Source organism: Podarcis vaucheri (assembly GCF_965113315.1).
Source record: "Podarcis vaucheri genome assembly, chromosome: 3".
In the NCBI taxonomy this organism is placed as follows: domain Eukaryota; kingdom Metazoa; phylum Chordata; class Lepidosauria; order Squamata; family Lacertidae; genus Podarcis; species Podarcis vaucheri.
The window spans coordinates 34,491,470-34,628,806 of NC_138761.1; the positions used below are offsets into that span (position 1 = coordinate 34,491,470).

General features: G+C 43.7%; 1 protein-coding gene and 2 long non-coding RNA genes across 5 annotated transcripts; 1 reads left to right on the plus strand and 2 right to left on the minus strand.

The window, feature by feature from the left end:
* Window positions 1-21,645: 21,645 nt before the first annotated feature.
* On the minus strand, window positions 21,646-102,094 carry LOC309527917. The gene is made up of 2 exons (XR_014217433.1): window positions 102,033-102,094; window positions 21,646-22,374 (listed from the first exon to the last, which is right to left on the minus strand). It is a non-coding gene; the product is annotated as an uncharacterized lncRNA (long non-coding RNA).
* CAPN13 (calpain 13) lies at window positions 22,696-112,246 on the plus strand. 3 transcript variants are annotated; one of them, XM_082214828.1, is made up of 23 exons: window positions 22,696-23,073; window positions 32,747-33,001; window positions 42,301-42,376; window positions 44,447-44,565; window positions 54,413-54,546; window positions 59,238-59,412; window positions 61,042-61,110; window positions 65,973-66,058; window positions 70,767-70,841; window positions 71,515-71,663; window positions 74,601-74,755; window positions 85,000-85,163; window positions 86,995-87,031; window positions 90,310-90,366; window positions 91,985-92,047; window positions 93,898-93,955; window positions 95,541-95,614; window positions 98,789-98,857; window positions 100,088-100,166; window positions 103,908-104,024; window positions 107,439-107,494; window positions 111,214-111,267; window positions 112,025-112,246. In XM_082214828.1, the coding sequence occupies exons 1-22, from the start codon at window positions 23,035-23,037 to the stop codon at window positions 111,238-111,240; spliced, it is 2,133 nt and encodes a 710-aa protein (XP_082070954.1). In that variant the 5' UTR covers window positions 22,696-23,034; the 3' UTR covers window positions 111,241-111,267; window positions 112,025-112,246. The 3 variants fall into 3 exon arrangements, 2 of the variants coding, with proteins under 2 accessions (XP_082070954.1, XP_082070955.1); XM_082214829.1 differs by lacking the exon at window positions 32,747-33,001; XR_014217396.1 differs by lacking the exons at window positions 98,789-98,857; window positions 100,088-100,166; window positions 103,908-104,024; ... (1 more) ...; window positions 111,214-111,267; window positions 112,025-112,246 and adding an exon at window positions 97,013-98,371 and having other exon boundaries at window positions 95,541-95,705.
* A 112-nt stretch (window positions 112,247-112,358) lies between these two features.
* Window positions 112,359-120,815, minus strand: LOC309527915. Its single transcript, XR_014217431.1, has 3 exons — window positions 120,770-120,815; window positions 116,964-117,081; window positions 112,359-113,263 (listed from the first exon to the last, which is right to left on the minus strand). It is a non-coding gene; the product is annotated as an uncharacterized lncRNA (long non-coding RNA).
* Between the last annotated feature and the right edge of the window lie 16,522 nt (window positions 120,816-137,337).

Sequence of the window (137,337 nt, forward strand, 5' to 3'; positions counted from 1 at the left end):
TCACTTTCTCAGAAGCCATCACTGTCATTACATAGACTTCCTGTTTAAGTAAACACGATCATTCATGTTGGAAACCCACCACTCAGCATTGGCAAGGCATTCCCTGTCCCTGGAAACAGACTCTGCCCTGCAGAATGAACACTGATGCTCCGAACAACAGGCTGGCACATTGGCCATTGCCATGCAGCCAGCCATTCATGGGTGGGCTTTTCATACAGCAGTTATTGGTCTAAGGCTTCAATTCTAAGGGAAGGGATTGCTCAGTGGTACAGCATCTGCCTTGCATGCAACAGGCCCCCAGGTTAAATCCATTGCATCTCCAGGTATGGCTGCACACATCCCTTCTCTGGAACCCAGAAGAGCTGCTGCTGGTCAATGTTGTCATTACAGAGCTAGATGGAGCAATGGTCTGATGCAGTATAAGGCAGCCCCCCCCCCACCCCAATGTCCTTATGGGGTCTTAAAAAAGTTAAGGTAAATGACCCCTGACAGTTAAGTCCAGTCTCAGATGACACTGGGGTTGCGGTGCTCATCTCGCTTTACAGGCCAAGGGAGCCGGCATTTGTCCGCAGACAGTTTTTCCAGGTCATGTGGCCAGCATGACTAAGCCGCTTCTGGTGAACCAGAGCAGTGCACGGAAACGCCGTTTACCTTCCTGCTGGAGTGGTACCTATTTATCTACTTGCACTTTTGGGCGTGTTTTCAAACTGCTAGGTTGGCAGGAGCTGGGACTGAGCAACAGGAGCTCACCCTATCATGGGGATTCGAACCACCGACCTTCTGATCAGCAAGCCCAAGAGCCTCAGTCGTTTAGACCACAGCGCAACCCGCGTCCTGTGTACTAGGATGTAAACCCCATGGAACTAAGCCAGGCTTCCTTTTATAAACTGTACCCCAGTCAAAGCTATCAAAATGGTGTACAATATGATAAAAGTACCATATAGTAATCATCAACTAGGGGAGAAATTAATTTGTGTCCGAATTAATTCTGTAACTCAAGGCTGAGTTACAGCCTTGAAGGACAATGCAAGGAGAGCCATCATTTGTGTGATCCTATTAGCAGTTCATCATCAGAAATGGACCTAATTTGGACTAATAAACTAGCCTGCTTATATTGCCCATAGTGCCCCCCCCCAGCTCCCAATATTCCGCCCAGCTGTTCCAAAATTGTGCCGCACTTTACAAGCCTGCAAGTGTCACATGCAATCTTGACAGCCATGCTTAGGGCTTTTTGACCTTGGCACCTGAAGGGTAACTGGGGTCAAGGAGATCAATTCTAAGCAATGCCATTGTCTCAAAAAGATATTCTCAGTAGTGGCACCCAAGCTATGGGACTCATTTCCTTCTGGAACACAGTTGGTGCTGCTTTGGGTGAGATTCTGATGCCACATAAAGACATATCTCTCTCGCCCAGATATTGCTGACCATTAGCACCTGAGCTAGTCTGATTATTGTTGCATTTGTTCTGGTTGTTAAGAGTGGACTGCTGTCTATTTTTCTTGTGTCATTATATGCACTGTGTTTTAACTTTCCATGTACCCTGCTATGGGATTGCTATTGCAATGAAGAGGAGGTGATAAATGTTTCAAATACTTAAATTATCAGGGGAATTAGAATATTTATTTAGCAGATGTTAGGTGGACTTTAGTTGGCACAACTGAAGAGTTAAAACTGATCATTCAAGGTACAGATTAAAAAATAAACATGCATAGAAACACATTGGAGGGGTGCTGTTTGCACAATGCTATAAAGGGAAATTATTTTAGTGATTTTTCTTAAAAGTAGCCTTAAGCTTCAAGTAAACATATATGACCACTTGATCACTTAGATCTGCAGGACTGGGACTTTACAAGTTCCACAGAATGTTTATGCATTCATATTTTATCTGATCACCTCCCAGCTTAAACTACAAGAAGGAGTTATCTTTCTGATATTTATTTGTCTATGAACTCTATAAGTGGTGGGGAAAGGATAGGTGCATAGCAAAAGTTTGTGCAAAGGAGATCACAGTCACTGGATCTAGCCAGGAGGAACGTTAACTGGTCATGCATTGACACCAAATAATGCCTGGAGAACTAAGGTAAAAGGGTAAAGGTACCCCTGCCCGAACGGGCCAGTCTTGACAGACTCTGGGGTTTGTGCGCCCATCTCACTCAAGAGGCCGGGGGCCAGCGCTGTCCGGAGACACTTCCGGGTCACGTGGCCAGCGTGACAAAGCTGCATCTGGCGAGCCAGCGCAGCACACGGAACGCCGTTTACCTTCCCGCTGGTAAGCAGTACCTATTTATCTACTTGCACCCGGGGGTGCTTTCGAACTGCTAGGTTGGCAGGCGCTGGGACCGAGCAGCGGGAGCGCACCCCGCCGCGGGGATTCGAACCGCCGACCTTTCGATCGGCAAGCCCTAGGTGCTGAGGCTTTAACCCACAGCGCCACCTGCGTCCCTGGAGAACTAGTTGCTGTTAAAAGCACAGCAACAGGGAACAGAAAAAAAGTTGGAAATACTACAATACAACAGTGAAAATTTTATATATATATATATATATATATATATATATATATATATATATATATATATGCTTTCGTAGATTTTCACGGGTACAGGAATGCAGGTTTTGGTGTCTTCGGGTGTCTTCCCGTGTAAGAGTCGGGGTGTCTGTGTGACGTTTCGACGAGGTCTCACTCGTCATCTTCAGGCTGGTGCCTTCGGCCTCTTGTTGCTGGAACAGAGCCGCTCCTATAAAAACAGATCCCACCACCTATCTGGAAAAAACCACCAAATCCAAAATAAAAGCCTCTCCTATCAGTGAAGAAATCCAGCTAAGAATCATCCCCAGAGAAAAATCATCCAGATGCCCCAAACTCTACGGTCTCCCCAAGATACACAAAGAAGGAACACCACTCAGACCAATAGTCAGCTCCATAGGCTCACCTCTACAAAATCTCGCTAAATTTCTCGCTAAGCAACTTCAGCCCTATGCAGAATCCATCGCTTCACACGTTACTAACTCCTTCCAGTTCATAGAAACAATAAAGAAGCAATACCTACATCCCGATGACCTACTTGTGAGCTTCGATGTTGTATCTCTCTTCACTCAAGTGCCCATTAATGAAGCCTTGACAGCCATTCAAAACAAATACAACCCCCCCAAATACATCCTGGACCTGACCAACCACTGCCTAACCAACACGTACTTCATCCACAATGGACAAAGATACAAACAGATAGAAGGAGCACCTATGGGATCACCCCTCTCACCGGTCATCGCAAATTTGTACATGGAACACTTTGAAACCAATGCTTTAGACAAGTCAGAACACAAACCCAAACTTTGGCTCAGATATGTTGACGACACCTTTGTAATTTGGCCACACGGGAAAGAAAAACTAGATAGCTTCCTCACACATCTCAACAGCCTACACCCCAAAATACAATTCACTATGGAAATAGAAGACAACAACCAACTCCCCTTTCTTGACGTCCTAATCTACAAAAAACCTGATGGCTCCCTAGGACACACTATCTACCGGAAAAAAACACACACCAACCGCTACTTACATGCACAATCACACCACCACCCTGCACAAATAAACTCCGTAGCCAAGACTCTCATCTCCAGAACCAAACGCCTGGCTGACAAAGACCACTTGACAACTGAGTTACAGAATCTCTCAAATGTGTTAATCGCCAATGGATACCAGAAAAACAGGGTTACGAAGCTAATCCAAAAAGAAACACCCCCCAAAAACCAAGACACAGAAGAAAACAATGGCATGGCCCTCCTTCCTTATATCAAGGGCACTACAGACAAAATCAGCAAAATCCTCCATAAACACAATATCAAAACAGCCTTCTGCACCAACCAAAAAATAGCCAATATCCTCAGAAACCCAAAAGACAAAATCCAGCTGGAAAACCAAGGGGTCTATGAAATACCCTGCAAAGTCTGCCCAGCCACGTACATTGGACAAACAAACAGACGAATAAATGCACGTATCGCAGAACACAAGAATGCCGTCAAAAAAGAAGAAAAAACTTCCTCTCTTTTCCAACACATGGAAGAAACAGGACACGAAATTAATTTTGCAGATTCCAAATTGCTCTTTAACATGGAACATCACCACAAGAGAATAATCATGGAAGCCATCGAGATAGAGAAACACCCTCACAACATGAACAAGCGTGACGACACGTCCCGCCTGCCAGACATCTGGAAATTAGCCCTCCCCACAAAAACCGACACCAGAACCAGAGGCACACAGAACGCCGTCACCAATCAACCACACCAGACCCAAACCCAGACCCTCTCCACAGACATATTACAGACTCCATCCAGTAGCCAAACTATAGTGGCACCTCCGGATGCTGCACCCCCCTGCAATCCCTACACAGATCTGGCTGGCACAAGGCACAAAACCACAGCTCGCCCCTATACACAAAGCCAAGCCAGAGCACAACTAAATGCAGCACAGCCATCTTCTCAGAAAAACTCTTCACAAGCTCAAGAGGTCAAGACACGAAAGCTTTAGCAACTAATCTACACTTAATGACCCACCCAGTGATATTCAGAATATCACTCATGAAATCACTCAAGATATCCCTCAAGTAATTAAGGAACAAAAGAAGAAAAGGCACACTAATCTAGGAACTTCCTCTCTGCCCAGAACGTTGGAGGCTATACACCACACCCCTCAACAGTATTTATAGGAACTCAAACACCAGATTCTGCTCTGTTCCAGTAACAAGAAGCCGAAAGCACCAGCCTGAAGATGACGAGTGAGACCTCGTCGAAACGTCGCACAGACACCCCGACTCTTACACGGGAAGACACCCGAAGACACCAAAACCTGCATTCCTGTACCCGTGAAAATCTACGAAAGCAAATATATATATATATATATATATATATATATATATATATATATATATATATATATATATAATCTGTTTTGCTAACTGTTTTTGAGCCTTTCCCGCATCCCATTTGGAACCCCTATTGCCATTTCTCTCTACTGCATCCATCAGGCATAAAACCACAGCATTTATCTAGCTGCGGGAGATCATTATCTGGTGGCAATCTTCTTTATACCATTGCCATTATCTCTTAAATAAGGGTCAATCATCCAGCTGCCTGGAGATGCTCTCTGTCTGCCTAGAAAGTAGCTTCGTTGATTTAAAGTTGAGGACTCTTCCTCTCATTTGCAAACATTTTTTTAATTGCGGTTTGCAGATTATGGCGCTACAAACATTTAGGCTGGAGGTTGCTTTCTGCTGGCAATTGTCCCGCTGAGAATTCTTCTTATTACAATTGCCGAATTCATTAGAAGCTTGCTTGCATAAACACACATTCAGTCAACATCACTGCCAATCAACCGTTTGTCCTGATGATGTCACTGCGGTTCGACAGACGGCATTTCAGAGCATTGTCGTGCACCGCGGGGAAGGACTTGCCCCTCTGCTTTGAAAGCGGCTCCTAAGAAAAGCAGCAATTACAGAACTTAAGTTGTCGCGTTAAGTCACCCAGTGATGAACATTTATGCCACACATTACCAGCTTTATAACCGCCATTGTTCTGTGACAGTGGTTACCCGCTGTACAGATAATTGCAGAACAAACTCCATATTCCGGTTGACACCCTTTCTAATTACATCTCACCTTCATTAGGCTATTAAAGTGATAGATGCTAGCAATTACATTGAACCCCGGTGAAAACACTCCATCTGTGACTTGCACTGACTGCAACATGAGTTATACGCCCAGGAGACCTGCAGAGCTCTGCCAACGCAGAGAAGAAAAGGAACAAACAACCCAGATGCTCTGCTGATGAAATGGTTGATGGCTCTAAATTTCATTGCTGGGGTCAAACACTGTTGCTTCTCTGGACTCGTCATCCCACTGGCGCAAGCAGAAGAGTCTTTTCTTTTTAATTAACCCTGAATGGGAAGTGGATCAGAAGTATACCTGAGAGGAACACCTGTCAAATGAGGTTTGAACATTGAGCTCATATGTATGTTTCCCTTTTTCTCAGACTCTGAAACAACAAGCCATTCAGCCGTGAAGGACTGGGCAATGACATTACTGAGGCTGTCTTGGGAGTGATTCACACAGTTACTACTCGCTTCTTCACACAAGCATCTAGGTTCCATCCCTGTAATGGAACCGCGTGTGAGATTCAGCCATACATGACTTTGGGGTGGAGGAAAAGATCGATTCTGTTTGCATTCAAAGGTGAATCAAATTTGTTATCACTTTCTGAAGCAACATGAGAACTGAAACACAACATCCTTCAAAATGCACACCTCTCCAAACTTTGCAGTACAGTTCTCCAGCCGAGTGATGTGTAAAGTGAGCATATAAATGCATATATTACTGGGGGGGAACTGCTGGGGATTATCTTAAAGGCTGTAGCCAACGACCTTCCTTTGTAAAGGAGATTAGCTTTCATAAACTTTAAGGAAACAGGTCAAAACTCCTTCTAGAAAGACGGCATTTCTTTCTCCATCTGCTCTAGTCTCTTGACGATGACATCACACAGCTATGTTTGTGAAAAGAGAAGCAGCCTGTACTTTTGAGGGAGGCATGATACAGGTGGAGGGCCAGAGAATAAACATGTCTGAAAGAACTGGAGGTGTTTGTTGAGGTGTGAAGCTGTGAGCCTCATCCTATGCTCAAGCTGTAGATTCATCAATAGATGCAAATGTTACAAAATGCCGCAATCCTCCAGTAACCTCATTTCAAAGTAAACCAACCCAGAGTAAATGCTGTGCCCTTGAAATGTCTCACTGCTCAGAGAACTGGGGTACATTTAACAATATCTGCTACCATCTTGCACCAAGCCAGGTTCAAGGTTCTTATAGTAATTTACAAAAGCCTGAACAACTCAGGGATTGCCTGAACTCTTGTATGCCAGCTCAATCACTGAGACCATCTGCAGGATCATCTCTGGTTGTTCCCTAAATTGGTGAGGCTCATTTGACAACAACAAGAAACCAAGCGTTTAGTGTCATCGGCCCAGTCCTGTGGAACACTCTGCCACTAGAGATTCAGCAGGTGCCTTCTGTGCTGAAAACTTTTCCATTTCATCAGGCCTTTGCAGGAAATTAAGAATACATCCTTCAATAGTGGCTAATTGATGCCTCTTTTTTAAAAAGATTTTTTTAATTAAATATTTTATTGGGTTAGAATAGCACATACATTAGACTACACTGATTGGTTATAACATTAAAAATGCGTTATAAAAATGTGACACCAGAGGGAGCTGTAGAGCATCAATCCATCTTCAATGGGAAATTGCATTTAGAGCTATACAGTATTACCTCGGTTTTCGAACGTAATCCATTCTGGAAGACCATTCGAGTTCTGAAACGTTTGAAAACCAAAGACTCAACAGTCGACAGCTAGGCCTCAGGATCTTGCACTCAGCGGAAGTCATGTGGCATGTTCGACTTCCGAGACATGTTCGAAAACTGAAGCATTTACTTCCAAGTTTACAGCGTAAACCAAAATGTTCATCAATGGAGACGTTCGAAAAATGAGATATCACTGTATTAGTTTTTTTAAGCATTTTTGCAGACTAGTGTAGATCCAGCCATCGTCTCTATTTTCAGATCGTAAAGTCCCTTTTGCAGATCACTTATATTCAATGTGAGACTTTAATGCTGTTAAACTTTTCATTGTTTTCATTGTACTGTTTTTATGTTTCATTGCTGTAAATTGTTCTGATATTCTTTATGGCCCAGCAGTATATAAATATTTTTATAAATAAACAAACAACACGATAGCCATATTAGCCTATGCTGAACTCTACATTGTTCTGTCTGACCCTCATTCAATTGGCACATATGGTTGTGTGAACGAGCCCCACACCAGGGATAAAGCCAGGTGGTTAAGACTGAGAGTTAGAAGAAGGGGCCGAGGGTCCAGCCTTGCATCTTTGACCAATGTGAGATCCCAAACTCAATATGTTAACAAAAAAATCCTTGCCACAGTTTGCTAGGTGGAGAAGTGCCTTATGCCTGACAAGATAGTTTCTTGTCAACCGCATTACTCAGGAATATGGTGCATGAGAATTCCTGTCCTGATATACTAATGAAGGAAGGGAGCAGATGCTGAGAGATGGCTGATAGCCCAGCTGAGAATAAGAAAGTCCCTATTCTTAGCTACAAAGGCATTATATCAGCTGCCTGCCTAATGCACAAACAACTGACAAATTGAGCTTAAAGACCATAACTCAGGGCAATCAGCAGGAGCACATTAGAAAAAGCACTTTTGCCAACAATTTCCCTTGAAAGAGAACATTAAGGCAACCAGGAAGGCCCTGGCTTCAGTCAAATTCTTTGCCCTATCTCGCTCCTTTCCCTCTGTTTTATATCACATGTTGAGATCAGTTGGTGGTTTGGCTTTTTGCCTCCAGCTAATAGAGGCAGAAAGATAAGAATCTGAGGAGTATTGTGAGCATGCGGAAACATTCAGCCAACTTCCGCATGACACATGTAGCAGATCCACTTGCTTCTTAGCTTTGCTGTAAAACCACAGGTTGACAAGGAAATGATGACTTCACCAGGAAGGACACTATGAGCCTCTCTAGACTGGTGGTTGGTCGGTCTGTTTTGTGGGAGTGGGCGTATTCTGCAACATGTCATTGATGCATGTCAGTGGTGGATTTATATTTGACCACTCTTACATCATCCTGCTTTATTAATTGTTCTGTCATGCTTCCCCAGTTTTACAACATTGTTGTCATCAGGAGGGGCACTGTTGTGCTACAACACAACAAAAACAGGACAGAAGACAACAACATGGAACAAAGCTATTTCAGCATAAAGCTATAGGGCAGCCTTTCTCAACCTGTGGGTCCCCAGATGTTGTTGGACTACAACTCCCATCATCCCTGAGCTCTGGCCTTGCTAACTAGGGGTGATGGGAGTTGTAGTCCAACAACATCTGGGGACCCACAGGTTGAGAAAGGCTGCTGTGGGGTATACACTGTTTGGAAACAAAGTGATATGAACATCTCTATTTTTTTGCAGGTACAAACAGTGTCAAAAGAGGCATCTCATATAAGCACCTTGACATCACCATGAGCACCTGTCATCCTGAACATACACACACACACTGGAGAGGCCTCCCCATTGTGTGGAGAAAAGGAGAGGAAAACTACACATTACACCTAAAAGTACCTTAACTAAGGTACACAACCCTAGCAACATCAAAAGAGGACAATTTTGAGCAGAGAAGCAACAGTGGTTGCTTAACCCTTTCCCTAATGACGCAGTGCTCTGAACCCACCAAAGCTGTCTCTCACACACAATGAGGCTCCAAATGTATGTTTACCTTCAGAAACCTACAGGAGGGAAGCAGCGTTTCTAGGTGGTGGGGAATGATTTGGGGCAAAAAAGTTGTGGTGGGAAGCACTCCTCCCCATATGCTTGGTACAAAATCATATTCCTCCCCAGTGCTATTTTTCTAGAAAAAGAAGTTCTGGTACTCACTATGAACACCTCCCTTGATCTCTTAGAATGGCAATGGTGCCCACTTGAGAGTGCCAGAACTGAGTTCAGGCGAGTTCCGGCTGAAGAAAAGCCCTGCCCTTCCCCAAGCTGTTTTTACTTATAGGGAGGGAAACTAGATAGGAACTTTACCACTTGCCAATGCACAGAATACATGGTTAGTTTCTAGGACAGCCTTTTCTCAATGACCTCTAAAACAAGGTCCGGTTGCATCATACCTGGATGTAGCAGGAGAGAAGTAATAGGATGGAACACCTTTTTGCTTCTCCTGTGGTAATAGTGCCAGGTGAATAATTTATAACAATAAGCTTTTCTGAGGGAATTCACCCTTCCTTCAGCATTTGGCATGTTGACCCTCTTCTCGTTCAAGCATGTCAGTCTTTATGTGCATTTGACTTGTTCTGCTATCTGCATTCATCAGGATGTTGTATGTGTGTTTTAAAATGACACTGTAACCTCGTTGAGGATCACATACCATGAAAAGCTCTCGGTGTTAGGCACGGCCAAGAACCAGAGGGAGTGCTAATAAGGAAAAGTCAGTAACAAAGCCAATATTTCAGGAGAAGATATGGCCATTCATGGCTGCTAGTCGTGATGTTCTAGCTATGCTGTCAGAGGCAATATGCTGGGATTTGCAAGGGAGGAGAGTGCTGTCGCACTCAGGTCTTGCTTGTGGGCTTCCCATGGCATTTGGTGGGCCATGATGAGAAGAGAAAAAGGAGAGTTTTGGATTCGATATCCTGCTTTATCACTACCCGAAGGAGTCTCAAATCGGCTAACATTCTCCTTTCCCTTCCTCCCCCACAACAAACACTCTGTGAGGTGAGTGGGGCTGAGAGACTTCAGAGAAGTGTGACCAGCCCAAGGTCACCCAGCAGCTGCATGTGGAGGAGCAGAGACACGAACCCGGTTCACCAGATTACAAGTCTACTGCTCTTAACCACTACACCACATTGGCTGGTGGACTAGATGGGTCTTTGGCTTGATCCAGCAGGCTTCTCTGTATGTTCTTATCCTGTAAAAACAGGCTAGCTTAGAATGGAACAAACATCAACCCCATTTATTGGGGTGGGGCAAAGACCCCTCAACCCCTAGCACAGAGGTTTTCAACCTTTCTGAATCTACAGTTCCTTTGACCAACCACATTTTTTTCTGTGGCATCGCTGTGGTGCTCAGGAGCCCCGTTACATCACCTTGCCTGCAGAGCTGGCAGCCTCTCACCCTTTTTTGAACACTCTCCCTTGTGGAGTGTTCCCTCAGTCTCCTCTCCCTTCTCCTTGGGAGTCCTCTGGGCAGTCGTTGCTGCTGCTCCTGGTTTCTGATCTCCGCCACCCCCACCCTCACCCCAAAGAGAGATGCCTCCTCACACTGTCCCACAGGGGCCTGGGACTTGTCTGTCCATTCCCAACATCAAAGGCTGGAGGACTGGCTGGCTGGGCTCCCTCGCTTGCTTGCTTACTCTGAGGCCATTTCAGCTCCTGGCAGCCAGCACCCCCTGGCCAGCCCAGAGGCACCATTCGCCTGGGGAGCTTGTAGCCAGGACTGCTGCAACAAACATGCAGGTCTTGGGGAGGCAGAGATGCATGAAGGCGTCAGAAGGGGGGTGGGGAGAGGAAAGAGTGACTGAGTCTAGTGTTTCCCATGGCACCCCTGACCACCACTGAAGGCACCCCAGGGTGCCACAGTACACTGGTTGAAAACCACTGCCCTAGGAGTTGGCTCCTATGTACAGAATTGATTATTAGGTCCAAAATACATAATTTGTGGGACTGAAACAATTGAATATGCTCTTTGGCTTCAATTTTAATGTCCCATTTCTAAGGAACCAAGTTCCAAATACCTAGATTAGTTTTGTCTGGAACAGGCTATTGGTCCAATAAACAAAATAGAAAGGAAAACCAATAGCTATTTAGGTGGCATTTCCAATGCATCTTCTTTCATGCTTAGGTCTGAACAACCTGCATATCTCAAACTGTGGAAGACCAGGAAAGGATGGCATGGAATAATCTACTTTGATAGTCTCCTGTTAAAGCATCCTGAATATGGTCAGTGTGGTGTAGTGGTTAAGAGCGGTAGTCACGTAATCTGGGTAACCGGGTTCGTGTCTCCGCTCCTCCACATGCAGCTGCTGGGTGACCTTGGGCCAGTCACACTTCTGTGAAGTCTCTCAGCCCCACTCACCTCACAGAGTGTTTGTTGTGGGGGAGGAAGGGAAAGGAGAATGTTAGCCGCTTTGAGACTCCTGAAGGGGAGTGAAAGGCGGGATATCAAATCCAAACTCTTCTTCTTCTTCTTCACTCCCAGAAACAGGTTATTTTTTGGATGGAGTATGGATACTCTTCTGTTTCTGCAATGGTAAAGAAAAATCCACTCCGTATAAAAGCCATTCAGGGCTGCCTGTCTCAGGTAAATTCATCGTTGTCTTCATAGCTCAGAGTTAATAAGAAGAGTCTTTGTGCTTTGCTAGCGGGCTGTAAGGAAAGCAGAAAGCTTTGCCGGAGAGGAGGAAGGTCATTCTTTGTTCCTGGAAAAATCTGATCCATCTCAGGCTGCTGTGTTTCTTCTTCAATACCTTTTCCCGTCACTCATTAAAACATGCATTGGGGGAAACACATTACAGCTTGACTCTCTGGTTAATGGCTCCAGGAGCTCAGGTTCAGTGCAATGTAACAAATGTAGTAAATTACATTCAGGAAGGGAAGCAAATAAGGTTTTAAGTGTCTTTTCGATTGCCACACGTTGAATGGGAAAGCGGAGGAATCGTCTCCTCGTATCACTGGAGGGGAAGTCACTGCAGTACAAAGGTGCAAATCCTATTTCTTCCTCTAAAAAATGACAAGCTTAATATTAAAATCAGGATGCCTGTTTCTCAAGGTACACTGCAAGACATGCTCTTTTATAAAGTATGACACAAAAAGAAAATGAGACTAGCCACTTTGGAGTGAGGGTAGGAGAAGGAAGAACACTTCCTGCCCTCACTCTGACATTTTCTGGGTTGGAAGTTGCATTTACATTAAAGGATAATTGCAGCCAGCAGCAATGGGAACAAAATCACCACTGTTGGGTAGTTCATCCATTTTTGTGCTCCCAAAAATTGCTGTCTCCAACTTCCTGGCCAATGATGAATGTCAGGGCAGCTACTTTGGTTCAGTACCAGTTCCTAACACCTCGATTCCACTTCAGAAGTAAGACCTGATAGAATCGAGCTACAAACCCAGAGAATAAATTCAGATGACAAGAACTTTGGAAGTATTCCTACTTATCAGGCAGAGGCCATTTCCTCTCCCCCCTGACCCACTTTTCTGCTCTAGACCACTCCCTTCTGAACCAGTTTTTCAATGGATTATATTAAACATTTATCATCCTTCCTCAAACTAATAAAAATGTTACACACTCTCTCAGGGGAACCACAAAACCATTTAGCTACAGAGGCTTCCTGTTTCCTTCATATTGTTTTCGTAAGAAGATCCCTTGTTAACACTATTTACCTGGATGATGGCACAGCATCATTTAGTCAGGCGCATTCTTCTTGGTCAATTATCAGCCCCTGCTTCCCCTTTCAAAATTTAGCTCCCTTAGGTGGTTTCATTTGTTGCTGCTGCTGCTGCTGTTGCTGCTGCTGCTCTCTTACCCTTTACGCTAAGGTCCCAGGACAGGTTACATCATATGGCAATTTAAAATACAGTTCAGAACAGTTAAATAAATTACAACAAAAAAATATAATCACAAAAAGCAGGGTGGATACTGAAAATATGCCTCTAGGGTATCAAAGACCAGGGTGAACTGAGTAGAGGACAAACCCACTGGCCCCACTATCCATGTCCTCATGTGTGACAGACACACCTGCTTCACCCATGACCTGCCCACATTGAGTAGGAATGGGTTTCTAAGTGTGTCTGGCTGAATGTGCTTTGGCATGTCCTCGTGATCAGAAACCCAGATAAGTTATGAAGCCTGGGAGGGGAGAGGTTGGGACCTGGCCATGTCCCACTACTCTTCTACACCCTTGTATCTACGGGACCGCCTCTTCTGGTATGCCCCACAGAGGACCTTAAGGTCCATAAATAGCAACACTCTAGAGGTCCCGGGCCCTAAGGAAGTCAGATTAGCCTCAACCAGGGCCAGGGCCTTTACAACACTGGCTCTGGCCTGGTGGAACACTTTGTCTCATGAGACCAGGGCCCTGCGGGATCTGATTTCTTTCCACAGGGCCTGTAAGACAGAGTTGTTCCGCCTAGCCTTTGGCTTGGAACCAGCCTGATCCCCTCCCCCTCTTTCCTTTTCCTTCTGTGATGGAACCCTTATTTTGGGACTTTTCTGGCCCACATAGGACCAGTCTGGACAGTTGGCCTTGGTGAAGATTTGACATTTTCTCCCCCCAAACAGTTTTTGATCTGGGCTTCCACTGAAATGAGGCTGCATTTTAAGTAGCATTTTAATCTTGTTTTTAAGTTGTATTTTAATCAGTTGTTTTTATACCTGATGTTAGCCGCCCTGAGCCTGGTCTTGGCTGGGGAGGGTGTTGTATAAAAATAAATAAATAAATAAATAAATAAATAAATAAATAAATAAATAAATACACACTTTTTTGAGCTCATGGATTCAGGCTGAAGCCCTGAATGGGGTGCTTGTTTGCTCCTATGGGGAGGGTGTGTTGTCATTTCCATTCTCCTAGATACAGAAAAGCAGGATAGTGACATGAGATCCTATTGACATAGGAATATAAGAAGCTGCCTTATATTAAGTGAAACCATTGGTCCATCCAACTCGGTATTGTCTGCACCCAGGCAGGTGTAGAACTAGATCCAGCCGACAAGCCAGATCATTATCTGTTCTACTCCTGTTGGCTGTGCCTACCTACCTGTCAACCACTTGACATCAGAATGACATCAGGCAACTCTGTTTTTGTATAGCACTGTGCATGGAATGCTGGAGTAACTGGACAAGAGTTTAAGAGTATCCTTCATATACTCATCCTTCATGAGCATAAATCACCCTATGGATGAGCTAATTGCAGGTGCAAGGTCTGACAAAACAGTTACTATGATAACAGCCCAGTGCCTTAACTATATATGTGATTAATGCATGCCAGCTCTATAGTGTGAGTTGGTATGAATCAGAGTCTGTTACTTGTCCAGTATTATGTCTTGAATTGCTTGAGTTTGTTTGGAGCAATGCAGGTATCTGTATATATCTTGTATGTATCTGTATCTGGGAAAGCCTACAAAATGTGTATACATACAGAAGTGTTTTACTGAGCCTTATCTTCTGCAACAGTAAACTAATAGCTGCTTCCATGTGGTGTCTAGTACTGGCAGAAACTTCCACTGTGCTTGTATCTCACCTGAGAGTCCCAACATGGAAGCCTTGGCAATCACTGGGGCTTTGATGCACAACACTATGCAAGGGCCAAGGATGAGCTGATTGCAAAGTGCTGTGCATATCTCCAATCTGCCATCAGACTCTTTGCACCCTGACAGAGTCCCTTCATCCCATCATCAAGGGAAAAGCTGCTGGTATTTCAGCATGCTGTCAAACATACTTGTTCCCCAGGTGTCATCTTTTGAATTAAATGCTCTTCCTAAAAGCATTCATGCATTAAGGACCTTATGGCAGCTTCCACTAAGCGAGTAGACAGTAAACAAATCTGGGAGAATAATAGAACACATTTCTTGCAGATTTTTGATGGGTTGCTTCTGCTTTCTGATGATGCCTGACTATTTGAGCTGAACCTTCACAGATGCTAATGGAATGCAAATTGTGTGTTTGCAAAAAAGCAGAGGTTTAGCCACATACTTGATTGCAAGGTAAGGAAATTGTGCTGGCAGGTCAGTTGTGTAAATTGCATCTTTGGATGTAGTTGCACTAGCAAGTGATCACTCGCAAGAACTAATGGCTAGATATACTCTCACTATTTTAGGAGCTGTGGGTGGGCAAGACTGGTTGAATTCCATGTTACAGCTAGAAGATCCAGACATTCCCTTTCTGAAAAAAAGTAGCGTGGATGGTTCAGGAGTAGGCTCTTTGCCTTTTGGAAAAATAGATTTTTGAGCAATTGAGTTGAAATGGATGATGTCCAGATAGCATCTAGTATGGAATGCAAATTTGCACTCTCTGTGCTATATATACAGTAAAACCTCCGGCTACCCTAACATCAGTCATCCCACACTGCAAGCTGTCTGAATTTATAGTGTGCATTCTGCACAGCCTACATATCAGTTTTAAGATCATTTAAACTATGCTTTTGATTATCTGAATCATTAGTGTGGAACCTCCCTTCACCCAGTCTATTTGGATAATAAGACTTTAAAGTGAAATGCAGAAAATGCAGTTGCTAATTCATCTAGCAAACATAGGGTTCATCTAGCAAACATAGGGTTGCCATATGTCTGGAATTTCCTGGACATAGCTGGAATAAGGCAGTTGGAAGCAGTGACAGGGCGGAAATCGCTGGGATGTCCAGGAAAATCCAGATGTATGGCAATTCATGTTGGAAATGTAGATTTTGCCTAATTTCCTTAAAAATAGTAAAAATAGCTCAAAAATTAATTATTTTTTGAGTCTTTGCAAAAAAAAAAAAGCTGAACAAGTTTAGGTAAAACTAGAAAAAAGCGCAACAAGATTTTCACCTTTTGAAATATGGCAACCCTAAGCAAACACAAACATGGATTTAGAAATTTTTATTCTAATGTTCACAATTAACTGTGTTATTCAGTATTGCGAGTAATTAATTTGAGGAAAGAGGGATTTTTTCTGTGGGGGCAGGGGGAGTTTGATAATGTTGCAATCTGTATTTAAGCCATCGAAAGGGTATTTGTAGAATAAATTATCTACTGCCAGCTATCACAACACAAACCTTGGTGTTAACAGAGCTGAGTTAAGTTACAGGCCTTTGTGTCAACAACTATAGTCTGAAAGTTTTTGTGAAAGTTGAAAGTATAAAAGACTGTTTTCTTGTCTTCTCACCCCAAAGTTTTGCTGGTGTAATATTAGTATACAGTGAGAGAAAAGTCAAACTCGGTGACATGAATGCATCCACCACCATTTAGTTGCCATTAATAGTTTGATGAGGTTGACAGTCAGCTGGGAAATGAAAACAGATGACATGACGAATCCTCAAAGGGCTCTGTTTCACACACCAGATTGTCACTGCAGTTTCAAAGGCATCCATTACTGGCTGCTCAAATGTGTTGTGCGCCTTCCTTATGCATAGTTAAACAGCTGTCACATTGCAACCTAGAGGTTGCGAAAGTTAATTGTGAGTGTAAATTATATTTTTAAAAAGTCAGTCTGCACTTGGAATAAACAAGGTAGCAGGAGTGTGCCTGCACCAACTCTCAACTCCTTTCATTTCTTTTCTATATGCTTCCAAATTCAGGGAGTTTGCAGGGACTCATCAACGGTTTTTCCTGCAGGGAGTTCGACCATACTATCAGCCTGATGAAGACCAACATTCTGGGTCAGGACATTGCCAGCACTTCACGCATCAGCATTGGTGATCCCACGCTTGAGGTGGTAGAGGATTTTGTCTACCTGAGTTCCACCATAACCAGCAACCTGTCTGTCAACGCAAAGTTGACAAGCATATTGGCAAGGCAGCTATGGGAGAATGTGATACCGATGTCCAGTACCAAGGTCTACCAGGTTTGGGTCTTGAAGACACTGCTTTATGGAAGTGAGTTGTGGGCAAATTACAATCACCAGAAGAAATGCCTCAATGCCTTCCACATGTACTATGTTTGGGCGATTTTGGGTATCGCATGGCAAGACAGAGTTCCAAACAAAGGTGTGGTCTGCCAAGTCCATATTTGTATGTTTGCACTGCTGTCTCAGTGATGTCTACATGAACTTGGCCAGGTCGACAGAATGGAAGATGGTAGAATCCCCAAAGATGTGCTCTACAGGGAGCTATCTTCAGGCATCAGGCCCATTGGTAGACCAACTCTGTGATACAAAGATGTCTTTCTCAAGCACACATTTGCAAATCAAGCCCCTGTCTAGAAGCACTCTTGCACGTCTTTTGGTCTCTGCCTTATGCTAGCTCAGTGGCTTCCTGCTCCCTTTGCTTGCTTGTTTAGTCGTTTAGTCGTGTCCGACTCTTCGTGACCCCATGGACCAGAGCACACCAGGCACCCCTGTCTTCCACTGCTTCCTGCAGTTTGGCCAGACTCCTGCTCCCTTTAGTTCCTCCCAGGCTTCTTCTGCCATTCCATTCCTCCCTCATCCCTGGAACCAACTCTCACCCTGTTTGGAAGGCACACAAGCCTCATACATTTTCTTGAAAGTCTCTCCTGAGCATCTATATCTTCACTCCTATTCAGCACTCAACATACAATGGCCATTAAACACATAATATGTAGTAGCCCACACCTGAGCCTCCCGTGTAAGGAAGGAAGGAAATCTGGGTTGCTGTAGTGGGCATATGAACTCGGAGATGCTGTTCAAAGATTCTGAAACCCCAAAAGCTGTTTTGGTTCCAGAGCCTCCAGTGGATATTTTCTTACTAAGATCAGCATGCAGTACACTTGGGAGAAGCCATCTTTCATTCCAAAAATTCCCTTTGCAATGATGCAACATCATGATGTAAAATTGTTCCCCTGGGGGATTTTGTTACATTATGGGCCCCCTGTCTGCTGTGAGTAGCTAAGCTGCCACTTCAAGCAGAGTTTACTTTAACATTTTAAATAAAAAATACCCAACCTTGATTGCCTTTTATTAAAGTAAGAACTAAGGGCAGGATTCAACCAACAAGTCCCATCAGCAGAAGCCCATGCAAGGATTTCTCCTTGAGCAATGGGGCTCCCCCCACCCCACCCTCCTCATGCCCCCTGAAATTGACTTATGTAGGTTAGGAGAGCCCCCAGAACAACATGCAGGGGAGGAGATGGGGACCGTTCTGACTTGCAAGCTGAAATGCTTGCCTGGAGGGAATGATTGACATAGTGAGTGCAACATTCAATCCCTCCCTGTGGAATACCCATGAAAGTTGTTTGAAGCCCTTCACTCTGGTCCAATAAATAAAAATTGGGGGTGGGGAGATGTTTTCGCACATGCACATACACTGCTAAATAAAGTCAGGTTAGTATCATCATGACCACCTGTTCTCTAGTTTGGTTGGGATCATATCATAGGCAGAAGATTTCTTATTGACTGAAGGCCCCTGAGGACCAGCTTGCTTCAGCTAAGCAACTATGGATTTGGTCAGTGTCTGGACAGGTGACCATCTGCAAGCCACATGCATACTGCCTTGGTTTCATGATGGAAGAAAGGCAGAGCATAATGAGAGTAAGAATGAATGAATGAATGAATGAATGAATGAATGAAGCAGAGAAGGTACTGTGTGTTGGATGGCAGTGCACAGATGCAAGCAAAGAGCATATTGCAACATTTGGGGAAGGGGTGGGCTTCAGGACATATTTTGGCCCTCCAAAAGTTCCCCCTTCACCCCCAAACTCAAACTGTGAGTGGCAGCCCTAGTACTTTTAAACCACCATGTAAACGGACACATCTGTATGGACCATCTATGGAGATGCTGACAATCACAAAATGGAGTCATGCTGTACTAAGTGAATCCCCTGCCAGGCTGCTGATGGGGCTTTCTAATCAACTTTGCAATGAATATTTCTTAAATCATGTTAATCCACCGTTTAAGCAGAGATATCGGTTCCAGACAATGAATCACAGCACCTGGAGGGGAATATACCTGCCATTTCCCCAGAGAGCCAGTGATTAACAGAGCGCACATGCTGTCAAGATGAGCTGGCAGCAGCTCTGGTGTTTATCACCTCAGAGCTCCTTGCTTGGAATGAAGGAGGCCTGGCTTTCACGCTCCTGGTGCAATCAGCTTTTATTTATGTTGCATTCGCGTGAAACAGCTCTTTGCAGGAGTGTGGGGGAGAAACACCTGGTTTAACCCTGGGGGCCCAAATCTGCTTTTCAGATATAGGCCCCACTAGAACCAAGCAAACGCTTAATAGACGCTACAGTGTTGAGGAAGAATCCAGCTCACCAAAGGTAATTCACATGTAATAAATTTGAACTTGGGGAAAGGTTGGCATATTTATTGCCAGTCGACACTCCTATGCCTTTAATGGAAAGGAGGAATTAAACAGAAGCAACTACCTTTAATGGAAAGGAGGAATTAAACATAGGCAGGGAGATGCACTGCGGAAACGCTGCCTCTCTCTTAAGGCACAGGTGTTCTGTCCCTTGGTGCACCTGGAAGCCTTAACAGGATGGTTTCTGGTAAACCGCATGCTGAGTCAATTTGGAAGACTAAGGAAGTTGCTTATATTAGTTCAAGCCAAGCACTTTCTACTCTGATTGGTTATTGTGAACCGCCTGGAAATCGTATGATGAAGGGCGGTAAATAATAATAATAATAATAATAATAATAATAATAATAATAATAATAATTGGTGGATATCACCAGCTATCCAATTCCTTCCTTCCTTCCTAATATAAGGTCATGACAGGAATTGAACCAGGGACCTTCTACGTGCAAGACATATGCATGCTGTTTATTTATTAACTTACATTTGTATTGTTATCTCACATTTCCTCCCAGGAGCTCAATGAGGCATGCCTCTTATCCTCACATCAATTTTTGAGGTAGGTTAGGCTGGAAGACTGTGACTGGCCCAAGGTGCCCCAGTGAGCACTGGTCTCCTAGGTCCTAGTCTTTTTATTTCTTTGTCAGAACTGTCAGGAGTTCATCTTACACTTGAGTAGGACCCTGGAGGAGACACATGCCCGACTGGCATGTTCCCTCCCTCCTGGTCGATCGTTCAGGAGCTTCAAAAGCTTTCTTCAGCCTGAACATCACAGCGACCAATGCCAACCGACACCGAGACACTTAGGGATCCACAGAGTTTGCGCAACTTGCGCGTGACAGACCTCAGCAACTCAGAATTTTGGCTAATCTACTTTATTTATATATAAACACAGTCACCTCCCCCAAATATTGAAGGGTAGTCCATTAAAGGATTCTGGGGGGCGTGGCCTCGTCCGAAGCCTATGGAGGTCAGGGCCTAAAGCGCCCCCCCCCCCGAGCAGTGACCCCGGGGGAGTACCTAGTTGATGTGCATCAGCAGGGCTCCCCCTGCTGGTGTTAACCCTTCCCAGTCTTCAAGCAAACAGGCTGAAGCCGGATAGTCGGATAGGACCAATGCCTAAGCCAATACCGCTCTTACCTGTAACCAATAAAGTTGTGGCCAATTATAGCCCATTAACCTTAATCAATGGTGTAATGTGTCTTTATTTCTACTGGGGGAGGCGGGAACTCGACACGCAACATGGCTCCCTCTCTCTCTAGCATCAGACAGCAAAGAGAAAAAAAAACAAAGGACAATAGTCCCACTTAATGGAACACAGTAACACAAACATCCTGTTTCCGTCACTTCCCACTCTGTGGAGTCAAAACATATACCGTCATGTGAAAGACAACAATCCTATGACTGCAATCATAGATCAGGAATTCTAACAAGAACATGAAAAGAGAGGACCCTAATAATTATCGCCCAGTCAGTCTGACATCAATACCAGGGAAGATTCTGGAGCAGATCATTAAGCAAACAGTCTGTGAGCACCTAGAAAGGAATGCTGTGATCACCAATAGTCAGCATGGATTTCTGAAAAATAAGTCATGCCAGACTAACCTGATCTCGTTTTTTGACAGAATTACGAACCTGGTAGATGAAGGGAACACAGTGGATGTAGCCTACCTTGATTTCAGCAAGGCATTCGACAAGGTGCCCCATGATATTCTTGTAAAGAAGCTGGTAAAATGCGGTCTTGACTATGCTACCACTCAGTGGATTTGTAACTGGCTGACTGACCGAACCCAAAGGGTGCTCATCAATGGTTCCTCTTCATCCTGAAGAAGAGTGACTAGTGGGGTGCCACAGGGTTCTGTCTTGGGTCTTATTCAACATCTTTATCAATGACTTGGATGATGGACTCAAGGGCATCCTGATCAAATTTGCAGATGACACCAAACTGGGAGGGGTGGCTAACACCCCAGAGGACAGGATCACACTTCAAAACGACCTTGACAGATTAGAGAACTGGGCCAAAACAAACAAGATGAACTTTAACAGGGAGAAATGTAAAGTATTGCACTTGGGCAAAAATAAAAATAAAAAATGAGAGGCACAAATACAAGATGGGTGACACCTGGCTTGAGAGCAGTACATGTGGAAAGGATCTAGGAGTCTTGGTTGACCACAAACTTGACATGAGCCAACAGTGTGACGCGGCAGCTAAAAAGCCAAAGCAATTCTGGGCTGCATCAATAGGAGTATAGCATCTAGATCAAGGGAAGTAATAGTGCCACTGTATTCTGCTCTGGTCAGACCTCACCTAGAGTACTGTGTCCAGTTCTGGGCACCACAATTCAAGAAGGACACTGACAAACTGGAACGTGTCCAGAGGAGGGCAACCAAAATGGTCAAAGGCCTGGAAACGATGCCTTATGAGGAACGGCTAAGGGAGCTGGGCATGTTTAGCCTGGAGAAGAGGAGGTTAAGGGGTGATATGATAGCCATGTTCAAATATATAAAAGGATGTCATATAGAGGAGGGAGAAAGGTTGTTTTCTGCTGCTCCAGAGAAGCGGACACGGAGCAATGGATCCAAACTACAAGAAAGAAGATTCCACCTAAACATTAGGAAGAACTTCCTGACAGTAAGAGCTGTTCGACAGTGGAATTTGCTGCCAAGGAGTGTGGTGGACTCTCCTTATTTGGAGGTCTTTAAGCAGAGGCTTGACAACCATATGTCAGGAGTGCTCTGATGGTGTTTCCTGCTTGGCAGGGGGTTGGACTCGATGGCCCTTGTGGTCTATTCCAACTCTATGATTCTATGATTCTATGTCTTTTTATGAAGTGTATTTGGCGGGATGGGGGTGTGTGTTTCTTGTGGGTTCTTTTGTCCAATGACATGATAAATCCATTGTTTAGTGTACAGATCCATAAATATTTCTTCATTTCCTGGTAGAGCTTTGAGAGAACCATGAAAACGAATATGAAACAAAGCCTGGTGTTTGCTAACAACATCTTAAACTCACAAAATATTGTGAGTGGTGAAACATTAACCACCACAGGATAGGAGGGGCAAGCTACCTGTGGAAATCAGGTAAGATAACACCTGAGAGAAGCAGGAAGTTGTATACTGTTGGTCCCAGGCTTGGCTCTGACTTCATGTTCACTCCGGCAGGTGTTTACTTAAGGGGGTGCAGCATGCCTGCTGAAATACAAATCAATATAACAAAGCTGAAGTCATCTCGTTGGATTTAGCTAGCAAATATTCATTTGACAGGGTTTTTATAGGGGGGGAAAACCAGTTTGCCCTTCTGCCTCTGAAGAGATAACAGCATAAAAAATCGGAAGCTCAGATACTGGAAGATCACCTTCACAGAAGCACTGGAAGTGTTTGGCTTTGAAAAAGGACAGGCCGTTGGGAACTGTGCTGCCTGGAGAGACTTTGAATACAGAAAAGGAGAAGAAGCAATGACTTGTTGGGATCTTGATGGGGCTAGCCTGCTGTAAAGAACCTTCCCATGTAATGGTAAGTTTTCAGAAGTAACTGGGCATTGCTGAAGAAATTGGAAGGGATAACGTACATTCCTCTGTGTGTGCATGTAGAGGAGGGAAAGCAATAGGGAATGTTGGACGGTCTGCTACTTCCATCTATCTAGCTTCTCTTTCTGTTTCAAACAGCATAAGAAGAGTAGAGGAGCCTGCTGGATCAAGCCAGAAGCCCATCTAGTCCAGCATCCTGTTCTCACAGTGGCCAATCACCAGTTTCCCCAGGACAGGTGTTAGGCTAACTGGCCTGTAATTTCCAGGGTGCCCATTGGATCCCTTAAAAAAAAAAATGGTGTTGCATTTGCTACTTTCCAGTCTTCAGGTATGGAAGCTGGTGTGAGAAAAGTTACCTACTTTCGAGTTTTTTGAAAGTTCTTGTGCGGATGTCATCTGGACTCTGCAATTTGTCGGTTTTTACTTTGTTTATTAGGCCTAGAAACTCATCTCTCTTCACTATCTGCTTCAGTTCCTCAGACCCACCACCTGCAGAGGTTGGTTCAGGCACTGAGATCTGCCCCGCATCTTCTATTGTGAAAATGGATCCAAAGAATTAATTCAGTTTCTCCGCAATCTCCTTATCCTTCTTTAGTATTCTTTTGATTTCATTGTCATCCAAGGATTCAACCATCCCCCTTGATGATCTCCTGCTACTAAAATACTTAAATAACTTTTTGTTGTTAGTTTTAATGTTTTGAACAATGTGCTTCTCAAAATCTTTTTTTCAGCATCACTTATTGTCTGCTTGCACTTCTTTTTCTGCCAAACTTTGTGGGGGTTTTTGTTTTGTTTGTTCTCTTCAGTTTTTTGAAGGAAGCCTTCTTGCCTCTAATAGCTTCTTTGGCTCTGCTCATAAACAACTCTGGCATTCCCTTGGTCTTCGTGGTCCCTTTTCTGATCTGTGTTATACACTCCTTTTGAGTTTCTAATGTGGTTTTAAACAATTTCTAAGAATTTCAACATCCTTCTTACCTCATTTTGAGGAAGTTTCCTCTTTTGAAAGCAAATGGGACAGTATTGAATTTTCTTGGCATGAACATTAGTCAATACTGCATACAAAAAAAATGTGTTTGGGGAAATTTGTACAACAATGCTGAAAGGTTTTCATGAAGATGCTTTGATTTTTTTAAAAAATTGAAAATTGCTACAGAAATGTGAACAACTGAATTTAAGATTTTTAAAAAATGAGAAATAGGGAGAACTGAATTTGACAGATTCCTCCTTCCCTAGTGGGCGCATGGAGATATCTGAGAAAGTCCTATGTTTGCCACCCACAAAATGGCTGCTATGGGGACATAATATAACACACAACGGCAATATAATATAACACATGGGGTGTGTAAAGCATCTAAAAAAGCAGGAAAAGAGACAGGACCAGTGCTTTTTTTCTGGGGGTAGAAACAGAAGAAGAAACTATATATATATATATGTATTAAGTTTCTTCTCTAGCAGAGTGAATTGTCAGTTCTCTTGCTACCCCCGATGGCAGCCTCATTTCCTGTCACGGTGTTTCCTGAGTCTCAGATGGAAGCGAGCGTTTAATGTGTGAAGTAGGACTTGGAATCTAGCACGGTGATTGATCAGTTTTGTTGTTACCACCTCCAATGGCGGCTTTATTTCCTTTCCCGGTGTAATGCATGTTCTTTGTACTTTTGTCCATTTACTGTATTTATTTTTCCTGGTTTGAACTATAAAATGGTGGGTTTTTTGAATCAAAATGAGACTACCTCTAAACTTTTTTTAAAAATATAGAAAAAAAGTACTGGACAAGACCTTAAAATGGTGGTTTGTACTTGCCCTATTAACCTTCTCATCAGTAAAAAAGAAGGCAAAAAACCACTGCAGAACGCATTCCCATAGAAGCTCTTTGCACCTCTTTGTTCAGTAAAGGAGGGCGGGTGGCCAGTCCTGACAACCAACAAAAAGTGGGCATTTTTTGTCAGGGTGGGGGTGGATTTCAACGTAGGAAAGGCTGAGGCAGAGCATACATTCTCCTCTGCACTGTGGATTTTTGAGGGGGTATTTACTGGGTCCTTTATAGTGTGCCATAGAAGATACTGGAAGTTACATGATGTCGGCAGATACTGTGTTGGATACCTCTATTATAAACAAAATAAAAAGCACTGGAGGCCCAAATGAAATAACGTTCTAAGACAATTATTGAATTTTTCAGTTAAATGCTGTGAGGAAAGGTAACTGTTTTGCATATGAAATGGAGCAAGCAACATCTAATGAATAAAAATCAGGAGAAAATCCCTTCTAAATTAATAGGATTAAAACCATGAACTGCTGAAGTGGGATGCATGGCAGCAACGCAGCCACATCTTTTGCTTGATCTTGATCTCCTGAGGCATTAATGAAGTAGGAGCAGTGGGTTATTTACAGCTTTCACCAAATAATAGATAATTAGGTGAAATAGCATAGCTTTAACAAACAAAATAGACATTAAAACTGCAAATTAGAACTAAGATTGTTTTTAAAACAGGGTGTGACAGAACCAGAGTACAAAAGTGTTGCATCAAGCTTTAATGAACATCTCTCCAGAATTATTTAGAACATATAACTTATATGAACTTCCTTACTAACTGTGCTAAACAAACACCTGAACAGTCCAATCATAACCATGCTTATTGGAGATGTTCAGTTAATTTGAATGGGCATTAATTCAAGTAATTATGCTTAGGAATTATAACTTAAATTGAAGCAGAACTGTTTTCTCCTCAAGTTTGTTTTTTAAGTCAATGGGCTGTGGCTGTAATCCTGTATCTTGGGGGCTGCCAACCCAGGGCCCACAAAGGCCTCCATTGGTGCCCCCAGTCAGAGTTTGAGTTTCTTTCTTCTCTTTTCTTTTAAAGTAAGTCTCTAGCTGCCCTAGAAAGAAAGTTATGAGGCAAAATGTGCAGGTATCCTTCTGAGCCATTTCTGTGAAATGAGTCAGCCTGGCTACTTCAGCCTGTCAGTGAAGTCAGATATGTGATTGAAAAGTGAGTTCTTTGGACACCAGGCAATAGGAATCCCCCAGGTACTAAATAGGGGCTGTTTTCTTCTCTTGTTTGGTGCACTTTTCCTGCTTGTGTCTTGTTTTCTAGTAGTCCTTGGCACCTCCATAGTTTGCCCTTTTTTACCCTATGAACCAGGGTGCATCTTTCCTTTGGTAGGGTTGTCTGAGATCAGGTACTCCCTAGAAGTTATTTTCTGCAAATATTACTACACACTAAGTGCAGGTGCATGACAAGGTGTTGCGGCAGGGGAGAGAATTCGGTTCCTTGTCAGTGGATCAATAGGAACTATTCAAGGGAGGAATCAGAGGTGTATTTTTAAAAAATAAATAAATCTAGAATTAAAATTTAAAAATTCCTGCCTGCTTTGGCCCTCCTTAAATCTGGAGTGTCTATAAGCCACTATAATAGTGGTATTGTAAGGTATTTCTTCTTCCCTCCTCTAGGCAGCTTTTATTTTCCACCTCAGTGAAATTATTTTGCAAAGCATTGTATTTTCTCTCTGTGTGTCTCTGCCTTCTCATCAACTTTTCACCCTTTCTGCCCTTTGAAACCAAAGCCTAGCCCACTGACAGGCTGGAGATAAACTTCTTGTATGCCACTTTCCCTGCAAGGAATGGATAAGGGCATTCATGGTTCTCCTCTTCCCCATACTTCCTTCATAACACTCCATTGTGGAAGGTTAGGCAGAGAGACCGTCACTGGTCCAAAGTCACCCAGGAATTTCAACCCTTGTTTGCTAGGTCATAGTCCACTTAATACCATTTCAGCTTATTCTACAACAGGCTGTTTGTGGGAATATTATACCCCCACCCTCTGTGCACAGGGGGGAAGCCTATGAGTTCCCTTGTTAACAGTTCTCTGTGGTACCTTTAAGACTAATCAGTTTAGGGTGCAAACTTACACATGCTTACCAGGATCATGAAGTAAGTCCCATGAAATTCATTGGGACCTACTTCTGAGTGAACTTGGTTAGGATGGTACAATTACTGTGGCATCAATCTGCTCCTGCCCATATAATGTTATGTCAAACTAAACACAATTCAGTGTGTTTGTTAGTTGTTTGCAGTTATTGCAAGGCACTTGTTTTTCAGTCACAATTTTAATATCAACCCCTAATGGAGCTGTCACCAAAGATTCTTTCACCGCTTTTAGCTCTGGTGATTGTTCCAGAACTTAAGTGTCTGCTCCATCGTTGTCCTTCAGCCATGTTTGATTTCTGCTCAGCAGAGTTTTTGCATCAAACTCTCCAGTTTATAATTGCAATTTCCAGATGTCTTCTGAAATTTATCTGCTGCTCTCCACAGGATTTCCCAGCCATACAGATCTGCTGACTTGCACTTTGGGTTGCAATAAACAAACAAACATTTTTACAACTGGGCATCTCTTTTCATTTATTTCGCCTATAATAGCTTTTTTTTTATAGATTGGCTACAGTTTTGTTCGAGTAATATAGACGAGGCCAGGGTGAGCAGCTAGGAACGGGAATGGGGGAGGGGAGGACCACTTCAATATACAATTTGAAGAACCATCAGGAGAATTTTGTCAAAGTGATGGAAAGGGGATTGAGCTATATAACTATAATTATAGAAACAAGTTCTCGGTCTTTGTTTGCTGTACATTTCCACTGCCACGTCGAAAACGAACTGAACAATCCATTGGATATATAGCAGATGGTTCCCTGGCACCCACAAAAACTGCTATAGCTTAATGAAAAGGCGGGGGGGGGGACGGGGACGGATGGCATATGGGTGGTGATGGGCTCAGTTGTGCGTGTCTGCGCATACGTATACACGTAAGGTGCACTGGTTCACACTCACGCTATTCAGTACAAAAGATGGATGTTAAAAGCAATCACCTACAAATAGGATTGTTGCCAAGTTTGCGACTTGGGCATTCTACCTTATTCCTCCATTGTGTTTCGAGTCACAGGGAAAGGAGTATATGACAGGACTAGGGGTGAGAAAACAGATGGGAATTGCCTCCTCTGCCAATTCAGCTGCAGATCTCAAAGTGGGATGCTCCAAGAGGCCATAGCTCTGTGGGAGAGCATCTGCTTTGTACGCAGACGGTCCCAGGTTCAATCCCTGGCATCTTTAGATAAGGGTGGGGGAGACCCCCGCCTGAAATCCTGGAAAGCCACTGCCAGTCAGTTTAGACAATATTGAGCTAGGTAGGCCAAGAGTCAACCTGGATAGCTCAGTTGGTTAGAGCGTGGTGCTGATAACAGCAAGGTTGCAAGTTTGATCTCCGCACTGGGCAGCTGCATATTCCTTCTGTTGCCAGAGGTGATCCTTACGGTCCCTTCCAACTGTACAATTCTAGGATCCTATGACTCAGTCTAAGACAGGTGCCTATGATCTTATCAAGCCTTCCTGCAGGTTGCAACCCATGAGTGACTGTGCTCATTGCATATTGAGGCAAAGGGTGTGTTTGTGTATTTACATATATATTCATTTTCTTTTTTTATATATTACCTTTTTTCATTTCCCCCCTCATCTCTTGAAATAATTTTTATTTGATTTTACAAATGTAGAATTATAACATTACCAAATACATACCCCTATTCAGAGATTTCTCCAAATCTCTAGACTTCCCACCTTCCTCGCCACAGATCCTATTATCCACCTTTTCACCTTTTATTTCATCATCCAAGTTTTACATCTCTCTATTTTGTTTATAGTAATTTTTACATTACAAGTGTTATTGCAATCCTGCTAATGTTTTCATCTGCTTACAGTGGTCTCCCAAGTAAATTGTAAATTTCCCCCATTCTTTATTAAAGTTTTGGTCTTCTTGGTTCCTGAGCTTTTCGGTCAGTTTTGCCATTTCGGCATAGTCCAACAGCTTAGTTTGCCATTCTTCTCTGGTAAGGACTTTGTCTTCTTTCTATCTCTGGATATCTTACCTTTTTTCCATTGTGGCACCCAAGGTTGTGTACATGTGGTCCCCAGGCTGTCTCCTATCTAATCACTGACCAGGCCTTCTTAGTTTTAGCAAGTTGGTGGCCTCCTGTGCCCTCAGACTATGCCTGGGCACTCAGGTTTTAACTTTCGTACGACGTTATAGAATTCCCTGTGTGGTAACAGACAGCAGAAGCACTGAGCGTGTTGAAATGTGCAAAGTCGCCCTATGTTACCGATATCTCTGGGAACCGGTTGCTTTTCCTCCCAGCTTAAGCCGCTGATCTGTACATAACACAATATAATCTCTCCTGTCTGTGTTCTCCAAATTTACTTTGGCATCTTAAAACGATTAGTTCATTATATATGGGTGACACACACCCATTTGAACAATATGTTGACCTGTGCAGTGTTCAAATATTCCTTATCTGGCAGCATAGATGGTGGGCTTTCTTAACCAACTCCTTTATTCAGGTAATACCATACAAGATTAATTTTGCATATGTTATAGCAATTGTTCTGATCTCAGACACAATTGTGTGTGTATGTGTGTGTGTGTGCGCGTGCGTGCGTTTGTGTGTGGACTCTGACAACCAGTTCCCTGGCACACACAAAGAGCTGGTTTTAATATGCTGTCATTTCTGTGGTGAAAACCCTTTTATCAATTCCAGTATTATGAGCTCTGTTGAAATTTTGAGGTAGGCCTTGTTGCTCATAGGATCTCTTCAGACAATCTACTTATTCTTCAACACAGGGCTTTTTTTCAGCTGGAGCTCAGGTGGGAGCTTGAGTGGTAAGGAAAGGCACAGCAAAGGCACTGTGTGCTAGTAGCAAAATCCCACTGAGGTAAATTTCATAGTTCATCTGGTTAGCCACTGCGAGAACAGGAAGCTGGACTAGATGTTGCCTTTGGTCTGATCCAGTGGGGCTCTTCTTACATTTGTTGCCTTCTCAGTTTCTGTTGACAGGTGTCTACCTTAAAACAAGACACTCAAGTATACATATAAAATATATAATTCAGAAAGGGGCAGTGCAATAGACAATGGGAAAGAACCTCTGCCTGTGACCCGAGGGAAGTGGTGGCAATTCTGGGCTAGGCAGACAAATCTAAGTCAGCTTCCTATGAACCTAAGTCATAGCTGTCAACATTTCCCTTTTTTTAAGGGAAATTCCCTTATTCCGAATAGGATTCCTCGCAAGAAAAGGGAAAAGTTGACAGCTATGACCTAAGTGCAAGTAGCACAAGAGAACGCATTGCTCTGATGTTCGAGCACACACTTTGTGGAGCATATCTCTCCCCCTAGCAGTGAATTTTAATCATGCATAACAACTGCTTTTACATTTGTCCGTGTACATACCCAGACACCATTCTGATGAAGCTGACGAAGCTGTTCTGTGGAAGGGAGGAGAGCTAAGTGCCTTATTTTCTTCACTCCACTTGCTAAATTATTCCCAATGTGTTAAACAATGTAATTAAACACACACGCTCACATGATAAAAACTCTTTGCTGTTCCCCGTCAGCGCAGAGGGTGAGAGGGAGAGGGAGAGGGAGGGAGAGAGAAGAACGAACGCATGTGTCAGTCCCAGCCTTCAAGCTCTGCTAGTTTTAATTTGAGTTGTGGAATTAGTAATCAGTTTTGCTGGAACACTGTTGCAGGAAATAGATCCTTGCATGTGGCGGGCTTGAGCACTGTTGCAAATGAGTATTTGTTAAGGGGAAACCATTCCCTTGTCATGTTATGCTACATTACGTAAGATTTATTTCCTTTGTGCGGAGAAATGGAAGCCAAAAAGGAACGCTCGCTCTTCATGTCAGTGGAAGGTTATTTCTGAATTTCATCTGATTCCCTCTTTAAAAAGAAACAGTCTCTCTTAATTAAACAGCATGTGTAGAAATGCTCTTGGTTTATAGGGTTTATTATTAAAATGAGAAGCAAGGCCAGGAGCTAGGAAAAGGGAGAAATTCAGTCCGGTCCACAGAATATGCAAACTGAAAATGTAACCTTTCTTCAAAAATGTGCACAGCTCTAAACTTTGCAAACAAAAAAGAAAAGTGTACAAAAATGTATGTATTCTGGGAATGTGTGCATAAAAATGCACATATTTTGATGAAAAGACCAGAAAAGTGCATCTTTTTAGGAAAAATTGCATTCAGAAATGTGAACACCAGTACAAATGTACACCAAAGCACTGACAATTCCTTTGTGAGGAGCCTTTGAAAAATCATAAACTGATGCTGAAATGCATGACTAACACACCTTTTGAATGGGGAAAAAGAGAAACTAGGAAGAATGGAAATAAGTAGCCCTCTAAAATTGGGGCGGTTAAGCAGTATGCACCTCTGTGGGCAGAGAGTTCCACAGCTGTGGCTAGAAATATCATGATGGGAGGATTTAAGACTGTGAGGAAGTATCACACGTCAATGTGAAAATGCAAACATGTTTCACAGTCAGTTATATTTTTATGTTTTTATATCCTTTTGTAATTATCATTTTACAACCCAAAGGTGCAGGAGCAGGGTATTACATCGTTCCATATACAAAGCAAACAAACAATAAGGAATAAGAGAAATAAATGGTAACACCCTAAACTAAATCAAGGCATCCATATTTCCCAAGATGGCATAGATGGTGAATATTGGGCACCTAAGTTCGAAGCGTAAGAAATAAAATCCCACCCGGTGCTCTGCATCCCTCTGAAGATACACAATTTATTCAAATATATTTGAAACAAAATTGTTTAATTTATGGGAACCTTTTAATCAAATATTTAGAACTGTGTGCTCTGTGCTTGTCACACATCCCAATGCCTTTCCCCTTATTGGCCAGAACATTAAAAAGGTGGAGCTGGCTTGAGCCTTATGGAGCAATTGAACAGGATACCTAGAGCAAGTTTCCTCTTACTGTCTCCACAGCTGAAATATCTGCAACCATAGAAACCATCAAGCTTTCCTCTCTTCCTCCTCCTGGGCTTACATGCCAGCCATTCCTCCAATGGCACACTACCATCAAGCCCTTCTCCAGTTGGGAAATTATTCTAGTTCAAAGGAGGAGCAGGAGGGCTCCTCTGAGCCATATGGCAGTCCACACTCACACCAAGTGGGATCACACTCTCCTTTGTCTAATTCTTTTCAATGGGAGTTAAGCTTCATGGAAGGAACCTGGAATACACAAAGGCTCCATCTCTTTGTCTTTAATCAGTGCCTTTGATGTTGACAATCAGAATTACAGGATTGCGGTGTGACTGCAGATGGCAAGAGGTGACCAGTGTGCTTATAAAATGTGAGGAAGGAACTGGAAAGCAAATGTTCTCATAAATCTCAGGCACACTTTTAATAATAGCCTCCTATATTGAATTTTGGGCCTTGGCTATCTCATAGATCAAAACAATGTTCTGTGAAGTTACTGAAATCAGCAGTGTCAAGAGGGCTTTGTTTGGAAACTTGGGAGATTATCAGTGGAAATAAAGAGGAATAGAACCATGAGAGATTTTAATACGCCTTGAGACAGCAAGAGTGAGGAGCAGCTCAGCAGCTCAGTGAGCCTTTGTTAATTCTCTGCTCCAGGAAGGTTTAAATTTTGGGGCACAAATACATTGGTAGCACTTGTGGAATTCCAGACATCTCCACATAACTTTCCAGATAATGAGGTTTCACTCACTGCCCTGTGGTTTGGGAGTTCCACCTTCTTGGGCTCCAGTCCTCAGACATGGTGGTTAATGATATTCCTCACCATTATTGTTTCTTCATTTCAGGAAAGGAATAGGAACCCAACTCCTGAGATGTACCCGAGGAAACCTGAGCCAGATGTGCCAAAGTCAGAGAGAGCAGGAAATGTGACTTCCACTGTGAAATTTAAGAACCAGGACTTTGTTCAGTTGAGAGACCACTGCCTGAATCATGGTGTTCTTTTTCAAGATGAGACATTCACCGTAAACCTCAGTTCCATTGGACCCTTGCCCTTTCTAGAGAAGCCATATAGACCAGAAATTGAGTGGCGGAGACCAACTGTGAGTAGCTACCAAGTGTTAGCAGACCTTGCAGCTTTTGTAAATTAGAGTGGAATAACCATCTATAGTTTCTGGAGTTCAAAGGCTTTATTCATGCAGGAACTATTTCCAGGATGAGCACAGATGAAAAGAGAGAAATAGCAGACATCTTGTCTCAACAATAAACAGTAAACAAAATTTTGCTCAGTTTTTAGAGGTGGCATTACCTTAGACCGGGGGTCGGCAACCTGCGGCTCCAGAGCCGCATGCGGCTCTTTAAAGCCTTTGCTGCGGCTCCGGGGCGGTGGCGAGGGGAGGAGGCGAGGGGAGGAGGCGAGGGGAGGAGGCGAGGGGAGGAGGTGAGCAGCCTGCCGCCCGGCGGGCGGGGCGCACTAAAGCAGAGCGCCCCCCTCGCCAGGCAGACATCCGCAGTGTGGGGAGCCTTGCCGGACTTCCTGGCAAGGCTCCCGACGCTGCGGATAGCAGCCTGCCGCCCGGCGGGCGGGGCGCGCTAAAGCAGAGCGCCCCCCTCGCCAGGCAGACATCCGCAGCGTGGGGAGCCTTGCCGGACTTCCCAGCAAGGCTCCCGACGCTGCGGATAGCAGCCTGCCGCCCGGCGGGCGGGGCGCACTAAAGCAGAGAGCCCCCCTCGCCAGGCAGACATCCGCAGTGTGGGGAGCCTTGCCGGACTTCCTGGCAAGGCTCCCGACGCTGCGGATAGCAGCCTGCCGCCCGGCGGGCGGGGCGCGCTAAAGCAGAGCGCCCCCCTCGCCAGGCAGACATCCGCAGTGTGGGGAGCCTTGCCGGACTTCCTGGCAAGGCTCCCGACGCTGCGGATAGCAGCCTGCCGCCCGGCGGGCGGGGCGCGCTAAAGCAGAGCGCCCCCCTCGCCAGGCAGACATCCGCAGCGTGGGGAGCCTTGCCGGACTTCCCAGCAAGGCTCCCGACGCTGCGGATAGCAGCCTGCCGCCCGGCGGGCGGGGCGCACTAAAGCAGAGAGCCCCCCTCGCCAGGCAGACATCCGCAGTGTGGGGAGCCTTGCCGGACTTCCTGGCAAGGCTCCCGACGCTGCGGATAGCAGCCTGCCGCCCGGCGGGCGGGGCGCGCTAAAGCAGAGCGCCCCCCTCGCCAGGCAGACATCCGCAGCGTGGGGAGCCTTGCCGGACTTCCCAGCAAGGCTCCCGACGCTGCGGATAGCAGCCTGCCGCCCGGCGGGCGGGGCGCACTAAAGCAGAGCGCCCCCCTCGCCAGGCAGACATCCGCAGCGTGGGGAGCCTTGCCGGACTTCCCGGCAAGGCTCCCCACGCTGCGGATAGCAGCCTGCCGCCCCGCAGGGGGGGCGCCCTGATGCAGAGCGCCCCTCGTGCGGGGCAGACATCGGCCAGCCCCACAAGCTTGGGGGACAGCAGGGAGGCGCAGCGCCGCCATCCCACTGTTCCTCGACCTGGTTCGGTTTCCCCGACCTGCTTTTTTGGGGGGGAATAAAGGGTATTTTTATAATGACGAATGCCTCATTATTAATTATTATTTACATCAGGCACTGATTATGATTTATGGTACACTGGGGCCCTGATTAATTTTCTATGGCATTTTGGGGCATTGATTATTGGGCATAGCAAGTCGCGGTCGCGTGGAATTTGTGCTTTGTGACCGTTTGAAGTGGGTTTTTTTTTTTCTTGGGAGGCTGGGCGGCACGAAGAGAGGGATTATTTTTATAATGACGAGGATGACATTGGGCCCTCATTATTAATTATTATTTACATCAGGCACTGATTATGATTTATGGTTCACTGGGGCCCTGGTTAATTTTCTTTGGCATTTTGTGGCACTGATTATGCAGTCGCGGTCGCGTGGAATTCCACGTGGAGTTAGTTGCCTGAAGCCCCTTTTTAGTTGCTTGAAGCCCCCTTTTAAACTTAAGCAGGTGAAAGTTTGGTGAATTGCTGCCAAGGAGTGTGGTGGAGTCTCCTTCTTTGGAGGTCTTTAAGCAGAGGCTTGACAACCATATGTCAGGAGTGCTCTGATGGTGTTTCCTGCTTGGCAGGGGGTTGGACTCGATGGCCCTTGTGGTCTCTTCCACATATTTATGTGAGCAGGTCTTCTCCAACATGAACTATATTAAAAACAAACACCGATCATGCCTCACAGATGACAGCTTGCAAGCCTGTGTGAAAATGAAGGTGACGTCTTACAGCCCTGATGTGCAGACACTGAGCACTGAGGTTCAGGAGCAAAAGTCCCATTAACCTGGTTACCTGGTTGTAAATTAAATATTTTAATTAGCTATTAATTTGTCCTTTTTTCTTGAGATTGACAGCTGACTGCACGATCCTGTATATATAGCATTAAGGCCAGAAACAATATATGCAGTGTTATATTTGTTTTAAATGTTGCAATGTTTTTGCGGCTCCCAGTTGTTGTTGTTTTTTTGGAAACGGGTCCAAGTGGCTCTTTTTGTCTTAAAGGTTGCAGACCCCTGCCTTAGACAGAGAGCTACAAACAAGTGCTAGCTAGCTTGCTACACAAACAGTACCCTCTGGTAGTTCAAAGTAATGCAGGCCTCAATTATGAACTCAAGAAAAGGAAATATATTTGCCTTTCACCAAGTTTCACAGCAGACTATCGGCTCCATGTTCCTAGTAAAGCAGTTTAACTCAACATTTAAGTGCAAGCTCTGGTGTGATTAGCCCTTGCCAAGCATTCTTTTAAAAAGTGGAGTGGAAAAAGAAGATTGTGTATGTTGTTTCTACTTACAGCCCTGACAAGTTCATTTGAAAGTTAGAACAGTACCTATGTGCATACAACAGTATGCACATTAGAATGTAAGAGCCTACCGGATCAGGCCAGTGGTCAGTCTAGTCTATCATCCTGTTCTCACAAAAGCCAACCAGAAGCCTATGGGAAGTCCATAAGCAGGCTCTGAAAGCAACAGCGATCTCTCCTGTGGTTTCCAGTAGCTGATATTCAGAAGATCACTGCTTCCAGCAGTAGAAGTAGAACATAGCCATAAGGGTTAATAGGAGCCTTACCTTCCATGAATTTGTCTAATCCTCTACGTTGGTGGCCATCATAGAGTTCTGATGATGCAGACAGATCTATATTCGTGGACATGATAGACCCTGTTCCAATTTTCAAATGGAAATTTGAGGTCATATCATCATACATTGAAAGAATGCTAAAAAGGGGCTTTCATTAATTCTGAATCAGAAAGGGGCATTTCCTCCTCCTCTTCAGGTTGCCCAGTGTTCCTCGGAGGAGAGAATAAGAAGGAGAAGAGGGAAAGAGAGGAAGACCCCTTGCCACCATGTCTCTGCACCATGTCTCTGCACAGAAGATGAGGAGGGAGGGAGGGAAAATAATAAATACAGTGGAACCTTGGGTTACATACCGTTCTCCTTATGGAACAAACTCAGCTAACCCGGAAGTAGGTGTTCCGGGTAGCAAACTTTGCCCCAGGATGCAAGTGGAAGTCGTGCGCTGGCAGTGCGGCGGCAGTGGGAGGCCCCATTAGTAAAAGCGTGCCTCAGGTTAAGAATGATTTCGGGTTAAGAACGGACCTCCGGAATGAATTAAGTTCGTAAACAGAAATACCACTGCACTGCTGAGCTATGGTCCTTCCTCTGTATGCATGTAAAGGCTTTATCCTCAGACAACAATGTGAGGTAGGTTACTATCGAGCTTCATGGATGAGTGGGGATTTGAGCCCTAGCCTCAAGAGTCCTAATCCACTGCTCTAACCACTACACAACACTGCTTAAACATGGAATACCTTCTCCTTCCTCTCCTTCATCCAAGTTGTTGACATCACTGAAATGCGATGGGCAGGGGAGGGGATAGATGGGGATTATTTTTTTTAAGAGTGTAAAAGTCATTTCCCCTTTGTCTTATAGTGTAACTATGAGTGTTGGGTATGCTTGTTTTTTGAAGTTTAGTAACAGTCAAGGGACTATGTCACATTTCAAAGGCTATGCATGTAAATCTATACAAATTAGCACTATCTTGAAATTAATTTTAATTGCAAACCCCAATAAGCAATTTAATGAGCCCACTTTTGTGAGACTAACACTTTTGCCCTATGGCTATATCTTTTCTCAGCTGCCCCCCCCCTCAAATTTTGCCAGTCATTAATGGTTGGTTTAGCAAACTGACAGTAAAGAAAAATTGCACCTCAATCCAAGATGTCTCTGCTTGTTTTGCATCTTCTGAGTCATGCAGTATCTGGTTATTTAAGTGACAGATAACTCCCCCCCCCCCCGCTGTCACCATTCCAGTTCCAATATAGCAGCTGAGGAGTGAAGCGGGCTTCAATTTTATCTCAGGCATCAACAAGAGAATTGCCAATTACGTTCAGAGTCTGGGATCTTTATAGCTGGTGGTAATGCATAAAGCAGAGAGAACACAGCTTGATTTGCAGATGCCAGGCAGTGCTGACAGCTAGAAACAACTTGTTTTGACTTGTAAAGTGAGCCAATTTGATAACGGGAGTCCCTGAAGGGGAACAGGGTTGGAGCACAAAACTGTCATCTTTGACGCCCTTCTTGAACCTGACATCCATGCCCTTTACGACTTGATGCAAATTACTGAATGCATTGGTGCTGAATTTACTTAAATTCCACTCTTTCTTTTTTGGAATGGCTTTTCTGAGGCTCTCAGAGCAATCCTAGCCGGGTGATGATGAGCAGTTCCACACCTAGTTAGCTTCCATGGCACTCCTTGAGCTTCTGGTCAGTCTTCATGGCAGGGGTGTGGAACCTGTGGTCCTCCAGATGTTGTTGGACTACAACTCCCCTGATCCCACCCTAACCATTGGCCATGCTGACTCTGGATAATGGGAACTGGAGTCTGACAACATGTACAGGACTACAGGTTAGCCTCTTCTGCAGTATGGTTTGGGAATATAGGGCTAGGAGCGGTAGGGGTTGCCAGCTTTCTACTGGCTCCTACTCCTGCACTGTTAAATAACAGCTTGATCTGCTGATGTTAGCAGATGATAATACTGAAATTTATGCCATGGAAAGTTTCGCCTCTATATCTGTAGATTAAATCACAGTTAAAGGTACAGGAGCAGCTTTCATTCAGATCAACCAGATACTCTGCCTGAAGCTCATCCAGTCCATTTGTCTCCCATTTGTGCCAAAAGAGCCCGCAAGCAAGGCCAACTCAAGCAATCTTTTGGTTATGCCTTTTAGTTAGATTCTCAAAAGGAAGCAAGAGCAAAGTCTGTAGGTCTCTATGGATCTGGGGTCTAACATCTTGCACATAAGCATGCATCATATACATTGGGGGGGGTGAACCTGTGGCTCCCCAGATGTTGTTGGACCTATATCCAACAAGCCTGGGATGATGCAGCAATAAACGAACGACGACACCTTCCCTGTCCCTGATGCACCATCCTTAACATTGTAGCAGAGACCACCCAGATGTCTAAAAAAACCAAAAGAACAGGAACATGCACCATACCAGACAAAACAAAGAGATTTAACAATCATGCTCCAGTTGGTTCAGTCAAGATTGCTGTGCTGCATATTGTAGGGAAAGGTTAACAAAATCACAAGAGATTTTCTGACAATCAAACCTAAGGGAGAAGTTTCTTCTTTCTCTGGATTATGCCTTAGGAAAGGAAAACTGGCTCCAGTGCAATGAGTCATGCCCTTTCCTAAAGGTCTTGTGCTACAGATGCGGAACTCATGCAAATGGTAACTAATGTTGCTTCTCCTTGGCACACATCAATTACTGCCGAAATCTACATCTAATTCAATCAGTTGACTAGGCAGTGACACTTCTCTTATTAAGCAGTCACAGGCAGGAAATGCTGTTTCCATTTCATTAAGCTGATTGAATACAAGCAAACAAATGGACTTTTTTTCCAGTAATTCTGAGCGAGGGAGGACCTTAGGGTTCAAATCCACAGCGACCTCCATAAAAACACATCCAGTCTACTTGCCAACACTGACAAGAGGAAAAGCAGCTTCCTGTGGTGTTGAGAAATAGCAGCTTTGGGTGCCAAAGAGCTGTGAATCACGCAGAGTAGTTATTATTAGCCCAGTCTTCAGATTCCTTGCACAATGTTCTCAAGTGTAAGCACTGAGATCCCAGGGTATGGCTTGAAGGCATAGGAGGCCACCACCTTGCTTACAGATTATGCCCAAGGGCTGGATGGGGTGACCCTCTAGGAGGTAGGTCACCTTGGATTCCAAGAGGGAAGAAGGCAGCATGGAAATGTACTAACAGTAAAAGAAGAAGGATATTGACAAGCTGGAATGGGTGCAGAGGAGGGTAACCAAGATGACCAAGGTTCTGGAAACCAAGGCTGCCACATGGAAGATGGAGCACAGCTGTTTTCTGCTGCTCTGGAGGGTAGGACCCAAACCAATGGATTCAAGTTACAAGAAAGGAGATTCCGACTAACCATTAGGAAGAACCTCTGCTGATAGTAAGAGGTGTTCAGCAGTGGAAAGAACCTCAGATGGTGGTTGGCAGGTCCTTCACTGGAGGTTTTTAAGCAGAAGTTGGACAGCCGTCTGCCAGGGATTCTTAAGCTGTGATTCTTGTATTGCACAGGGTTTGACGAGATGAGTCTTTGGTTCCCTTCCAACTCTACAATTCTATTATTATTATTTTTTAATCTAAAGAACAGAATAGATTTTGCCCAAGTGGGGTTATCTGCCTTGGGCTATTTATGGCACTAGTGCATAAATAGAAGAGTTTAGGCTGGTGCATATGGCTGATCTATCTGTGGCAATTATTCCCCTTCTAGGAAGGACCATAGCCCAGAAGTAAGGCATTAAAATATTTTTTTTCCTGAGGGTGAGGGGATGAGGATGAGGTTTGTTTGCTTTTTTAAAAAAGCAGATTAACATTTGCCATGGCTGCTGTACATAAAGAATTTCCTGCCTTAGAAAACAGGGTTGGATAACCCCAGAAGTCTCTTTCAGTTCTAATAACCTGAGTTGTTAAGAGGCATGCAAAGCACTCCATTTTCTGATATAGTGAAATGACCTTAAAACAGAACTTGGGCTTTTCTGATTCTCAGTTGCATCCGCCTTTTCCTAAATTGGACTGTACATGTCATTGGAGAAAAGAATATGGCCAAAAGCAAGCCAGTCACAAAACACCTGGGCTACAGAATTTCCCTGGAATATGCAGCTCACTGACATCTCTGTAGGGTGTTTGGTCTCAAATCAGTCTTTGCAGACAATCAGACCAAGCATGCATCTAAATGTCTTCGAAGCTTTAAAGCCATATTTCAACATCAGCTTGTGTATACAGTATGAAAATGAAAAGAGTGACAAGTTATCAGTCAAACCTGTGAAGGAGACAGCAAAATCAATGTGTGCAAGAAAAATGCATTAAGGAGTTGGTTCCCAAATTTCCTGATGTGTTTTGAACCTTCCTCAGAGAAAATGACACATCTAAATTAAAAGGAAAAAGAACAAGATTCTGATTAAATTCAATCTCCTACAGGTTACATCAGAGGAAGAGAACTTTGTAAAAAACAACAATACATTCCTCTCTTGAGTTTATTGGCCACTATGGAGCTGCTGCTCTCCAGAATTTCATTCAAAGTGGGTTGGGAAATTTGGAAGCTGGATTTTAATAAAATTTACTTGCCGCTCATTGGTCTTGACTTCTTGTTATTCTGTGCAGCCCTCTTTCTGGCTGCAATTTGCTATATCTAGCAACAGTAGTATTTCCTTTGTTTTCTAAGCTTGGGATCACTCCCCATGTTACGGTTCATGGCAAAAAACAGAGGCACAAAACCAAAGGTGGACTTGCATTTTCACTTTCTCATGCGAATTCTAATATGCAATAGCAGAATGTGAACTTAGGGTTGGGGGATGATGAGACTTTGTCTGCATTTTTGTGATGAAACAACCTGACTTGCACTTCTCAGGCCAATACAAAATTATCCTTTGAAATCCATACATTTCTGCATTTTATTACACAATTATTCAACCGAGTGTACAAAAATATGCAAGAAAGTGTGCATAAAATGCATATAACCAGCGCTATCTTTCTAGATAGAGAGCTGGACCATAAAGAAGGCTGATTGCCGAAGAATTGATGCTTTTGAATTATGGTGCTGGAGGAGACTCTTGAGAGTCCCATGGACTACAAGAAGAACAAACCTCTCCATTCTGAAGGAAATCAGCCCTGAGTGCTCACTGGAAGGACAGATCATGAGGCTGAGGCTCCAATACTTTGGCCACCTCAAGAGAAGAGAAGACTCCCTGGAAAAGACCCTGATGTTGGGAAAGATGGAGGGCACAAGGAGAAGGGGACGACAGAGGACGAGATGGTTGGATAGTGTTCTCGAAGCTACCAGCATGAGTTTGACCAAACTGTGGGAGGCAGTGGAAGACAGAAGTGCCTGGCGTGCTCTGGTCCATGGGGTCACGAAGAGTCGGACACGACTAAACGACTAAACAATAACAACATCTTTCTAGAAAAGGCGGTGCTGGAACTCACCATGAACACCTCCCTCATTCTCTTAAAATGGCAATGAAGCCCACCTGAGAGGTGAAGGAACTGAGTTCCAGCGAGTTCTGGGTGGAAAAAAGCATTGTATAACATACAAAAAAGCGTCATTAGGGAAAGTCATTAGTAAAAACATGTACATTCGTCAAAACTGAATCCAAAGTGTATATCGGGAAAATCTGCAGTAAAACACTATCAAATTTTCTTTAATATAATATTCAAGAAAATTTGATGCTGTTATTTAAAAAAATGGAAAATTTTGCAGAAATGTGGAGAACTGAATTTAAGACTGGGAAAATGAGAAACCAAGGGGAACTGAAATGGACAGCTTCATTAATCTCTGTGCTCACTTTTCATAGGAGCAATGGATGAGCTCTTCCTCAATCTGTGATGGTATATTTTTATAGAAGGGAAGCGCACATGCTCCCCTTTAGCTCATTATGGTGAAAAGTGGAAGCATTTGTCCACATGTATATTGGCTTCAATCCTAAGTTAGCCACCCAGAAACAGATATTTGCAGACAGGGTGAAAATGTTTAGTATTTTCCATTTGAGCAAAGCAAGTTCAGGCCATGCATAGGAGCTGCCACATTCCTACTGAAGGCTGCAGATCTAAATGCTCCTACTAGAAACTAAAGCTGCAATTCTAATTCCATTTACATGGGAGCCAGTTCAATTGCATTCAAATGGAGTTATAGAGGAGCAGACATACAGAGTAACATGAGTACAAGGAAGGAGATGTCAAGTAAAGCTCATCAAACGGTATAAAGAAATGAACCTAATTAGCAGCTATTAATCAGCATTCTATTAAGTAACAGAAATGTGTGTTATTCTCTTTTAAAGGAGATCCTCTCATACCAGAGCCCGCTTTTGATTGTGGATTCTGTGAGCAGATTTGATATTCTTCAAGGGCCTATAGGTAAGATCCAAATTCTATGGTGGCACTTGGGAGTTTGCAGGCCTGCAAACCAAGAGTGCACCTGTTACAATAGCCTAACAACATCTACTTATTTTATTGCAATGCTATAGAAAGCATTAATTGTTTTCTGCATTATCTGTGTCTTGAGATAGCCTGTGTCTACCTTATCTGTGGGGAGAACCATTTCTCTTATTTTTTTCATGGAAATGAGACATTCTCCAACAGTTCATTGCGGGGTGGAGCTCACTATGAGCAGTGGCCGAAGCATAAGCCCCCCCTCACCTGTTTTCATTTGTTTGTTTGTTGTCTGTGAGGCTGTTTTGTTTGTTTTGCATCCTGTGCATGGCGCAGACCTTGTATAGCTCTGGGGCATTGTGGGAGAAAAATGGCAGCCAACACCACCACCAAAACAATGGTAGAGACTATTTGGAGAAAATACTGTAAAGTGACCTTTTTCCAGGACAGGGATGAGAAAAATAAAAATATCTGAAATGGTCTCAGAGAAATAAAAAGCCTGCTGAGAAATTTCAGCTCAGCTCTAATTATAACAGGCTTGTGAAGAGCAGAGGTTGAGAGGAGAGAAGTAAGTTGGGATGAGGGAACAGATAAAGTTAATGCAGTTGCCTTAAGAGAAAACAGGTGAGCCAGCGCCCTGCAAAGTGATGCTGACTGAGTCAGTGCAGAGACTGAAAGTAAGGGGTCATTTGGTCACTGTGATGGAAGAGAAAATTATTGCAACAGATGGAGGAGAGAAACTAGTGAGCAGAAAATGGAGAAAGTCTACATGAGAGATGACCTGGATATGCAAAAGGTTTTTAGCAGCCGATTCTGAAAAGAAAAGGCAAATTTTGTACAGGCTGCAAATGAAGGAGTGAGTGGAATGATTTAACAGCAGCCTGGATGTGGGAAGAAAATGAAAAAGAGTAGCCAAAGATGGCCCCACAGTTGTGCTCGGTGAAGGTAGGGGAGATAATAGGATTTTTCAACAGTGACAGAAAAGTGTGGCAGAGAGGGAAGGTCTGGATAAGAAGGCAGAGAGTTCAGTTTGACACATTGCTGAGATGCTCAGGCGGAAATGTCAGCGAGGGAGCTAGTGATTAAAAAAGATTGTCCAGAAGGGAATGAAAAATAAACCTGTGAATCATCAGGTGGTGATCTGCAGCCTGTCTGTGCTGGTTCTCTTACTTTACATGTATGGGAGAGTGATGTCTGGCCCTTTTGTGCACAGGAAGAGATGTGGATGTGCTTCTTTCCCCTTCACTATATGTTTAATCAGTTTTAAATCCTATTTAAACATGCAGGCTGCAGGCTGCAAACCTGGCTGGTTTGAAATCAAGCCACGCAGGGAAAGACACAGGCAGGGGCGTAGGAAGGGGGGTGACCAAATGGTACACCATCCTTGAGGGGGTGACCAAATGGCACACCACAGGGGGCGGCATTTACCGTGGGGCCTGTCCTACAGTGCGCATGAGCCACGCGTCTCTCCTGAGAGTGATGTGGTGACTCGGGGCCCTGCACTGCCCGAAATGGCAGTATGCGGCTTGCATCCACCAGACAGACTCCACAGGCAGCTGGATGTGGCACCCCCCTGGGCGGATTGCCACGCTGCCCCCATGCATGGATCGCCCCATCCCCGTGGGCGACTTGCCCCACTCCCACCACTCCCAGTGCCGGACCGGTTAGCTATGCCCCTGGACACAGGAGTTTTTAGGCACTGCCAATTGGTTGATCAAACCCTTCTTTTTGGCAAGGAACCGTGTCCTTACCTGCCCCATGGTGGACTTCATCTATGACAACAGGCATAGGGCAGGAGGACATGGCTTGGGGAAAACAGCCTCATGGGCTAAATTAGGATACCTTCTGGGCCTAATTATACCTGAATAGAACTCCTGTGAATAACATTTGAGGGAAATGTTTCTCCTTTAACAAATATAGACAACCATTGCAAGTTGTACAATTTATGTTCTGAACCAAGTAATTATGAACTTTGGAAAAATCAATGCCTGCTAGGAGAGGGTGTAGTAGATTGATTGTGGAATTAATTACAACCTCCGTCTTATCTTTTCCAAGGTGATTGTTGGGTTCTAGCAGCTCTTGGTTCTTTGACCTTACAACCACGTTTCCTGGAAAACGTGATTCCAAGAGACCAAGGATTCCAACACAATTATGCAGGGATTTTTCATTTCCGGGTATGTAAAAGAGTATGTTGGTGTTGTGTCATTTTGTATTATGTTTTCAGATGAAACTCCAGAACCTAAAGCTGCTCGTGGTTAAAAGTAGTGTTTTATTTCATGCTTGCTACATTTTGCCTTAAAATATGGCTTTGCCATATACTGAAAAAATGTTTGTTTTTTTACCACTCCCACTCTCCATCAATTAATGAGGAAAAAGTTGCAGTAGAAAATTATCATAGAAAGAGCAACAACAATGAAGTTCTGATAGGCTTGCTGCAGAATTTTAACGGAGCCTTCCCCACTTTCAAGATGGGTGAGCATTTTAGTGAATGCCCTTTTCTTTCATGCAACAAGACCTCTCCAGTTGTCAGCATTCAACAGCCTTCCCAGATGAAATGGGTGTAATCTTCTAGTGGGCTTTCCAGTAAGCACAGGAAAACAGGGAGTCTGCCTGCCTTGTGCCTGACAGCTATTTGTTATTCCTGCATTTCTTTAATGTGAAATCTTGTTACTTTTATTACAATCAGTGTGGAAAGGTGTTATTTTAGGTGCAAAAGGAGTTCCTTCAAAAACAAAATCAGTGAGTGCGGCAATCTCAGGCAGTTGGTATCTGGCACCCTGTGCTAGGTAAAGCAAGACATCATGATGTAATGGTGGTCTTTTCAGATCAGGAAGACTGAGCAGCCAGGGAGGCTGCAGAGCAGTTGAGAAATGTCTGATGCAGGTATGGGAACCTTTAGCCCTCCAGATGTTGCTGAACTACAGCTCCCAACAGCCACAGTCAGCATGACCAATAGCCAGGAATGGTGTGAATTGTAATTCAACATCCTTTGGAGGGCCAAAGTTCCTCACACCTGGTTTAATATAAATTAAAAGGCATACACATGCACCATCTTTGACTACCTCACAATAAGGTGCATTCCACCTTGAACTCACCAAAATAATTGTTAAATTCTAAAACACCCTGTGAATGAGGAAGAACCACAACAACTTTTTTATTTGTACCCTGCCCATCTGATTGGGTTGCCCCAGCCACTCTGGGCAGCTTCCAACATATAGTAAGTAGCTTCTCTTGGGAGGAAATAAAAACTTTTGAGAAACCAGAGGTTTCAGCACAACCCGACTTTGAATTACTCTCTCCAATAAAGGTTTAAAATAGACTCTGGAATTACTTCATGAAAAGCTTGTACGCATTATTTAAGAGCATTCCAGTCTTCTTATTAAGAAGCAGAATTTATTATGGTATTTGAAAATATTTCCCACTACCCTCTTATCAGGAACTCGGTACACCTGCATCTACTTTTCTTCTGACAAGAAGATCAAGCTAAACCAAACAAAGACCAACCCAAACACTCATACCCCTGAATCAAACATCTTTGTCCATAATGTTCTTAAATTATCTCTTCAAAGTTGCTGCTAGCGCAGCACAGCTTGATAATTAGTTTTTATGCAACTTGGTAAAGAATGCACCATTTCCTCCCACAAAGAGATAAAAAAGCCTATTTTCTATTTCAGTCATAGTGCCTGCCATTTCTATATTACTTCAAAGGACTTTGAGAAAAAGCACTTGATGTATTTTCATGCGTATGTTCGGCGGGTGGCGGTGAGGTGCAGACGGGGTCGCATTACTCACCTGGCTTTCCAACCCCAAGTGTAGATGCAAGTTACTGAGAGGGAAAGAGATGTAAGGTGCAGGGAACTCAATGTGAGGGAGACATGGCAGCAAAGTCAATGAAACGCCCCTGCTGTTCTCACCTGGGGATGGGGGGGAGAGAGAGATATGGCCCACCAGACCAAAGAATTCCCCCAGCCCTGCCTTAGGGGCAAAGCCATTGCTTAGCTTGGTTTCATTGTTCTTGCTTGTAGTTCATTATGCCCGGCCAGGAGCTGAAACAAGCCTAGCCTATCAAATTCTCAACCCTTCTTCCTCTGGGGTTTTGTGGAATTGTAGCAATTTTATTGGTTCACCCTTTTTTCTAGATCACATGGCGTGCTTTTGAAAAAAACAACAAAGAATGGTAGTGACAAGTTTTGCAATTAACAAATTAAACAAAATTGTGTAGCTCAAGGGATCCTAACAGCTCCACAGCATGGTTTCCCTTTCCTTTGTGTGAAACAGGAGAGCTTGAATTAATCACCAAATAAAAGGGGGATTTCTGCTTTATTGTGAACTTTACTCTTGATCCTTGGAAATCTTCCAATATCCAGATAAAATGGCTGCAATCTCTTGAAAGACGCCTTCTTGTTTGCACTTTAGCCCCACTGCTTTCTGTGGTGTTTGAACAAAGGTGCATTGCAGTTTCAACCTTAAACCTTCATAGTCAATTGTGGATTTGTAGGTTTGTAGAGATGAATAAAGACAGACAACGAGATGTTTTCTTTCAGAGAGCTTGCGTGTGTGCCAGATGAAAGTGAGAGAGAGAGAGATTCTTCTTCCTCTAGCCTCACAGCATCTCCTTTTATTCAAAGTTACAAAAAGCATGGCCACGAATGTGCCAGTGGCTGATTGGCTCAATACAAGACAAAGAAACTGAAATCCTATTGGCTCATTTGTATGTAAGGCGGGCTTACATAGCTCCATAGATCTTTGGCACATGAAAGACAGAATGTTAGAGCTGTATTTAGACAGGCATATAAGCTCTTAATCCACCTATGACTAAGATTGATAATGTTATGACTAAGGTGTTTACTAATGTTTAGATTGTTATATAAACTCACACAATTAATTATACATTGAGGATTAACACATCATTGTGATTTACACATCATTGTGAACTAAAGGTGAACTAAAGAAGACAAGTGTGGTATGTAAGGAATGCTATACAGAAAGATCTGTGCCAGGCACAGACCTTTAGCCTTGTGCGTGAAAGAGAGGGAGAGAAGCGTGATTGATTATAAACAGGCCTTATAGTCTGTTTTAGAAGCAAAGAGAAGATAGAAATAATTCCCAGAATGCAGGAGGAAAAGAACCAATGTTTTACTATACTAGGCACATAGAAATAACATGTCTACAGTCAATAGGCCAGCCGCCTCGTGCTACTAGCTGTTTGGCATGAGCTTTTGACTGACGAAAGGGGGAAAAAAGCCCTCCAGCATCAAAGAGCTTGGAAAGATGGTACTCCAAGTGTCTCCATGCATTTGTTCTCTGCCAATCAGCAGCAATGATTAAAGGTAAAACAAATTGGATTGTTTTTCCTGGCTTGAAGCTGTGCTTTCACTTTGATGGTTCAGATAAATGCAAGTTGCATCCAAAACCTTTCTCGCTCTTGTTATGCAAAATTTAAACTTGGCTACCTTGATCACCGTTTCAAGCTAAAAAATAATTTGGGAGGTATAGAAGGTTGGAGAGACATCAAATGCTGCCTTTTGTTTCAAACTTCAGCCACCCTTTTTTGGTAGATGATTCTTGAGCATATTAAATCAAAAGAGCATACAGGCAAGAATAGAATTCTTACTATTCAATAGTGTTTCCCACTCTGCATTTAAATCAGATACCCTAGGTTGGTGATGGCAGTATGTCAGGATTGGGCAGTGGGCACCCATGAGATCAGGGGCCCTTGCCCAGTGGCACCAGCCATAACTATATTCTTGCAAGGCACCCCAATCACCAATGGTGTGAGATTCCAGGAGTTCCAGGCATGTGCCCAGAATCCGGCTTGCTTTGAATGAGGAACACAACCAAGACTGTGGTGCCTTTATGATATATGGTTTATTTACATGTATATACAACCTCAGCCTAAGATGGAGGGGCTCACAGCATAAATGCCCCAAAAAGTTCTTGCTTCTCCCATAGTCACAGCCTTGAATTCAAATGGAAATCAAGCATAGCTCTCTCTCAGTTCCTGCCTGCAGCCTCTAGCCTAGCTTTCTCTCTCTCACACTGGCTATTGTATTTCTCACTACTCACCCAGTAAGGGGAGGAAGCCTGCCCATTTGACCTCTGGCACGGAGCAACTTCCTTTGTTATACTAAAGACCATACTTAGGAGGCAACTATTGCCCTTAACTCAGGAGAAGCTTGCCTGGCTGGTTCAACAATAGAATCTCCATTAGATTGTAATGCTTGCTGGCTCCAGGACTCCAGGAATTCAAAGGGAGCTTCCTTCTGCTGAGTCCAATCTTTGAAGTATCTAGCTTGATGTTTTTCAAATTGTCTAGAAGCTCTCCATGGTTTCAGATGGGTCTTATCCAGATCTCTGGGACACAGGTGGTGCTGTGGTCTAAACCACTGAGCTTCATGGGCTTGCCGATCGGAAGGTCAGTGGTTCAAATTCCCGTGGTGGAGTGAGCTCCTGTTGCTCTGTTCCAGCTCCTGCCAACCTAGCAGTTTGAAAGCACACCAGTGCAAGCAGATTTCTATGTGCTCTGGCTTCCATCGTGCTGTTCCATTGTGCCAGAGGTGGTTTAGTCATGCTGGCCACATCACCCGGAAAGCTGTCTGTGGACAAACACCTGCTCCCTCGACCTGAAAGCGAGATGAGTGTCGCAGCCCTATAGTTGCCTTTGACTGGACCTAACCACCCAGGGGTCCTTTACCTTTACCTATCCAGATCTACCTGGAGAAACTGGACACTGAACTCGGGACCGTTTGCCTTCTTGTACTACCTACATGTACTACCACTGAGCTATTGCCACTTTCTCCAAAATTACATTTTAACAGGGAGTAGAGGAAAGGGAAAAGAAGATAATGCTACAAAACACTGAGTATAAGGGGTGGAAATTATTACTCAGCATCAACATTAATCACAGATGTGGATTCAAAACGAAAGCAACTCCAATGATCTACCCTGGGAAGCTTACAATCCCGTTTTTGTTTGTACTTCAGAAACAGCTAGAGCCATGTACTAGAGCCATGATTTTAGGATGCCTTGGATATTGTGGCAAATATTCACAAAACTGCATTTTATTCAGATGATCTCTGCTTAGGAACATGCTGTTAAGCAAAGAAGGAATGAAGCATCTGACAGGATTGTCCCAGTATTCCTCATTTCCCTTTCATGTTGAAACATGGCCATGTTCTGTTCACCCTTGTTCCTTTCCTAGGGCCCAGCCTTGGAAGTTATAGCCACAACTGTGACAAATTTATCCCAGACACATCAATTTATATCTTGATACTGCAACTATGGAGATTTTGTCCCATGCTGTTAGCAAAGGCATGACACACTACATTAACCTGCTAATGATTGCAAAAATGGATCTTTTGGTTTGTCCCCAGCGAACTCTATCTTTGCTTTCTTTCTTTCAACACTTCAGCAAATTCATTCACATGAATTTGCTAGAAGAGCACCTGTACTATCCAGCTGCTTAAGTGGCCAGCAGACTCCTTTCCAACCGTTCAACAGACAGAGGATAGCTTACTAAGGCAATCTTATTTTACAGTAGATATCAATATTTGATGGGCTTTTGTTCTCTTTTTTCTTATTAAAAAAAACCTGAACAGGAATATTGTTTAACCCTCCCCCCAATAATTTCAAAAAAGCATAGGAAATCGGAAAGCAAATAATATGTAATCAGTAGTTAATTACAATGGAAGATCAACAGAGAACTGGGTGACAATTGACCTTATTGTGTGAAAATAGTTTGTCTCTAGCCTTCTCTGAGAACTTGTGTATTATTGGAACATTACAGCTAAGTAAATTATACCTGTGGGTTCAGATGCACAACATCCCTATGATGCCAGGGACTGTGCTGAGGAGGAGTACACTGAAGATGAATGGTAGGAGCCGCTCCCTCCCCCTGACCCTGAATCTTCCCAGGAGCAGGAGGACAATATAGATTTAGAACAGTAGTTTGCAGAGGGGCATAGTTCAGAAGGCAGAAGCTCGAAACTTGAGACAGAGTTGTTAGAACCAAAGACCAAGGCATTATCGAGAATGTATAACTTGCTGCTTAAATGGAATACTCAAGATGAGACAGTTAAATCAGCCATGATAAAATGGGCTCAAGACATTGGTTACAACATTATGTCTGAGGACTGGGAAAGGTTATGGACCACCGGTATGAAATTTACGGCATGTAATGCCTTGAAAGAAAATATTATGAAAATGGTATACAGGTGGTACATGACCCCAGTCAAGCTCGCTAAGATATACCATTTGTCTGACAATAAATGTTGGAAATGCAAGGAGGCTGAAGGGACATTCTTTCACCTCTGGTGGACTTGTCCAAGATTGAAGGCCTTTTGGGAAATGATCTATAACGAGTTAAAAAAGGTGTTTAAGTACACCTTTCCCAAGAAACCAGAGGCCTTCCTTCTGGGCATTGTCGGCCAGAAGGTGTTAAAAAAGGATAGAACTTTTTTTATGTATGCTACAACTGCAGCAAGAATTCTTATCGCCAAGCATTGGAAGACCCAAGATTTGCCCACACTGGAGGAGTGGCAGACGCAATTGATGAACTACATGGAACTGGCCGAGATGACTGCAAGAATCCGAGACCTGGGAGAAGAGGCAATGGAGGAGGACTGGAAAAAATTTAAAGACTATTTGCAAAAGTATTATAAGTTGTATGAAACATAAGACGTCGTATGATTTGGAACGTTAGCCCCAGCAATGAAATTTAATTATCTATGAAATTGCTAACATCTGTGAAAGAATCAAAGTTTAAATGGGTAAAAATGATATCATGTTATATTTTTAGAGTAAATGGAGAATAAGAGATTTAAACTTAAATTGCAACTGAAAATATAAAGAAACACACGAAATAAGGGTATAATTTGCTGATGACTTTATTATCAAGAATGCATTATGCGGGAGATGTGGGGAAGTCCAATGGAAATTTGAAATAAGCTGTTGAAATGGATGTGATTTTCTGTTTTCTTTTCTTTTTTTTCTTCTATTCTGCTTTTCCTTTTGTTCTTTCTGTAATTTGGAAAAAATGCAATAAAAATTATTATAAAAAAAAAAACAGAAGGCAGAAGCTAGGAAATACTGGGTGGGGAACAGCTAGCAGAAGAAACACTGGAAGAGAGAGAGTTAACAGATTCACAGTCTCTGGACAGCATTCCCCACCCCCAAAGAGCTCAGAAAGTGTTAGAACAGAAAGTGCAGAGGGTACAAGCTCAGATTACAAGACATAGGAGTGACATAGATTAATAGGGATGGAGGGGTGTGTGAGCCTTAATTGGGAGCACCACCATTCTAGGGAGTCGCTTTCTTTTGTCTCTTGCTGTGTTTATTAAAGAAACTAACTGGTAAGACTTTCATTTGATCTGCTTATTTACTGACACGACATGGGGGAGGAAGCTGATTTCCCGAAGCCTGACGTATGAGGTGGCTTAGACTACGAGAGGCTGCTTCCCCTTTCTCCCGCAGCCTGTAGGAATTACTCCTGTTATGAGACAGTTGAGGGAAAGTGGAATCTGATGGAAGAGGTCTTGCAGCAGAGCAGATGTGGCAACCTTACTCCTTTCTGTCTCTAAGGAAGCATGGTTTTGCAGAACCAGTAAAAAAGGGGATACTTCCATTTTGTTTTCTTTCTATTAGTGTTTTATTCTTCCAAACAGATGCCATAATTTTGAATCTATTTGAGTAAAGAGATCTGGCAATTTCAAATACAGTGGTGCCTCGCAAGACGAAATTAATTCGTTCCGCAAGTCTCTTCGTCTTGGGGTTTTTTCGTCTTGCGATGCACGGTTTCCCATAGGAATGCATTGAAAATCAATTAATGCATTCCTAGGGAAACCGCCTTCAGACCAGGTCCGGGGACAGTCTGTCCCCGGACCTCTTCTGAAGGCTGGGGGGGGGAGGGCTTTTCTTCGCAACCCCAGCATTTTAAGAAACCCCGGGACAGCGGAGGACTTCTCCACTGTCCGGGCAATCTTAAAATGCTGGCGGGCGGCATTTTAAAATCGGCCCGGGACAGCGGAGGACTTCTCCGCTGTCTGGGGCGATTTAAAAGCCCCTGGGAAGGCAGGCAGGGGGGACAAAGACTTTTGCCCCCCGCCCGCCTTCAGAAGGTGTTCCCGCCCCCCCGCCCGGCTTCGCAGCAGCTCTACGAAGCCCGGCGGTGGGGCAGGTGTTCCCGCCCCCCCCACCCCGCTTAGGAGCACCGTTCTGAAGCGGGGTGGCTGGGGCAGGTGTTCCCGCTGCCCCCGGACCTCTTTTGAAGCAAGGGGCGGTGGGGAGAAGCGATCTCCCTGCCGCCCCTTGCTTCAAAAGAGAAGACCTCCTGTCCCCGGGGCAAGCTTCGTTTTGCGAAGCAAGCCCATAGGGAAATTCGTCTTGCGAGGCAACTCGAAAACGAAAAAACCTTTCGTTTTGCGAGTTTTTCGTCTCACGAGGCGTTCGTCTTGCGGGGTACCACTGTACCTTGCCTCCTGCCACCTAGTTGGCAGAGGGACAGTCCCCTTAAGCTCATTTTTTCTTTTAATTTTCATTGCTTCTTACAAATCAATGAAACGCTCCACAAAAATAGTAATTTTAATTGCAATTAGAAGAGCTTATTGACAGGTGGAAAAAACCTCAGTTTAAAGAATGAAAATGGTATGGCACTTTCAAAGCTTCACAAGCTCAAACAAGCATTCCAGTATTGAAAATAGCATCACAATTTGTCAACTGCTTCTCTGTCCATAGGAGGCTGAGAAACAGACTTTCTGAGCTGGTTGTGGTTCGTGTGGAGGCCGAACTGGATCCAAAGAGGCAGCTATAACACACCATTAGAGGCAAATGGCACATGGGGCACAAAGGGCCCCATGGAAGAAGGTTGCAATTCAGTGGCAGAACAGATGCTTTGCATAGGAAATGTCCCATGTTCAAGTCCTGCAATCTTTAGGTAGGGCTGAGAAAGAGCCCTGTCTGAGAGAATGAAGAGTCATTGTCAAGGGATGGAGAACCTGTGACTCTCCAGATGTTGGCCATGCTGACTGTGTTTGATGGGTGCTAGAGTTCAATAACATCTCGAGCACCAAATGTTTCCCATCCATAGACCAGGAGTAGTCAACAATGTGGCCTCCAAATATGGATTACAACTTCCAAGCCACTATAGCCAATGGTAGGTGAAGTGTAGGTGGGTTCCCACAAGGCAAGACACAGTGATAGCAGCAAGAACCTTTACTGAACGAAGAGAACTGAACAGCAGGGGCAAAACAACTGCTTATATACATTACTGAAGGCCTGGGCCACTCCCACTCCCAATGCGATTGGCTGTCTAAAATTCCAAGCTGTGAATCATGACTCAGAGTTTAAGGGCCAGTGGCAGAGGCCTAAATCCTGAAATGTTCTGAGATTGGATATCATGTATCGAATCAGAACACAGGGGCTCAGAATCTGTAGTCCAGACTCAAGCTCAGGCAAACACAGACCACTCAATACATAACACCAGGGATGATGGAGGTGCTAGCCCACAGGATCAGGAGATTACCAGGTTGACTACCTCTGAGGTAGATAATATTGAGTGGGAAGGACCAGTGGTCTAGTAGAACACAGTTTACTGTGTACTTATTGGATTGGCATGTAGAGTTCTCAGTCAGAAAGCTTTCCTGTGCTAGGAAAGTGCTAGCTGTGGACACCCCATGCATGCTATAAGGGTAGCTTAACTGTATGGCACTTTCTCTTTTCTAGGATAATAAAATTAAATAATAAATTTATTTCTTATACCCTGCCCACCTGGGAGGCTTCCAACAAAAATACAAATCAAACAAACAAAATCAAACATTAAATGTATGGGGAACCATTGGCCCTTTAGATGTTGCTGAACTACAACTCCCATCAGCCTCAGCAAGCATAGTGAATGGCCAGGGATGATGAGAGTTGTAGTCCAGCAACATCTGGGGGACCAAAGGTTCTCCACACCTGGCCTAGAAGGAATTCATCTTCTTCATAAAAGAAGCTTATCCTTCTTCTATTTTTGTTTTGTTTCCCAAGTTCTGGTACCTTGGAGACTGGCTGGATGTGGTGATAGATGACCGGCTGCCTTTTCTCAACGGAGAATACTTATCCGTTCATCCCCGGAGCAGAAATGAATTCTGGCCGCCACTGCTTGAAAAAGCCTATGCCAAGTAAATACTCACAGAACCTTTCTCTCTTTCATGCTCTGTTTAATGATTGTGACCTCCCAGCGATGGATGCTTTAGGTAAAAGGAACCTGTGCCAAGGTGCCATGCTTGAGAAGGATCACAGACAACTATTCTGTGGTTCGTATAAGTAACTAACACTCGCAAAGTATATCTGCAGTGGCAGAAGCTGTAGTCAAATGTTAGCTCCACATGTTGTTGGTGTAGTCTAGTGGTTTACATGTATATTGAGTTCAATGGGGTTTAATCTCAGGTTATGTGAGCGTAGGACTATAGCCTTAGTTACTGGAATGGGGATGGAAAACCTTTCTTCTGGTTATATAACCACCTAATCCCTTTCTTAGGGAAGCGGGTGGCGCTGTGGGTTAAACCACAGAGCCTAGGACTTGCCGATCAGAAGGTCGGCGGTTCAAATCCCCGCGATGGGGTGAGCTCCCTTTGCTTGGTCCCTGCTCCTGCCCACCTAGCTGTTTGAAAGCACGTCAAAATGCAAGTAGATAAATAGGTACCACTCCGGCGGGAAGGTAAACGGCATTTCCGTGCGCTGCTCTGGTTTGCTAGAAGTGGCTTAGTCATGCTGGCCACATGACCCGGAAGCTGTACGGCCAGTAAAGCGAGATGAGCGCCACAACCCCAGAGTCGTCCACGACTGGACCTAATGGTCAGGGGTCCCTTTACCCTTTACCTTTAATCCCTTTCTTGAAATCTATGGCTGTATTCCTTCTCCATCTCCTATCTTTGCCAACTCTGGTGCTCTCCAGAGGTTTTGGACTACAACTCCAATTAGCCCACCCCTGCAAAACAACAAAGGAGGGAGTGTGGCAGCAGCACGAAAGGTCAGGTAATGAGCTGGTCTTAAAGTGCTGATTTTGAGAGAACGAAGCATTCTTTAGAAAGAGTTGACTCAGGTACCACTTTGCTGAGCAGCGTTTTCATTCCAGATCGCTATTTCATTAAGATGGCAAGAGATGCTGTTTATGAGATTTTCAGCAACAAGGTTTTCCCCTGTGTGTACTGTAAATTCCTTTCTTGTCAGTCTAGGTTGAGAACATTATTTTAAAATACAATTAGCCATGGATTTCATTTTCCGAGTCTCTGTGTTACTCAGATAGTGTGCTTACAGTGAGTTTTAATGCCATGTACTCGTGTTATCTACAGTCGCTTCTGATTTGTCTTTTTCCTTTCCTTTTCCTTTCTTTTGTTCTTTTGTTCTTTTTTTTTTTTGCGTTTGCAATCAAAAGCCCAGGATAAGGCAACAAGGCTTGAAAGATGCCTTCTGGTAGCCAGACTTGTTACTATCTGATGAACGCTCAGTGACCTGAACAACAACAACAATGAAAAGGAATCTGAGATTAATGCTCATGTTGTACATATATCTGCCGTGCTTAATTCCAAACGTTGCTTGTATGCTTTCTCATCTCTATCAGATCTCCTTGCAACAGTGGCAAATTGTTTTCGAAGTTAGAAGATTGCAAATATGCCACCAGAGTGGTTGCTTCAGAATGTGGCATGCAATGGGGAGTTTGTGTGCAAAATTTCAGCACTGTACAAAGCCTGCCTAGGGATGACTTCAAGATTAAACTGCAGAACAAAACATGAAAGTATCCCCAGACACAGTGTATCTTAGGACCATTTTTATGATGCTTTCTTTAACTTTCTTCATGCTTCATGAAAAAGTGTTATATAACCATAGGATCAGGTACCCATTTTTCAGAATTGTTATTTTATAACAGTTAGAAAGAAAGAGATCAGTTTTTTATAGTTATCACAGATTATCTGTGTCACTTTCCTATGTGTCCATTCATAAATCTGTCCCGTCCCAGTTTCTACATTTATCTGCTTTTTAAAAATTCTCATTTAAATGCACGTTTTAACATACTTTCTCATAAAATATACATCTGTAAATGTATATTCTCTTATGCATATTTTAGCTCAAAATATGCATTTTGATGCTAAAGCATCGCAAAATTCAATTAAGTGTGAGATCTGAAGGATATCTATGTTCTGATTTGTACATTTGTCTGGGAGGTATAGATCAGGCCAACTAGTATCCTAATTCACAAAGAATGGGTCATTTTGTTTAGTTTGCATTTTTAATAAGAGAACCAACCAAATTTGCAAATCTAGACAAAATCACAGATTAGAATATAATTTCCCTTTGAATTCCACTTGGCTCAAAAAAGAAGCAGTTCTTGGCTCAAAAAAGAAACAGTACAATTTGTAATGGATTTCATCTTAAACTGTTTCAATACCATTTTAATATGGATTTTCAGGCATGTTTAAATGCTATAATCACAAAGTAATATGGAATGAGAATGGAAGGAATTTATAAATGAACAAATAGGAAATTGACAGGGACTAGTAATGGACTGATGTGTCAGTTCCTACCCTGATTTACACATAGTCCAATGCAGGAATAGGGAACCTCACGCCTGGAGGCCAAATGCCAGGTCTCCCTCTCTTTGGCCCTCAGGACTTTCCCCAGGCCACACCCCTCATTGGTTTACTGCACTTCAGGGAGTTGGACTAGATGACCCTTGGTTCCCCTTCCAGCTCTACAATTCTATGGTCCTGCTTTGCACCCTGAGTGTTTTTGCCAGGCTGAAATCAACTCTGATTGATTGATTATCAGAACTCTGATAATGTAAAAACAAATGTCAGATTCAAGCACTGGTTCTAAATTCGAGATTTCCATGGGAGCCAGCTCATAGGGCCAATATTACCTCTGTACAGCGTAGTTTGAGCCATTCTTAACTGCTCACATACCCATGATCCCATTGAGAATGTAATATATGTCCTGGTGTGGCCACAGATATACAGTCTGTCATGGAATTCTACTCAATATTGATCCAGAGCAGAACTCAGATGTATAGTTAGCAGAGTAAAAACTTAAAACACGTTGCAGGATTCCCCAAAAACAGACCAGATGCGATTATATTTCATACAGCAGAGCTTTACTGCAACTGAAGGCAAATAAGCATAATGGTCAGAAATCCATTACATTCAGGATTGGCACTGTCCATAAGAAATCCAGTTGCAGCAGACTTAACTTAAACTTATAATAAGTCTAAACCTTAACACTAAGTATACTATGTACAGAACACCACACCAGAAGGAAGAGAGATAGAAAGTGAAAGTGAAACCCAGGCTCCTTCTGGCCTTATTCTGATAGTCAGCATGATCTTGACAGAAAGAGATAAGAGAACTAGTTCAAGCCAACTGTAGTCAGCTTCTCTGAAGGTATAACCCAAACATCATGAACCTTCTGCTTGTTTCTTTCACACACAGACGCTTCCAGAACCCTCTTGAATTTAGTACAATAGGAAAGATCTCTACACATCAGATCAATGCTTTATGTACTAAGAAATGCAAACTGACACAGCCATGGTGATCTGGTAGCTGAAGTGTTTCTGCAGCTGTGGGATGTGGTGCTGTGTGAGGGAATCCCCCTCCCAATCTGCCCCTTCTTCCTTTCCACCAGCTGCAGGCAACCTGCTCCCTTTGGCAGCTTCATATTCCCTTTGCCAACCAGGTTTTCTAATACGCCTGCATTAAATTGGCAATTTAAGGATAAATATTGCTTTGAACCAGAAATCTTCATCACAAAACAGTTATCTGTCATTCCTGTTTTCCTATAAAAAAATTGAAAATGTCAAAATTGTCCTTTTCCCATTTGCAATTTTTAGATTACAACTCATTTCCTGATGGGGAATATTTTTTCCAGCTGGTTTCAAACAGCCCCACTCACTAACCTTGCTGATGTACTCATTCACATGCTACCAAAAAATGGTTTTTTTTGGGGGGGAGACATCGTCGTATACTGCCTTCCCTCATGCCTTTGTGTCTTTAAATCACATGCTGTGAAATGTCCCTGTAAAAAATGTATCTTCTCCTTGCCTCATCTTCTCTATCCATCAAACCTAATCTTTCTTTTATGACCTTACAAATAAATAAAATGAAATAACCTTCTTTCCTTCCCAGGTGTCCAGGCCTGGCACCAGCACCCAGCATGATTGAAAAGAATGGGTCCCGGGGGGGGGGGTGTTGTAGTACTGCCAATTTTCTTTTCATTTAAAAACTTAAAAAACTAGTGCAGTGAACCTGAGACTGCAACATCAGATCCTCCAAGTGCCCTTATCTTCCAGGGACGTTCCTTATTTAGAGAAGCTGTCCCAGTTTCTGATTTGATCCCAGAATGTCCCACTTTTCCTTAGGTCACCCCTATTTTCATTGGAGAAATGTTGGAGGGTATGGAGTTATCCGATCCCATAGCTGTCTGAAGGCAATCCTGTATAGTGAAGGTCTTTTTTAATGTTTTATTATGTTTTTATATATGTTGGAAGCTGCCCAGAGTGGCTGGGGCAACCCAGTATGATGCGTGGGGTATAAATAGTAAAATCATCATTATGGAATGGGACGTCCCTATTTTCATTGGCGAAATGTTGGAGGGTATGCAACCGCTCACCTTCTTTTCCCCATCAGAATGCCTCTGGGCCCCAATACATGGGCATTCTGACCAGTCTTGACCATTTCCTCACCTCACTGTGCACCCAATGTTAAAAAACATTGGCAAGCTTAAAAGGGGGGGGGGGCATGTTGGTCTTAGAGGGCACCTTTCACAGGGCCTTCTTAAACCTGGTACTGGCCTAACCTCAAAGTCTTCTTTCTTCTTCCAGATTGCACGGTTCCTATCAGAAGTTGCACATGGGCTACATTTCTGAGGCTTTAGTGGACTTCACAGGTGGGGTCCAGATATCTTTGAACCTTCCTCGCCCTTCCTCTTATCTGTATGAGGTAGTGAAGGCCGCTGCCAAGTCAGGTTGCCTCATGGGATGCGTCACTCCTCCAGTGGTAAGCTAGAAGTTGATTTACTCCCCTCTAGGAACTGGAATACAAGAAGATGCAGCGAGAATCGGTCTCGTTCACCTGTTCCCCTCAAAATTGCATGCAGAATCCCTTTGCTTTGTTGGTTTATGGCCAGACTTGTAATGCTTCCCCCTCAAGCAAAGTGTCATACAGCCATGCTAAGTAAACCTGGCAACCAGGTAGTGTGTGCCACTCAATTTTCACCCCCATTTCTATGGTTCTGGAGGAGGGCCGGGGACACAGACTCACGGGCCTTCTCTGTTTCAATGCTCAGTGTCATGGGCTGCAACAGTTCTTACAAGACACGGTGCTTTTATTATTATTACAATTTATTACCCACGCTTTACCCCCAAGGTCCCAGGGCAAGTTACAGCAATTAAAACACAATACAGTGGTACCTCAGGTTACATACGCTTCAGAAACAGAAATCGTGCTCCGGCAGCACGGCAGCAGCAGGAGGCCCCATTAGCTAAAGTGGTGCTTCAGGTTAAGAACAGTTTCAGGTTAAGTACGGACCTCTGGAACGAATTAAGTACTTAACCTGAGGTACCACTGTACTAAAAACAGCTTGGAACAACTTTAAATTGAAGAAATAAGGTAGGTCCTAAAAATAAACATCTCTCAAGTGTCAAAAGAGGTGTGTCTTCAACATTTGCCGAAAGCTATATAATGAAAGTACCCAGCAGTTCCACAACCTAGGAGTGCCACAGAGAATGCCCTTTCCTGTTCCACCCCAACCCACCAGCTTCTGAGGGAGGTTGAACAAGCAAGAGGGTCCCTTTCTGCCGATCTGAGCACCCAAGGGAAGCAGGCGTTCTTTCAGGTAATTGGGGCCTGAGTTGTTTGGGATCTAGACGCACCATTAAGATACAGAGAAATAGGCATCCTCAAGTGTGAGCTACAATCCAGCCACATTTCCCCCCTGGATCTGCAGGACCCCTTTGGCCTCAGTAAAGTATGCCCATTAACCCCTGCCCATGCTTGGACCCTGCAAAATAAGAACTCAGTACACCTCTTGTTTTTGCTGCCTTTGACAACAAAGCCAGGAGGCTGTCAAGCATCTGGCAACAAAAGACCACTGGTCTGCATTTAGCTGAGTAACTGTCAGTCACAAGTTGTGCAGGCTGTTGTGTAGCAGCAGCATCTCTAAAACAGTTGTGACTGAGCTCCTTCCATTAAAGGAGATTCCGTCAGGGGCGGCCCTACCATTTGGCAGAGTGAGGCAAATGCTTCAGGTGGCAGATGTTGGGAGGGCTGTGGTTTGGAACATTACTGTTCCTCCTGAGCGCCCCCTGAATGCTTCCTTTGATTGGAGGACAGAGCTATATGTACCACACAGCCTGCCTTGTACCCCACTAAACTAGCCTGATGCCCTCAAGTGCAGAGGAGGACATAGTGTTGAAAGAAATAAAAGAAAAGCCAACCGTCACCCCAGTCAACTTTTGTACATGGGAATGGGTGAGGGGCGCCATCGTGTCCTTTGCCATCAGGCAGCAAAATCTCTTTGGCTGGCCCTGGTTCTCCCGTCATCAAACAAACCACATCGACTGGATCAAATGAAAATATGTTTGCTAATGCTTTTAGAGAGCTTATATCTGTCCTTTCTCCATTCAGGAAAATGACATATATGAGAAGAATGGAATTGTTCAAGGTCATGCCTACACTGTTGTGGAGACTGCAGAGGTGAGAGAGGAAACATTTATTTCTGTCCTTCTTAATCGTCTTCTTCCCACAGCCCTCTCTCCTAATTGGCAGCTGGCCCGCTGTTCTCCATCCCCATGTTCATAATTCATTGCTTTTAGGACCAGAAGGTAACATTCCGTTGATCTAATCTAGACCTCCATGCGTCACTGAGATCACATAATTTCATTCCTGCCTTCCTGAAATGTCTGAAACCCGGTGGCTTTATGTAGAAGTAAAGAAATGATAAAGTTAGCAAGGTGACACAGCCAGTTAGTCGTTTTTAAGGGAACTATCAAGAATGATGAAACACTGAGCCCATAATTAACACTCATTGGTTCAGCCAGTGATGTGGCAGAAGATAACCCATTTACCAGAAAAAGGCCTCAGGCAAGTTTTAAGAGGCCGAAACAAATTAAATGAACGGACACTTCTGTGGGCTGAATCCATGGAGTTAATTTAATTCTGAGGTATAAAGTATTGATGCAAGAGACCGCCCAATAGCATTAAACACAGTTTACCATTTCTGCAGATAATCCAATATGTTTAAAAAACACACAATTTTTTAAAAGGAAATAGAAAATCCAGGTTAAATAAGGAAGGAAATACGAGGCAGTGTTTTAATACGGAAAGTGTAATGTGGCATTTTGTACAAAACTTAAAGGCATGAGCAACCTCAAGTCCACAAAACACTTGCTGTGGGAAAGTGCCCTGTGAAAGAGACATTGCTCAGAATATGCTAAAGTGCAGGGTCAAGAGTTCACAGCTGGATGAAGAAGTCATTTTCTTCACCTGCGAGGTTTATCTTTCCCGAGCATACACCCTTCCCTTGCCCCAAATTTTAATATCATCTTCTGGGGAAGGAGATCAATTTGGCAGAAAGTAATAATCCAGCAATGGCAAAAGAAAGCAAAGGATTTACTGCAGTAAGTGGGTCTGCCTTCAAGGTGAGTGCAGTGCTCATCCCCCAGAATCATCACTTACGATGCTCATATCAACAAGGACAAAAGAAATGGCCAAAGCGGACAATGACCTTGACTAATCCTCTGGCTTGCCTTCCTTCTGCAGCATTAAGAATGCTCACTAACATGGTGTGTAGTTCTTCTGGGAACTACAACTTTCTGCAAAAGAGAGAAGGGCTGTGTGATGGAATACCTATGCAGAGCTAAACTGGAGATCATTATTTTGAACAAGAGACCTTTGTGCGTTGTTAAGCATCTGCAGATACCTCTCTTTGCAGGGCCCTCGACTAAATGATCTGTGCCAGGCCCCTTCCTACACTTGTGGGCTTAACTGGGGGGAGGGAGTGGTGGTAACTGGGGGGAGGGAGTGGTGGCTGGGTCAATCTCTGCGACGGGGTGAGCTCCCATTGCTCGGTCCCTGCTCCTGCCAACCTAGCAGTTCGAAAGCACCTCAAAGTGCAAGTAGATAAATAGGAACCGCTCTGGTGGGAAGGTAAACGACAGTTCCGTGCGCTGCTCTGGTTCACCAGAAGTGGCTTGGTCATGCTGACCACATGACCCGGAAGCTGTACACCGGCTCCCTCGGCTAATAAAGCAAGATGAGCGCCACAACCCCAGAGTCATCCGCAACTGGACCTAACGGTCAGGGGTCCCTTTACCTTTAATGCCCTACAGGGGAAAACTTCAAGTCCATTAAACTGAAAGCTCTTGGACCTGGTTGTCCAAAGGGCACAGTGGCTGTGGGCTTTGCTTGGGCCCTGTCAGCTGCCCAAGGGGACCAAGTGATGGCATAGGACATTCCCTTGCAACTTTAGTACTCCTCACATCACCACACAAACACATACGCTGCCTACAATTGCTTATGAATGATATGTAGTTAATAGGTGCCATAATGCTCACACCCATTTGAGAAAGAACTGGGAATCAGGTGGTGTAAATGCTCCATAGAACAGGGGTTCCCAACTATTTCAGGCCTGGGGCCACCACAAAATCACCATTTCACAGGAGAAAACTGGGTAATGCTAGGATTCCCTTCCAAACAAAACAGGCAAGACACTCCACCCCAGAAATTCTACTAAAACACGAGTGAAAAAGAAGGCAATGTACAACTAACACACAGCTCTCCCAACCCTCAAAAAAGCCAAAAACCTTTCTATAAAAGAATTGATAGGGTGAGGGGGCTTTGGCAGGCACTGTGTGGGGGGGGGGGTGATATGAAGAAGCCATGATGTCCACAGGCACCACACTGGAGACCCCAAACATAGACTACTGTTTGGAAGGAGCACGAATCACACCAGTGGCATGCAGAGTGTTAAATAAAAGAGATAATTGCATTCATAGTGTTACAATTTAGCCTATTCTCTTTTTAATGTAAAAACCCTTATAATTATAATGACTTTAGTTAAACTATAAACTTTGGTGATAATGCATTAACCATTAACTATACACTAGGAGCCAAACTGGTTCAAATAATATGCCCATGATTTTTCTCAACAGAGATATATATAAAACACACCTCCTGATGCTCTTGGCTTACTCTAACCCAGGGATGGGAAATCTCCAGTCCCCAGGCTAAATGCAGCATTTGAAAGCTTCCCAACTAGCCCTTGAGGCCCTGCCTCCTTGTCTTGCCCCCTTCTCAACTTCCTTAGATAATTGTGCATTTGAGAGTCTGCTGGTTAGAGTCTTGCCAGCAAAATATCCAAACGGTTGCATTTCCCCCCATGTGATCTATTTGGGTCCAGGGGTTGCACAAGTTTTGCATGAACTGGGCTATGCATGAAAACACCCTGCAGCCCATTCAAACCTTCAGCAAGAGCCAACAGGACTTCATAAATGGCTGCAGACTGTCTTTGTATCCTGAACATTCTCCATGCAATATCATCAGAAAACCAGGAAGCGGGATGGGGAGAGCAGTCAGGCTGCATGTCTGATTTGGCCCTAAGGAAAAAGAAGAAGAATGGATTTCATGATTCTTGCTCCCAATAATTGAATGGTCTGAAATTTTAGCCTGTTTCTCCCCTATAAGACAACATTGGCACTGCATCATTTTATGGGGAAAAAATAGATGAGAGTTCAGTGACTTAAACCAGCTGTAAGATTTTGTGGCAACTTGAAAATGAAATGTATGGGAAAAGAGTAAAGTCTCAGTAGGAAAAGGCACATCAAGACTGAACAGACATTATTTAGTTGGCTGTTAGAGGCAGAGATACTTGTTAATATCTAGCTGAGAGCAGAACCCAGAACTCAGTGATTACATATCAAGGTGAGAACCTTCTAAGATTTATGGAAGCTTCTCGTGTTTCGAATTTATTTACAACTGGGAGCACAGAAAGCAGCATCTCCTAAAAGAAGCTACAATGTAGTTTCTACATATTGATGCTGCTTCCTTTGTCCTATGTGGGCTATGTGAAGATCTTAATTTCCTGCTCGTGTCTGTAGGTTATAATTGGCTTTATTTGTGGCCTGAAGAAACCTGATTAGGAAGCTGAATGCTCATACCCAAAGCCAATACAGTGGTACCTCTGGTTGCAAACGGGATCCGTTCCAGAGGCCCGTTCGCAACATGAAAAAAGCGCAACCCGCAGCGGTGCATCTGCGCATGTACAGGTTGCGATTCGCTGCTTCTGCGTACGCGTGTGGTGTCATTTTGCGCGTCTGCGCATGCGTGAGCGGCGAAACCCGGAAGTAACTCTTTCCGGTACTTCCGGGTCGCCGCGGAAACCTGAAAGAACGTAACATGAAGCGGATGTAACCAGAGGTACCACTGTAAATGCTTTTGTGAACCTGACCAAACTCACTGACTCCTGTTCCACATGTATTAAAGTAGTGCTCCCATCCAGGGCATCATCAGAACCTAAGAAGAGCCGGCTGATTCAGGCCAATGGCCCATCTGGTCCAGCCGTGTGTTCTCACAGTGGCCAGCCAGATGCCTATGGGAAGACTGCAAGCAGCACCACAGTGCAACAGCACTTGCCACACATTTGAGTCCTAGTAACTGGCATTCAGAGGCCTATTGCCTCTTGAGGCAGAACATAGCCACCATGGCAAGTAGTCATTAATAGCTTTATGCTCCATGTTAACAAGCAGGTAACTTGCAGTTAAAGATGAATGAATCTGTCAATTTTAGTTTATCTCAGTTTATCTTTAATCTTAGTGTCATTTCTCCTGATTTCTGCATCAGTTTGCAATTTAAAACAAACAAACATACAAAATTTACCATTATTTTGGTCGCATTTTACCTAATATACACATATTATTAGGAAGCCCAGCCAGATGGGCGGGGTATAAATAATAAATAAATGTTGTTGTTGTTGTTGTTGTTGTTGTTGTTGTTGTTGTTGTTATATGCTGTTTTCACCAATAAATTCTCTTAATATACACATTTTTGTATGCACATTTCTCCCAATATACAAACATTTAGTTGAAGTACTGCATCGCAAAATTCAGAGAAGTGCAGATTTCTAAGGATAGTTGTGTTTCATTTCACATACTGTTTCCATAAGTGTGAATAAGGTAGTTTCAATCATGCTACAACAGTGTACAGGACTTATTTAGTGCTTAATAAGTGCTCCAGGACTTATTTTTATTTTGCTCCCATGTTTTATTAGGCAGTTTTTGTTTTGTGTATTGCAAAAATAATGCATTTTCCACATAATTAAAAAAACAAGCTGCATTGCCTACCATCTTGTGCATAGTAAGGCTTATTATTGAAGGCAATGGGATTTAAGCAACTTCACTGTGTGGCCGTTTACATCCTTTGTTCCTTAGATGCAGACAAAGTTAGGAACTAAAGTGAGCCTCCCAAAATACAATAGAAGAAGCTTTTGCACGTCTCTTTCCCCCACAAAACACCCCCAATATACAAGATGCTACTGTTGACTTTTTCTTTCTTCTTAATAGGTTCCCTATATGGGTATGAAGGAACGTTTAATTAGACTTTGGAATCCTTATGGCCATAAGGAGTGGATTGGAGCATGGAGCGATCGGTATGGTTTCAAATGTTTTATTTCATTAGGGGCTGCTGCCCCTGCTACTTTTGCTCGCCAATCCCTCCCCGTTCGCCTTAAAGTGCATCCAAACTGTGCACCCTCTTTCTTTGCTGATTGCCCAGATTGTGACCCAGACAAGCCTCGGAGGAACAGGCAGGACAGACTGAGGCAGCTTCCCAGCGACTCTTCTGCTCTGCTGCAGCTTCCTTCCTTGGCCTCTGATGCTGCTGAGGCTAAAATGGTGGCATCCATGTGAGGTGGGCAGTAGCAGCAGAGCAAGATGGTTGCTGGATCTCACCTGAGTTGTACTCCACCTGCTCGCTTGCCATCAAAAAGGACTTCATTGCTGCTGTTGCTACCACCACAGGCAGTGGCCAAGCTATTATTTTTTTAAGATGAACAAGGGAGCGGGAGTAAAGCTGCCTCTGCTGGCTGCCATCAAAGTAATATTATTGTGCCTCTACTGCCCAAAACCATTTCAGCTCCCTGCCACCAAATTTCCTTTCCATTTTGGGGGACCCCCATTGGCCCTGGTCAACACTTCCAAAGTTCATCTTCTACACTTTATGTTCTGGTCATAGGAACATAAGAAGCTGCTTTATCCTGAATTAAACCACCCGACTATCTCTCTCAGTATTGCCTACCCTAGCCAAAGCTCTCAAAAATTTCAGACAGGGTTCTCTCTCAGATCTGCCTGGAGATGCCAGGGAACTTGTAACCTTCTGTATGTAAAATCAATCGCTGTTCAACTGAGCCATGGCCCTTCCCAACCGGCTCTCATTTTGGGTATGCTATTTCCTTTTTCTTCTTTCCTCACACCTAAGAACAATTCCCTAGAATTACCCTAGGTGCAGTCTATCAAAATTAAGCACTTTTATGTCTCATTGATTCCACTACGAATGATTCAAGCATGAAATGGTTGAGATCAATAAGACTTAAAAGAAATTACCAGTGGTTGGGTAGTGTCCCATGATTTGGCCCTCACCCACTACCACAGAGCTAAAAATCTGGAAAATATGCTCCTGTACAGTATTCATAATCCTTTATTTTTCATTTTTTTCTCTTTGTTGAATTTGCAAATGAAAACGGAAAAACAAGAGCAGTATACGTGCAACAGTATACTAGTTGCTTTACGATTTTATATAGCCATCTTCTTTTCCTCTGGGCTTCTAAAATAATCTTTCCTGAAAAGTGTTCTTTAGTATCTACATGCTGGTGTGACTGAAGCTCAGCTAAGAAGTATAGTATAGTATAGTATAGTATAGTATAGTATAGTATAGTATAGTTAGTATAGTATATTATAGTAATTTCCCAGGTTTTGCAAAGTTTAATTCTAATCTCAATACAGTTGAAATTTGGGTGGAGCAGGCTTAAACTGCATGGATCAATACAATTCTTGAATTCTGCTTGGTTAATGCTATGCATACAACACAATTATCACTTAATTATAAAGCTGCAGCTTGAGAATTAACACAGCTGGATAGCTATTGCAATGTCTGTGTGGTGGTATTGCTGAGAGGTAATATCAGCAGCTAAAGATGCAAAGAATTATTTCTTTATTAAAGTACATCCAGGGTCAGCCGTACCATTAGGCATAGTCAGATGGTCACCTCAGGCAGCTGGTTTCGGGTATCCTGAAAAGTCAGTACATTTTGAGTTATTTATTATTGTTGCATTTTTATTCTCGCAGAGGGAGAGAGGTGCTTGTAGGAGTTTCTGCCTCAGGCACCAAAATGATTTGGCAGGTCTTGGCTACTGTGCACCTTGACTTAGGGGCAGTGTGTGTGTGTGTGTGTGTGTGTGAGAGAGAGAGAGAGAGAGAGAGAGAGAGAGAGAGAGAGAGAGAGCACTTGCACCTGAGTGTGTGTGCACGTGGTGTGTGCTGCTTTGACTTTTGCAGCAAAATGCCAAAGTGCCATCCAGGACTATTGAAACCAACAGAAACTGTTTCATTCTCTTCGTTGTATGACATTCTAAGCACCAGAACAACAAAGTTGCATGATCAGGACATAAGAATGAAGTGTGTAGCTTCTTACTCCTGGCAATTTGTTCAGTGCCCATTCGTGGCTGAATGTTAAGCTTTGGGGGAAGAACTAAGCATTGAAAGAAACGAGTGACGCTTCTGAAATTCACCCCATCCAAATTTCCAAAGTAGAAGTGATGCATATGTACTCATCCATCACTCTCTCTTTCTTTTTTTAATTTATGAATTTTATATTGAGCTCTGTTCATACACTGCAGCTTTCAGCTACATGACTGTTTTTTGGGCTGTGTTTTATCAATCCGTTCATGCATAGCGGAACCAGGAGTGGAAGACAAGCTAATGAATTTATTCCCCCCCCCCATTAGATTTTCCCTGCCCCCAGTACTGATACACATATGCACATTGATAAAATGCTGCCCCAAAGCAATCACAATATCATACATATGGTAATGTACATATTGCAGTCTTCATGTGATTGAGCATTTCTATCAAGCTTCTCTTTTTTTTGTAGCATTTTATCAGTGCATCGGATTCAGATTTGTTTACTGTATTTTAGCAACCTGCCATCAAGCAGCTTCGGTGCATTCAGAACATTCAAAGTGATCTGTGCCAAGTTTTAATCCAAAATAGAATCACACATTCAAAAAGAACAGCAAATGCATGACACATAGCAAACCAATGCAAGTCTGTCAGTCTAATTTGCTTGGACCTGGGAGACCAGAGTTCAAATCTTCACTCTGCTATTAAGGTCTTAACCTGACTTACCTGTTTGTGAGGAAAAATGGAGTGGCAGAGAGAAGCATGTTGGGGATCTGAGGTGAGACCAGGGCCGTCTTTACCCGGGGGTGCAAGGGGTTCAGGACACCCGGGTGCTGAATTCTGGGGGGCGCCGGGCGCCCGCTGCTGAAGCTACCTAAGCTCTTAACTATCTCCTGTTATGAAATAAATAATTTTGATCAAGCTAGAAAAACAAAATACTGTACATATATACAGTGGTACCTCTGGTTACGTACTTAATTTGTTCCGGAGGTCTGTTCTTAACCTGAAACTGTTCCTAACCTGAGGTACCACTTTAGCTAATGGGGCCTCCTGCCGCTGCGCGATTTCTGTTCTCATCCTGAAGCAAAGTTCTTAACCCGAGGTACTATTTCTGGGTTAGGGGAGTCTGTAACCTGAAGCATATGTAACCTGAAGCGTATGTAACCCGAAGTACCACTGTACCTAAGTATTACCAAAATGTATACCTACTGTTTCACTAAAGGACTTCCGACTTTGTGGGCTCATTTACCAAAGACGTGCCACGCTGGTGCTGGTGCTTGTCATTCACAATGGCGGCGCCTGTCAGACTCAACGACGGCGTTTTCATTCTCAACAGTGCCGTGCACGCGAAATTAACTCTTACATCAAATTATTATGTTACGCATTGTATTGAGCTGCTATGTGGCAGTGGGGTCAGCAGCACCTTTGACACAACTGATGTTTCTTCTAAGCAGGTGCCTAAACAATACTTAGAAGTTTAAGTGTGGTAGTGTTAATTTGGGGGCTAAACTAAATTTGGGGGTGCTGGGCAGATGCGGTGCATATGCTAAAGACAGCGCTGGGTGACACACCCACGCAGTGGAAGTTGACCCCAGTTTCAGTCACCACACGGAGGCAGCTTAAGGTCCAAAATGGTTTACTGCTATAGAAGATTAGGCTTCAGTAATACAGATCCAGACATTTATAATTTACATACAGCTTGTTGGCTTTTGCCAGTCACACTTTTTGAAGCAACGTGTGAACCAAAACACAACGATCTTTTTGCAATTTGCACTTCTCTAAATTTTGCGCTACAGTTCCCCAATCAAGCAATGTGCCAAAAAAAATAAATGTGCCTGTTAGGAAAACGTGTGCATAAAAAGGCACATCTTGGTGAAAATAGCAAAAAGGATGCATTGCATTAGGGAGAATTGAATACACAAAAAATGTGTATATTAGGAGAAAAATGCCTTAAAAGGATGGCAAGTGCTTGTGAAGTTTTCTTTTTAAAAAATAAAAAAAAAATGAACTGATTCAATCGCAAACTGAAAGATTGTGAACTGTTCTTTAGTAAAATGTGTTTTAGACCACAGGAGCCTGCTTGTTGGAATTTTAAAGCAGGACTGTAGTAACGTTTTCTCTTAAACTGAGTCACCCTGTAGTTAAGACAGCTGGGGAAATGTAGTAAGCTTTAACTAGAGGGCTTGTGGGGTTTAGGTGATCCGATGTAGGACTTAGCAATGGTTAAGCTGTTTATTCTTTAGCTGTTTATTGTTTAGAGCAATGTTTAAAAGTTAAGCTGCATATTCATATTCTATTTTGTTTTCCATGTAACCCTTATTTGTCTACGTGCTCTTGATTTCTATTATGCTCGTATGTGGGTGTGGAGAGCTCAGTTGGTTAGAGCATGGTGCTGATAACGCCAAGGCTGCAGGTTCGATCCTCGTACGGGACAGCTGCATATCCCTGCATTGCAGGGGGTTGGACTAAATGAACCTCAGGGTCCCTTCCAACTCTTTGGTTCTATGATTCTGTGTTTCATAAACCGAAATGTGTTCACTGCTCTTCTGCTGGTGTATTTACAATGAACCTTTCCAAAGGGATTCCAGCTTGTCAGGCCCTGCTTGGTCACACCCATGTCACTCGTTTGGGCAAATTAGGAACCTAATTTTTAATTTCATATGGCCTTGTCCTCTTTTGTAGTTCCATGGAATGGGATCGAGTCCCGAAGCAATACAAGAAATCTCTGTATGAAGACAAGGATAACGGCGAGTTCTGGTATTAGCACAATTTGTCTTTCTGTGATTCTCTGTGCTCTAGATTTAAGGCCCCTAAGCTATAATAATCTCCATATGTTGCCATCTGGGCTTCTTCGGGAGAAAGTGTAGGATAAAAATTGAATTAATAATAAATAATCTTCTTGCAGTGAGCCACTCTTCTTTTCAGGGTCCTGCTACACTTATATTAAAGATGAGAGGCTGTATTCAACTCAATAAATATCTGTGTGGAACAATTTCAACTTGTACAAGGGGACTTTGCCCTTCCTCCCACAGCACATGACCCATGCCATCCCCAAAAATGCTCCAGAGAGCCGGGGGAAACCTTAGAACAGATTGCAGATTGGGGAGGAGAGGAAGGAAAGTACAACTGCACATGCAGAAGTTGTTCTGCTCTTGCAAAGTTCTATTTAGCGATAGGTTGATGAATGCAACCCCAGACTACAATTCGGTAAAGTTTTTTTCTAAGAAAAGGACCGTCAATCTATAGGCTGTTCACCACAAGCAACTGCCAACTGTTTTTGCCATTCATTTTCTAGCACCATGCAAATTCCGTTTCAAAAATATTTCAAGTCCTCAGGGCTGCAAAACCAGGATTGAAAATATATGTGTAGTTGTTGTACAATGTAGAAGTATGCAAAGCCTGCCTGAAAATTCATTTTCTCTTCCGTCAGGATGTCATATGAAGATTTCCAAGAACATTTTTTATTTTTGCATGTTTGCAATAATGTGCCAACCTTCCTAGACTTTGGAGTGCAGAGGAGCAACATGTGGTCTGTGCAAACGCATGTCGACAGATGGGTTCAAGGGCTCTCCCCAGAAGGTAAAAATAAGTATCCTTCCTTAATTATTTCCCTATTCTTTTTTCAAACAGTACGTTTCAAAATAGTAATTTCTTATCTGGACCTGAACTTAAAAAGTAAAATTTTAAACATAGCAATGTTTTATATTTCCATATTGCACCAATATTTAATTAACACAGGCTTGATTATAAAGACGTAGCACAATATTACATGCTCATAGTGGGTGGTAACATATAAATCTTGAATTTTACACTCTGGAGACAGACATCTGTAGATGACAATTGCCTATGACCTCTGTCCTTCTATAATCATGAGGTCCATCAAGCCTCAGCAGAACACTTGATCTGGCAATAAACCTAGTTTGTTTAATTGAGTTTTTGATCCATGCTTGTGAAATTAACTAACTGCAGTTCCCAAGGTTCTGCTCTAAAATTTCCTCTTCCACATTGGATTCCCAAATAATGTCCAGTGTTGCAGGGCAGTTGCTGTTCAGCAACAGAACCTACAGCTTCAATCCCAGACCTTGTTTTCTTTGCGAGATCTCAAATCTGAAATATACACATCGCATAAGAATTCTGCACAGAATTAGGCATGCTTAAGCCCACTGCAATCAACCTCCTATGCTATTATTTACATATTCCTATCCTTTTTCTGCTTAGTTGTCCCAATACTTAATTCGGTGGGGATCTAATATCTCCAGCCACTTTCTGTAAGCAGTGTCAACTGTTTATTTACGGATGTCCTGGTTATATGGCCAGGGGTGTAGCAAGGAGGCTGCAGTAGGTGCAGCCCACCCCTGGTGTCACCACTGAAGGAGGTGACAGAATGGTGGGCAGCACTCACCGCAGGGCCTGTAGTGCGCCTGAGCCACGCATCTCTCCTGGGAGTGATGCGGTGGCTTGAGCGTCCACAGGTTCCGCGCCTGCCCCAAAACGTCCGCCTGTTACCTCCCCCTCAGCTGTAGGGCGGCTGAGAGGGAGGAGGCAGGCAGACTCCTTGGAGACCCAGCAATGCCCCTGTGGGCAGCTGGCCCCGCCCCTGGGCGCAGGGCACATGCGCCGCCCCAGGCGCCCAATTGGTTTGCTCCGCTGCTGTATATGGCAAGTCTGGAGACTGACCACATTTTGAATTGTATTTGATGATAGCCCATGGATTCTCTTCAAGTTTTGCTTTAGGATATTTGGAATAACTCTATGTGGCTTATTTCCATGAAAGTGAATTTAGGATTGCAGCCTGGGCATGTTGTCTATGCATTGTGCGAAAGGGTTTCTATCTGAAGTCTAGATTCGTTAAACTTGTTATTATTCACCATATGAAAACAAAAATTAAAAGACAGCATGTGAAAACATACAAACAGCAAATGTCTTCACAATTTATATAACATAACAGCCATTTCTAAAATTGGTGTATGCATTCTGTTGTGGAATCTGAACCATTTTCTCTGTTCTTCAGAAAGACCACACTTTAATCAGTGCAGCTAATTTGCACATAATCATAACCATGGAAACTTTACACTTCTCTTCAATCAGTGTTGCTTTAGAATTTCCTCAGTTCTTTGCTAACATAATTTTATGGCTTGCTAAGAAATTCCTGTTTTCTCACCAAGTATATATATATTTTTATGTTCATGCTTTACAACCTTTATATACTATTTTCAGTCTTGTAAGAAATACATTGGAGCTTATATTTTATCCATAACGTGTTTTATTTTGTACTGTTGTGCTTCTTTAAAATTAAAAAATAAAGTTCTACTACTTGTGGTGTAAAACATAAGATGTTTTCATTTTTCTTATGTGCAGTTCCTCCTCTATCCAGAAATTTATCATTGTTTTATGCCAAAATCCAGCAACTAGTTATTTTTATATAGTAATTGTATAGAATTTAGTCTAAGTTGTTTTTGTGCAAGTGGAATAGACGTTCAATTTCACAATAAGACTTTGCTTCTCTCCCTGCCCCACAGAGCCCCCTACTGCTTCAAAATATGCTGTGGGGCAGTTGGGGGTCCTTCAGAGGAGATCTTGCAAGCACATGTGGCTGCAGGGTGGGGAGGAGTGGAAGAAAATGCTGCGCAAGCTTGTGGCGTAATCTGCTAGGGGCCATGTTCTGGTTTCTCTCACACCTTTCTGTCAATCCGTTGTCTTATCCTACCCATTCTTCCCCTTTGTCACCTGCATGAATTAGGCCAAGAGATGCAGATTGCCTCCACCTGATAGATAAGGATTGCAGCCTGCAACAATGCTACTGCTTCAGGAATCTCTGTTTAGCAGGGATCTCTGGCTGTATGCAGAGAATGTATTGCCTTCCTGTATTTGGTAGAACTGAGGATCAGGGCTTCTTATAAAGTAACCACTAATTGAATGTCTAAGGGATGCGGGTGGCACTGTGGTCTAAACCATTGGGCCTCTTGGGCTTGCCGATCAGAAGGTCGGGGGTTCGAATCCCCGTGACGGGGTGAGCTCCTGTCGCTTGGTCCCTGCTCCTGCCAACCTAGCAGTTCGAAAGCACGCCAAAAATGCAAGTAGATAAATAGGTACCACTCTGGTGGGAAGGTGTTTCCGTGCACTGCTCTGGTTTCGGTGTACCTTTGCACCAGAAGCAGCTTAGTCGTGCTGACCACATGACCCGGAAAAACTGTCTGCAGACAAACACCAGCTCCCTCGGCCAGTAAAGCGAGATGAGCACCGCAACCCCAGAGTTGTCTGCATCTGGATTTAACTGTCAGGGGTCCTTTACCTTTTTAAATTGAATGTCTAGCTTCCTGCAACAGGGCAGGTTAAGTGCCTGATAGAGACATTGACAGGCTGAAGGAATTGCCTTTCCCACAGGACCACGATCCTATGAAGGCATGCATGCAGCAGGCAGATGTAAAAGGAAGCGATAAAGGAGGGACATCTCACTTGATCCACACTACTCTGCTGGATGTGTCTGATAACAGAAATCATTGTTTTTCGCAACAGGTGCCTTTTCCAGAAATCCTCGGTATTTAATCCAGGTGCAGGATCCGGACATGAAAAATTCCAATGTTGTGGTATCACTGACACAGAAACTTGTAAATGATACAAGGAGTCCACAACGTCCAGAACCTCCAGGCATTCGTTTCGTAATACTCAAGGTAAATAACACCAAACAAGAACTGGTGTTCTGCTCATGCTTGAGCCTGGCCATCTGTATAAATTGTTCTACCCTCATGTGCTGGATTCAGCCGAAAACCAGCCATGTTTTGTCTCAAGATGGCTGGGAAATTCCAGGTTGCAATGGCATGGAAAGAGATAAACATTGCTGCCTCCTACCCAGTGCCCTAAACTACCCTTCCTCCCAAATGATGAGCGCCACATCATAGCTGTCAACTTTTCCCTTTTTTTTAAGGGAGATTCCCTTATTCCGAATAGGATTTATCACAAGAAAAGGGAAAAGTTGACAGCTATGCACCACACGCCCAGCTCTGCCCACATCTCTTTGCTTTCCCCCCTTGAGAATAGCTTTGCCTTTTCCCAATTATTTTCAAGTGATAGCTTTAGCACTGTCTCTGAAATGTAACGAAACCTATTTTTGCATTTCCGGGTCCTTCAGAGGCTGGAACGAGAACCTGTTTTGTTGGCTCTGTCTCTCCCATTCAACACCCACTGCAGAACTCCTGGATATTTTGGCAGGAGATGTAGATATGATTAGCCTCATTTACTCTGCATTAATTAATCTAGAATAACCACCACCACCACACCCCCGGCTTCCATCCTCAGAATAACTCGTATGGATTCAAGCCACCGCACAATGTGTAGTGACTTACGTAGTTTGGATATGGTTCAAACATGCTATAGAAAAGAAATTACCTAAATTAATCAATATAGGACTTGTTTCAGGAGGGGAAATGTTTAGGATGGTAGTTTTAGTGTGAAATATACCATTATTTTTATTTCTGAGATCTTAACACATCTCACCCCACCGCCGAAAATTATGGTGCCATTGATCTACTCCCCTTTTCCCTTAGCTACAAACATCCTATCTCTTTCCATCCCCTTCTGCAGCCATGAGAAGGTTCAATATATACTTGAGTTTTAAAGAATTCAGAAGTAATAATGTATACCATTGCCTTGGGAGAGGAGTTTTCTTGAAGTAGTGGTGCTCGCACTACACATTTAAAGCACGTTTATACCACTTTAGCAGTCATGGTTTGCCCCCTAGAATCCTGGGAAATGAAGTTACTCCTCATAGAACTATAATTCCCAGCACTCCTAATGAACTACAGTTCCAAGGATTCTTTGGGGGAAGAAGAAGAAGAAGAGTTTGGATTTGATGTCCCACTTTATCACTACCCTAAGGAGTCTCAAAACGGCTAACAATCTCCTTTCCCTTCCTCTCTGTGAGGGGAGTGGGGCTGAGAGACTTCAGAGAAGTATGACTAGCCCAAGGTCACCCAACAGCTGCATGTGGAGGAGCGGAGACACGAACCCGGTTCCCCAGATTACGAATCTACCGCTCTTAACCACTACACCACACTGGCTCTCTCAGCTATGGCTGCTGAAATAGTTCAAGAGTGCTTTAAATACATAGTGTGAATGAAGCTTCAGGTTAGGTAATTTCTCTCCCTACAAATAAAGATGCTTACACAGCCTCAGGTGGGCACTTCATTCCACGCTTAAGAATGTTAATTCAGGAATATACTGCTCTTGAGTGCAGCTGCAAGGCAAGAGCAGAATCTTTCCTTAGCCATTTGGCTGGAGGTTCTGATTTCTGTTGGTTTGAAAAAAGTTGAAAATTGTAAAGTGAAGTTGCAAGTGGAACCTGTGGCACATTCTAGAATAAAAGACCTCAGAAAGTGACACACAAAGTGTAACATTGAACAGCCCCTAAAAGCACCACAAAACAAAATTTAAAACATTTTAAAGCATGGGTAGGCAAACTAAGGCCCAGGGGCCTGGATCCGGCCCAATCACCTTCTAAATCCGGCCTGTGGGCAGACAGGGAATCAGCATGTTTTTACATGAGTAGAATGTGTCCTTTTATTTAAAATGCATCTCTGAGTTATTTGTGGAGCATAGGAATGCATTCTTTTTTTTTTTCTTCAAAATATAGTCTGGCCCCCCACAAGGTCTGAGGGACAGTGGACCGGCCCCCTGCTGAAAAAATTGCTGACCCCTGTTTTAAAGCATTCAAAACTGTTATAAATTTAGCATATAGCCAGCATGTAGACAATCAACAGCCTGGTTTATGAACGTTTGAAGTCCTGAAAACCATAGGGCTCTTGCTTCCCAGTATCCTGGTTTTGACTAAAATGGTGCCTGAACTCACCACCTGAGTTTGCCAATAGGAGTCCACCTTTCTTGAATTGACCAAAAGGGCAACACATTGGAATTAAGTAGATTGACCTAGTCTAATCTACAAGGTACTTGACCCCACACCACAAGAACGAACAGCGCAGACATTAGGAAGAATGTGTAAAGCATAGAGGAAAGTAATAACCCAATCTTGTAGGGAATGGCTGAGCAACCAGGACAGAATTTCCCAACCAGTCAGAAGCTCAACTGGCTGGAACTTTCCAGTAGTTGAATATGTGCATTCTCAGAGTTGCACAGTTGCTGTTAATTAAGCAGGCCACCATATTGACCTTGAGCTACTAGTCACTGCCAGATAACACAGTTGCACTCAATCCATGTTCTCATTCTCATTACTAAGAGCCAGAAACCAATTTTCTCTGCTGCCCGGAGGCCTGCAGAAATCAAACTTTGGTCAAGGCAGAAGCAGAAGAAAGGCTTTTCTTGACACTCCCTGTTTCCAATATTTTAAAGAGCCAGTAAGCATAATCAATAGGGCTGTTCTAATTTATTTTGTCTGTAATACTAGGCCTCATTGACCACTGGTGGGGCTTGCTTCCAAGTAAGCATCCCTAGACTCAGGATGTTTGGAGGGGGGGAAATAGAATATGCAACCAATCTAAAGCATGCCTATAATGGTGGGTTACAAGCATGAGACATTGAACTACACATTTCCACAAAGCTGGACTTTAAAAGGCAGTTAAAGGCATGTTTTCCTCACACATCTCGTTGGGATTACACAAAAGTAGCCTGTTTGTAGCTTTTCTTTGAGATCATATTAGATATGAGTCTCTGGCAGTGCTCTTGGGGTATCTTTTTCAGAATAATTATGTCTCTCCTGTTGTGCATCTCTAGCATCTCCTACTTTTCATTGTCAGTATTTATTTTCACTTAGAAAATGTTAATCTTGTCTTCAGGCAGTTGCAGTCTCAACTGGATTTACTGAGGCCTAATCTATGCAAGTCCCCTTCATGGATCACTGCCTTGCCGTGGCGAAGGGGCTTGAAGAACTCAGAGAAGCTATGAACTACGCCGAGCAGGGCACCCAAGATGAACAGGTCATAGTGGAGAGTTTTGACCAAACGTGATCCACCTGGAGTAGGAATCGGCAAGCCACTCCAGTATCCCTGCCAAGAAAACTCCATGGACAAAGACAACAGGCATATAAAAGTTATGACACTGGAAGATGAGCCCCTCAGGTCGGAAGGTGTCCAACATGCTACTGGGGAAGAGCGGAGGACAAGTACAAGTAGATCCAGAGCTGATGAAGCGGCTGGGCCAAAGCCGAAAGGACGCTCAGTTGTGGATATGCATGGAAGCGAAAGGAAAGTCCAATGCTGTAAAGAAAAATATTGCATAGGAACCTGGAATGTAAGAACCATGAACCTGGGTAAGTTGGATGTGGTCAAAAATGAGATGGCAAGAATAAATATTGACATCCTGGGCATCAGTGAGCTAAAATGGACAGGAATGGGCGAATTCAGTTCGGATGACTACCATATCTACTACTGTGGGCAAGAAACCCGTAAGAGAAATGGAGTGGCCCTCATAGTCAACAAAAGAGTGGCGAAAGCTGTACTGGGATGCAGTCTCAAAAATGATAGAATGATCTCGATACGAATCCAAGGCAGACCTTTTAACATCACAGTAATCCAAGTTTATGCACCAACTACTGGTGCTGAAGAAACTGAAATTGACCAGTTCTATGAAGACTTACAAAACCTTATCGAAGTGACACCAAAGAAGGATGTTCTGCTCATTATAGGGGATTGGAATGCTAAAGTAGGGAATCAAGAGATAAAAGGAACAACTGGCAAGTTTGGCCTTGGAGATCAAAACGAAGCAGGGCAAAGGCTAATAGAGTTCTGTCAAGAGAACAAGCTGGTCATCACAAACACGCTTTTCCAACAACACAAGAGACGACTCTACACATGGACATCCCCAGATGGGCAACATCGAAATCAGATTGATTATATTCTCTGCAGCCAAAGATGGAGAAGCTCTATACAGTCAGCAAAAACAAGACCTGGAGCTGACTGTGGCTCAGATCATCAGCTCCTTATAGCAAAATTCAAGCTTAAACTGAAGAAAGTAGGAAAAACCACTGGACAGGTAAGATACAATCTAAACCAAATCCCTTATGAATACACAGTGGAAGTGAGGAACAGGTTTAAGGATTTAGATTTGCTGGACAGAGTGCCTGAAGAACTATGGATGGAGGCTCGCAACATTATACAGGAGGCAGCAACTAAAACCATCCCAATGAAAAAGAAATGCAAGAAAGCAAAGTGGCTGTCCAACGAGGCCTTACAAATAGCGGGGGAGAGAAGGCAAGCAAAATGCGAGGGAGATAGTGAAAGATACAGGAAATTGAATGCAGATTTCCAAAGAACAGCAAGGAGAGACAAGAAGGCCTTCTTAAACGAGCAATGCAAAGAAATAGAGGAAAGCAACAGAACGGGAAGAACCAGAGATCTGTTCAAGAAAATCGGAAATATGAAAGGAACATTTCGTACAAAGATTACCATAATAAAGGACAAAAGTGGTAAAGATCTAACTGAAGCAGAAGACATCAAGAAGAGGTGGCAAGAATACACAGAGGAATTATACCAGAAAGATATGGATGTCTCGTACACCCCAGGTAGTGTGGTTGCTGACCTTGAGCCAGACATCCTGGAGAGTGAAGTCAAATGGGCCTTAGAAAGCACTGCAAATAACAAGGCCAGTGGAAGTGATGGTATTCCAGCTGAACTGTTTAAAATTTTAAAAGATGATGCTGTTAAGGTGCTACACTCAATATGCCAGCAAGTTTGGAAAACTCAGCAGTGGCCAGAGGATTGGAGAAGATCAGTCTACATTCCAATCCCAAAGAAAGGCAGTGCCAAAGAATGCTCCAACTACCGCACAATTTCACTCATTTCACATGCTAGCAAGATTATGCTTAAAATTCTACAAGGAAGGCTCAAGCAGTATGTGGACCGAGAACTCCCAGAAGTGCAAGCTGGATTTAGAAGAGGCAGAGGAACCAGAGACCAAATTGCAAACATGCGCTGGATTACGGAGAAAGCTAGAGAGTTCCAGAAAGACATCTACTTCTGCTTCATTGACTATGCAAAAGCCTTTGACTGTGTTGACCACAGCAAACTATGGCAAGTTCTTAAAGAAATGGGAGTGCCTGATCACCTCATCTGTCTCCTGCGAAATCTCTATGTGGGACAAGAAGCTACAGTTAGAACTGGATATGGAACAACTGATTGGTTCCAAATTGGGAAAGGAGTACGGCAAGGCTGTATATTGTCTCCCTGCTTATTTAACTTATATGCAGAATTCATCATGCGAAAGGCTGGGCTGGATGAATCCCAAGCCGGAATTAAGATTGCCGGAAGAAATATCAACAACCTCAGATATGCAGATGACACAACCTTGATGGCAGAAAGTGAAGAGGAATTAAAGAACCTTTTAATGAGGGTGAAAGAGGAGAGCGCAAAATATGGTCTGAAGCTCAACATCAAAAAAACGAAGATCATGGCCACTGGGCCCATCACCTCCTGGCAAATAGATGGGGAAGAAATGGAGGCAGTGAGAGATTTTACTTTCTTGGGCTCCATGATCAGTGCAGATGGTGACAGCAGTCACGAAATTAAAAGACGCCTGCTCCTTGGGAGAAAGGCGATGGCAAACCTAGACAACATCTTAAAAAGCAGAGACATCACCTTGCCAACAAAGGTCCGTATAGTAAAAGCCATGGTTTTCCCAGTAGTGATGTATGGAAGTGAGAGCTGGACCATAAAGAAGGCTGATCGCCGAAGAATTGATGCTTTTGAATTATGGTGCTGGAGGAGACTCTTGAGAGTCCCATGGACTGCAAGAAGATCAAACCTCTCCATTCTGAAGGAAATCAGCCCTGAGTGCTCACTGGAAGGACAGATCGTGAAGCTGAGGCTGCAATACTTTGGCCACCTCATGAGAAGAGAAGACTCCCTGGAAAAGACCCTGATGTTGGGAAAGATGGAGGGCACAAGGAGAAGGGGACGACAGAGAATGAGATGGTTGGATGGTGTTCTTGAAGCTACTAGCATGAGTTTGATCAAACTGCGGGAGGCAGTGGAGGACAGAAGTGCCTGGCGTGCTCTGGTCCATGGGGTCACGAAGAGTCGGACACGACTAAACGACTAAACAACAACAACAATCTATGCAAGTAGTTTCCAGGGGTGGTACCCCATGAGGCAATTCTGTTAGTGAAATGACTGTTAGTGAAAGAACCATGGCTGCATCCTGGAACTTCGCCTCCTCCTCCTTCTCCCTGTACTCCCCCCAGATCTGTTCTGGAAGTTCCCTTAACCCTAAGTAGCAGATTTGGGGAGGAAATGTGGGACACACATGGAGAGGAGAGGGAGCAGCTTGCCATTGTTCCTGCTCCTGTGTGCAGTCTACCCTCCAGACACAGCCCATGAGGGTTGGTATGTCAAGGATCAATACAGGTTCTTTGTTTGTGAACAACTCAGTTTCATTCCTACTTATAGCCTGCTTTGAAAGTAGCCTCTGATAAGGTGCTTCCAAAATGTGAGGAGACCTTGGAAGTATCCTCTGCCATAAGAAGAGGGGCTTGGACAAGAAAGGTTGAGGAGAGTCTCCAGCACACAGAAATGAGTTCAAGAACCCAAGAGGTAGCTTAAGATCTCTGTGCAGAAGTCCTTGTCCATCTGTCTTGGAGGCTTTAGTTGAGATTCCTGCATAGCAGGGGGTTGGACTAGATGACCCTCGGGGTACCTTCCAACTCTACAATTCTATAATCCTTAGGTGAGGTGTTTGCACAGCCGCCTATAATTTTTTAGGTTTGTATATTAAACACGTCTGCTTGATGCTAGTCATGGGGAGGAAACAGCAAGAAGCAGCACAGAGTAAACAGGAAATGTTATCTGATCCAAGAGAGGTATAATTAGCACTAAAATAATTAATTGAGTAATCAATTTCGTTAACTTATTCATTAAGCACAGATTAAAAAATATGGGGTTTTAATTAGATTTTAACTGGACTATCCCCGAGAAGGATATTTAGTGCTAATAGCATTCTTGTAAATGTTCCATGTCTGGGGGTCTCAGGAGCATTTTACCGTAGATTTAGTTTCTCCCCCCCCCCCCGAACCATAGTAAGAGCCCCTGCTGCCTTAGAGTTCACTCTTACCAAAGAGGCAAGTGCTATGTTATGAGAACACATGACCCGGTTGATGTGCCCAATCTGGCTAGAATCAATGTGGGTGGACAGGGGGAAACAGCAAGAGAATACCCCTCCCTTCCCACAGACACATTTAAAAGGAAGCCACTATAGAGAAGGTCCGTTCTCATGTTGCTACCCTCCGGACCTCTCATGGAGGAGGGGCACATAGAAGGGCCTCAAATAATGAGCGCAGAGTCTGGGACGGTTTATATGGGGAGAGGCTGCCCTTCAGATGGTCCTTCACCAGCTCTTTCTGTCCACTGGGATTCTCCTCAGGCCACCTGCCCTCTTTAAGCACTTTTGTGTCCCTGTCTGATGCCTCTTGCTTGCCTGGAAGGAGAATGGAGAGGTGTGTGGCATGTCTGTGAGTAGAAACCTCTGACCTTCTTGCATGGCTGGAATATAACTTCCTGCAAGAAGGTGAGACTTGCATCCATTGCTCTGTCCTCTTGTCCATCTGGCCTTGCCCTAGTTTGTGGCTCCCAGAAGATTTCCCGCAAGAGGTTGCATCCCTTGTGCTGAAAAGCTTTCTCCACCCTTGCTTGTACATAATGTATACAATGTTTTTGGTACAATGACCAGTATATGTGGGAATAAGACTCCTTTAAGAACTGGGCTGGAAGGAGTGGTAATAATAATAATAATAATAATAATAATAATAATAATAATAATAATAATTTATTTATACCCCGCCCATACCCAGCCACTCTGGGCAGCTCCCAATTGAGTGTTAAAAACAATACAGCATTAAATATTAAAAACTTCCCTAAATAGGGCTGCCTTCAGATGTGTTTTAAAAATAGGATAGCTGCTTATTTCCTTGACATCTGATGGGAGGGCGTTCCACAGGGCGGGTGCCACTACCAAGAAGGCCCTCTGCCTGGTTCCCTGTAACCTCACTTCTTGCAACGAGGGAACTGCCAGAAGGCGCTCAGCGCTGGATCTCAGTGTCCAGGCTGAATGATGGTGGTGGAGACACTCCTTCAGGTATACCGGACCGAGGCCGTTTAGGGCTTTAAAGGTCAGCACCAAAACTTTGAATTGGGCTCGGAAATGCACTGGGAGCCAATGCAGATCTCTCAGGACCGGTGTTATATGGTCCTGGAGGCCACTCCTAGTCACCAGTCTAGCTGCCGCATTCTGGATTAGTCCCTAACTAATGGCATGATGTGGTTGCTGTAAAGATTGCCTTTCTCCACGATGTTATGGATGACAATAACACAATGGATGACATTGGACACTGTGTCCAATGAATAATTATTTCACGTTTCATCCTAGACAAAGATCTTGATCTTTCCAATTGCCTAAAAGATCTAAGACATGCCAGGTTTGGTTAGTGGGGGAAATACAAAGGTGTGATGATGCATGTACTGTCAGTTGCTCAGTGCAGGGGACTTGGAGAAAGGATTTTCTCTTTGTAGCAATGATTCTTCAGCCTGTGTTACAAAGACATGGGACGATTGGTTGAAAACATTGTTATAAACATCATTATAAAGGCACTCTGAATGTCTCAATGACAAAAGAAATTCTTAAATATAAATGACTCCATTAGGTCCGAAAGAACTGTCTTCATTTAGGTTTGCTGAAGTTTTAATCCATCGTGCCTCGAAGTCCAAATGCCTGCCATGCCCCCCGCTTTCTCTTTGCAAGACAGCAGTTTATATTCTCCCCCCACCCTTTCCAAAGGCATGGCTCATAAATTATTGTGCCACACTGTGAAACCACTCTAAATGGGATTTATACACTCCAGTGTATTTGTAAGAATATGTTTAGTAAGGGTTTTTATTATGCTGTCTTTATGTGTCATCACAATAATAGCTGTTGCATTTTATTTATTGCTCCAGCTTGATGAAAATATTGGAACAGCAACAAATGTGACAGGATACGACATATTCTTATGAGAATGGATATCAGGTTCATAGTCTGTGCCAGAGCTGTAGCAAGCATATGGTCATGGAATCTGTGTTTGTGTGGGTTCCATATATGGAGGTTCACCAAAGATTTCCTGAGTTCAGCAATGGAAGAAGAATTCAGGTTGCTTCTCATGTTAATGCAAATCTACCTAATTCACGCTTCCAAAAGCAATGCACACCTAAAAATGTAGCCACCCTTTGAAATCCACGCTTGCCTGAATTATTCAGTGCAATTCACCACCCCAATCCCCTCCCCAACAAGTACAAAAATATGCATATTAGGGGAAAGTATGCATTGTGAAATAACAAACCCAAGTTAGGAAAGATGGCTTGCGGAATTGTGAATTTCAGGAGGAATGCCCATCAAAATTATGGTACATTTCTGAGGACTTAAAAAACAACAACCAAGTACACAAAAGGATATTGAAATGTGGCCAAATGAATTTAAACTGGAAAAATGAGAAACTGAGAGAAATCAAGACTGAATCATCCATCCCTAGTTGAGTGTTTTCCCTATGGGACCATGAATTCAGTTCACCAGCACTCCTGCTGTTTACTTTTGGAGGAAGAACAACTAAGTTAGGTGCCTCTGATCTTGCAGAAGATTAGAAAAAGAGAGTTGAAATGTACCTTGAAGGTCATCTAGTGTAGCTCTGTTCCAACGCAGGAAATCCTCTCTGTTTCAATATCTTTGATAAGAGGCCATCCAAACTCCATTTAAAATCCTCCCCTTTCTGAGGCAGTTTGTTCTTCTGTCTAACAGTTTGTACTATCATCAGCAAGTTGTTATCCTTTCTCCAACTCATTTCTACCCTTGATTGACCTGCATAATGTATTTTAAAAATTAGAGGATGACATTCTGTGATAGTTACTTCAGAATTCCTGCTCATTTCTTCTCACGCTATATTGCTTCTCAGGACAGAACCTCCGTTTACAACAAGGGATTCATAAAACAACGCGATGTCACTAGGATATTTCAGTTGAGACCTGGGACCTACACCATTATTCCAGAAATATCACAAGGAGGCCAAGAGTCAGAGTTCATTCTACGAATCTTTCTAAAGAACCAAACCAACTACAGGTATGTAGACAGGCATTCAGGCCTGTTCTCATCATGAGCCAGCGTCTCTTTACCAATGTTTTCTTCTCTTCCATTCCCCAGCTTATGAGTGATCACTTTCACCATGCATGCAGATATGTCCCCGAAACTGAGCTCATTAACAGTATCTATTGTTTAAAGGACTCTTGTCTTATTTTTTATGGGGGTGGTGAAGGGTGCTCTGAGCCATAGGAGTAGGGCAAGACCAGATCTCCCCCAGGAGTGGGAGACGATAGCTCCCCAGCTCTCTCCTCTCAGCTAGGTTGTGGATTGTGGCCTAAGAATGTGACAGTAGCTTCAAACTGAGCAGAAGACTGTCGGAAGAGAGCTGGTTGTTTTAACACTTTCCATCCCAGCCATTTGTCTGCCCCAAACCCACCCATCCCAATTGCTTTATTTCCAAGAGAAAATATATGCGCACACTGAATCTTTACACTCTTGGGGAGAAAAGCATATCTCTCTCTCTCTCTCTCTCTCTCTCTCTCTCTCTCTGTGTGTGTGATTTTGAGCCACCAAAAGGCTGGGAAGAAAGACCCTCTCTTAGATCTACCCCCCTCACTGGTCCTCTGCATATCCTTTATCTGAAAAAGAATGCCCTTGATGAAATACCGTATATACTTGAGTATAAGCCGACCCGAATATAAGCCGAAGCACCTAATTTCACCACAAAAAACTGGGAAAACTTATTGACTCAAGTATAAGTCAGTTCACCACACCAGAAACCTGGTGGTGGCGGCAGCAGTAGAGGAAGAACAAGCAGCCCTGTTGTAAATAAAAATATGCCCTTTTCCCTTATGGGGTATCCAAGAGCCCATATAGAGTCCTTACATAGGTTCCCTATTGGTAGGAGAAAATAACAGAGGCCAACCAGAGAATATTGAGAAGCAAAGCAGCTAGTAAGCTTGATCTTTATTGATCTGTTGCAACAGGGTACTCCCCTCACACGCAGGAGAGGAAGAGGACCCAGAACAATGGCGTGCAAGGCCTTATAAAGACTTTTGAAATTCCCATTCTCTAGATCAAGACCACCCCCAGAAACATTATGCATACATCACAGAAGGGGTGTAACCTAAGACCACCCCTCAGATACATCCCACCTACATCACAGAAATTTAAATGTTGTTTTTCTCTTGTCCTTGTTTATCTCCTGTCTGGCAAGTTACTTGATTGGATTGCCTGGGGAGCCTGGCCATTCTTTTGTAGTGGTAAAATACTTATTTCCTGGGCCAGGTCACAGGCTCACACCTTATTCAAACAGACATATCCTTGAGACAATGGGGAGGCAGGGAAAGGATTTGGTCAGTTTAGGAATCAAAATGGTTCCAGGTTGGCTTTCCTGTGTTGATCTATGTATGTGCAGTTATGAATATTACCATATATCTAAGACCATAAAATTCCTATCACAGCCCCAAAGGGCTGCTTTCGGGCTGCTCGTTCCTCCGCCACCACCGCCGCTGACAGTGGCAAAGGTGGAGGAGGAGGAAGGAGCAGCCCGAAAGGACCCTCATTTGAGTATAAGCCAAGGGGAGATTTTTCAGCATAAAAAATGTGCTGAAAAAGTCGGCTTATATACGGTAATCATGGGTTTAATTTGTAGGTCTACCTGTGCTGCATTCTGGCGTGGTAAGTTAACTGTGCACCATACAACACAATTTCCAGACTCCTCCAGCCTTCTCTTCCCATAGAAAAAAGTATCTCTGCTGCAGGCCTGCCAGGGAACCTGAATTCAGTATTCACTGTTTAACTAGCAACACAAACGTCTTGTTCTAGCCTAATGCAGTTCTCTCTTTTTCTTCTTCCTTTTGTTTATTAGGGCACCAAATACTGAGCTGAGTCCAGCGGTAACAGAGGTATGTAGGTGTAGAAAGTGGTGTTGCCTTTAAATGTGAAGCACTGACATACGCTGTGTGCCTTCTACTTATTGGAAGCCTGGATCCAGAACTGAATTGACTCAATCTGGCCCAATTCGGATAGTTCAGTTCAAGACAGCCCTAGATCAACCTGCATTGGCTTGGCCCATTGAGACCTCACCAGGGCAGTCAAAAGGTAGGGCAGTCAGCTGGCAGGAGTGAAGGAGAGGCAGGTAGCCTGAGGGTTCAAGGTCACGGGGTGACCTTGGGCCTGTCACCATCTCTTATCCTAGCCTACCTCTCAGGGCCGTTGTGAGGATAAAGCGAGGAGGAGGAGAGGTATGAACACCACCTTGAGCTCTAATAATAATAATAATAATAATAATAATAATAATAATAATAATAATAATAGTTTATTACTTATACTCCACCCATCTGACTGGGCCTCCCCAGCCACTCTGGGTTGCTCCCAACAGAATATTAAAACATGATAAAACATCAAACATTAAAAACTTCCCTAAACACCTTCAGATGTTTTTTAAAAGTCAGATACAGTGGTACCTCAGGTTATATACACTTCAGGTTACATATGCTTCAGGTTACAGAGTCCACTAACCCAGAAATATTACCTCGGGTTAAGAACTTTGCTTCAGGATGAGAACAGAAATCGTGCAGCGGCGGTGCAGCAGCAGGAGGAGGCCCCATTAGCTAAAGTGGTGCTTCAGGTTAAGAACAGTTTCAGGTTAAGAACAGACCTCCAGAACGAATTAAGTTCTTAACCCGAGGTACCACTGTAGTTGTTTATTTCCTTGACATCTGATGGGAGGGTGTTCCACAGGGCAGGTGCCACTACCGAGAAGGCCCTCTGCCTGGTTCCCTGTAACCTCACTTCTCGCAGTGAGGGAACCGCCAGAAGGCCCTCGGAGCTGGACCTCAGTGTCCAGACTGAATGATCGGGTGGAGACTCTTCTTCAGGTATACAGGGCCAAGGCCATGTAGGGCTTTAAAGGTCAGCACCAACACTTCGAATTGTTCTCAGAAACATACTGGGAGCCAATGAAGGTCTTCAAAGGTAGCCCCATGTAGAACACATTGCAGTAGTCCAAGCAGGAGATAACCAGAGTATGTTCCACTCTGGCAAGATAGTCTGCGGGCAGGTAGGGTCTCAGCCTGAGTACCAGATGGAGATGACAGACAGCTGCCCTGGACACAGAATTGACCTGCACCTCCATGGGCAGCTGTGAATCCAAAATGACTCCCAGGCTGTGCACCTGGTCCTGAAGGGAAGGTAGGACATAAATGTAATAATAAATAGAATTCTGTTCTTCTGCCTGCAGGGATCTGCTTTGCCAGCATGTTCCACGAAGCAAAGCAGCACCCAATAGGACTGACTACTTCCCCCCAAACCCCCACTCCACAGGTTTAATTTAATTTAGGAGTTTAATTTAAACCCCTAATTAAACATGTAGTGGGGAGGGGAGGGGAGAAGGCACAGCATCTTCTGTTTCCCCTGCTCCCTCCAAATGGCATATTTCATAAGGGTTTTAAACCCTGACAAGGCATGCAGATGAGTGGGGGGAGGGGAATGCAGCACCCCCTTCTTCCCCTACCTCCATCCTGACCTTGTGTTTAATTATGGTTTAAAAACATTAGGTAAGGGGCCCAAATTCATTTGGGTCCAGTTGGCCCTTGGGTGGATCAGGGCCTATGTGAAGCATCAGATCAGGCCCTAGGTTGTGAGCGTCTAACTCAGGCACAGGCAAACTCTGGCCCTCCAGATGTTTGGGACTACAATCCCCATCATCCCTGACCACTGGTCCTGTTAGCTAGGGATGGTGGGAATTGTAGTCCCAAACATCTGGAGGGCCAGAGTTTGCCTATGCCTGGTCTAACTGAAATCTTACCCATTTACTCTGCTACAACTAATGGGCTATCAGGAGTGCCATCTTGGCCCTGAGACTGTGGGTGCCCAAGGCCATGGGTGCCATGCCCTGGCAGCAGAATATGTGGGTTCCTGGCCTCTTCATGGGTGCTCAGACACCACGGGCCCCAGGGAGTTGGCATCTATGTGGGCCATACGGTCATACCTTCCAACATGTACCAGAGGCAAATTGGGGGGGGTGTCTTTCAGGGCTGCGATCTTGCAGGAGTCAGGTGACTCAAGAGAGAGCATGGCCCCCCAAAACAGGATGTCCCAATTAAATCAGGACAGTTGAGGGGTATGTACTGCACACCAGGAAAACAGATTCTGTGGCCCTGCAGATGTTGGTAGACTATACCTCCAATCATCTTCGACCATTTGCCATCTGGAGGGCCACAAACATCTGGAGGGCCACAGACTGAATGCCATGTATTTGAAGGTCCATCTGTGATACTCAATATCTAAGAAGAAAATATAACGCTCTTAGCATTGTTGGGGTTGCTCTGAAAAACACAGTATCTGGATCTTGCTAGTGTCAAGGGACCTGCTTCTAATTTGTGTCAAGTATATTCAAATCAACCCCCCCCCCCATCTTTGGAACCATTTATACCTCCCTGTGAGAAAAATAGGTTAAATAGCTGATTTAAGATCAACATAAGAAAGTTCAAACTGTGATTTGGTAGCTGTTTAAACTGCTTTATAGGGAGAATTCGCACTAGAAGTGGAGCAAGACTCTTCCAAAGAGCAGAATGTAGCAAAAGACAAGGATATGATGGCTGTGTTTGGACAATCATATCTTGGCTTGGAGAGTTAGGGTATAAGTGAGCCTTTTGGGTGTGCATGCAGCCCCTTCACCTCTTTCCTTCATGCAAACCAAGAAGTATTCAGTTAAATGTAGTGTCCCATTTCATCCAAACCATGGAACCATAGAACAATGGTTAACAGCTTTGGAACAAGCCGGAATATTAAGTCATGGCCACAGTTCTTTAAACTCTGAAGTATTTAATAAGTCAATACATGATCCTCTGAACATGGCCTTTAAGTCCCTTTGATTTCAGTGGGAGAAACATGCACAAATTCCTTCAGTTGAAATCACAGGGTCTCGTGTGCTTAACTTTGGGTACGTCATGCCTATAATTTAGCTATTGAGGGCACCTCGGGGAACCATACCACCAAAATTGTTCTCATTGCCTTACAGCTCCCTTATCTGTCTTGAAGCAAAGCAAAATGACCCTCAAAGGATGATCACTTAAACTGTTTTCAGGTTCTCGCCGTACTAATTCTTAGTTGAATGTGCTGTTCTGCAAATCTCTATGACGGGCTGTTTAAGATAATAATATTTAAATTCCTTTTACAGCACAGTCCTATGTACTCAGAAGTAGGTCCCAATAAGGAAGCTGGAACTTACCGCCAGGTCAGTGGGTATAAAATTGTAATCTAAAGCGTCTAAATAGGGGAAGAAGTGTGGCACAACAAATACAGGGAAGGCTGTTGTGAACTGGGCATGTGGAGAGACAGTCACAAACATGGCTACTAAGCAATCACATGTCTGGATCACAATGTGCTGAACTCTCAGTGAGTCCACTCAACTCATGTTCTCAACATGCCAATTAACTTATTTACATTGGGTAAACTGGATGATTAATCTAATTTAGGTGAAGCAAAGGAAACTACCGTATACTGCATCAAGCAACTGGCTCCATCTGGGCATCTTTGTGTAGGGAGATGGCACCAAAATGTCCCACTCCACCAAGCCCCCAAATTGCAACGAACCACCACTGGAAGTCCTCAGCCATCCATCCCCATGGCCTGGCTTCAAAGCCCCTTATACCCCCTTTTTTCTGAGCACAATGGTGAGGAAGGGGAACCTACACAACATGGCACCCACACAACTGTTTGGCAGGATGGCTGCAGAGAACACACAGTCCTTCTAGGATGAGGATTCAGGACAACCTGAGGAAGGGGAAAACTCTTCTGCCCAGCAGCCCAGGGCATGCAGCAAGGGAAACAAAAAAACACATTGGCAGCAGCAGCCTCCAGTGGCTTGCTGACTTTGCCATTGTGGTGCCCTGCAGATGCTTTGGACTACAATTCCCATCAGCCTTATCCAGCATGGCCAAAGGGAGTTGTAGTCCAAAATGTCTGAAAGATACTAGATTGGTGAAGGCTGGCACAGGCTGGGAAGCAGGAGTGTTCCACTGTCAATGGGGGCATGGCCTTGAAGGGGCACAGGATATAGCATAAGTATGCCCCTCCCCTGTACCACCCATAAAACGCCCAAAACTGTGCTGAGTCAATATGCCAGTGAGGTGTTGAAACGGTGTTGTATGAGTGTGTGTGTGTGTGTGTGTGTGTGTGTGTGTGTGTGTTAACAGCATTTGTCTCGTGTTCCACAGGCACGGCAGGGCTTCCATCAAACCCTACAGCCCTTCAGCCAGTAGAAAACATTCTTCCCTAAGTCTCCCAGCTTTGATAGTTCCCAATCTTATCCTTTTTGTCTCATTTCGTCTTTTGTTTTGCTCCATAAACCTGGCACATTCTGCCAGTGAAAGACTGCCAATTGTAGTCATCCTTGGGGCTTTCGTTTCTGAAGCCTTGCTGTTGCGCAAAACCTTCATAAAATAACACCGATTTCTCTTTCTCTGCTCCCTGCCTGATTAATACTACAGAGCAACCTTCTCTGTCCTCTGCCCACCCCAGAGCTTGCACATCCAAATTATTTGTGGTTAATCTGAGTTTAGATATAGGAGGAATGTAGTTTACATTTGCCAGAATTAACATGGGGGGGGGGATTTAGTGAATTCAGATAATTAAGGAGGGATAATTGACAATCCGAGAACAGAATTCTGTTGTATCACATTTCTTCCCGCTTTCGTACTTTTGAGGAGGTGACTGAATCTCCTTTGTGCAAATGTTGCTAACTCTAAATTGCCTGAAACATCTGTGGGTCGTTTGAATAAAAATAAGATGCTGTCTCATGCCGACTGATTTTTGTGACTGATTTTGTACGCACACACTTCTCTTTGATCCAGGTTGTGCCCAAGTGGAATCAAGACAACTCCTATGAAAACATCTTCCTAAGATATGCTAATCAGGTACATTGAATGGGGAAGGAAAAAAATTGTCTGCATCAACATGGCATGTAGAATTGGGAAATAAAAGTCTCCCGTCTTGCTCTTTATTCAGCTTTAGCAAATGCAGATCTCAGGTGGGTTTCTCAAAACTCTATTGATTTGCCAGCTGCTGTAACAAATAGGGCAAGGAACCCAGCTAAAACATAATAGATGGCTGAGGGCTGATTGCTTGAGGGGAGAAAGGTGTTCCTTAAACAAGCAATTAGCAGTAACCCTTGGCTACAAATATATGTGGGTATGTATATCATATTTTACTGTGATCAGAATTACTTCCAGTTTGCACTTGCTGCGTTTGGAAAGCAGACATCAGTCAATGTTTGGGTAATTGATTCCCATTCTTTCTGAGCTGAGCTGCATGTGTTCACAGGAGATGCTCTTAATGGCTTAATAAACTGTTATAAAGGACTCCTTGACTTAGTCAAGAGAAAAATTTGCTGCCAAAAGCCTCTGCACAATAGACCTCTCACAGCTAATAGTTATATCAATGCATAAAAGGTGAAAATGACACTGCCTGCTGCGAATAATACGCAAGGTTTGTCTCCGGGAGCAGTGAGGGCAACGAAGGAAGTTTCTCCATGGTTCGTGAGTCAAGCAACTCCAAGCTGCAGGGGCAATAGGCCAGATTCTCAGCTCTTTTTATGCCATGGTGTTATGGCAGCGTTGCAAAGGCACAACTCCATGCGATCTCGTCTACGGATACCAAAAGAACAGTGCAAAGCATTATATTTTCCTACTAGCATCTTAGAACAGGAATGGAGAACCTGTAGCCTCTCATAGCTTGTATTGATCTCTCAGTGTCCCAGTATGGCCAATATTATTTACTTTGTATTATTTATTAAATTTCCATACCGTCCTTTGTCGAAAGATCTCAGGGCAGTCCACAAGATAAATAGGCAATAGGCAAATGGGAGTTGTAGTCCAATGAACATCTTGATCTCCACAATCCCAGAAGCTCCCTGCAGCTAGTGCAAAATGTGACAGCTTAATTGTTCTTTTTGGGCTGGTATATTACCATCGTATTACGGCACTTCTGAAAAGAATTTCACTGGCATCCCATTAGTTACTGGACTAGGTTCAGGTTGCTGGTATTGGTGTACAAAGCCCTATACAGCTTAGGGTTAGGACACCTAAAAGATTGCTTCATTCCCTACATTCTGCAAGGGAGTACATCCTGCAGAGACCATCCTACACAATACTGGAATCAGGCCCTTAGTGTGCTGGCAACCCACCCTTTGGAACTCTTTCCTGTTGTATATCAGACAGGCAAGTGCTTTCTCTTTTTAATATTATTATTATTATTATTATTATTATTATTATTATTATTATTATCTTTGGGGCACTTGCCATTTCTCTTTCAAAAACCTAAAACATTGAAAATATTTGGTATCTGTCTTGGATTTGAATCAATTTTGTGTCTGTTGTTTAAAATAGTTTTTTTTTTAAAAAAAAATGCAACTGTTTTAAATAGGTTGTTCTATTGTAACTTGCTTTCATGGGATGCCTCCTGGGAAGTCATTCATAAATGAAATAAATAATAAGAATTCTTCCCACCTCCACCCCACTCCCCAAATCTCAGAAGCTGCTGGGAATTATCTAAGAATAAAAATTAAAGCAGAATCAAGCCATTTTTGGTAGAGGTAATGTAAGTGCTCAACAGCCTTGGGAATGAAGAATCACTACCAAGAATGGGTCAGGTTGCCCAGAAAAACCTCTGAGTTCTATATATATGAAGAAACAGATTGTTGTTGTTGTTTTTAAAAATATACAACTTTTGTAGCATTTGTAAGCCCTTCTCATATGTTCTTTATTAGGCCTCCTACTTGGATGCCTCACAGCTGCAAGGAATTCTGAATGAAATAGTCCAGAAAGGTAAAGTTCATTGCTGGTAGCCAACTAATTTTTTCAAGTTCTTTTTTCTTCTGTCTTGTATCCTGAACAGTTGCTAAAACACACACAAAGAGGGACATATTTTGAATGTGTGGGAATGTGAATGTGCATATTTTGCGTGGACAGGCGGAGTCCCCAGATCCTGCGCGGTCCCCCCCCCCCCGCCATGTGAAATAACGACTCATGACAACGTGCTATGGGATTAAATTGGCCACAACTTTATTAAATTTCAAATGTGGGTAGACCTTGGCTCAGGCATTGGGCGTTCTCCCTCCCCAGTCCCCAGCCGGGGACCTAGGGAGCATCAGGGTTATCCTGTGTGTGTGGGGGGGGGGTGGGCCGGCTCTGGAGAACATATGTTCAAGCAGAGATAGCCGCCCCCATTACGCCGCCGCCACAGGGGAGAGCAATGACGACCTTTTGGCGTACGGTCAAAGCCTCCCTTCAGAAACCCCTTTAACGGGGAACCCTGGTATCGCTGCCGCAAAGAGGAAGATGGACTAAAGGATTCCACCCAAGGCCTGATACCGCCAAAGTTGTGACGTTTTGCTACGGGAAAGGCGAAACCTGCCAATGCAGGGAAATTCCTTTCCGGCCCTTTAATAGCGACCTTAACGTAGCAGCGCCCGCATACCTGTGAAGAAAAGTTAACCTGCAAATAAGAAATTAACTGAGGGTGGGCAGGGTGGGAGAAGCTCTGGAGCCAAGTGGGAATTCCCAGGTAAGATCCTCCCTCTATCGTGTGGGCAGATAATCCCTCCCCTACCTGGCCTGGTCTCCTTGGCAACGCTTCCCCCAGGTGGGATTGGACAACTGACTGAGGTAGGCGGAGACCTCCAGGTATCCCACCTGAGGGAAGGCAAAGCCAAGCCTATGCTGTTGGAGCCGCTCCAGATCTAGGGGCTGCGCGCGTCCACGCAAAGGGCGCCCCCCGTTTTAAGCGTGGAGCGGTCATTGAAGTCGCATTCAAATCGTCGCATTCAGGCATTAGTTTGTAATTGGGTTAAAAACTGTGGTGTCGAATGTGCATAGTGTAGGATAACTTGCAAACATTCTCCGTTTGGAGGGAGAAGGAGGCCTTTGGAGAGGCAGTAGTCCAAACACATTTGTTCTTCAATCAACCTTTTCTTTTTTTTTACACACAGGAATAACCATAGACACATAATTTTCTTAACAAACGATAAAACATAAATTGGTCTTAACACTGAAGACCCAACCTCCCGTCTATTCCATATTTCAATTTCACATTACTTATTGCCAATACACACTTTTATCATAATTAAACTTTTTCTTAGTATATCTTAATTCTTATATATTCCTTGCAACTATTACTGAAGTTCCTCAAATGCTGCAACAGAGTTTAAATCAACCTTAAATACTCCAAGGCCCAGTCCTTTTCCAATTGTCCCTCTGGTATATTTTGCAAAATGTGACTTGTGAAACAGCATGCAGTAGTGGCACTTTGACTCCAAATTCCACGGGTTACAAGTGGACCGTTTCATGCCTGCCTCCTCCCCTAACCTCCTTATTCTTTGTCCCTGTTGCTTTCTGATTTATCCGTTTATAGATCTAATGGCCAGTCGGGGAAGCGGAGATGGATTCAGCTTCGATTCATGCAGGAGCCTTTTAGCTCTGATGGATGTATCTTTTCAACAAATGCAATAAACCTTCCTTACGCTGCCCTTCCCTGCTTTGAGTTATGGCTGTGCTTCCCACTGCAAGAGCCCCGCAAGTAAATATTTGCCATGAGATCTGCCCACTGCATATGTAGGGAATCTATAAGTGGCCAAACTCTTCTCTCTAAGGTCCCCTTTTTGATTAAATGTCAGGTAGGAAAGACAAGATCAAAACAACTCTCTTCTGAAACACCTGAAATGTTGCCTACTTCTGTAAATCACGTCTTATCAGAACCTAGATACAGTCCAATCTTCCATCCAAGACGACTTTATGTTGCGTAGAAAAGCCTAACTATCTGACTACATTTCATGCCCAGACTTGTTCCGATGTCTAGGAGAAAGGGAAGGCAAATGTGATAGAATTTATGCTCACGCCAAAGATCCCTTTTGTTCTACATTTCCAATGTTGTCTTGTTAACAGTAAAATCGCTGCGTGAACTATCTAAATAGAAGACGCAGGTAACACAGGATGAATAATAGTTCACCAGATTGTCAATACCAGCACAACCATCCCCTGAAAAACCAAACAAAAAACTGTGAAGCGTGTTTCTCTTTTACATTTGCCTGACTTTGAATATGTTGCCTATTAGAACTGGTCATCATAGCTGCTTATTTCCTTTTGGGACGAGTAGTATGCAATAAAGCACACTGTTAATCTAGTGTGGGCTCTTACAGCCAAAGTACCAGTTCAAATATCGGCCCTTTCCAGACTGTTGCACTTCTACGTATGAATCAGAAGAAGGGAACTTGCATACTTGAACATTCTCCCTTGTTAAAAAAGCAACAACCTGCAAATGGAAAGCAAACATGCCAGACAGAATTTAACCCAGTCTTTTCCTGATGTGCTAGATTTCTGAGTGCAGTGAGGAGTTCATCATACTTTTGGTGTGCATTTCTTCTAATAAGCACATTTTCCCCATATTTGCCTAATATATTGCAATTTTGTATATGTATTTTTGTATACATTTTTCGGCTGGAGAACTGCATTGCAAAATTTGGACAGATGTGCATTCCAAAGGAAGGGCAAAATTCAATTCACATATTGTTTTGAGAAGTGCTAATTAGATACTTTTGCATTAACAAACAGAACCAAATTTCTCCTCCATCCCTAGGCAATGATGGAAGTCTTTTCTGTGGAACCTGAGAGGGGTTTTGGGGGAGAGAAATCCAAATAATCAAGGAACCGTGCCCTTTTTGTTTTTCTAAATTTGTGGTTTTCAATTTCCCATTTCTATCTCTTGGGCTATGACAAGGCCCAAAGGGCATTATTGCAGTGTTTGAAAGATGTTCTGTTCCAAAGTAATTGCGACAATTATTTATTTCTGTAAATCGTTTTTAATATTCCACTATCTTTCATGTCCAGGTCCCTTAATATTTTGAACACTTGATGCATAGAGAACTAAAGATTGCCTTTAAACAAACTTGTTTGAATCTGCCTTCCCTGATAGACCAGACTTGGAATGCTAAGGTCTGTTTATGTATTTAATTAGCAGTGGAAGATCTTACACATTTTTTAATGGCGTGTGAAATATATATGGAGATACAAGCTAAATATATGTTCCCATTATTGTTAAAATTTAGAAGGAGATTCAACCATAGTAAATGAATGTATTTACTGTCTAAGCAAAGCAGGTGTTTCACATTCAGGAAACAAAATTTATTGTAGCAACTTTTTTTTAAAAAAAATTGCTTGTGCTAGATTTTGTCAGCAAAAACAATACAGCATCTTGTGGCACCTTAAAGACTAACAAACGTAATCTGGTATAAGCTTTTGTGGAACACATTCCACCACATCAGTTCCATGAAGTTTTATCCTGAGTTATAGGGGAGTATACATGATTTGAGGGATTGCAAAAGGTGAATCCAGAATAGTCTCTGTGCAAAATAATAGACAAAAGAATTGGCACCATCTTACTTCAGAAATGACAATATTCCAAAGCAAATCGGGGAACAAAGGCTTCTACAATATTTTTAAAGTGACTTTAAAGTGGCCATTCTGAAGCAAAGGAACTTCAAATGAAATCATCATGTGAATTACAATGAATCATATATGTGAATTGGCTTACCAATGCCAGGATACCTGTGTCATCAAAAACTGTTTTGTGAACTACCACAAAATTTAGGTACAGTGGTACCTCAGTTTAAGAACAGTTCTGTTTACAAATGAGTTGTTTTATGAATTCGGCAAAACCAGAAGTAGTGTCCTTCGGTCTAAGAGCAGAATCTGAAAGGTGGAAGGGCGCCGGTGGCGAGAGGTCTCATTAAGGAAAGTGTGCCTTGGTTTAAGAATGGTTTTGTTTTAAGAATGGACTTCAGGAATGGATTAAGTTTGTAAACCGAGGTACCATTGTACTTTTCTGCATTTCTTTTCCCTCTAACCTCAATCTTTACACCTTGCAAAGAACAAAACATTAGGGTATATACCTATAACTCAGGATAGTACTTTATACATCGGATGAAGTGGGACTGTAGTTTCTTTGCGGTTTTTGAAATTTAATGGATTTTAGTCATGATGTACTTGTGACATTTCCCAGCAGCCTGCAAATGCAAATTGAGCATGTCAGACAGGTTCTAATACTGCCTTTTCCTGATGTGTCCTATGTCTCTGTGCAGGGAGGATTTCTTCTTTTTTAATACAGTGGACGCTCGGGTTGCGAATGTGATCCGTGCGGGAGGCACATTCGCAACCCGCAGCGTCTGCAACCTGCAGCGCCGTGTCTGCACACACAGGTTGCAATTTGGCACTTCTGCACATGTGCAAAGCACGATTTAGCACTTCTGCGCATGCACAAGTGCCAAAACCTGGAAGTAACCCATTCCAGTGCTTCCGGGTTTCGGCGCGTCTGTATCCTGAAAACGCACAGCCTGAAGCGTCTGTAACCCAAGGTATGACTGTATAGGAAACCATCAAATATGCCATACACACACCCTGCCTATCATCTGATTTGGTTCGATTCCGAAAGTGCACTACAGCACCATATTTCTGCTGAAGCCAGGCAAAACGTAAAGCTTAGAGAGGCAAATCATAGATACTAATGCTTTGATCGTTTCCCCACTCTGGGCCACCAGCCAGTGCACAAGTTGATCTGTTAACATGCAACCCAATCAAAATGTATTTAAAACTTGACCACATCTACAGGCCAGTAATAATGGAAGACTCACGCTGCAAGAGTTTGAAAAGCTTCGGAGAAATCTCTATAAGTATAAGGTATGACTGAACTGTATGAATCCAAACTCTCAGCTGCTTCCCTGTTCTTCTTTTGGCCTTTTCCTGTTTTCTTCCTTTTCGTACTTTTTAAATAGTTAATGATCTCATTTTCCCGAGAAGAGAGGTTTTCACCCTATAACAACGTGAAACCCTCACTGCACTGTGCCACGCTGTTCTAAATGGATTTATAAACAATTTTTGTAGTTCTGATCTTATCAAACTTTACATACAACTGAGTTGCCTCTAGTACTGAGCTTCACTTATGCCCAAACCGCTTATGTACTGTTGGGTTTCTTTTATTTTTTTAAACGCCCAAATCACGATGTGTAATATACAAAATTATATTATAAAACACATATTTATAAAAGAGCCAAGGTCCATGTTGTACTATATTTGTGCGACATAGTTTTATAGTAGTATATATGAGCATTTTGTATGTATCTATTTATGTGCTGGTTACTCTTGTGAACTTTGTATATGCATATAGAATCTGTGTATAATGTATTGCTGTTGTTTAGTCGTTTAGTCATGTCCGACTCTTCGTGACCCCATGAACCAGAGCACGCCAGGCACTTCTGTCTTCTACTGCCTCCCGCAACTTGTCAAACTCATGCTGGTAGCTTTGAGAACACTATCCAACCATCTCATCCTCTGTCGTCCCCTTCTCCTTGTGCCCTCCATCTTTCCCAACATCAGGGTCTTTTCCAGGGAGTCTTCTCTTCTCATGTGGTGGCCAAAGTATTGGAGCCTCAGCTTCACGATCTGTCCTTCCAGTGAGCACTCAGGGCTGATTTTCTTCAGAATGGATAGGTTTGATCTTCTTGCAGTCCATGGGACTCTCAAGAGTCTCCTCCAGCACCATAATTCAAAAGCATAAATTCTTCGGCGATCAGCCTTCTTTGTGGTCCAGATCTCACTTCTGTACATCACTACTGGGGAAATGTATAATGCATACATGTGTAATATTATACATAAGATATTGTGTGTAATAATGGATATAACATGTGAGACTTTCTCATAGCTTTAACTGAAGAGGGGCAGGCAGAAACTCACATCTGATAAGGATTAAGAAATGAGATGGGAATTGGGGGGGGGCACCCTATGTGTATAAGCTCAACATCAAGATTTTCAGACAATTTCATCCCTAGCTATGATAATTCATATGGAAGTGACTGAATCGATATGCTAGCCATGTCCTAAAATATTATCTTGGGTTTAAATATTTTCCAGGACATTTTTGAAAGAGAAGATGAAAATAATTCTGGATTCCTATATATTTCCAATTTGAGAAGAGTAACAGAGCAAGAAGGTATGCTGAGAAAATCTGTATTTTCAGTCAAGTTTTGAAATTTGATACATCTTTGTGGAAACGTTTCTGAAACAGAAATATAGCAGGTGAAGCTTTTCTCCTGATATGGAGATTAGGAATGGGAAAAGTTTCACCTACCAAATTGGGGGGGAGGGGTCAGGTTGCCGTGACAGGTGCAGTTCATTTATTTATTTTTTAAAAAATAGCAAACAAACCCTGGTCACAAGCCCTGGATGAGACAACAATCGGCTACAGATCTTACTATCACGAATTCAAATTCTGGCGCCTTCTGCAGAATGTTGAAGATTGTTTCTTTCATGAAGTCAGAATCCATTGAGTTCGCAATGACATCTGCTGAACAATCCTGGAATTGCAACCAAGCTTCCAACCTTAACCCTTAGCTTCCCCAGTTCCTGATGTTTTGCAGCAGAGTCCTTTGGTGGCTAGATTTATATATGCCAGGGTTACCAGACGTCTCCGTTTCCTGGGGACAGTCCCCGGATTTGCAAATAAGTCCCCGGACAAATTCCATCCCCGGAACGTCCCCAGATTTCATCTAATGTCCCCAGGAAATGCAGCAGCGGCAGTCTCAGCAGCCCAGAGCTGTTGGCTCTGGCTGGCTTCAGGAGCTGCTTGGAAGTCCCCATATGATGGTGGTGCAGGGGCTCCAAGAGGCTGCCTCCACCTTCCCTGACCACAGCAACTAAGTTGTGAAGGGAGGCTTCACGCTGCCTATCAGAGCTTGCGTGCAAGCAGGAGCGGGGCAGGGATCTCTCAGTTAGGCAACAGGAAGCCTCCCTTCCCAGCTGAGGGATCCCCGCCCCCTCCTGCTTGCACGCCAAGTAGGAATGGGATTGGGGCTGCTCCGATGGGAAGGGAGGCATTGCGCTGCCTGAGAGATCCCTGTCCCCTCCTGCTTGCACGCAAGTAGCAGTTGGGATGGGGCTGCTCCAAAAGGCAGTGTGAAGCCTCCCTTCCCAGCTGAGGGATCCCCGCCCCCTCCTGCTTGCACGCCAAGTAGGAATGGGATTGGGGCTGCTCCGATGGGAAGGGAGGCATTGCGCTGCCTGAGAGATCCCTGTCCCCTCCTGCTTGCACGCAAGTAGCAGTTGGGATGGGGCTGCTCCAAAAGGCAGTGTGAAGCCTCCCTTCCCAGCTGAGGGATCCCCGCCCCCTCCTGCTTGCACGCCAAGTAGGAATGGGATTGGGGCTGCTCCGATGGGAAGGGAGGCATTGCGCTGCCTGAGAGATCCCTGTCCCCTCCTGCTTACACGCAAGTAGCAGTTGGGATGGGGCTGCTCCAAAAGGCAGTGTGAAGCCTCGCTTCCCAGCTGAGGGATCCCCGCCCCCTCCTGCTTGCACGCCAAGTAGGAATGGGATTGGGGCTGCTCCGATGGGAAGGGAGGCATTGCGCTGCCTGAGAGATCCCTGTCCCCTCCTGCTTACACGCAAGTAGCAGTTGGGATGGGGCTGCTCCAAAAGGCAGTGTGAAGCCTCGCTTCCCAGCTGAGGGATCCCCGCCCCCTCCTGCTTGCACGCCAAGTAGGAATGGGATTGGGGCTGCTGCGATGAGAAGGGAGGCATTGCGCTGCCTGAGAGATCCCTGTCCCCTCCTGCTTACACGCAAGTAGCAGTTGGGATGGGGCTGCTCCAAAAGGCAGTGTGAAGCCTCGCTTCCCAGCTGAGGGATCCCGGCCCTCTCCTGCTTGTACACAAGTAAGAATGGGATTGGGGCTGCTGCGATGAGAAGGGAGGAATCGCGCTGCCCAAGCCTCACCACCGCTGCTGCTCTTGGCCCTCCTTCTCCGCCTTCCATGCCTGACCCACAGGTCACCGCTTCACCACCACCACCGAAGAACCAACAACTCAGGGGCTGTCCAGGCTCATGGAGAAAGGAGATAGAAGCCTCGGAGGAAGAGGGAACGTGGCGGTTGAGGTCAAGGTGGCGGCCGCCCCTCTGCCACCGCCATCACTGCAGCATCAACGTCCCGAACATAGTACAGTGGTACCTCGGATTAAGTGCTTAATTCATTCTAGAGGTCCGTTCTTAACCTGAAACTGTTCTTAACCTGAAGCACCACTTTAGCTAATGGGGCCTCCTGCTGCTGCCGCGCCACCAGAGCACAATTTCTGTTCTCATCCTGAAGCAAAGTTCTTAACGCGAGGTACTATTTCTGGGTTAGCGGAGTCTGTAACCTGAAGTGTATGTAACCTGAAGTGTCTGTAACCCGAGGTACCACTGTAATTAATTAATTAATTAATTAAAGTGCCCCCAGATTCATTGAAAAAAATCTGGTAACCTTAATATAGGCAATCCATCACACTGCACAGAGAAAGCTACGGTCCAATAACACTGCCTTAGTGACGAGCATTTAGATTTTTAGATAGCTGCTTAAGCTGCATTATGCCCTTAACATGTTAATTCTTTTTCCCCTCCCCTGGGTGGGGAGTGAAAAAGAAAGTGTGATCAAATGACAGCCGCAAACTTAAGTGAGATTGCTCAGAAGGAGAAAGGAGAGGAGAGGAGAGGGGGAGTTAGGTGGCCTCTAGAGACTGTTACGATTCCTGGTGCGCAATTGGAGTGGGGGCAGATGCTCTCCGTGCCGCTATCTGAAATTTATCACTAATGTGCCGCATAAAGGAAGGTGCGAGGAAGGTATGGTGATAATAAAGGCAATAAAGTGTAACACAGGGAGGAAAATTGCATGCTGTGCAGTCCTTGAAGGCAAACAGCAAACAGTAAAGGTCTGAACAGAAGAAAGGGAGGCGTGTGTGTCTTTGTAAGTAGTATGAATATAAATATGGCAAAGTCAGCTTCTTTTGCCCCAAGAGCAGAATTCAGGGGAAAGCACAGCCCTCTTCAAGATGTGCTGCTTCTTCCTGCACTTTACAAGTCAGTAGATTCTAGGTTCCTTTGAAGAGGTTCCTTCAACCCTATAAATCCTGCATCTAATTACTGATATGCCGAAGTCAAATGAATTGCAAACATTTGTTTCCGGGCCCAGGATTATGTCATTCATTTCTCTCTCTTCCCCTTTGCCTTCTAAGCAGACAGGAGGGAAAATACTAAGCAGCAGTTTAGCACCCCAGGGATTCCTGTTGCCATTGTGAGCCCTCCTAAGGTCCTGTTCCTTCAGCCAGGGACCCACTTGACTGCCCCTTGCCATCAGTTTAGTGTTTGAGTTGCCTAAGACTGCATCCTATTCCTGGTTACCTGGAAATCAATGAGGCAGAGAAGACATTCCTGCAAGTGTGCTGTAAAGCTGTGACTCTTGTTCACCCACACAATGCTCTTTCTAGATTCTGAGCTGTTTTGTAAACTTTTTTCTTATATACCGTATTTTTCACTCTATGAGATGCACCAGACCACAAGACGCACCTAGGTTTTGGAGGAGGAAAACAAGAAAAAATATATTCTGACTCTCAGAAGCCAGAACAGCAAGAGGGATAGCTGCGCAGTGAAAGCAGCAATCCCTCTTGCTGTTCTGGCTTCTGTGATAGGTGCGCAGCCTGCATTCACTCCATAAGACGTACACACATTTCCCCTTACTTTTTAGGAGGGAAAAAGTGAGTCTTATAGAGCAAAAAATACGGTATATATAAAGGAAGTAGCCCTGATTGGAATGTTTGAGGAAGTCGACAACACTCCATTCTCTGCAGTTGGTGAACATTACTGGGCAATGTTTCCTTTTTAAATATATTATCGTCTCTTCCTTTGCCTTCTCCTGTTGCTGTTTGCAGGTCTGTTCATCAATGACACAACCCTCCAGCTGATGACCGTGCGATACGGTGACTCCTTGATGAGGATAAACTTTCCTGATTTTGTGTGCTGCATGGTTCGTCTTAAGACCATGGCAAGTAAGTTACACACAACGGATGTCCGTAAAAACATTTCCTTAGTTGCTAATACGTTTTAAGGATTTTCACTTGATGCAGTAGTTTGGCATCCATTGTTGAAGAGGTGACTCACTGACTGAATGTTCTGAGAATCAGAAAATGCACTTTGGCCTATAGGCTTCCACCATCTCTGACCATCAGTCATGCTGCCTGGGGCTGAGGGCAGGTGGAGTCCAACAATAATTGGAATGTAGATTTAAACAGAGCAATGACACAAAATATTACTGTTGTAAAATAGAGCATAATTCAAGCAATTGAATATTCCATCCAATCCAACTCCATTCCCTAAAACATGTTGTGAAGTATAAGCTCTTATTATTTGTGTGAATGTGTGTGTGTTTTGAGGAACTGCCTCATGGTTTGTTGGTTTGCCTGCCTGCAATGGATAGGCAAAGCACCTGAATGTCTGGCTTCAAATCAGCTATTTCTATTATTTTATTTATTTATTTATTTTTAAAGTAGGAATAAATCCAAGGATGGAGACATCCAATGCAGAGAGTGACCTTCACACATTTGTTTTCTAGCTTTGACCCAGCTCTAGGCATGCATAAACAATATGCTAAGTGTGACATTTGTGTAAGGATGTTGATGAGATGTGCATTTGATTGCACATCCAGTTCAAAGGGACACAGCACAAATGCTTTATGGCTGTCACTTGAATGCACATCTGAAACGTGCATCTGTCATATGCTAACAATTTCAAACAAAGGAAGTATCATGTATGCCTTCTTATACACCTGGAGCTTCTTAGCTGGTTTGCAGTTACCAAACACAAAACTTTCCTTTCCTTCCTTCAAAAGTGGACTCTTCCAATAAAGAGGCAAAATAAGGGGAGATGGTGACATGAAGACATATGAAAGCTGCACGGAGACCTATATTAAAAGGTTCTCTTAGTCTGAAGTGTGAGGTTGGAAGGTACCTAGGGAAACTCACATGGGCAATTTGCATATTGCTAAAGAAACAAGCCACTGTCTGGAAAGCGGCTTGTCTCTCTGGAAAGGGAACCTGAGGGAGCAAAGCGAATGCTCAAGCTGTGTGAGTGATCTTTGCCGTTGACTGGATTTTACCAGATACCTCTGGAAATCCAATGAGAAAAATCTCCAAGCTTTATTGGCAGAAACATTTAAAAATAAGAACTCAAACTGCAGGACTTTTCTCATTTTCTTTTAAAAAGTTTTATTAAAACTTTTCACATTGCAATTAAAACACCCCGAATCTAAGCAAAAAACAGTAGAAAAGAGAAAAGAAGAAAAGAAAAGAAAAGCACTAGAAGAGTACAGGGTCCTCTCTTACAGATATAGCCTAACTTTTATCCCATACAGAGAAAGATGCACCCTCTCATCTTTCACCTGGGAACATTTGCCTCTTTCCTCAGCCTCTCACCCTGGGAGATTTCCCCTTCCCTGCCAGGATACAGTACATTTCCAAGATAGATGCTAAAATTTAATACAATACCAACTTAAATTATACATGTTTGATAAAAGCATCTTGCATTGTCGGTGGAGGAATAAAACATAACTTCTTTAAAAGCTATTGGAAGAGAAATCACAATTCCAAGAATAAGAACCTGTTGGGGATGGGGGGAAATCCACCGATAATCTTTCTATTTTTATTTTACTGAAAGTTTAAAAACATATTATGCATTTCTTCAAACACTTGAAAGCGCTGCCAGTGGGATTTACTCAGGAGATGATTACTGATAAATGGAAATAAAGGGCAGCACATTGATAATACGAATTGATGACAGATAGTTAAATAAATAAATTAAGAGGCTCTTTAGCCCATTACTCATGTTCCCTGGAAATCCAAAGTAATAACACCTAAATCAAAAGCATCTCCCCCTTTATAACTTGCTGTAAAATGCAGGTGGAGATTAAATCGCAGTTAAGACCATAACATTAATGTACCGTTTTACTCTGGAGAATACTAGGTCTCCTAAGCCTGCAGTTTAGCTAGAGGCAGGAAAGGGATGCTTACTATATTACTGCAAAGGCTGAATGTCCCTTCTTGAGTCCATCTTCTGTATCGCCTTCTAGCTCACTGTGACTAGTAGAAAGCCACAAACAAGGCCAGCTGCTCCTTTTTCTACACTCCCCACCCCCTTTCTCACAACGGATGTTTCAAGCAGAATTTGTTTCTGCAGTGTGCATAAGTAGACATTACTTTACACAAAACGCTAGCAAAAAGAGCATGTGGTATTCATATACAGCAATGCTTTGTTTTGTTTTGTTTTTTGAGATGCTGGGTACTTTTGCGCAAGGCGCGCATTTGTCTATCTCCTTTGACACAGTGGCCCGGTTCAGACATCAGTTTAAACGATGATTTATTGAAACGAAATCAAAATCAAGCCATGGTTTCGGATTCTAGCTTTCTTCAATAAGCCATAATTTAAACTAATGACACATCCTGGTTTGGACATAACAGCAAACTCTGCTTTTTTAAAAAACACACCGGGTGAAAGTTTCCATTCTCCTTGTGGATGAACTTGAGAAAAGGGGAGGGGACACAGACAAGCCCAATGCTGGTATGAATCCCAGTTCTGGGTAGTGAGAGTGCTGGTGCACTCTGGGTCCTGGTTGTAGGCTTCTCATAGGCTTCTGGCTGCCACTGCAGGAGCAAAATGCTGGACTAGATTTGCTCTTCTTATGCTTTCATGGCTTGCCAAGACTCATTTGCCACTAAACTATGATTTAGCATCATGCATGAACTTGGCCAATGTCTCTGAGAAACAGCTGTCCTCTTAGGCGGTTTCTGTTCATTTCGGTGGTGCTTGAACACAGCTGTGGCTCCATTAGGGTCGGAGTCCAGGGCCCAACTCCAGGGCCCTACAGCCAGCCGCTCCCCCTCTCCCCACAAAAAGCAAATACCTGAAGAGACAGATGGTGGAGGCAGGCATTATGGGAGCCTCCACAGCACAGCAGGCCCACCTAAATGAGAAAGAGAGAAAGAATGTCTGAGAAAGACAGGGCTGGGTTAACTATTAAGCAAAATAGGCACACGGACCATCTGGTGCAGCTGAAAAAAAGGCTCCCACAATAACAGACTTTCCAAGTGTCCCTATTTTCCAGAGACAGTCCCGGTTTTACAGAAGCCGTCCTAGTTTCTGATTTGATCCCGGAATGTCCTGCTTTTCCTTAGGACATCCCTGTTTTCATCGGAGAAATGTTGGAGGGTATGGATTTATGCAACCGCATAGCCAAGGAGATAAGTAATTATACAACCTTTAGAAGACATCTGAAGGCAGCCCTAGATAGGGAAGTTTTAAAAATGTTTTATTATGGTTTTATATATGCTAGAAGCCACCACTTTTTTTCCTATAGTTTTACAAACTATTCTATTTTCTTGCAAATTGAAGCTTTGTTTTGTTCTCTCTAGAGGCATTTCGCAATTTATCTGCAGATGGAAGAGGAATCTATTTCACTGAAGATCAGGCAAGTGGTGCTTAATTCCATTTCCCTCTTTTCCGTTATTGTTCGTAGTAGCTTGTTTTTATCCTTGGAAACCAAATGCCTTTCCTTCTCAAATGAGATTGAAACAGGTTTATTAAAATAAAGGGGGGGGGGGGAGAGAAAGAGAGAGCACGAAACACAAAACCTAAACTGGAATAGGCATTCATAGCAGATTTTGAATGCATATTTCATTGTGTCTAGAGGTATGGATTCACATTTCAAGATTTGCCAATTTAGAAAGAACTATTCATATCAGCCAGTCCATTAAATGAAGGCAAAAGGGGGCTTAGCAACAGATTTTTATTCTCTCTTCGGTACTTAATACTTCAGAATTGAGGTTTTTCAAATGCAGAACATGATGCTTTGATGAGGTTGCTCAAGAGTGGAATTCTCACTCCAAAGTATCACCAGTAATACCTCTAGATATCTCTGTAGTTTTATACTTTAAGGAACAAATGAGAGAGATTTAATGTATTTTTAATCTCTGTTGGAAGCCACCCAGAGTGGCTGGGTACAAATAATAAAATAATAAAAGAAGTAGAAGTAGAAGTAGAAGTAGAAAGATTTAAAATAAATAAAAAATCACCATATCTGGTGAATTAAGCATTGAGGGAGAAAATTGCATTTTCAGTGTGAATGTTACATCTTACAAGCCACCCAAGATGTTCTACAAAGACATGTCAATGCAATTCACTGTCAATAAACAAACAAAAGCCCCCAAATCTTTGGCTAGCGGTGGCCAGTGTGGTGGGGCAGAGTTTACCTTCCAGTGCCAGCCACTGTGATTTTCCTGGATGGGGCTAGAATGGGTCAGAGTGGAAACGAGTTGAGGTTCTGTGGATGCACCAACAGAAGCACTGGATTGGCTCTGCCAGGATATCCACACAGCTCCAACTTCAGCACTGCCCTGCTCTCACAGCTGGGGAGGGGAGGCTTAAACTTCACCTTAACAATCAGAAAGAAGGTCTGGCTCATTAAACAGCAAAATAAAACTGAAAAGGTCACGTCCAACAGACTTAAATAGATGTATTAATCCATTTAGAACACCCTCTACTGACATTTTAGCTGTCTAAAGAATAGCGTTGAAGAATCATAAATCACACACTGTTTATTTGGATCCAGATTATTCTATGGTTCTTTATATGTTGTGGAAATATTATTTTGACATAGGTTTTGTTTATAGACTTGTCTGTTTTAGTTATTGCATTACAGAGTTCTTATATTCTGGATTTTTGTTTCTTCCCATCTTTTTTACTATAAGGTTCAGCTCCATTTTTATATAATAAAATTGTATTAACACATTTATGGGCAGCACAGATACTATTTTTTGTGTATGCATAGTCTGATTATTAAGCTTATTTAAGTCTGTTAACTTCATTTTGTTCATTTGTTTGTTTTACGTTAAAGCTCTCCTCCTCAGCACCCATGCCTTTTATTTATTTTGCATTTCAAAAACTCACAATGCAATTGCTAATCACATTGCCATTACTGTAATATATATTTAGGCTCACTGACCTGGTACAGGCAACTTCTAGTCTCCCCTGTAGCAGCCAGTCCAGTCCACAAGCGCATGTGATTGCAGTTCTAGACGTGACTATTTTGAGTGTGGAGGAAAACCATCTCAAGCGTGGCAAGGAGGGGAAAATGTGCATCATTAAGGTTTCAATGACAGCCTCAGGAAAGTCACAGGCTATTGAACTAACGTTGGGCGCTGGCTCAGCAGTCTCTATGCCACCTGATTCAATCTACTTTCATTACTTAAGAAATGCACCATTTACTGAACTACAGTTGGGCTGTTACTTGGGAAAACAGGTTCCTGTGTGCAACTGCCTGCTTCACATGTAACTTTTGGTACGTGCTGTATACCTGCAGAGTTTCATGTTGCCCCTAAATGCCCTCTTAACCTTGGCAGAGATTTATTTCCTGCAATTAACCTCAAGGGTGTTAAGAAGCACTTTGGTTCCCCTCAATCACAAAATTGTTGTTGTTGTTTAGTTGTGTCCGACTCTTTGTGACCCCATGGACCAGAGCACGCCAGGCACTCCTGTCTTCCACTGCCTCCCGCAGTTTGGTCAAACTCATGCTGGTAGTTTCGAGAACACTGTCCAATCATCTCTTCCTCTGTCATCCCCTTCTCCTTGTGCCCTTCATCTTTCCCAACACCAGGGTCTTTTCCAGGGAGTCTTCTCTTCTCATGAGGTGGCCAAAGTATTGGAGCCTCAGCTTCAGGTTCTGTCCTTCCAGTGAGCACCCAGGGCTGATTTCCTTAAGAATGGATTGGTTTGATCTTCTTGCAGTTCATGGGACTAGTCATTTTTTTTATTAAAAAAAAAACCTTTTAATTTTCGTTGAATTTTTTTAATGCAATAAAACGAGCATCCAGAGCAACTGTGTACAAAGTCTGAGTTTCATGGCCATATAATAGCAATACTCATAAGACTGAGACATTGAGAATGGATGCATTTCAACGGGACTTAAACAAGATTAAGGTCACAGCCACACCATTGGTGAAATGTAATGTAGCACTAAGAAGATGGTTTCACCAGTACATGCATTTCTGCTTGCCAAAGAAAACACTCCCCCCACCCCCATTCTGGGGGTTCTCCTGATCCTACAGATGATTTGTGAGGTGTACATGGTGGAAGAGGGGAAGGGGAGAAGAGGAAACCCTCGAGATCCACAGGTTCCCCATCCTTGCTGTGTGATATTTGACAATACATGTGAATTTGACCACAAAGTTAAAATGCAACATGTGACAGCTCATTGTCTGTTGCCGCCACCATTGACATTTCAGGAACCTTGTCCAAAAAAAGGTCCCTCGCTAGCTGCATAATATAGAGAGTGGTCTCCATTTGGTATTGCTACCTATAATTTCTTAATGCCTGTTTTTGATACACCTGCTTGAGCAGCAATTAGTGTCTCTTAACAGAGGGAAATACAATATTGCCTTTAATCAACAGAGCTTAAAGCTCTTGTCAGGGAACTGCCATCAGAGGCACGGGAGAAGGAGAGGGTCTCTGATTCTGCAGGGGAAGGTCCAAGCACTAGAGGGAGACTCAGCCGGGAGGAAGGGGAAGAGAATGAGTGTAACACCAGGGATCCAGGAGAGCAACGGGACAGGGAGGTGCAGGGGCTCCAGGACTCTTCGTTGGAGGTTAGCGAGGAGAGCCCAAGCACCCCGCTGCCCACGCCCACCCTGCGCAGGAGACTCCCGCGCAGTGAGAGGCGGAAACGATTGGGTGTCAAACAACTCTTATGTTGGCAACGCTTTAAGAAACGCCCACAGACAGATTCTACAAGTGACTAAGGGCAGCCACGCTAATATGGGCTGCGTAGTCCGGAGGGTTTAACCAGGCAATCCGATGCTTGAACGGAGCAGGATTACGCACGAGTAACTCCCAACCACTACAGCTCTGTTGGTGCGAGATGTGGTCATCTAGAATTATTACAGGAAATCAAGTCAGCAGTTATGAGGGGGGAAATCAGATAATGGCAGAAAAGTAAGACTGAAGAGGGAAATGGTCTCACAAATAACAGGACTGAGGGGAACAGTTTCCACCACCACTTTTGAAAAATCAATTTCTGCTTTAGAATAAAAATATGTTGACATTTTATGCAGCCCTATTTTTCTTGCTACATTTTACTGTGAATTTATAAATGCATTGATTTTCCCCTCTCTTTCGTCCTTCCCTTTCTCCTAGTGGATGACGATGACAATGTACTGCTAAGCAACTGACAATGCTCTATAAATGCTGGTAAGCATTTAAACAAATGCTGTTATATATAAAGTTTCTCTTCCAAAACCTCTTTCTCAAAGGCTTTAATATCAAACAGTGTATTGGGGAAGGACACTTTTTGCAGAATTCAATCTGTTAAATAAGAAGTCCTAGCATGGAAAGTGCATTTCCTGATGGCCCCTGCTCACTTTCTTTGGTTGGCTGTTCAAAATGCATGCTGCAAGTTGCTGAAAATATAAATCACCACCTTCACCACATCCTCCACCAACAAGAAGCTCACTTAATATGTTCTTACCACTTTGACGGAAGCCCCAGATCAGAGGCCAGGGTTGTTGCCACCATTTCCCCTCCCCGGACAAGGTGCCATCCCAGTACACTTGGAGCAATGGTGAGGCACGTAGAATATGCACATGTAAACAAGTTGCCATTGTTGTAGACAATTAAGGTGAAGAGCATTCATAGCAAGATTCTACCCTATGATGGGAGTCAAATGGGCGGATGGAAGGAAATCTGCTGGATAGGCCATTCTCAACAGATTCCTCCGAGATCCCTACTCAGCAGTGCTACTTGATTCAAGTTGCTATCCTGTGCACACGTACCCAGGAATAAGTGCTACTGAATGAAATGGAATACATATATTTCCAAACAAACATGCCTATGACTGTGCTACCCATCATTAATGAACCCTATCCATAATGCGGCCCAATCCTTTCATTGAGAATGAAAATCAGGAGGGACTCTGGTGTTTATATATTGTTCTTTTTCTTTTTTCAAGCTGAAGAGGTGTGAAGAATGACAAATGAAGAATGACAAGTGAAGTGGCTGTGTCATCACTGCAGCCTCTCTACGATGACAGGGCGGCAGAGGGAGTAGCCACTGTTGAAACTATGGAGCACATCCAAATGTAGTGCAGTGGTTAAACTGCTAGATTTGACCAGCTGATGAGGAACGTAGCTTTCCTGCTCTTTTTTAAAATAAAGTTTTTCTGTTGGTTTTATACATTTTAACTTTAACCATTTCAAACATTAAAATAAAAGGTTCTTTCAAACTTTCGGACCTCCTTCCCTCCCTCCATGGGTTCCATATTTAAAATAAAAATTTCTGCATCTTTTACCATAATCCATCTGTTATATATCTATAGTTACCATAATTAATTCCACATTACAAGTGTCGTTACATCTCTGCCAATGATTTTAACTGTTTACAGTGGTCTTTTCAATAAATTAGGAATTTACTCCAATCTTTTGAAAATACTTGATGTTCCTGGTTTCTGATGTTCCCCGTCAGTTTCGCCATACTCCCATCAGTTTTGTCTGCCATTCTTCTCTTGTTGGCTTTACTTCCATCTCTGTAGTTTTCCTGCTCTTTACTGGGACGGGGCAGGGTGGCTTCAAGCTCAGGGCATTGTGGGTACTCTGGCAAAGCCAATCAGGTGCTCTTTGGGATGTGCCCATGAAGCCTTGGCCTCGCTGCCACCCTGCCCCACACCCTGAAGCCGTTTTCATCCCATTAGGAGTTATTCTCCAACTGCATAGCTTCAAGAGTCAATTTTCTTGTTTTCCTCTTCTCTGCCCTCCCCATTCCCTTGTTGCTTGTGTGTCATGTCTTTAAGATTGTAAGCCTGGGGGCAGGGGTTCTCTCTCCTTTTTATTTTGATCTGTAGGCTGCTCTGGGAACCCTTTCATTTAAAGGTGTGTGTGTTTGTGTGCGTCTGCACATGCATGCATACAGTAAGAGGTGGTTGATTTTTTAATACTTCATAACCTGCTGCATTGCATACCCAGCTAATCGGTGCAGAATGCAGTTCCACAGGCTGCCTGTGTAATTTGCACTCAATAATCCATGGCGAGCTTACTTTGAAAGCAAATAAACAGAAAATTCTATAGCATTTCATTAAAATTCCATTAAAGCAGCAATGCATAGACATTCGCGGAGATTCACCTGGTTCCAATATTTAACAACTCAGTCTGTGATTTTGGGGCTTTGGCTGCACATCCCTCTGCTCCCTCTTTTGCTGCAGAAGGAAACAGGTGGGCTGCTATGGGTAACAAAGTGGAGACTGAAAACATGCATGACGATGTGGTACATCCCTCTGTCTCCAACCCTGTTAGATCAAGGCACTCTCGTGCCTTAAACCCTATCCAGTTCCAGGGAATTGCTGGTGGGGCGAGTGCTGTTGCACTCAGGTGCTGCTTGTAGGCTTCGCATACACACCTGAGTGGCCACTGTAAGAACAGGGTGCTAGATGGGCCTTTGGCCTGATCCAACATGCTCTGCTTATGTTCTTATCCCAGCAGAGTGGACATGCCTCTAATAGTGACAACACCAAAGTGCAGAAATTGAGGGTCCTTAAATGGTACCCGGAACTGATTATAAGGTAAGCTCAAGTGGCAACAGAGCTCAGAATCAGCTTCTGAGCACCACAAGCTGCTCCTTTCTCCTTGTTGTGAGAAGGAAGAGGTGCTCCCAGAAGACACTGAGCAAGGCCTCTCTCCCACCCCACAAGACTTTGGACATTGCAACAGCAGCAACACAGTATAAAGCTAAGATGAAATCCCCAACCCAAATTTAGTGGCTGGGTTTGGGCTCTGTGTGACACGTGTCCCACTTCTCACACTCCATTCTACAGCATAGTTTTGGTGTTCTCTACAGCATGACAGTGGGACGTGGGTGGTGCTGTGGTCCAAATCACAGAGCCTAGGGCTTGCCGATCAGAAGGTTCAAATCCCCATGCTGGGGTGAGTGCCCGTTGTTTGGTCCCTGCTCCTGCCAACCTAGCAGTTCGAAAGCACGTAGTGCAAGTAGATAAATAGGTACCGCTCCGGCGGGAAGGTAAATGGTGTTTCCGTGTGCTGCTCTGGTTCGCCAGAAGCAGCTTAGTCATGCTGGCCACATGACCCAGAAGCTGTACACCGGCTCCCTAGGCCAATAAAGCGAGATGAGCGCCGCAACCCCAGAGTCATCTGCAACTGGACCTAATGGTCAGGGGTCCCTTTACCTTTACAGCATGGCAGCAGTGGAACCGCACTGGTCACGCCACCCTAAAATCGCCTCTGATTCAACACCACATTACAGGCAGAGGATGTGCAGGTGGGAAGGGGCTCCTCCTTAGTTTTCCAAGGGTGTGCAAATTCTTTGGAAGTTTTCAGGGAAACTCGCTTTGTTTCTTTGTGCCCAAGTGGTGTAGAAAAATAATAAATCACCACCACTTTCTGCCAAAGAGTTCACACACAGAGAGAAAAAAACCTTTCCACAAATTCCACTGCTCCCTAAAGTTTCAGAGGCTCAGAACCATATCACCAAGTTCTTATCTGCTTGAGCCATTCCCTGTGACCTAATAATAAATTGGGCTGGCCACGCTGCAATTCAATAGAATGAAGATGTTGTAGGAGGCAGTCGTTGATACAGCGCTTTTGCCCTTTCTCATTTCTGTATTTCTCTGGTGGGCTAGCTAGAAAGTAACATAGTTAGGGGTCGTATATTCCAGTTGAGGTCAGTGGCACTGCTCACATTCATATCGCTTAATATCTGTGGTAAAGCTATTCCAGGTTCTGGCCCCTACATGTGAATTTGGATTTCTTTTCCCATTACAGACCTGAGATTGCATATTGCAATTTCTCAGTGGCACGAGCTAATAATTCATTAGAGCCAGGCTGAGCATGGCCGCCTGTGTGCAGAATAAGACAATTGGCAGTGCACTTGATTTATACCTCCAGCTTAGCTAATTAAGCAATAATTCAAGGGGAATCCATCATTGTGACAGCTTTGTTGATCAACCATCCCCAAGCAAAGTCAAAGGTGTTCAGTAGCTTGGGGAGGAAAACCCAGGTCAATAATGAAAGCTGCTAAGATGGGAGTGTAGAACATACCAATGATTGTGTCTGTGTTTTAAAAAAACAATGGATAGAAGCTTAATGCTTTCATAAGCACGTCTTCCTATACGCATAAAAAATGTAAGGCTGTTGTCACACTGCAGTTTGTGTGGCTGCCAATAGGTGGCCCTGCCAACTGCAGTATTGCAACAGAACAACAGGTGAGTGAGCAAGCACTATCTGAAGTCCCCCCCCTCTTTTAAAGGGGGTTGGAGGTTGGGGTGAACTGGGGGGAGAGGGGAATGGGCTGGGGAGGGGAGGTGAGGTTTGGGTGAGCTATGAGAGGCTAGGTGAGTGGGATAAAGGGAAGAGGGATTGGCCAGGTGTGAGGGAAGGTGGTTGGTGAGTAGGCAGGGTTGGTGAACCCCTAATGCAGGCTTCCTCAACCTTGGCCCTCCAGATGTTTTTGGCCTACAACTCCCATGATCCCTAGCTAGCAGGACTAGTGGTCAGGGATGCTGGGAATTGTAGTCTCAAAACATCTGGAGAACCGAGGTTGAGGAAGTGCATCCATATATGTACGGAAACACAACCTGCTTATTACATTTATATACCTTTCCTCCATGGAGCTTAATGTGGCCTGCATGGCTCTTTTCTGCTCCATTTTATCCTCAGAGAACCCTCTGAGGCAGGTTAGGCTGAGAGGCAGTGACTGGCCCAAGGTCACCCAGTGAGTTTCATGGTGGAGCAGGGATTTGAACCCTGGTCTCCCTGCTCTTAAGTCCAACACTCTAACCACTGCACTACATTGGCTGTCTATAGCAACAGAGTGAGGATATATTTTCATGGGAGCGTCTTGCTGGAATGGGTGTAGAGAAGCAGCCATAACACTGCAGGTTTCATGTGCTGTTTGCCTTTTACATGTGGTTTGAAATCCCGTTCAATGAATGTCTGGAAGGTGAACAGTATTGCACCTAATATCCCAATCCACAACTGCATTCATTCACTACCACTTTATACGCAGAAGCTGCGCATGTACAAACAGTACACGCATAAGCTCTCTTTACATGGTCAGGGATGCCAGTTTTTACAAGATCCAAGACTACACATACAGGGCTGCACAGCTTGTAGGCTTCATGCACAGAATCATTAAGTACACAGAGGTCAGAGGCCAGGACACCAGCAAAATCTTATTTTCCTCTCCCTGTGTTCATGGCTCCACACAGTGCAAAACAGGGTTTTGTGTACTTCCAAACAGTCAGCAGCAATTATCATTGTACTCGTTTTGCAAAGCTCTGTGGACCTTTGCGAGAGTTCATGCATCTTATATTTGCATGTGTATTTTATGACCTTGCCAAAGGGGCACCTCACTACTCTCTTTGCTACCTCTCTACACACATTTTTTTAAAAAATAAAATAAAAACAGACAAATGGGGAAGTGAGGCAATCTTCTCTCTCTCTTCTCTCTCTCTCTCTGTCTCTCTCTGTCTCTGAGTTACCCAGTGCTTGTGTGGTGTGACAGTGACATCTAGTGAATTTTGTGCCAACCACCGTTGTTGCTTGCTGATTTTCCTGTCAAAAACAGCCTTTGCTATTTTTGGAATGCCAGGATTGGATGGAACAGTGGACTGGCACTGTGGAGCTGCCCGGACTCACCCCACCCTGTCAGCTGCACCTGCCTAAAAACAGTGAAAACTAAAACTATGCTGAATGCCATATTAACCCATCAATTCTGGGACCAGGTTTCCCATTAATCTTGCAGTTTGCAGGTGTCTCCAAGGCTCTGTTTTCATAGTAGGCCTCATTGTGTTGGTGCTATGTGCCCTTTTACAGTGACATGGTCACATTCTACACAGGCAAAGGATGCCCAGCTACAACCTAGTGAATCACGATGAAGCTTACCTCCGGGAGTGTCGCGCTTCCAGAGATCCTTGCAGTGGCTCCACCATGGACAGAACCGACACCAAATTAAAATTGTGGAAGCATTTCCTGGCTTCTCTATTGTTTGGGATTTCAAGACCTGGAAGGGATAAAGTTCCCATAACAGTATTTAAATCAAGGATGTGAAAGCTGTGGTGTTGGGTCAAACAACATAAGCAGGGCCATAGGTTTGCCAGCTCTGTCGAAGGGATGGCAATAAGAGTTTGGAACAAGAGAAGGGGGGGGGGAGTGAAGTAACGTATAACCCAAGTAAAGGTATACCCACCCTATGCTTTCTAGTTGTGTTTTGAAGTGAATATTCTCAGCATTCTCTTTGAGGCATCCATCAAGCCCACTTTGAACTCTACTCAATTGTTTTACTCACGGTTCATGGTGAGCTTCTTTTTCTTAGTGTAACCCAATGTCCCAGCTGTGAAATGTTGGTGGGAATCTCCTGGCAGCTTAGCAGATAAGATGTCACTAAAGCAGTTTGAACTAATCCATCCAAATACACTCAGTACAAGCACACATAAGAGACCAAGCCCAGGCCATAGCTTTATGTGGCAGGTGCTGATCAGGTATCACAGAATTGTAGAAGAGTCGGAAAGGACCTTGAGGGTCATCTAGTCCAACCCCCTGCAGTGCAGGAATACACAGCTGTCCCATACGGGAATCGAACCTGCAACCTTGGCATTATCAGCACCACTCTCTAACAGACTGAGCTATGCAGAGGGAAGAGAGGGAAGCGGGAAAGGTGTTTGCACACACTTTGACAACACTGCTTTTTAATTCATCCTGGCATATGCCTAAAGAAAGCAATGTAAGCACATCCACTTTGCCCAAAGCCAGCCCCATCTGGCACCTCCTACCTCTGAACTGTGGAGGCTGGTCATTGTAAGAACAACAGTTTAAGAATTGAGGGCCGAGTTTGATTCCCTCCCGACATTTCACTCCCTGTCCTCTTTCCCATGTGTGTCATATTTTTCTTAGATTGTAAGCCCGCGGGCAAGGACTCACTTGCTCAGGGGCGGCCCAAGACATTCTGGCACCTGAGGCAAATCACAAAATGGTGTGTCTCCACCCATCCACCCCTGGGAAGAAGATCTACATCAGGAAGAAAGGGGGGGGGGTAAATATCAACTTCTAGAACAGGGGATGGGAGGAGACGAGCAGTGCCTCCTGTTGTCAGGTTCAGGGAATCAGATCCCTCCCATGGTGGCAGCCCAGAATCAGAGAAAGGATAAAAGTTCTTACCAAACAATTTATTCAATAATTTGCAGAGAATGACGAAGGAATGCAGCCTTTCTAATGATGGCATTGCTCCAAGTAAAGTCGTACCGCCCTACGTCTCCCTTATTCAACGTCACTCCTGCCTTGGTTAATCTGAGCTTTCTGCTTCTGAGCTCTCTGTTCTAATACCCTCAATGCCCGTCTGGTCTTGGGGGGGGGGGGTCAGGAATGCTTTCCATGGACACTGTCAGCTGTCTCTCCTCCTCTTCCTGCTGTTCCCCTTCCAGCATTTCCCAGTTTCTACCTTCTGCAGACCCTTCTGCAAACCACTGTTCTAAATCTATACTGTCCTCCTGTTCTGAGGAAGGTGCAGGAGAAGTGGTGGGGGGGACCACTCCTCTTCAGTCCAATCCCTGACATCTATTCAACCAGATGCTGCTGTGGAGTTAGCGTTTTGGGGACATTGCCAAGGAGGTGGCAGATTGGCCTCCAAGGAGTGTACTGCAGCTGCTGTTGGCCCCATGGCAGTAGGTGATGCAATCTTTGGAGGCCGGATCCCACCTCTGGAGACGGTTGCCTCACTATGCCTCATCGGTGGGGACAGACCTAGCCTTGATTTAATCCCTCTGGGAGCCTACTTGGATAAAAAGTGGGGTACAAGTACTCCAAATAAACATATTAAATAAATAAATTTGAGTACTACAGAATAAATAATTGGTAAACAAGCAGCTTCAGGTGCCAACTCTCTCAGGCCCTAGGTGCCCGAGCACCCACAAAAATCCCCAAGAAGGGGCAGGGTGTTAGGATATAGTTCCATTCCACCTTAAAAGGGAAAAGGCTGTTGTGTGTCACATGCCTTTTTGTATATAGCTTTTGTATTGTGGCTGTTTTCCTGGACACGGAGGCAAGCAGTCATGTTTTTCCTTTGTTCTGAACTATGTTGAATAAAGCTGTAAATATGTTCTCATCTTTCATTGTGGAGACTTGTACACTCTGCTGAAAGGGTGTGCATGGGTCTTGGAACGTCTCTGAGGCTCGTGTCGCTAATTGACTGATGCTGTTCCACGGGAGACCGGTGATCGTCCGGAGACAACTGGAGGCCTGCCTGATGCCTTCATCTCCCTGGCAGTATCCCAACACAGGGCATCTACAAATTTCAGTGCCAGGGCAATACATGATGCATGGCATCCATGGCCCCAGGCACTCACAGTCGTGGAGCCAAGCTGGCACTCCTGCCTCCATGCAAAGTGGAGCAAAATATATTGAGAGCAGCTTGACTCTCCTTGCAATCAGTTTACCAGTGAGGTGTCCAGTCAGATGATGGGGGGCGGGCATACCTGGGGATTCCCTCTCTGTATAAATTGCGGTTCATCGGTCTACCGCCGAAGCTACAGCTTCTGGAGCAATCAGAAACTGGAACATCAGTGTCCTAGCTTTGGTATCCTATATCCAGAATGAGTATCCAAGTATTTCAGCAGCCTGATATATATTTTCAAAATTGTTTTGTTATTCTTATTCTTCGTCAAACTACAGAAAGGGATTTTTTAAAAGGGCATTCTAATAGTGGAGCCAATATGGCCAGGATCAAGCTCTCTCCTAAATCCTGTTGTCAAGATACCAGCTGTAGGGAAAAGGCAAGAAAGGGGTGACGTGATAGAAATTAATAAAATTATGGAACCTGCTTCCAAAGGAGGCGGCGATGGCTACCAAACTGGATGGACAGGGCCTAGCTATGATGGCTAGGCTCTGTCTCCACAGTTAGAGACACAATGCTTCTGAAATCCAGTTGCTGGAAACCACAGGAGAGGAGAGAGGCTTCGGCCCAGTATCCCTGAGGGAGCATCTCCCCCCCCCCCATTGTACAGCCCGGACACTGAGGTCCAGCTCCGAGGGCCTTCTGGTGGTTCCCTCACTGAGAGAAGTGAGGTTACAGGGAACCAGGCAGAGGGCCTTCTCGGTAGTGGCACCCGCCCTGTGGAATGCCCTCCCATCAGATGTCAAGGAAATAAACAACTACCTGACTTTTAGAAAACATCTGAAGGCAGCCCTGCTTTGGGAAGTTTTTAATGTTTGATGTTTTATCATGTTTTAATATTCTGTTGGGAGCTGCCCAGAGTGGCTGGGGAGGCCTGGGCAGATGGGTGGGGTATAAGTAATAAATTATTATTATTATTATTATTATTATTATTATTATTATTATTATTATTATTATCATCATCATTATTATTCTCAAATCCTGCTTACTGGTTTCCCACAGGCATCCGGTTGGCCACTGTGAGAACAGGATACTGGACCAGATGGGCTGCTGGCCTCATCCAGCAGGCTCTTATGTTCTTTTCAAAAGCCCTGAAAGAGATTTCCTTTGAGACGCAGCCAGACTCAACACAGTAAACTGTATAATTCCCTTGTAAAGTAGGTATGTCCTGCAGATGGCAGCCTAGAGCTGGGGAATGATTACCAGGAACCCGTTATATTTTAGGCAAAGGACAAAAGCTAAGGCTCCCTATCCTGACCTGATCTTGCTCAATGCTTCCTTTTCCATTAAGTCATGACTATACCTTTAAAGCATGTTCAAAGCACCTTCTTTGCTTCAAAGAATTCTGGGTATTGAAAGCTGTCAAGGGTTGCTGGGAAATGTAGCTCAGTGGGGGTAAATTCCAGGGCCCAGAATTCTTTGAGGAAAAGAATGTCACGGATACTTTAAGCTGAGGTTCGAGCATTTAAATCATAGAATTGTAGAGCTGGAAGGGACAAGGAGGGTCATCAAGTTCAACCCCCTTCAAATTTGCCTCAAAGTGTAGTGTATATGTAGCCTGTATCTGCAAATTCCAGCGCTGGTTGGTGCCCATTGGGAGAGAGCAAATGACAGAAAGCACCAAATGATTCAAGCTTTGCTCTCATATTCCTCCTTGCTGAGTTCTACAAAGGGCAACCCTTAGAATAAGGAGGAAGCATGGGCGTAGTTGGGTGAGCATGGGACAGCTGCCCCCCCCAATAATCAATAAAAATCAATAAAAATACTTACTATTTTTTGCTCCATAAGACGCACCTTTTCCCCTCCTAAAAAGTAAGGGGAAATGTGTGTGCGTCTTATGGAGTGAATGTAGGAGGGAGGAGGGAATGACAGGCTGCCCTTCCGGCTCATTGTAAAGCCAGCAAGAGCTGTTGCTGCTGACAGGGTCTGCTCAGCAGGTCTGCGGCTCTTGCTGCCTTTACCGCTAGGTGGGAGGAGGGACTCATGAGTTCTTGGGGTTCACAGAAGACTAGAAGAGTACTCAAACCTTAAAGTCTCTCTTCATTTGTTAAGGACAGTGACGATGGTTCTTAATGCCACTGTTGACTGCTGTTCACTTTACATGGTTGTAATATGATTCTGATGTACCGGTTGTTTATTAAATAGTTTAGTATAGTGGTACCTTGGGTTACATATGCTTCAGGTTACATGCACTTCAGGTTACAGACTCCACTAACCCAGAAATATTACCTCGGGTTAAGAACTTTGCTTCAGGATGAGAACAGAAATCGCAAGGCGGCAGCGCGGCAGCAGCAGGAGGCCCCATTAGCTAAAGGGGTGCTTCAGGTTAAGAACAGTTTCAGGTTAAGAACGAACCTCCAGAATGAAGTAAGTACTTAACCCGAGGTACCACTGTACAACATTTGATTCAGAATATTTTTTTTCTTGTTTTCCTCCTCTAAAAACTAGGTGCATCTTATGGTCGGGTGCATCATATAGAGCAAAAAATAGGTTCTGTGCCCCCTAACAAAAGCCTGCCCGCCCCGTAACAAAAATCTAGGCTATGCCCATGCCCCCCTGGGCTGGTCATTACTGCCTTAGAGCACAGTGTTGGGTTTTTGTTTCTTTCTTTCTTTGTTCATTTCACAGTTCTGACCACCCTCCAGCTGTTTACACCAGCACAGTTTTAATAGTGCCATATTATTTTCTGTTTGTGAGCACCCTAGGTGGTGTTGATGGGATGCAGATGTCTTCAAACTTTGGCTATGTCCTCTTTTCTAGCACGCATCCTCTTTTCTGTGCGTATGTAAAATGAGAGTCATCATAGTGATCCATAGTTAAAGGTAAAGGGATCCCTGACCATTAGGTCAAGTTGTGGCCAACTCTGGGGTTGCGACGCTCATCTCGCTTTATTGGCCAAGGGAGCCGGCCTACAGCTTCTGGGTCATGTGGCCAGCATGACTAGCCGCTTCTGGCGAACCAGAGCAGCGCACGGAAACGCCGTTTACCTTCCCACCTGAGCTATTTATTTACTTGCACTTTGATGTGCTTTCGAACTGCTAGGTTGGCAGAAGCAGGGACCAAGCAACGGGAGCTCACCCCGTTGTGGGGATTCAAACTGCCAACTTTCTGATCGGCAAGTCCTAGGCTCAGTGGTTTAACCCACAGTGCCACCTGCATCCCATTCAGATCCATAGTTAAAAGTCAGCAAATGTGTCCTCTTTTTTGCTCTTCCAAACACGGCACCCCTACTAATAAGGAAAGGCTGGAGGACTTCAGTTGGTGTTAAGTTGGTTTGATAAACAACCTGTGGAACAGTACCATCAAGGCATAGAATACATATGCATTTTGGGCAACGTGAACACAGATTAAGAATCCAGTATTGGAAATGCAGTGAGTGCGCCATAAATGGTACTGTGAACTAACTAAGCAAGCTTTTCAATATCTAAAATAAAAAATAAGTGAACTAGGCAACAGGTTGTGTTGATTCCAGCTGTCACGTGAAATGGGGAACAACCCTAAGAACAATTCATCATTCATTTCAGCTCCAAAACACATTTCAGAAATTGTGTATTCAACCCACATGCAACAAACACTTATTAATGTACAGGAAGGTGATGCTTCAGGAAAGGCAAATGACAAAAGATTTCAAAGCCATCCAGCAGCATCTGAATGATTACACCGTGTTTAATGGGCATTTATAGAAGTCTATATTTAGCATCACTTTCAAAACAAGTCTGGGAATGCTTCTATGATTCTCCTCCTCAGAATGTCTCCCTGGAATTTGGAAATTAAATTACCTGGTCTTGTTTATGTAGTGCACCTTGTGCATTAAGGCAGCCTCCCCCAACCTTGGGCTCTCCAGGTTTGGAGTTTGGGATTACAACTTCCATCAGCCCTGGTCAGTGTGTAGCAGCTAGGAATTATGGGAGTTGTAGTCCAAAATCTCTAGAGAGCACTGGTTAGGAGTTGGAGAGGAATTCTCCATTATTCCATTATTTAGTACTGGGTCCTGTACAGAACACTGCACATACAGCATAGTTTGCTGCAGTTTTCAGTTCCTTTGGGTTCCTTTACATCTCTTTTCCCTCTAAGGGCATTTCTAGACTGTTGCTTTTTCTAGTGGGGTTCAACCGCATACCAGCAAATTCAGGTTGCACATATGTGCAACAAACCTGCTTCCTGAAAAGATCAGCCTTCAATGCAACAAAGAAAGTGACAGGAAGATGCACGGCAAAGGATGGGATAGGGATAGAAGAGAAATTAGAATCAGGGTTCATGCAAAATGGAAACCATCAAATTTGCACTTTCCGGAACGATAGGTGAACCAAACAGCGATCCTTTGAAATTTGCACTTATCTGAACTTTGTGACATAGTTCTCCAACCAATGTATATTTGGGGAAGTGTGCATAAAAATGAACGCATCAGTGGAAATAGCACACAGAAATGCATCGCACATGGGGAAACAACTTGCAAAAATGTGCACATTAGTCACAACTGCACATAAAAGTGTATTTATTCAGAGAAATTCACCCAAAAATGCTGATGAATTTTCATGAGCTTTTTTTAAAAAGGAAAAAAAATAGTAAATGGCTGCAAAATATGGAGAACTGAATTTAAGATTGGAAAAATGAGAAACCAAGAGAACCATAATAATAATAATAATAATAATAATAATAATAATAATAACAACAACAACAACAACAACAATAATAATAATTCATTATTTGTACCCTGCCCATCTGGCTGGGCCTCCCCAGCCACTCTGGGCAGCCTCCAACAAAGATTAAAAATACATTAAAATGTCAAAATTGACAAATCTTTCCTAGCATGGGATAATATTTACCTGAGACAACTTATTCTAACCTCACCCCAAATTAATCAGGATGAGCATTTCTTCTGGAAATGCCCTAATTTATTCTGTGCATGTGAGCAATGATAAAACACATAAGGTGATATTCTAGTGAGTCCTGTCACTGCAAGGTTTTCTGCTTGCACAATAGGACTTTCCCCTGCTCACCTTCCCCTGCACTATTCCTGCGCCCTCCCCAAATCTGCTCTAGGGGGTTGGGAGCACCCCTAGAACAGATCTGGGAAGTGCACAAGGGGAGGAGAAAGAGAGAGAGAGAGAGAGGTTTCTGTTGTGTCAGCAGAGAACTCTCTGTGCTGGCAGAATGACTGCTTTAGCACCCCATGGGATCTGATCACCCATGAAAAGACAAAGTTGATGGAATTGTACATATGAATACATAAAGAATTTTTTGTGTAGTATGTTACCAGTCCAGTTGTACACACTGATGAAACATGGGGCTTATCATTGTTAGAAGGCACTTAGGGCACAATCCTATACATATGCATACGCAGAAGGAAGCAGTTTGGACTTTTTGCAAGTTCAATGGAACTTAGGTCGTTTCTAGGCAACCTGCCTATTGAGCATTCACCCTGATTTGTTTACAGGGAGGTTAGACGATGTCACACCAAATGTTATCCCACACTGTCTTGTGCATTCTCCCATCACTTATCACAAGAAGTCCGGTCTTGGGAAGAAGCAGTTTTGTTGCACAGGAGCTTCCAATCAACTTTCTTTGCACAACCTGAACTTCCTGATAAACATTTGAACCCCCACCTGAAAACAGTGGCAGTCTGGAAGCACCACCTAGATTATGGCAGCCTTTGGACTTTAAGTTGGTATGCAGCTTCAACCTTTGCTATGCCAAGTCGCTGAATCTTTAAATCTCAAAGTGATAACTACCTGTACATTGAAACTTAAATGTATTGAGTCCTTTGAGGTTGTTAAAAACATACCTTCCTTAACTCACCTTAGATTCCTTCCTCTTCCTTTTCCCCACTATATGCTGCTTGAATTCACACTAATCTAGGCTGCTTATTTTTTCCCCTGCAGATATAATTATCTAATTATAACCTGATTAACCTGCCTAATCACAGTTGCTTTCTCCAGGGGATCATGACATTGTGAGCTTATGGAGATACACAACTACATTCAGTAGTTCGTTGAATAAGACCACCTGCTTGAGTTGTATCACTTCTATTATGTAAAAGATCTGATGGGTGCATTTTGAATTGCTTAATCACTGTGTTTATTTATTATTATGTAAAATCCACAGTTAAGTGTTAATAACAAATACATAAATATCTCTCCTGATTTGAGTCTGTTTGTGAAGATCCTAAGCAGCAGAGAAAAGCCATGAATTAGTTTGTATGTGGTATCTTGTTCAGGAAATTATCATGCTCAGAGTGAATGACACAGTCTTTAGAAATGTAGTTCATTTGAATTGTTTGGCAACTGCAGGCTCTCCTTTTCCCTTGAACAGACCCACTTTACAAGACGCACACGACTGGGTGGTAACAGACATTTTTGGTCATCATATATGGATGCTCCATCTGGGGATACAGGAATAACTTGATATTTACAAAGTCCCTTATGAACTGATCTACTCCCTCTTTCCCAGACGGAAGTGCAGATGAGAATCCAATTTATCCATAGTCTTTCATGCTTCCATGTTACATCCTTGGCTCAATAATCATATCCAAGTAATTTATTTAATATTACTTAACAAATTTTACAACCTCTGTGCAATTTCTGAAAACATTTAGATTATCGATAAAAACAAATATTTTTAAAAATTTAAAACACTTGTAACTTCTACATGTCTGGATAGGTTTTTCTAACCAGAAATGTTTTGTACAGTGAAGGCACTTGCTGGATGTCAGTAGGCAGGGAGTTCCTATCTCACAAGTGCAGGGCAAGTAATACGTGGCGCCTGTAACAGTCTCAGGTCCACAGATGTAAAGGATTGAGTGTGCAAATGTTTGGGGTCAAGTAAACTGGCTCCCAAGCGGTTAAGGGCTTTATAGCAAACATCTTGACCTTGGCTTGGTAATAAGGTTAGAAATGTGTGTTTTGTGGGAATTTTTTTTTTTTAAATGCCTGTTTAAATACTATTTCAAGAAGGATTTTCATGCAGAAGTGAAGCAAACAGATCGGCAGATTCTGCAGATAAGGAAAAGAGATCTGCACAAAAATAAAAATCCAACAAAAGAAGAAGTGAAGCTTGGCCTTTTTTGAAACCATTTTTGGTGCACTTCTCCCACCCACTGAATCTTCAGAAGGAATTGAGCTCAGCTGACCACAAAGGAGAAATCATGACTTTATGAGCTGAATGGAAGATTGCACCATGTTTCTATTCCAACAACTGATTTCAAATGAAAAGGGCTGGTCAGTTGCCCTGGAATTACCCAAAGCTTTGGCTCTCTCTACCACTGGACCTGTGGCAAACTGTCTTTCTTCAGGGATATAGGGAGGTTTTAAAGGCACTTATTTTCCAGCTGGTTTCTTGTAATTTTTCATAATTGTTATTTTTATTGGCCAGATTACTGTTATGATTACTATTGCTGTGTGAGAGAAAAATACTTTATTGGTTGGGTGAGTATGTCTTATTGGTTCTTATTTTTGTGTAAAAAAAGGTTTTACCTTTTCTATTGGTTCTTATTTTTGTGTGAAAAAAGTTTTACCTTTTATATTGTTGATGTCCTCTTTTTGTGTTGTTGGTAGCTGCAAGCCATCTGGGATGGTAAGGTCCAGAAAGGCATCCCAGATATATTTCAAAACAAAATGAACAATTTGAAGGACCAAACATGTATAGATAAAGCTTGTGTTGAAAAATGGGTCAACATACCAAATGCAAGCCACACCTAGGGGTCACCTACCTGCACAAAACAACAAGCAGAAAACCAACCAAGATGTATGAACCCAGGATGCCGACCAAGCATAGGAACAATTGGTGGGGCGACAGGTACAATTTTTTTACAAGCAATAATATTACTTAATTATTTTATATTGGTGTGTGAGCATCTACTCTTGGGTTTTCATTTCTTTCTGCAGCAGAGTTCCTTTTACAGAGTTTTCCTGCATCTTTTACTTCTTTACAGCAGCAGTACCCCAGCTCTTAGTGAAATCCCCATTACAGTAATAAACACTCTTCGGTTCTGTTTTTCAGTGTATTTTATTATTTACAAAACTTTACACTGGTCAAAAACAAAGAACACAACATAATCTTTTCCACTTTTAGCCATCCAGCCAGAGACCTAATGCTGACTCATTCCCATGCTCATTTACACTGACCCAGACTTAGTTGATCACATGCCCTAATAAAGGCACCTGTTGCTGGGGAAATTTTCTGTTGCCTAGCAACTTCTTCAGGACCATTTTCAAGTTTCTTCTAGAATATTCCAACATTTTATACACTGCTTGCGTGCCAAAATGTCTTCTAAGCTGTTTACAAATATCAAATCAGTTCTAAAATATCCATGTGTAATCAAAAGACACACTAATGCAATTCCATCATTCCAACATTAAAAGCACACAGGATTAAAATATACAATAAAACAAGCCTATTAAAAAGTATAACAATTAAAAGAGCTAAAAGAGCAAAATAAGGCTGATCGCCAAAGAATTGATGCTTTTGAATTATGGTGCTGGAGGAGACTCTTGAGAGTCCCATGGACTGCAAGAAGATCAAACCTATCCATTCTGAAGGAAATCAGCCCTGGGTGCTCACTGGAAGGACAGATCCTGAAGCTGAGGCTCCAATACTTTGGCCACCTCATGAGAAGAGAAGACTCCCTGGAAAAGACCCTGATGTTGGGAAAGATTGAAGGCACAAGGAGAAGGGGATGACAGAGGACGAGATGGTTGGACAGTGTTCTCGAAGCTACTAACATGAGTTTGACCAAACTGCGGGAGGCAGTGGAAGACATGAGAGCCTGGCGTGCTCTGGTCCATGGAGTCATAAAGAGTCGGACACAACTAAACGACTAAACAACAACAACAACAAAAGAGCAATTACAGCAGTCTTGGGGGAAAGTGACCAGCAACACTGCAGCTGGCAGAACTGAGGCATTCATCTGTAAGACAGGCACTACAAAATGGTGACCCTGTGAGAATAGGACTTGCTGGCTCTGTGATCACCTATGTGTTGTATTAAACAAGCACTGGGCTATTTTGATACATCAGAGTTATGGATTGAGAAGGCCGAGTTTCATACACACCTAGTTAGCTAGAACGAAATCTTTCCCGAGGGTAAGCTGGGTCAGTGAGGTGTATATCTTGGAACAAAGCAGAAACCAATTAGAGCAATCCAGTCCTTCTGCTGAGGGAAAAGTGACTGGTAGGAATAGATATATATATGGCACACAGAGCAAGGGATGGAAAGAAAAAACATTGATTTTTTTGAAGGAAAGAGTTACCATTTGAAGGGAGGGAAGTAGAATGACTTCTGTATAAAAATATCCTCTCTGCCGCTATAATATTTGACTTCACCCCCAAAGGCACACTCCTCCATTGTCTCCTGAGACAGGAGGGTGCCAACAACAACCATGTTGAATGGGTAACTTCAGACGTAATTCTCAGCAACTGGGACTTCTTTGTTTAGAGAAACGGCGAGTGTAAGAGGTGACAAAATAGAAGTTTATAAAGTTATGCATGGCTCAGAGAGAGGAGACAGGGAAAAAAGTTCTCTCCCTCTCTGCTAGCATGAGAACTCATGGGCGTCCCATGAAGTTGCAAGTTACAGACGCTTCAGGTTACAGACGCTTCAGGTTACAGACTCCACTAACCCAGAAATAGTACCTCAGGTTAAGAACTTTGCTTCAGGATGAGAACAGAAATCACACAATGGTGGCGCAGCAGCAGCAGGAAGCCCCATTAGCTAAAGTGGTGCTTCAGGTTAAGAACCGTTTCAGGTTAAGAATGGACATCCAGGATGAATTAAGCTCTTAACCCGAGGTACCACTGTATCCAGTGGGAATCCAGGGAATCCAGCACCCTTCTCCTGCTCAGATATGGCCAGAGGATTTCATTTCTCTCTCTCTCTCTCTCTCTCTCTCTCTCTCTCTCTCTCTCTCTCTTTCTCCCTCCCTCCCTCCCTCCCTCCGTGTGTGTTGGATTGAGATGAATAACTAGAACCACCCACCCCATTTCTCATTTGTGAATGAGACCAGGAAAGGAAAGCACTGCTCCATTCTTCCCCATCTCTTCTGCTGAAGTTTAAGAAACGGAATAACAGCTGCTTCCTCCTTCTTGAGTGAACAAGTGATTATCCTTTCAGCTCTCTAATTGCCCAATCAGTGTTACATCAAGCAATGAAATCAAGCCAATCAATGCAAAATTCAACTTTAAATATACCCTTTCGTTTGTATATTTATATATGTATGTACAAAACTGGTAAACAAACAACAGCACCAATGCTGGAAATGGCATGCAAACATCTTAAGCGAGGAAGAAAGATGCAGCCATGTGCACTCTCCACACTGTGGCTGAATCAGAAGGCAGTGCTGCCTTGCAGTCATCCAGAATGTGTTTTCTGAACCTAAGCTCTGTTAATCATACCATTACAGAAGGTGGACCTCTCTGCCTTTGAGAGACATCAGAAGAGTCCTGTCGGATCAGACCAAAGGCCCATCTGTTTCAGCAGCCTGCTTCCCACACTGGCCAATCAGATACCTAGGGGGTACCCATAAGCAGAACATCAGACCAATAGGTCGCCTCTCAGTGTTGTTCCCTGGCAATTGGTAGCCAGAAAGGCATAGTGCCTCCAAATCTGAAAGCATGAACATAGGAAGTTGACTTATACTACATCAAAGCATTGGTTCATGTAGCTTAGTATTTTCTACAGTGACAAGCAGCAACTCTCCAAGATTTCAGACAAGGTCCTCTCCTAGCCCTACCAGGAGATGCTGGGGACTGAGCTTGGAAACTTCTGCATTCAAAGTAGAGGTAGTACAACTGAGCTACAGCCCTTCCCATCCATGTAGTATGAGGCAATTCAATCCCTGGCATTCCAAGTAGGGTTGGAAAGAACCCCTGTCTGAATGCCTGGAGAACTTCTACCAGTCACTGCAGTTGATACAGGTCCAAACTGACCAATGGTCTTACTCCACAGAGGGCAGCCTTCCACTCTCCTCCCCAGCATTGTTTTTATAACATCAGCAAGTAATGGATGTGTATTTCATGGGACTTGGATGGTTCTCAGGTTCTGTTGCCCAGCGAAACTGCAAAAAAGTAAACAATAAACCTTTTTTTCTTTAAAAAAAGGGAAAAATAATAATGGTAGCAATTCAGGCTGCCAGATGGTAAAGTTTAATGGCTTTAACTACACATAAAATGGAAACTGATGGGTTTCTAAGAAAGCAGCCTCCTGTTTGCAGATCTTCCTTTGCCGCCACTGCTGACTTCAATTACACAGGTGCTGCTTATTCTTTTTTTTTCTAAGTGGCAACCCAGTTATGTAAGAATTCCAGGAAATCAATCAGGCAGAAACAAAGGAGGCAATTCAGAGGCAGAATAGTTCCCCACTCCACCATCCTTATAAAAACAGCGGCAAAATCCAGCTCCCTCCTAAAAATATCAGAGCCGGGACTTGGTTTCTGTCTGTCCCCAGCCAATCCATTGTCACTCGCAATGGGAAAATGGTCTCACCCCTGGCATTCTGTGAATGAGTTGGAGAGGAAAGCAATTAGACAGGAAAGAATGAAACCATTCATCCCAAAATACCTGCCCTGCCTGCTGTAAACAACTGGGTTTCATTCCCGACTTCTGCAGGCATTTATCTATTTTGAGAAGCATTGCAAAGTCAGTGATTCATGTGTACATAATACTGCCTGTATAATTAGAGACAAAAGGGACCCTCTTGGGAAGCAGCCACTGAGATTTGGGTGCCTGTATAATAATATGACTAAATGCCATGAATTTCATAGCACTCAGGCAGCTAGGAAGCTCCACTTGATTGGATCCACAAGATGCCCAGGCCATGAAGTGTAAAATGGACCCCAGACACTTACATGTAGAATAGCCAACCTGCAATTATGGAGGCAAACAGTTCAGCCAACAGACACTGTGCCAGCATCTTGCTTAATACGTCTTATTCAAAGAAATAAGTCCAGAGACCTTCCCTCTTCCCAACAACTCAAGGCACTATTTTTTACACTAACATTCTCCACCCAGGTGGAGAACTTTTATAAAGCTGGCAGCTTTTGCAGGTGTGTTGCAAAACCCGCTTCCCAACCTGAGGATCTTTCTAAGTACTGTGACTTAGAAATTGTGAATCAGGAAGTCCCTGGTTTGAATCTTGGCTCTGCCATAAACTCACGACGTGGCCACTTTCTCAAGCCTCAGACCCCACATCTCCAATATGGGGGATAATAATACTTGCTATACCTTACATGGCTTTTGTTAGGAACTATAATGAGAGAACTATAAACGGCGTTCCGTGTGCGGCTCTGGCTCGCCAGAGCAGCGTTGTCACGCTGGCCACGTGACCCGGAAGTGTCTTCGGACAGCGCTGGCCCCCGGCCAATAGATGTGAGATGGGCGCACAAACCCCAGAGTCTGTCAAGACTGGCCCGTTCGGGCAGGGGTACCTTTACCTTTATAATGAGAGAACGATAGCTCATCAGAAATTTGAAAGTGCCATACAAATTTAAGTATCGTGGTCATCCTCAACATCTCAGCCAAGGGCTGAGTCACATCACTAACTTGAACCAAGTCCTGCCTGGCATCTATGCCAACTTCCCTCCCCTGCCAAATAGGTGCTGGATGGAGTCGATGTTTGTTGGGCATGTAACTTGGAAGGGAAACATGAACACTTGTTTGCTATTTTTAGAGCAATTTGCTTTTTACTATATTGGGGAATGGAGCAGAAAGCAACCAAGCTAAGCCTGCTAAACAAAGGTTTCAGCTTGCACAAGCTTCTGCTTGTTGAACTCTTTAATATACCTTGGAATATCCCTTTAATATACCTTGGAAATTCTCAGAAAATGAAGTCTTGGTGATAAGCCAATCTATTGAAATGTAATGGATCAATTCATTACAAGGAAGAGGATTGATCAGTTATGTATTGTAACTTTGCGTGGCCTAGATTTGAAGCTACAAATGAATGGATTTATTGTTTTCAACAAGAGGGGCTTCACCCACAGATTCCCTCTGGATGGGGTTTGGCTGAGACCTTCCACAGAAGTATGAACAGAGGAAAACAACTCAAAGCTTATGAGAAAGAACCATATTCATCCTTCTCACTTCTATCTAGTCTTCACTCCATTTTTGATGCTCTTCTACTGTGTGTGTGGAAGGGAACTTCAGATAAGAGTGTCTTCCAGTCAGCATCACTGTATCCTCAAAGCTTCCTTCACCTTTTAGTGGAAACAATGGATTTGACCTCCTTCACTTATTTAGGGAAACCATTCTCATAACCATCATTCCCACTGGTAAACCAGCTGATCCAGATCAGTGTAGCATCAGTGACCAGGGACCATTCAATAGCCTACTGTGAGAGATTTACAAGTCACCTTTGGGGGGGGGATTAGTTCTGTGCTGAACTTCATTCCAAAACAGGTTTAGGAGTGTTGGATGTCCCTGGAGCACAGTCGAATTACAGGTCATGGGATTGGTTTCAGTTGTTGTAGCCCAAGAATGTGGACAGGACACTTGTGTAGCAGTGAGGCTGACTCCATGTCCTCTTGGTCCCTATCCATCATGGCTGATAAAATCTGGGCAAAGGGGAATGAATGGCTGGAGGGGGCCAGGGTGTGCTCAATGCCTCACTACAGGAGTGACTTATGCCCACTGCCTTGAAAAAAGTGGGGATGCAACCTCTCTTGACGAGGTCCTTGGATCCAGAGCTTTATGAAAACTACTGTCCAGTCTCTAATATTCCCATCTTCAGAGAGTGCTGGCAAGCAGCTGCAGGTATGCCTAGAAGGAGCAGATTATCTAAATCCATTCTGGTCTGGTTTCAGGCTGGGTTTTGGCACTGAAGCATCCTTGGTTGTCCTGACTGTCAGGTGAGAGACTGGGGAGTGTGACCCTGTTAGTTCTCCTTAACAGTGGAACAACTCAAAAGTAAGTTGAATAGAACATAATGTGTCCCTCTTGTAGTGCAACCCTCCACTCTGAACAATTTCCAACAAACAACAGTCACCTCTGATGTCAAGACACAGTCAGGAGATGGGAAAGGAATTCTCAACAGCCCTGATTCTATAGACACATCAGAGACAACAAGCAAGCAAGCAAGCAAACAAACAAACAAACACTTTGCATCACCCTGCATTGGGTTGTTAAGGGGACTGGGAAATCAACAGCTGTTGCTATGGTGATGACAGTTCATCACCATTCAGTGCACAGACCTGAGAAGCACACAAGAAGGAAGTGATAGAAAAAGGCAGGCAAATGGCAACAGGTTCCTCTGGGTCACAGGAGCTCGTTTAGGCCAAAGGAGCAAAGGGAACCTTAGCCCTCTCGTAGCTGTTTTGGATGACAGAAGATGGGAAGCTACTCAGCCTGCTGCTCATTTGTGTTTCTGCTGGCAAATGCTTTGACTACAAGCTGGCGAGGCGGTTGTTGCTTGAGGCCTTTTTTCTTCTTTCTGGGCTTCAGCCCAAGGTGCTTCAACCTGATCTTATTTACCTACTTGGGCATCACACATAAGAATACGAGGAAAGCTCTGCTGGATCAGGCCAAAGGTCCACCTAGTCCAGCCGAGTCGTCCTCACAGTGGCCAAGAAACCTGTGAGCACCATTAGTGAGAAGAGCAACAAACAATTAAATAGGTCACAAAGTATTGCAACACATTTGTATGGAATGGTTTGCCATGCCGATTGGGTGATTAGCTCCATGCCACCACAGAACTTTCTTTTAGAGCCATCTGGCAAAGCACCAAGAGTCTCAAATCAGGGACTCTGGAAGGGAGAACCAAATCAGCTTATTTTCTGTGCGCAGTGAATGCTTGTTAAAGGAGGAGGGGGTGCTCATCAGTACCACTGCTGCCAATGAACAGAGCCAGTGACTTAGCTCACCAGGCCCAGGAAATAGACACCTGGGTGTAAAAGGGTGTTGACATTCTTCTGCCTGAGCTACCCTTGATGTACCAAGAGCTTTGTCTCAGAACACCACCAGCCCTGGCCCACTTGTGAAGCTATAGAGAAAACTGACTGATCCATGTGGTGAGCCATGTTTCACAGCACGATAAGGACCACTGCTGCATGGAGCAATGGGAAGCAGCTGGCTATGTCCACTGTTCCTGATACAAGGCAATAGGGCAGATGCCCCCAAGTCTTCTGGGTCTTCAAAACAGAGACACCCCTCCCTCACTTCTTTCTTTCTTTCTTTCTTTCTTTCTTTCTTTCTTTCTTTCTTTCTTTCTTTCTTTCTTTCTTTCTTTCTTTCGCCTCTCTTTGTAGCAAGCGGCTCTTTTTCAGTTTTACATTTCGTAAGAGTGATGCTGTTGGAATATTTATTTAACATGACATTATCTGCAAGAAGAAACTTCACTGACTTTTATTTATTTTTGCTCATAACCCCATTTGCCATTTCAGTCTACCTAGCAGGTATTGTCTCAGAGGAGCCAGAGTGGCGGTGGGATTGGGGGGGGGGGAAGAGTGAAAACATGCTAGCCCTTGCCAGTGGATGCATGTTTAGTGTTGCACCTGTGCTTTGTGGTTTAAAAATATCCCTTAAATCTCCATTAATAACTGCTATCAAAGTCCCATCTAAACCCTGCTACAATTTTCCCTCTCTTTCCCACCACCAGAGAAGGATAGAACACTGTCATTACGTGTCCTTTAGATCTCTGTGCGGCTCTTTGTAATTTGATGGCATTTGACTCAGTCGATTGAAAGAGCAAAGCCCAGCCTGCAGTCTTGCCTCCTCTTTTTTTTTCCAGAACAGGAAGGGGAAATTGCTGGCATTACATAAAAGCTTTGCAAGCACATATTCTATCTATATTTATTTCTCTTTTGCAGTCTGTTCCCCACCATCACCACCACAAAAAAAGGCTGGGCTTACAAAACAGTTTCTGCTTTAGTTTCTCTACCACCTGCTTTGTATATCTGGGGGAAAGATTGGAACCACACTCATACTTGGGGTTAAAGTCGCTTCAGGTTGAACGTTTTCAGGTTGTGTCCTGCAGCGACCCGGAAGTAACAGAGCGGGTTACTTCCAGGTTTCGCCGCTCACGCAGACGCTCAGAATGACATCACATGCATGCGCAGACACGGTGAATCATGACCTGTGCACGCGCAGACGCACAGACACGGGTTGCCTTCTGCTCATGATGCAAACGGGGCTCCGGAACGGATCCCATTCGCATCCAGAGGTACCACTGCATTTGTTTCATGGAGAATATGCCCATCAATGGATACAGGGGCGGACTTTGGTCTTTCAAATTTCAGCAGCGACCTGTGAGAAGCCAAATTTCAGCACCCCCTTGCCTTCTGTACTGCTCAGTTCACTACACAATAGTTGTGATGCCCTGCAGCACCCCCTAGGCTCGGTGCCCAGTGTGGCAAAACTGGCTGTACTGCCCTAAATCTGCCTCTGATGGCTCCTAGCCGTGATGGCTATACTCTAGCTCGACTGTTGGGGGCAGGATGCCTCTGCATGCCAGTTGCTGGGAATCACAAGTGAGAATAGTGTTGATGCACTCAGGTCCTGCTTTTGGACTTTCCATGAGCGTCTGGTTGGCTAGTTTGAGAACAGGATGCTGACTAGTTGGACCATAACCCAGAGACAGCAGGATAGAGAGTGGGATGGGTCTGAACACTGCCCAAATACCAAAGTTTTTAATCTTAAGCAGCAGCAGCAGAAAATTCCAGTTACATCAGCCCCGAAACTAAACACAACAACCATGGACCACCCAAACTGGTACCACCCAGCAGGGAAGCAAACAGAAATGTTTCTCTACTTTGGGGGAAAGAGAAAATGTTGTCAAGATGGTCATAGCCCTCTGACCTCCCAAGGTTGCATTCCGGCACGTATTTACCAGGATTGAAGTCCCAGTATACTCAATGGGTCCCAAGAGGAGATTTGTGACTGTGTCTTTGCCAAAGAAGCACATATGGGATGGGGCTGCAAGTGCTTCAAAGGGCAGCAAAGCCAGCAACTTGTGGGAGGAGGAGCTCCATTAGAGCTCAAAAGGCTTGGAAAAATATCCATACAGATGGCAGTGGGTGGGGGGAGAGAACTCTCCCCTGGCAGATAGTTGCAAAATGTGTTATATTTATTGCTTCCAAGGAGTACAGTTGACCACAACAGTACAGTCACTCTGTGAATGTGTGGACACTGTCTGATTCACTGGAAAATTATGTTAATCATTTTCATTAACGTTTGTTTTTTTTCAAAACAAAGCAGAAAAAGAACAAAACAGAGTTAGTTGCAGTGTGTGCAGCAAACACCTTCTACCACCTGTTGAACAAATCTTTGCCTTGTTAGTCTACGATGCACGATGCTCAGTCTGCCAAGACAGTTATTGATTCTGCCACAAAGCCATCCTTGATTTCTAGACTGTTCTTCCAGCAATATGTGAGGGACACCATGACTTCTGACTCGACAGTTTCCTTTATTCCTGACATGGTTCCCAACTTGTTGATCTTCTCCATTTACAACTTCCTGGAATAACCTTCATGAAGAGGCAGCCACTATTTATGGAAACAAAGATGTCCATTAAATTTGTGACCCTTTGTTCAAAACATGTCAGCAGTATGTGGGTTTGGCACTTGTTTTCCAAATCCACAGTTCAAGTGGAAGCATCTTGAAGAAGCAGATATTTCCTTTCCAGAACACACTTCTTCATTTTAACAGGCTCCAGGTCCAAATCCCACCACTGCGCTTCTCTAGTGGTGGTGGTCCCACAATTACTGCCACCTGCAGGGTGGACAATGTTGGGAGCCAGAACAGGCCCAAGGTGACAGTAGGCACAGAGATCAAGTGGATGCCTGCCTGCCTCCTTCCACACAGCCACGTGGTTGCATCCTTGGGCTTTCTGAGAGTTTAGGAGCCACCACGGCTGCTAGAAAACAACTCTTTCATCTTCCTTCCAGAG

Excerpts from the sequence above, each read along its gene's own strand:
- CAPN13 (XM_082214828.1), top strand. The coding sequence starts at position 23,035 with ATGGGGCTAGCCTGCTGTAAAGAACCTTCCCATGTAATG. Across the intron at positions 71,664-74,600 it reads TCAAGGGCTCTCCCCAGAAG|GTGCCTTTTCCAGAAATCCT; the intron begins GTAAAAATAAGT and ends TTTTCGCAACAG. Across the intron at positions 107,495-111,213 it reads TCTATTTCACTGAAGATCAG|TGGATGACGATGACAATGTA; the intron begins GCAAGTGGTGCT and ends CCTTTCTCCTAG.